The 144,179-nt window shown below is 44.2% G+C and overlaps 2 protein-coding genes across 2 annotated transcripts in view; both read left to right on the top strand.

Annotated features, from left to right (window-relative positions):
- The window catches only part of DNAJC17 (DnaJ heat shock protein family (Hsp40) member C17), a 65,985-nt gene extending 48,930 nt beyond the window's left edge, over positions 1–17,055 (top strand). Inside the window, exons 10-11 of the mRNA XM_073609412.1 lie at positions 6,386–6,520; positions 16,866–17,055. Of these exons, the coding sequence (XP_073465513.1) occupies positions 6,386–6,520; positions 16,866–16,985 (255 nt within the window). The 3' untranslated portion in view covers positions 16,986–17,055. The remainder of the gene's footprint in view (positions 1–6,385; positions 6,521–16,865) is intronic.
- A 57,789-nt stretch (positions 17,056–74,844) lies between these two features.
- GCHFR (GTP cyclohydrolase I feedback regulator) lies at positions 74,845–142,754 on the top strand. Its single transcript, XM_073610039.1, has 3 exons — positions 74,845–75,003; positions 142,120–142,214; positions 142,340–142,754. The coding sequence occupies exons 1-3, from the start codon at positions 74,968–74,970 to the stop codon at positions 142,461–142,463; spliced, it is 255 nt and encodes an 84-aa protein (XP_073466140.1). The 5' UTR covers positions 74,845–74,967; the 3' UTR covers positions 142,464–142,754.
- Positions 142,755–144,179: the final 1,425 nt, after the last annotated feature.

Below are 144,179 nucleotides of genomic sequence, written 5' to 3'. Positions count from 1 at the left end.
CTGGATTTTCTCCAGGATGGCGCGGATCAGGGGCTAGGAGCCAAGACCTTCAGGATTCAAGTTGCAGCCCCGTCCAGTTTTTTGGACAAAAGACTCTCTCTTGATCCTCTGATTTAAAAGGTTTTTGATGGCAAGAGAAAGAATGTCCCCCGGTGTTAATGAGTAAATTTCCACCTTGGGACCTAACTTTAGTTTTAGAGGCCCTAACCAGGGCGCCTTTTGAACCATTGATTCATTCCCCTCTTAAGTTACTCGCCCTCAAGACAGCTTTCCTACTGGCCATCACGTCGGCCTGGAGGATAAGTGACTTCCAGGCTCTGTCAATTAAAGAGCACTTTTTTCTATTGTTTGAGGACAGGGTGGTACTTAGGCAAGATCCCCTGTACCTTCCAAAAGTAGCCTCAAAATTCCACAGGACGCAAGAAATTATCCTTTTTGTCTTCTTGTTCTAATCCTCAGAATGAGAAAGTTCTTTCCACTGTTTAGACATCAGATGTTGTCTGTTGATTTATTTGGATAGGGTGAAGGAGTTCAGGAAATCTAATCACCTTTTAGTTAGCGTTTTCGGACAGAAAAAGGGTCAGCAAGCTTCCAAGGCAGTTAGAGCGAGATGGATCAGGCAGACCTTTATACTATAGCCTATGAGAAATCAGGCAGAACGGCTCCTTCCAATCTCAAGGCACATTCTACTCCGGTCTCTGGTGACCTCTTGGGCAGAAAGAGCTGGAGCATCAATGGAACAGATATGCAGAGCAGCTATGTGGTCAAGCCAGAGCACCTTCCTGAGGCACTACAGGGTGGAGTTGTTGTTGCCTCAGGACCTGACCTTTGGTAGAAAAGTTCTACAGGCTGTTGTCCCGCCCTAAGGTAGGCCTGAGCTACTTGCTCTTCTCTCATGCCGCGTACACACGGGCGGACTTTTCGACCAGACTGGTCCGACGGACTTTTGCTGGACTTCTGACGGACTTTTGCTGGACTTCTGACGGACTTTTGAACGAACTAACGAACTTGCCCACACACGATCACACCAAAGTCCAACGGATTAGTACGTGATGACGTACGACCGTACTAAAATAAGGAAGTTGATAGCCAGTAGCCAATAGCTGCCCTAGCGTGGGTTTTAGTCAGTCGGACTAGCATACAGACGAGCGGACTTTTCGACCGGATTCGAGTCCGTCGGAAAGATTTGAAACATGTTCTAAATCTAAAGTCCGCTGCAGGTCAGATGGAGCCCACACATGGTTGGATTGTCTGCCAGATTCGGTCCGTCGGACCAGTCAGGTCGAAAAGTCCGCTCGTGTGTACGTGGCATTAAGGTGCTGTCCTGGAAGACGACTTGAGAAAATAACCTGTTACACTTACCGGTAACTGTATTTCTGAAAAGTGTTCCAGGACGGCAGGCCTACTTCCCACCCGTTCTAGTGGTGTGGTTGAACTAATATATGAATTTGAGGTGTTTTTTCACTCTCGTGCACTGGTGTGGGTCAATACTTTTTCACAACTGAGGAGCACAGGGAGGGGTGGGGGTTTTAACCTCCTTTGCTGATTGTGTTTCCTGTCAGGTGGGACCAGTCATATCTCAAGGTGCCATCCTGGAAGACTTCCCAGAAATACCGGTAAGTGTAACAGGTTATTTTTGTATACAGCACTTTCCAATTCCTTTATTCTGTGTTAGCTGTTAATATCGCTGACTTGGCTTTAAAGCCCCCACCATCCAACCATCCTACTCCTGTAGGTCCTATGTTTAAGTGATCTTATGTCCACTCTAGTTGATTCTACCTAGTGAATCATCTGTTTTTTGTTTTTTTTTTTGTTTTTTTTTCAGTGACCCGATTTTGGGTAATTTTTCTGAGTGGGTTGAGAGTGCCCTATATTTTCATGGCCTCCTGATCATGTGAAGGAGTTTTATCCCCTGGATAATGATTTCAATTTACTTTATGGACTTTACTATTGCTCAGACTCCCAGTCTTAATTTTCTTCATTGACTCTTCGGCCCTTTCTGGCAGCGACATTACCCTATGAAACCTTGATCCAATGCATCACTGCCTTTTAAAAGGGATTACTCAACCACTGTAGAGGACTCAAGTTTTACAATTTCTTAGCTGCAGGAAGGAAGCTATTTAATTTAGCTGTGCTGTCCTCTTGGAGGCATCTAAATTAGTGTTTTAGACCCCTTTCACGCGATCGGCCTGCAAAGATCCGCTTTTCCGTTTTTTCAGATGGATCTGAGCGGGCCACCCATTGACTTGTATGGGCAGGCAGATGTCAGACAGGCTGTCTGTTTTCATCAGATCTTGCCATAGAGGACAGCGGAGCTCTGACAGGTCCGTCCCTGCACACTGGGCAGAGATGGACCTGTCATCCACCTGCTCAGCGGGGATCAACAGAGCGATCCCCCGCTGAGCAGATCTGCCCCATGTGAAAGGGGCCTTGCATGGAAGTCATGTCTGCCCATATGTGTAGAGCACTTTGTATTTGCCTAGGAGATGGAGGATTCTATTAAAGACTACATTATTGACTTATCTTTTTTAAGGATGGCATCTTCCAGTTCTTGCAGCATGCCCATTTTGCTGATCATTCTTAGCACTTGTTTCAACATAGATCTGATAAAACTGACAATCTTCAGTTGGCGCTTCCACAGCTTTCCTACAGGAGATCAAAACTTTTGTTATCTGCAAATCTCAGACATAAATCTTCTTAGACTGATCAAAATGTAGCCGGTTCAGCAGGGACCAGCCAAATTTCAATCAGTCGGTGGGTGGGTGTCCCTGTTCAGTAAAATTCAATCATTTTGTTCATATGATACGTTCAAACCACCTATCACTGTTCAGGCATTATCCAGGGTCTGCTTTTTATTCCTGGACTATAATTCTGGATCAAAGACACTGTAGTAGCCTTTGTCTTTTTATCTGTGTGCACACAGTTTATGTACAGTACATTGATGTGCCAAGGCTTAATTTATGCAGACATTTAAAGTTGCATATACATTTGTGTATTTGAAAAAAGCCTGCTGCTGAGTTGTGTTGTGTTTGGTGTTATTTTGCTTTTTGTTTTTTTTTTTTTTGTTTTTTTTCTTCTTTTATTTATTTATTTTTTTAACCATCTTTTTTTTCCCTTCCTTTTCCTGTGTGGGTTTTTTTTTTTGAGTTTTTATATTGTTCAATACAAAATTTAGAAGAAGGTAACTTCCCTTGGCTAGCATGCAAGCTTTCATTAGTAAACTGGGAAGAAATACAACCTGTCAACATTTAACACAAGAATCTAAAGTGTACCCCGGAGAAAAATAACATAGCACTATAATAAAAAGGGCGGGGGTGCCATATACTAAACACACAATATCAGCGTATTGACATCTTATAATAGCAGAGCCTGTGCATCCATTAAAGAAAAGATAAAGCAAAACATAAGAGACATCAACCAGCTGGGCTCATCACTCCTGGGCTAGAAGACTTCATCTCACGAAAAGAAAAATCTCAAGATATCCATCTTGAGATACCAGGGCTACCATATCGCATAATGATGATCTACCTTCTCAGCTAATCAGGCTGTCAAGGACTCCATAACCTCTACATCCTTATCCTGGTATAGAGATCAGTTAATGTTGGCGGGTTCTGTTTTTTCCCAGTGAAGGACTTTTAAACATCTGGCCGCCGTTAAAATATGTGTGGCCAACTTTTTGGCTAACCCAGGTAATTTAGGAGGGAGGAGTTCTAATCGGTATAGTTGTGAATGAAAAGGAATATCCGCCTTAAACAGCTGATCGAGAGGGCCCTGGACCGAGCTCCAATAAGACTGTAAATATGGGCATTGTCTGTAGATATGAAATAAAGTGCCCTGATCACGGAGACATCTCCAGCAGCGATCCAAGGTCGATGGGTATATAGCATCTAAGCGAGATGGTGTCATGTAACAAAAAAATAGTACCTTTTTATAAGTATTTTCCTTATAGCGTGTACAAATAGAGCTTTTGGCTGCACGGGACCATATAATTTTCCATTGTTCAGGGTAGAGTTACCCTCCCATTTTTAAGCATATAACTACAATATCTCACAAAAGTGAGTACACCCCTCACATTTTTGTAAATATTTTATTATATTTTTTCATGTGACAACACTGAAAAAATGACCTTTTGCTACAATGTAAAGTAGTGCGTGTACAGCTTGTATAACAGTGTAAATTTGCTGTCCCCTCAAAATAATTTAAAACCCAGCCATTAATGTCTAAACCGCTGGCAACAAAAGTGAAAATGTGCAAATTGGGCCCAAAGTGTCGATATTTTGTGTGGCCACCATTATTTTCCAGCACTGCCTTAACCCTCTTGGGCTTGGAGTTCACCAGAGCTTCACAGGTTGCCACTGGAGTCCTCTTCCATTCCTCTAGACAAAATCACGGAGCTGGTGGATGTTAGAGACCTTGCGCTCCTCCACCTTCCTTTTTGAGGATGACCCACAGATGCTCAATAGGGTTTGGGTCTGGAGACATGCTTGGCCAGTCCATTACCTTTACCCTCAGCATCTTTAGCAAGGCAGTGGTCGTCTTGGAGGGGTGTTTGGTGTCTTTTTGTTGGAATACTGCCCTGCACCCCAGTCGCCGAAGGGAGGTTATCGTGCTCTGCTTCAGTATGTCACAGTACATGTTGGCATTCATTGTTCCCTCAATGAACTGTAGCTCCCCAGTGCCGGCAGCACTCATGCAGCCCAAGACCATGACACTCCCACCACCATGCTTGACTGTAGGCAAGGCAAACTTGTCTTTGTACTCCTCACCTGGTTGGTGCCACACATGCTTGACACCATCTGAACCAAATAAGTTTATCTTGGTCTCATCAGACCACAGGACATGGTTCCAGTAATCCATTTCCTTAGTCTGCTTGTCTTCAGCAAACTGTTTGCGGGTTTTCTTATGCATTATCTTTAGAAGAAGCTTGCTTCCTTCCTTCTGGGACAACAGCCATGCAGACCGATTTTGATGCAGTGTGCGGAGTATGGTCTGAGCACTGACAGGCTGACCCCCCACCCCTTCAACCTCTGCAGCAATGCTGACAGCACTCATAAGTCTATTTCCCAAAGACAACCTCTGGGTATGACGCTGACCATGGTCGACCATGGCGAGGCCTGTTCTGAGTGGAACCTGTCTGGTTAAATCGCTGTATGGTCTTGGCCACTGTGCTGCAGCTCAGTTTCAGGGCCTTGGCAATCTTCTTATAGCCTAGGCCATCTTTATGTAGAGCAACAATTCTTTTTTTCAGATCCTCAGAGTTCTTTTCCATGAGGTGACATGTTGAACTTCCAGTGACCAGTATGAGAGAGTGAGAGCGATAACACCAAATTGAACACACCTGCTCCCCATTCACACCTGAGACCTTGTAACACTAATGAGTCGAATTACGGGGGGGGGGGGGTGTATGGCTATTCCAGCCCAATTTGGACATTTTCACTTAGGGGTGTACTCACTTTTGTTGCCAGCGGTTTAGACATTAATGGCTGTGTGAGTTATTTTGAGGGGACAGCAAATTTACACTCTTATACAAGATGTACATTCACTACTTTACATTGTAGCAAAGTGTCATCCCTTCAGTGTTGTCACACGAAAAGATAGAATAAAATCTTTACAAAAATGTAAGGGGTGTACTCACTTTTGTGAGATACTTTCCCCAAGGAATCCATATAAGAATTTAAAAGTGTGTGTGTGTGTGTGTGTATTTATTTATTTTCTTATTCCCATTCCCTTCAGACAAGATTAAGCATTCGAATGGGGATGGTTTAGAAAATTTAAGGTTTAGGCATAAAGGTAAGGGCGTAGTGTCTAATTTTGAAGATGGCCAAAAAAAGGCACTACGGGCTAGCTCATGTTTGGCCCGGTGCTCATTGAAAGAGTAATACTCTTGTTACTGGGTTCACTAGGTGACCATAGTGAAAGGGGTTTCTCTGTAACGAAGGAGAAATCATCTGAGAGGTGAGACTATCAGGTAGTTTAGGATTATAAAGGAAAGTTGTCACTAAGGAGGCTCCAGATTGGAGAGAGTTTTTAGCTGCCTCCAGATATTGCGCAGCAAATTCATGGTATGTACAGTAGTAAATAGTCGGAGAGAACATCAGCACTTATATTACATAATAAATTGTTTGGGTGTATCGGGGCTAGCCATAATTTGTCTATTTGGGTCCAGCGATTATACGCCAGGAGGGTAACCCTAGGAGGCTATAGCCTGCAATTGGGCAGCGTAGTAGTAACGTAGGCGGTTCGGAAAAAAGACCAAACTTCCTACAGTTCGAATAGGCATAGAGTGTAGAATGGGTTATACTATGTTGCTTATAATTCCGTCTCTTCCTTTTTAATGTAATGTCTACATTTAAACAGTCGACGCATCTTGTATTTGTCTCCATAGGAACTAGCAGTGAGGAATGAGATTGGTTTATTGAATAATCCCCTCAAAATTTCTTGGCTCAGCACACCACCTCCCTCTGCAGTGTCCGATAATCAGAGCAAGATATCCTTCGATTCTACCACTCACACCTCACAGGTAAGCTGGACATGATTCTTTTATCGGGGGGGCTGAATTTACTGTTTTAATCTTTTTAGTTTTTGATCACAGAAAAATGTGTAATGGAGCCCATGTCATGCTAAAATGGAGCTGCTGTGTTCTGAAGAAAATTGGTCAGGGACGTGTGTGTGTGTTTTTTTTGTTTTGTTTTTTTTATGCCTTCAGCTGAAAGGTTAACAGCATCTACCGAAAAACGCAAAGGCTGCACACTGGTAAATTCATCTGTGAGAAACCAGTAGATAAATTGAAGAATAATGAATGAAACTTGCTTCTATCTAAACCATGAAGTTACATTTATTATGTGGCCATAGATAAAGCACACAAAACAGTCATGTGTGAACAAAGGTCTAATTTAAAAGGTAAAAGCCCAAGTCTCATCCAGCCTCAAATACTAAATGGAGGGCCTGACACTTGTGATGGAACCAGGCTCAAGGTTCACATACCAGCCAGAAAGCACATGAAGGCTTGCTGAGACGAGCTGTTGGTGTCCCACAAGGAAGACAAACTTCAGTGTGGTGTGTAGTAGGGCTGGAGCCCACCAGAAAGATGGCCGCTCGCAGGATGGAGACAGTGCAACAGGCCAAGGGAGATGACGTGGCCACTCCATCGGCCCGTGTCAGAAAAAGGAGAGGAACCAGGGGACTCTCTCTCCAATCAGATAATCAGCGAGCCTTCATGTGCTTTCCGGCTGGTATGTGAACCTTGAGCCTGTTTCCATCACAAGTGCTGGGCCCTCCATTTAGTTTTTGAGGCTGGGTGAGACTTGGGCTTTTACCTTTTTAAAATTTGACTGTGTCGTTTATACATGACTGTTTTTATCTAAACTGTGTGCTTTATCCATGGCCACATAATAAAACTTCATAGTTTATATGGAAGCAAGTTTTATTCATCTCCAATTTATCTACTTGTTTCTCACGTATACCCTGATTTTACCAGTGTGCAGCATATAGCCTTTGTGTTTCTCTATTCCTTCAGTGGATTGCATGCAGCATGGACTGGGTCAATAGGATGCATGTTACTACCACATATAACTGCTAGTCCATTTTATGGTTGAGTGCCTTGGGTCTGTTTTGTTGCTTTTTTATTTTAACAGCATCTACCTCCTGCTAGAAACAACCCCATTTGCATTTTTTAGCTGTTACTGGCCATATGGGAGGATTTTTTTGTGTGTGTGTTTTTATTTTTTATTTACTAGGTTTAACAAGGTGAATATAAACGGCACTCATTAACTTGTACAGAGCAGGGACTTTTCAACGAAAACAGCATCTTTTTTGAGGCCATAAGAGTACCCTAAATTAGTAAGGGGGGATTTACTAAAACTGGTGCACTCAGAATCTGGTACAGCTGTGCATGGTAGACAATTGGCTTCTAATTAATTTCAGGTTGTTCGATTTAAGCTTTGACAATAAAACTTGCAAGCTGATTTCTATGCTGAGCTACACCGGATTTTGCATGCTCCAGTTTTAGTAAATCTCCCCCTAAACTTTTATAGTAGTCAAAGATAAGTCTATATCGGCGTGGCTTGGCAGTGGAAGCGTGAAGACGCACTTGGAGCTCTGCATCGGAGAGAGCCGAGAATCACCTGTTGGACTGTGCAGGTGAGCTGCTACTTCATGCCTGGGGACTGCAAACACCCGCTGACCACGGGGAGCCGAGGGGACCTGAGATCACTCACTATTTACTTGGGGCAGCGCGCTGTTTCTTCTCCTGCAAGAACACTGGCCAAGATGGCGCTGCCGCAAGTCACCGCAGCAAGTGCCGCCACTAAAACCAGCAGGAAAGGTACACAGGCAGGGGCTGCAGCAGTAGGGGACTTGCCGTCACTTATAGATAGGCCGCTATCCCGTACTCCAACACGCAGCCAGACTCTGAGCACACAGAAGGGACAGGCGGCCGCACAGGGGTCCCTCTGGGATTTAGTAGCGGATCTGCCCACCAAGCAAGACCTCCAGGTCATGGCGGCCTCAATTGTGAATGCTCTCACACGGGAGCTCCACGATCTCCGCCAGCAGGTGGATACTGTCGAGAGGGTGATGGTCCTAGAATCCTCCACCACCGCTACAGATGCCCACATCACCACCTTGGAAACTGAGCACCAGGCCTTCCGCCGCCACCTTGTTGAGGTCCAATTGCGGCTAGAAGATGGGGAAACCCGAATCGAAACAGTCTGCGCCTCCGCGGCATCCCTGAGGCCACTATAGATCCGGACCTCCGCACCACAGTGGTAGCTATTCTGAACAAGGTCCTGGGCAAGCCTCCTACCTCTGAGATAGAGCTGGACAGAGTTCATTGTGTGCCGGGCCCCAGGGCACCTTCCTCATCCTCACAGGGCCCTGCTACACCGGAGCTGCCGCGGGAACGTTGCAGGATAAATATTTTTTTTTCACCATCAAGGAGGAGATCCTATGCCTTGCCTGGGCGAAAGCCCCGACTTTCTTTGATGCAGCCCTTATATGAATCTACCCCGATGTCTCCAGGCAAACACAAGCCATGCGAGGGCTTATGCAACCTCTTCTCGAGGTGATCTGTGAAGCAGAAGCTGCTTGCCACTGGGGCCACCCTTTCCATCTAATTGTGAGGAAACTGGGATCTGAATTTCATCTTTGCTCACCAGATCAACTTCCAGACCTGTTCAGCTTCATAGACAAGCCTGCTATCAGCGTTTCCAACTGGTATGATTACCTACTTTCTCAGAAGGCACTCAGCCCACCTTTGCCAAGACCGCAACGGATCAGACTTTCGTGCCTCTAGTCGATAGGCCTCTAGATCCCACCCAACTTCCTCCGAGGCCTGACTACTTCTTCTATTTAGCTGTTAAGTAGCTGGTAAGACATTACAGAAGCTGTCCTTGTGGATCTTTTTTGGGGAGACCCAGCAGTTTTTTGAGACTCACCGCACTAGGTTACTCTGGCATATATTGACTCTCGGGGCTACACTGGTTTGTATCTTAATATGCCTACAACCACTCAACTTCTCATGTGGTCCCCTGATTATAGAGGGGGGGTTCTTTTCTTTTCCCTTTTTTTTTTTTTTCCACCAGTAACCTTTCTGCACTGTTTTTGGCCTCCGGGCACAGTTGGAGGTGTTTTGTATTAACATGTTAATCACTCTCTCCTGTCTTCTTGGATTGCGGATGGGGAGACCTGTGTGCAAGAGGTGGGGGTCTGCGGACAGGCTCCATACCACATTACCTCTAATCCTCCCCAGCCAACCCTGGCTGTTAGTATGCTGGCCCCATGTGGCGGTGCCCGTACATTCCCTATATTTTCTAGCCCCCTGCTTACCCCGGTTGTCGTTCTTTATTTGATAGAGGGGTAATGGGGCCTGCCCAGCAGATGTGTGTCTCTCCTCACTGTGGTGATATTGAAGGGTACTGGGCCTGCTTTTGTATCTTTTATCTGTGGCATATATCCATGTATGCATTTTGACCCTCTGTCCTGGTGCCCTGGGGCATAGTAGAGAGGCTGTCAGGGTGCACATGCCAGCAGACAAGTTCGTCCTTCCAAGAGAACTCTTAAGTGCAGAATATCTCTTATTCCTTTTGCTCATAGGAATCGAGCATTGGCGCATAGAAGTCCGCATGCGCGAACTGGCGCACAAACAGAAGCCGTCGCGCATCCTAGTGCACACCAACGCTTGCACGCGCCCGCGATTGATGCTGGCGCCAAATAGCCTATTAAAACCCAGCTAGTGCCTGGTTCCAGTGCTGTTTCGTCTTCAGCTCCTGAGTATCCTGTTAACCGTGAAACCTGTATCCTGATTCCTGTTACTACCTGGCTTGTCTTGACCATCCCTTGAACTCCGCCTGCATTGACCTCGGCTTGTCCTGTGACCCTTCTTCTGCCTGTTCCCTTGGCTCCTGTTGTACTTATCTGGTTCCAGACCTGGCTTGTCTCCTGACTACGTTCCTCCTGAACCCTGTATCTGACTGTCTTGCCGTGTATGGGTCTCCCCAGTGCACCGTCACAGTACGGTCCTAGATGTTGGTCCTTGGTTCCTATTTTTGTTTTTTTTGGTTTTATTTTTAATTTGGCTGGCTTTCAAATTACCTATAATATGTTTCTCATTGCTATCACCCCGTGCATCTCCAAATGTTTTGTATTATTGAGACTTGTAGCTGCTCGCCCTGGGCAGCCTCTAACGCTCCAATCGCCCCCAATTAGGGCAGACCCCTGTGTGGGCATTATCTGTGCTTACCCATGGTTCTCTGCTCAATCACATTGTATACAGATTATTCCCTTTCACCTCTCCCTCTATTTTCTTCCTTCCTTGCTTCCTTCCCTTTCCTTTTCTGCGTCTTTCTCTGCCTCTCGCCTAGGGGGGATCCTTAATGTCACCTCCCTCAACGTGCATGGCCTTAACACAGCTCTTGGCTGATTTGCGAAAATCTAAAACTCAAGTTGCTTTTTTTTGCAGGAAGCTCACTTTCGTGGAGATCGAATCCCTAAACTGACCAATGGTGCCTTCCCGATGGCATACCACAGTGTTTCCCCCATCTCTGAATCTAAGGGAGTTAGCATCCTGATGACCAAATCGGTCCCTTGGACATTTGAGGCGCAGCGAGCAGACCTGCACACTCTACATCTGGTTGACCCCTTTCGGTTGTTACATCCTCAAGACCGTAACTATTCCTTTTTCTCCCAGGTCCATCACACCTACTCGCTACTAGACTATCTTTTGCTGACGCTTAAAGATTTACCCAGAGTAGTGTCCATCTGTATTGACATCATATCTTTTTCAGACCATGCATTGGTCCACTTGACGCTTCAATTGGGTCCAGTGACCCAGACCCCTCCATCTTGGAGACTGAATGAGGCCCTGCTCCAATCGGCGGAGATCCGTTCTGAGCTACTGACCACTTCGCGGGATTACTTTTCCATTTAATGAAGCATCAATCACTAATCCCTTGGTGGTCTGGGAGGCACATAAGACAGTTGTCCGGGTCACGCTGATCAGAATAGGGGCCCGTCTTAAAAGGGAAAGAACCCGTCGCACGGAAGAACTCCTCGCTCAGATTTGTAGCCTGGAGTACTTCCATAAGGCCAGCCTCGCATGTGCCACATATCAGGATCTTGTGATTCCCCAAATGAAGCAAAAACTGGCATGGGCAACACCGTACAATGTACAAATTTTCAAACAAACCTGGTACACTGTTGGCTCGGGCATTGCGAAAACCTACATCTCCCATGTCATGGGCTCTTCTGGGCATAGGTTAACTACATCTTCCGACGTGGCAACAGAGTTCTGATCCTTCTACAAAGGTCTTTACAGTTTAGACTGTTCCTCCCCTACTGACCCCCCTCCCAATGACTGATGCACCCCACAGTCCTATCTTACCTCGTCAGGCAAGCCAGCACTCCCTATTGCAGTGCAAGAGGAGCTGGAAGAGCCTATCACAGCTGCCGAGCTGGTGGTGGCCCTGGCCATCTCGAAGCCAAAGAAGGCCCCTGGCTCTGATGGCCACACTCTGACCTTATTACAAAGTCTTCTTTGAGACGCTATCCCGCCCCCAGGTCTCTGCCCTCAATTCTATCACGGAAGGGGAATCCCTTTCCGGTGGATACTTTTGAGAGCTTTTATCTCCCTTATCCCAAAGGAGGGGAAAGACCCATCTTACCCTACTACAGAGTGGCTCATCTCACTAGGTTGGTGGACTGGCACTGCCATGCGAAGGCAAAACATTGGGTGGCCATGCAACTAGAAGACTCTAATGACATGGCCAAGAGCTGGCCCTGGATCACTTCACCTGTGCCAAAAAAAAGTCACTGATCACCCTACAATGGGCAGCACACTATTGGTGGCCAGAGACACCTTTCGACATTCCTCAGTGGCACCAATACCTTCCCCTATGGTGCCGGTTTTGGATAATCCAGAATTCTCACCTGGCCTTCAGAACCCTCATTTCAAACAATTGGCAGTGGGCATCCGGCTTCATTTATGTGACTTTGTGGGACCCTATGGCCACCTCTCCTCAGATGCTGGGGTATCTGCTACAGACCCCCCTTTTTGAACTTCTTCAGTGGCCTTTAGCTGTGTAATTTCCTTTGCAGGTGTTCGCGGATCCGGGCATATCTCAGCTCGCGGAACTGAAACATCTGTCACGGGGGAGCCAATTCATCAGTCTCTTGATAGTTTACGCCTCTTTAACTCGACCGGTGGAAGGGTTTGTTCCTCCGTTTCTCTCTAAGTGGGAATTGGATCTTGGCACCCAATTCACTGACTCTCAGAAGAAGATCCTCCATTTTGCACAGAAATCTTCCATAGCTACCAGAGTTCAAGAGACTTGTTACAAGAGACATGTTAGCTTTGCTCCCTGGGTGGGAGGCACTGCCTGTCTTCTCCTCCCTTTTTTTTTTTTCTCCCTGCTCTTGATTTCGTTGTTCGTTCACTCTAGAGATACCTGACCCCCTACCCTCTTCTCCTTTTGACTGCCCCCCTTCTCCGTATACTTGGCTCAGTTATGGGCTGTATCATTCAGATACTGTGAATATCTTTGCTTGCATTGTCCCTACCTCGTTGTCCCATCTCTGGGCCCAGCTGGCTATCGGGATGCCCTGCCTCCCGATTATATTGTAAGAGTTTTTTATTTTGTTGCAAAGTTTTTGCATCTATGAATGTGTTTTGGGTCTCTCATGTAGTTGGTTCGGATGTCTTCCCGGCTCTATGCACCGGCAACGTTCTATACACCGTGCTATTCTTTCGTACCGCCCATACAGTGTATTGCTTGGGCAGTTGATATGTTGATCTCATTGTGTGACCCTTTCTGCAGTCTGATTTTATTATATATATCTCTTTTATTTACTTTGGCTGTAAAATGCACTTTCTACGGAAAATAAAGGAATTACAAAAAAATTAGTCTATCTTGACCACTATTATCCTATCCTACAATGCTGTGCAAAAGTTTTAGGTAGGGGTGAAGGAATCCTGTAAAGTAAGAATGCTTTCAGGGTGAATTCACACATGACTGAGAGCTGGTGGAGCTTTTTACCTCTACAGCAGGTGTCCGTTCCCAGCTGCGGTAAGGGGAAGTGTGGTGTGCGGTTCAGTGTCTTTTTTTGTGTTTGCACAAACGTTATGTGAAGTGTACAGAATGTACAACAGAACAATACACTGCGGTTGCTGTACAGTGCCATGCGATTCGGCGTGTCTGCATTTTAGCACATGCGTTGCAATGTGAATCATTGAAAACAGTTGTGTCCTTGCAGTGACAGATGTTTTATAGTGTGAATTCTGTCTCAAAAATATAGATTTTAATTGTTTTGATCCATTTACAAAACGCAAAGTGAGCGAACTGAAGAAAAATCTAAATCGAATCAATATGTGGTGTGACTACTCTTTAGCTTGAAACCAGCATCAATTTTTACACTTGCACACTTTGTATACTTGTACTAATTCAGGGATTTTGTAGGATTAGTCAGGTGTATGATTAACCAATTATGCAAAGCAGATGCCAATGATCATCAATTTCATATGTAGGAGGCTTAAAACTGGGTGAGGAACAACCAAACAAGACTACTAAGGTGAGGTTGTGGAAGACCATTTCATGTCAAAGGTCATAAATGGCAAGACTAAGCACAGCAACAAAATACAAGGTCTCTGCCAGGCAAAGATTTTAAAGGAAAAGTCCAGCTTAACCTTAAAATCGCTACATCTACAGGCATCCACGATATAAGTATAACCTATCTAGCCCTGTAAAGAAAAAATCAGTATACATGCCTTTTTTTTAAGCCATTCTGGTCTTCAGCGGGGGAAGCTCTGCGGAGGACACAGTCAACAACGGCTGTAAAATGAATAGGAAGTGGCGTCACCCATAGACTTACTATGGAGCTTACATTGTCGGCTATGACCTCTGCACCCACCTCCACAGCGAAGCCGCAGCTGACAGCTTAGTGTGGGATCGGGCTGGATCAGCTTCAAAAAAGGTATGTATACTGATTTCTTCTTTATAGGGTTAGATAGGTTAGTGTTAGATTGTGGATGTCTGTAGATGTAGAGATTTTAGTCTTAGGGTTTGACTTGTCCTTTAAAGCAGATTGGGGTTTCAAGATGTGCTGTTCATGCTCCCTTTTGAAGAAGCTCGTCTGCATCCTTTGCTTCTTCTGCTTAAATTTCTCAGTGACTTTTTGGTATGTCCCTTAGCACTGCTGTATTTAGGCCTAGGCCAACAAGGCCCAGGCCTAGGGCGGCACTTTGACGGTAAACGACGGTAAAGCTGTGCTAAAACTTTACCGATGACGCCCGGGCGCTTTCAGTGTTAAAGGGCTCTAAAGAGGTTAAAGCTGCACTGATTGCCACTGATTAGGCGGCACTCTTAAGCTGCACTGATTTGCTACAGTGATGGGCACTGATGAGGCCGCACTGATGGCCACTGATAACCTGCACTGATGAGGCTGCATTGATAGGCACTGATGAGGCTGTGTTGACAGGCACTGATGAGGCTGCATTGATGGGTACTGTTGAAGCTGCGCTGATGGGCACTGGTGAGGCTGTGCTGATGTGTACTGGCAAGACTGCCCTGATGGGCACTGGTGAGGCTGCATTGATGGGCACCAGTGAGACTGCATTGGTGGGCATCGGTGAGGCTGCATTGATGGGCACTGGTGAGGCTGCATTGATGGGCACTGGTGAGGCTGCATTGATGGGCACTGGTGAGGCTGCATTGATGGGCACTGGTGAGGCTGCATTGATGGGCACCAGTGAGGCTGCATTGATGGGCACTGGTGAGGCTTCATTGATGGGCACCAGTAAGACTGCATTGATGGGCACCAGTAAGACTGCATTGATGGGCACTGGTGAGGCTGCATTGATGGGCACTGGTGAGGCTGCATTGATGGGCACTGGTGAGGCTGCATTGATGGGCACTGGTGAGGCTGCATTGATGGGCACTGGTGAGGCTGCATTGATGGGCACTGGTGAGGCTGCATTGATGGGCACCGGTGAGGCTGCATTGATGGGCACTGATGAGGCTGCATTGAAGGGCAGTGATGAGGCTACACTTGGTACCCACTTTTAATGTAGAGAGAGGAAGAGGTGGAGCTCTAAGATGAAAAGATGGAGCCTAAAATGGAAAGGTATGTGGTTTACGGATGACAGGTCGGGACTTAAACTCAAAGGGGTGTGGCCTTGACAAGAAGGGGCGGGTCATATTTAAATTAGGGGTGCATGGGTTTAGTCAGGCCTAGGGCAGCACAAAACTTAAATACACCACTGTCCCTTAGTACCCCCGATGTCTCCATCTCTAATGTTGCTGCTTTCCTCATTCATCTCATAAATGAACTTGCCAGATCTAGAACAGCTTACATAAGGCTGTTCTAGATTCCCAAATGAAATGTCTTGGGACACTTCATTCATGTCAGAGCCACATACAGCTGCTCCATGGATCCCCTAGATGCCATAGAATCCATGTAAGGTGAACCTTCACCTTACATTTTATTAATATGCAAGAGTCCAGTGTCCATTTTCTTTGTAATGTGGACAAGCTTATATTTTAGGAGATCAACATAAAGGAGGGAGAGAGACTGAAAAAAATTGATTTGAATCCCAACCACGACTCTACCTGCACGTTCTTTTTTTGTGCCTGCATAGGTTTTCTCTGGGTACTCTGATTTCACTCCAAAGACATGCTGGTAGATTAATTGGCTCTTGTCTAAATTTGGTCCTAGTGTATGTATGTATGTATGTATGAATGAATGTGAGTTAGGGACCTTGGATTGTAAGCTCTGTGAGGGCAGGGACCAATGTGAATGTACACTATACATGTAAAGTGCTGCGTAAATTGATATTGCTATACAAGTACCAAAAAAAAAAAAAAAAAAGTTATGGGACTGAAGAGGATGGTAGGGAGAAGGCTTATAGAAACATATTCCCCTCCTCCTTCTCATTTTTTTCATTCATTGTGGTACCTGTTACCCTCCTTACAACGTTAAGATAATTTAATGTCCCGGTTTTTCCATGCATTTACAGTATTATGCTTTAGTGCACAAGAAATAAGTGACTAATTTCTTTTTTATTCTTGATAAGAGACTGAATAGACCTAGGCGGACTTACCAGCTTTTTTTTTTTTTTTTTTTTGGGTTCAGTTCTATCAATTCCTACTTGGATGACCGATGTGAATCTGGAGTAATCTTTGTTAATTTAGGGCAAGACCACCAAATGTGGCTTGTCTATACATTTACAAAAGTAAAATGGATTATATGTGACATTTTAGAAAGTGGAGTTGCTGCTCAAAGCTACCAACTAGGTTCCATTTACCATTGTTAGAAATACCAGGTATTTCGTTTTCATGTAAATGTATACCATGTTAATGAATTTCATTTCTTTGCAGAATTCTGTACGATCAGAGAGAGATTTTGAAAGTTTAGTGTTAATGAAGATGAGACAGGCAGCAGAACGTCAGCGTCTGATAGAGCAACTACAGCATGAGGATGAAGATGCCGACTCCTAAGCACTTCCCCTTCTTTTTTCTTTTTTTTTTTTTTTTTGTAGTTTTAAATTAAAATGTTATTTTTAACTGATTTTCAAATGGTATTTGACTGAACTTTGTGTGACTGCTAAACTTAGAACTGTGCAATTCTAACCAATCGTAAGAAAACCACTTCCAGTAAGTATCTGCTTTTTAACCTTTTGCTGACTGCATAAGTCATATGTTTGGCATCAGGAATAGTGGGCTTTAACACCCAGCTTATGCACATGTGTGTCCATGGCATCCTAAAGTTGTGAGCTAAGAGCGCACTCACTGGGTGATCCCAGCACACTGATTGAGCTGGTCATGGCTTCTGATTGAAAGCCTGTCCCTCGGGATCCCAATCAGGTGACCACTGTGAGAGCAAGTTGCAGCAGTCATATGATTGAGAACCCGCATAACCTACCTGGCTATTAATTCATGGAAGATCCACCTCCCAAAACAGCACATGGACACAGGCTATAGTGGAAATTTCCTACCTGAACTCCCAGCACTGGGCAGACCCTGCAGTTTATCATGTAATTGTGGTATACTGATCAGCCAAAAAGGTTTATAGTGGTAGTATTTTAATGTAAAAAGATTTATAAGCTGTGGGCGTGTGAGGGGGGGGGCAGGCAGTTTAACTATTTTCATATTGCTGGGTTTAGTAACCCTGTAAGTATTTTGACCAGGGATCCTCAAACTATGGCCCTCCAGCTGTTGCGGAACTAAACATGCCATGAGGCATTGTAAAACTCTGACATTCACAGACATTACTAGGCATGATGGGAATTGTAGTTCAGCTGAACAACTGGAGGGCCGTAGTTTGAAGACCCCTGATTTTAGACCCTTTAGGCCCAATGTACACTGCTGCTGCTAAACGAATGTTCTTTTTCAACTGCCCCTGAACTAATTCAATTTTATCTTATGTATGCATGTACACAGGTTCGTTTACTCTCTTTTTTAGGCAGTTGCGTTTATAGGCCTTTTTTGAAGGCAAAAAAATTAGTTCAGACGCCGAAGTTTCAGCCCAGTCTGAGGTCTGGGTGCTTTTGGAACAGGTTTTCATTAATGATATCTCTGTACTTTGCTCCATTCAGCTTTCCCTCAACCTTGACCAGTCTCCCAGTCCCTGCTGCTAAAAAAACACCCCCACAGCATAATGCTATCACTGCCATGCTTTACTGTTAGGATGGTATTGGGAAGGTGATAAGTGGTGCTGGTTTTCCTCCAGACATAACACCATTTTTCTCTATCATACATCACGGGACACAGAGCACCATAGTAACAACTATGTGGGTTGTAAGCCACCTATAGGTGAATGGACACTGGTACACTCAAAAAAAAAAAAACAGGAAGTCCCCCTCCCTATATAAGCCCTTCCATACAGGGAGTACCTCAGTTTTTTTTTTGCCAGTGTCTAAGGTGTTGGTCATGGTTGATGAAGTGCTAAGAGAGCTCCGCTAAGCATTTCCTGACAGGATCAGGGGATCAAGGAGCTGTGCAAATGGATCCATCCAAAGTGCCTGAAAGCCAAAATGGATGGTACCCGGGCCTTGTGGAAGAAGAAACGAGGTTTCTGCCTGTAATGCATTCTCTTTTGAGAGCTGAACCCTAGGATCCGGCACGTTGGTCATGTTTATACAGCCAAAGAGTTCTCTGGCAGGGTGCTGTACAGGTCCAAGGGAGTGGACCCCATAAAGGGGGGACCCGGTCCTTGAAGGTCTGTCATGACACGGCTCGCCGTGATGGGTGAAGGCTGGATCTGTCTGTGTGATAATCTCCAGCAGTCCTGCAGCAGGATGGGTAAGTCATAAAGATCCTAAGGAATGTGTGTGTGTGTGTATATGTATGTATATATATGTGTGTGTATGTATGTATGTGTATATATATATATATATATATATATATATATATATATATATATATATATATATATATATATATATATATATATATATATATATATATATTTATTGTATGATTCACTTAGCTCAGTGAAGCTGGCCCCCCTACAATCAGCACAAATAAAAAAAAAAAAAAAAATCAAGTGTGTTTCTTTAGTGCTATGTTTGTATTGTTTTGTGCCGTAAAAATTTACATTTGTGCTGCTTTTATTTTAAAGATATTAGCAATTGTTTTTTCCAGACTATGACATCACCTAGCCCCCCTACAAACAGCCAAATGGCACAAAACTGGTCTTGTTGGTTAGTGCTACGTTTGTGCTGCCAAAATTTCCGTTCTATCTTTTATCGTTTTTGCGTTATTAATGATTTATCAAAGGTCACTTAGCCCCCCTACAACACCCAAATGACACGAAACTGGTTGTTTTTTTGGGTTGAACTAGATGGACTTGTCTTTTTCAACCTGACTATGTAACTTTCTGTCCCAGAAATGCAACAGGAAGTGAAAGAAAATATTTAACAGATAAACCCTTACCTATTGTCCTATGGCAAATGTAAAAAAAAATTTCATTTGCATAAAGTTTGCCAATGAACAATGATTCAGAGAAGGATTGGGAGAAGGTGCTGTGGTCAGATGAGACCAAAATTAAAGTCTTTGGAATTAACTTGACTTGCCGTGTTTGAAACAAAAAAAATACTGACTATGATCTTAAGAACACATCCCTGCAGCCAAGCACAGATGTGGGACCATTATGCTTTGGGATGGTTTCTCTGCTAAAGGTACAGGTTGATTATAAGAGACAAAGTAGGGAATGGCGCTGTTCTATGTGAAAAAACTGCGTGTCTACCATGAGATATCAAAGTTATTGTGAAAATACTATGTGTGTCCGGCAAGGACAAATCCTTTCTGTAATAAATATTCATATAAAGTGTGCTGAAAAATGATTTGTGCTGAAAAATGATATTAAATAAAAAGTGAGTATAACGTGTATCAGCATAAAAATCGTCAACTAGTGCTAATAACAAAAATCAATCAGCACTAATATACTGCTCTATAAGCTTTTAAATAAAAATGACATATATAAAAAATAAGTTAATATGAAGTGACTAGTACAGCTGCTATTGATGATATCCAATTACGAGCCTAATAAATTATCACAATATGCCCATTATCCAAAAAATAAATATTAACGAAAAAATCAAAATTAGTGTCCATAGAAAGTGACATAGTGCTTCATCAAGTTGGTGACAATTTGTTTTAAAACAAAAAACGTGCTGGCAATGGTGACTGTGCTCCCCTCTTGTGTTTTCACTCACTGGAGCGCTTCACCCCTGCAGGGGTACAAGCGTGAAATAAAGATGATGTAATCCCGGTCACAGAGCTCGGATATCCCCCTTGTTCACAACATCAGGGTAAAGGACCATCCACAGGTGAAAAGGAAGGAGACTCTACAGCCTCCCCTCTGCAGCGTAATTTCCGACCAGATATCCACAGAGTGTGTAAGAGCATGTGAGCTCTCCTTCTTTTTAACTTCCTTGGACTTGTATTTTGATTTCTAATAAAAGAAGCAATACGGAGTCACGCTATGTGGACTATTTTTTCTTCTTTATGATACACATATATGGATTTCTGGACGGGAATTACGCTGCAGAGGGGAGGCTGTAGAGTCTCCTTCCTTTTCACCCGTGGATGGTCCTTTACCCTGATGTTGTGAACAAGGGGGATATCCGAGTTCCGTGACCGGGATTACATCATCTTTATTTCACGCTTGTACCCCTGCAGGGGTGAAGCGCTCCGGTGAGTGAAAACACAAGAGGGGAGCACAGTCACCATTGCCAGCACGTTTTTTTGTTTTAAAACAAATTGTCACCAACTGAATGAAGCACTATGTCATTTTCTATGGACACTAATTTAGATTTTTTCGTTTATATTTATTTTCTTTCTCGAACATCACGGGACACAGAGCCACAGTAATTACTGATGGGTTATATAGGGTATCACTGGTGATTGGACATTGGCACACCCTATCAGGAAGTTCAACCCCCTATATAATCCCTCCCCTTGCAGGGATACCTCAGTTTTTACGCCAGTGTCTTAGGTGATGGACGTGTAAAGATGTCCTGTGCTGAGCTCCAAAGAGAATATCCTATATCCTATACTGGGGCAAGCCAGGCAGACTGGATCCATTCAAAGTGTCCTTTCTAGGCCGAATTGGATGGTACCCGGGCCTCGTGTCCGAAGAAACGAGGTTTTACCTGTAATGCTTCTCTTTTTAGAGAGCTGGACCCCGCATATTAGAAAATGGTTTTCTAGCCGGGTGCTTTACGGGCCAAGAACTGCAGGATCCCCCTATTAGTAGGGGGCCCCAGTCTCTGACGGTTTTTTCAAACGGAGCCCACCCTGAGAGGTGAAGATTGGGTCTGTGTAAACTGAACCCTGCGGCTGGATAAGGTAAGAGGAGATTCCACAGAATTTTCTAATTCTAGTAGGTTTCTCATTTAAGGTAAATGCATGCTATGCCTATTGTGACCACCGGGGGGCTGCCAAGAGCACAAACCTTCACATGCTGGATTGTCTGTCCCAGTGTTTATGCTGCACATGTGTTTCACAGCGTCTCAGGCCGGCTGCAAAGGTAGGATGGAAGGGGGGATTTCTCATGTTTGAATGTTCTCCCCCAGGCTAGAGAGAGGCCACAGGGGTCTAGAAGGTGGTTATACCGCTTGGGCACCGCTGCCTCGGCCGCCCTTTCCGACCATTGCCGTTTAGGCAGGTCTTCACTATCAGCTTCTCTCCCTCCTCCCCCTCCCCCAGCCTTCCTCCATAGTATTACAGGAGAGTCGGCCAGTGCGGGAAGCACTTGTTTTTTTCAAAATTCAGGGGAGGGGGGGCGGGACGTCAGCACAGGTGCTTAGACTCCAACTCAGGCCAGCTGCAGGCTATCAAGGCACTCTGTACAGGTGCACACAGCCTTTGGAGAGACACAGAGCTGACGGTCGCATGTAAGGTGGGGCACAGGCATTCTCCTAGGCAGCATTTACTGAAGTAACACCAGACTGAGCATTGGGTAGCAAGGCTTTTAGCCAGACTACATCGCTCAGCAGTCAATGTTCATTTGTATACCTCACACCTTGTTGCTTTGCACTATGGGTAGAAGAGGTTCAAGCACCCCAAGAACCAGAGACACTAGGGGATCTCGTTCAGGTTCTGAGGGCCCCCTGTCAGCAGCATCCTCCCCCCCTGATGGGCCAGGGACGGCTAGCCAGGGAGAGCCGTTGCGGTCAGGGGCTACAACTGCTTCTGGCACTTTAGCCCCTGTATACATTACACAAGAGGTTTTTTCCTCAACCATTAATGGTCTAGAGGAAAGATTAATGGCCGTGATTACATCTTCACTCAGTAGAAGAAAACGCACTAGGCCTTCCTCTGTTCCCCAAGACCCTCAGGAAGAGGAGTTCTGGGATAAAGGAGATGAATCCCTTTCAGGGGGTCGGGATGGGACGGATGATTCCTGTTCGGAGGAATCAGGTGGAGTGGGGCCCTCTGCGACTTCCCAAGAGGAGAAAGTCTTAGTGCAGATCCTTGGTCCGCTCCACATTTAAGTTGCCCGTACCTGAAACTGCTAAAGAATCCTCTTCTGCTTTGGGGTCACTGAAACCTTTCCAAGCAGCACAGGCTTTTCCTGTTCATAATTTACTTGAAAAGCTCATTTATTCTGAGTGGGATCACCCAGACAAACCTTTTTTTTTTCTGCCGAGAAAGTTTTCAACACTTTATCCGATGGAAGAAAAGTTTATTAAAATATGGGGAATACCGGCCATTGATGCCGCCATTTCCTCCTAAATAATAGTCTGACTTGTCCTGTAGACAATGCTCAGATGCTCAGGGATCCTGTAGATAAAAAGATAGAATCCCTATTGAAGGATGTTTTTTCCTTAGCAGGTTCAGTGGCTCAACCTGCAGTAGCAGCGATTGGAGTCTGTCAATACTTAAGAGACCATGTTAAGCAGGTCATCAAATTATTACCTGAACAACAGGCCCAGGGGTTTGCTAACCTTCCAGCGGCCTTATGCTTTGTGGTTGACGCCATTAGAGATTCTATTGTGCAAACCTCCCGTCTTTCACTGGGGTTGGTGCATATACGTAGAATCCTATGGTTGAAAAATTGGTCAGCCGAAGCACCATGTAAGAAGCTGCTGGCTGGGCTTCCATTTCGTGGTGCAAGGTTGTTTGGAGAAGACTTGGATAACTATATCAAGAGAATCTCTTGTGGGAAAAGCACTCTCTTACCTGTTAAAAAGAAGAGTAAGCGTCCCTCTTTCAAACGGATTCTTTCCCCAGCGCCGGGGGCTTCAGCCTCCAGGCAGTCTCGACGGCCGCCCCATCTGGGTCCAGAGACAAGAGTCAACCCCAGGGACAAAAGAAGTCCTGGGGGAAGAAGCCTAATAGGCAAAACACTAAGACCTCTGCATGAGGGGGCGCTCCCCCGCTCACTCGAGTGGGGGGAAGACTGCGACAGTTCTCAGGGCTCTGGCAGGAGGATTTCCAGGACAGATGGGTAATCTCCACGGTAACCTTAGGGTACGAGCTGGGGTTTCAGGAATTTCCCTCTCCTCGGTTCCTCAGATCAAGTGTCCCCAGAGACCCAGAGAAGAAGCAGTCGCTCCTTCTAGCGTTAGAGCGACTTTTGTCGCAGGAGGTCATTATGATAGTTCCGCAAAGGACCAGGGATTGGGCTTCTATTCCAACCTTTTTACGGTCCAAAAGCCAAATGGGGATGTCAGACCCATTCTGGATTTAAGGGATCTGAACCGATTCCTAAGGATTCAATCCTTCCGCATGGAATCAATTCGGACAGTAGTTCCCACCCTGCAGGGAGGAGAATTTCTGGCATCGATAGACATCAGAGATGCATATCTGCATGTGCCCATTTTTCTTGCTCATCAGAAGTTTCTGCGCTTCGAGGTAGGAGGGTGCCATTTCCAGTTTGTGGCTCTGCCTTTCGGGATAGCCACGCACCTCGAGTGTTCACAAAGATCTTGGCTCCTCCTCTGGCCAGAATAAGGGCTCAGGGTATAGCTGTCATAGCATACCTAGACGACCTGCTCTTGATAGACTGGTCGGTAGCCTCTTTGAATGGAAACTTGAGGACCACAGTCAGGTATCTAGAACACCTGGGTTGGATCCTCAACCTAGAAAAGTCTTTCCTAAAACCAGTAAGAAGACTGGAGTATTTAGGTCTGATTATAGATACAAGCCACAAGAAAATATTTCTACCCCAGGCAAAGATCGCTGCTTTAAGAGAGCTGATTCTGGCAGTCAGGACCAAGAAGGGTCCCTCTGTCCGCCTTTGTATGAGGCTACTAGGGAAGATGGTGGCTTCATTCGAAGCAGTTCCCTATGCTCAGTTTCATTCAAGAATGCTGCAACACAGTATTCTGTCGACCTGGAACAAGAAGGTTCAGGCATTAGACTTTCCGATGCACCTGTCGCATGCGGTGCGTCAGAGCCTCAATTGGTGGCTCATACCCAAAAACCTGCAGAAGGGGAAATCCTTTCTACCAGTTACCTGGACGGTGGTAACAACAGATGCCAGTCTGTCAGGTTGGGAAGCAGTTCTGGAACAGTCTGCGGTTCAGGGGATATGGTCCAAGACCGAGAGGACCTTAGCCATCAACATTCTGGAGATCCGAGCAATATATCTAGCCCTAACAGCCTGGACTGTCAGGCTACAGGGTTGTCCGGTCAGGATCCAGTCCGACAATGCCACAGCAGTGGCTTATGTCAATCATCAGGGAGGCACCCGGAGCCAAGCTGGTCAAAAGGAGGTGAACCAGATCTTAGTCTGGGCAGAGATGCATGTGCCATGCATATCGGCAGTTTTCATCCCGGGAATAGAGAACTGGCAGGCGGACTATCTAAGTCGCCAGCAGTTACTTCCAGGGGAATGGTCTCTGCATCCCGACGTCTTTTGGGCCATATGCCAAAGATGGGGGGTTCCAGATGTAGATCTCTTTGCATCCCGATTCAACAAAAAGATAGACAGATTTGTGGCAAGGACAAAAGATCCTCTTGCATGCGGGACAGATGCGTTGGTGATTCCGTGGCATCAGTTCTCACTGATTTACGCATTCCCGCCTATTCTGCTACTACCACGACTCCTTCGCAGGATCAGGCAGGAAAGGAAGTCGGTACTTTTGGTGGCCCCCGCTTGGCCCAGAAGGACTTGGTATGCAGAAATAGTAAGGATGACGGTGGGTTCCCCGTGGACCCTACCGGTACGCCCAGACCTGTTATCTCAAGGTCCAGTGTTCCATCCTGCCTTACAAATGCTAAATTTGACGGTTTGGCTATTGAGACCCACGTTCTGAAGAGTCGTGGGCTCTCAGGTCCTGTCATATCTACCTTGATTAATGCAAGGAAGCCAGCTTCCAGGATGATTTATCATAGAGTCTGGAAAGCTTATGTATCCTGGTGTGAATCCAGAGGTTGGCATCAAGGGCCAGGTCTCTGCTTTATCAGTATTATTTCAGCGGCCACTTGCTTCGCATTCTTTGGTCCAAAGCTTTATGCAGGGGGTGATGCGTCTTAATCCTCCGGTTAAAGCGCCCCTAAACCCCTGGGACTTGAACTTGGTCCTGGCTGTGTTACAGAAACAGCCTTTTGAACCAATAAGTCAGATTCCTTTGGTCTTGTTGACAAGGAAGTTAATTTTTCTGGTGGCCATCTCTTCTGCTAGAAGAGTTTCAGAATTAGCAGCCCTTTCCTGTAAGAAGCCTTATTTGATTATACACAAGGATAGAGTGGTACTGCGCCCTCATCCTAGTTTTTTACCAAAGGTGGTTTCTGATTTTCATTTAAACCAAGACATTGTTCTGCCTTCCTTTTTTCCAGATCCCTGTTCTCCGGAAGAGAGATCTCTACATTATGTAGTAAGAGCAGTTAAGGCCTATCTCGGGGCAACTGCTCAGATCCGTAAGATGGATGTTTTGTTTGTGCTGCCAGAGGGTCCCAATAGAGGACAGGCAGCGTCAAAAGCTACCATTTCTAAATGGATTCGACAATTGATCATTCAAGCTTACGGTTTGAAACAGAAGATTCCTCCGTTGCAGATCAGGGCACATTCCACAAGGGCTATTGGTGCTTCTTGGGCAGTGCATTACCGGGCCTCTATGGCTCAAATCTGCAAGGCCGCAACCTGGTCTTCAGTTCATACATTCACCAGATTCTATCAGGTGGATGTGAGGCATGAGGATATCACCTTTGGGCGTAGTGTGCTGCAGGCAGCGGTACAGGGTCCTCAGGTCTGATTGCACCCTACTTGGTCGTGGTTCCCCCCCTCAGGTAGCATTGCTCTGGGACATCCCATCAGTAATTACTGTGGCTCTGTGTCCCCTGATGTTCAAGAAAGAAAATAGGATTTTTTAAAACAGCTTACCTGTAAAATCCTCTTCTTTCGAAGGATATCACGGGACACAGAGGTCCCACCCCTCTTCTAATACACTATATTGCTTGGCTACAAAACTGAGGTATCCCTGCAAGGGGAGGGATTATATAGGGGGTTGAACTTCCTGATAGGGTGTGCCAGTGTCCAATCACCAGTGATACCCTATATAACCCATCAGTAATTACTGTGGCTCTGTGTCCCGTGATGTCCTTCGAAAGAAAAGGATTTTACAGGTAAGCTGTTTTAAAAAATCCTATTTTTTGGATAATGGACATATTGTGATAATTTATTAGGTTCGTAATTGGATATTACCAATAGCAGCTGTACTAGTCACTTTATATTAACTTCTCATTTTTTATATATGTCATTTTTATTTAATATTTTTCAGCAGAAATAATTTTTCAGCACACGTCACACATACATACATATATATATATATATATATATATATATATATATATATATATATATATAATTTTAATACAGGAAGGATTTGTCCTCGCTGGACACACATAGTATTTTCACAATAACTCTTTTGATATCTCATGGTGGACACACATAGTTTTTTCACATAGAACAGCGCCATTCCCTACTTTGTCTCTTATATTTAATTGGATTTCACCTAGGTGAAATCTTATTATAGGGACTAAGGACCCCCCTTGATGTAAAGGATTCTGATGGGGATACCTGATGTAAAGGGGGACTCTGATGGGGACACCTGATGTAAAGGGGGATTCTGATGGAGACACCTGATGTAAAGGGGGACTCTGATGGGGACACCTGATGTAAAGGGGGATTCTGATGGAGACACCTGATGTAAAGGGGGACTCTGATGGGGACACCTGATGTGTAAAGGGGGACTCTGATGGGGACACCTGATGTGTAAAGGGGGACTCTGATGGGGACACCTGATGTGTAAAGGGGGACTCTGATGGGGATGCCTGATGTAAAGGAGGGTTGAGAAGAATGGATGTAGATTGCACTAGACTGACTCTATCAGTCAGTGTTGTAGATTGGTAGGGTGTGGGCAGAGGGAAAGAATTAGTTTCCAGAGGTTTGTGCCCAGTTTGGAAAAAGGTGGTGATGAGCCCTGTTGGGGTTTAATCTGCATGTAATGTAGAAGAAATGAGGATAAAGGAGCGCCCAGTGATCAAAGAGGTAAGTAATTTGTATTTTATTTGAAGTTTCAGCAATAAAAAGAGACCAATGCATTTCGGGGGACTAAAGACCCCCCCTTGATGTAAAGGAGGACTCTGATGGGGACGCCTGATGTAAAGGGGGACTCTGATGGGGACACCTGATGTAAAGGGGGCACCTGCTGTAAAGGGGTGTCTGATTGGGACACCTGATGTATAGGGGAACTCTGATGGGGACACCTGATGTAAAGGGGGATGCTGATGGGGACACCTGCTGTAAATGGGACTCTGATTGGGACACCTGATGGAAAAGGGGACTCTGATAAGGACACCTTATGTTAAGTGGTTTTATTTTACTTGAAATGTGGATGTGATTGGCCTACTGTGATGGGCACAATGAGGCTGCATATGATGAGCACAGTTTTATCTAGCAGTAATGATACATAATCACCTGATGGTTATTTACAGTACTGCTTTACTAACAGGTTAATTTTTCAGTTTGTTTGCGCCCCTCCCCCCCAAAAAAAAATGTTGAGCACCAGCCACCACTTGGGCCATGTATTGTAAGATCTTGGATGAGAACCTTCTTCCCTTGTCCAGAACACTGAAGATGGGTCGTAGATGGGTCTCCCAGCATGACAATGGCCCAAAACATACTGCCAAGGCAACAAAGGAGTTGGTCAAGAAGAAGCACATTAACCACTTGCTGACCAGTGCATGACAATATACGTCGGCACAATGGCACGGCTGCGCAAATGGGCGTACAGGTACGTCCCCCTTTTAAGAAGCGGCATTTTGGGCACGCGCCTGCTGCTTGCTGTCCCGCAAGCGTGTCACGGAGCGGCAGAACGGGGAGATGCCTATGTAAACAAGGTATTTCCCTGTTCTGCCTAGTGACAAGACAGAGATCTACTGCTCCCTGTCATCGCTGTCAGTGATCACTGTTATATCCTAGGTAGCCCATCCCCCCTACAGTTAGAACACCTTCCTAGGACACACCTAACCCCTTGATCACCCCCTAGTGTTAACCCCCTTCCCTGCCAGTGTGATTTACACAGTAATCAGTGCATTTTTATAGCACTGATCACTGTATAAATGACAATGGTCCCAAAAATGTGTCTGCCATAATGTCGCAGTCACGATAAAAATCGCAGATCGCCGCCATTACTAATGATAATGAAAAAAAAATAATCAAAATGCCATAAATCGATCCACTATTTTGTAGACGCTATAACTTTTGCGCAAACCAATCAATATACGCTTATTGAGATTTTTTATTTTTTTTATTTTTTACCAAAAATATGTAGAACACATATCGGCCTAAACTGAGGAAAAAATTAGGGGTTTTTTAATATATTTTTGGGGATATTTATTATAGCAAAAAGTAAAAAATATTGCTTTTTTTTTTGTTTATAGCGCAAAAAAAAAAAAACCGCAGAGGTGATCAAATACCACCAAAAGAAAGCTCTATTTGTGGGAAAAAAAAGGACATCAATTTTGTGTTTGGGTGCAACGTCGCATGACCGCGCAGTTGTCAGTTAAAGCGACACAGTGCTGAATCGCAAAAAGTGCTCTGGTCCGGAAGGGGGTAAATTCTTCCGGGGCTGAGGTGGTTAAGGACACGGAGACAACCTTAATCCTATAGAAAATGAATGGAGGGAACTGAAAATTCAAGTTGCCAAGCGACAGCCAAGAAACCTTAACTACTTAAATACTGGGCACTTTCCTGCCCAAGACAATTTTTAGCTTTCAGCGCTGTCGCACTTTGAATGACAATTGCACGGTCATGCAACACTGTACCCAAACTAAATGTTTATCATTTTCTTCCCACAAATAGAGCTTACTTTAGGTGGTATTTGATCACTTCTGCAGTTTTTTTTTTTCTTGCGCTATAACAAAAAAAACGACATTTTTGAAAACAAAAACTGATGGGCACTGATAGGCGGCACTGATGGGCACAGATAGGTGCCACTGGATAGGCAGCACTGCTGAGGAGCTACTGACAGGCATGACTGAGTGGCATCTACAGGGCACTGACAGGCATTACTGATGGGGCACTGATTGGTACTTTTATGGGCACCGATTGGCACTGTTGTGGGCACTGCCACTTTTATGGGCAATGGCAGGCGTTTATTATGGGGCACAGGCTGGAAGGTGATGGGCACATATTGGCAGCTTACTGGCACATCTGATGGGGGCTGCACTCTCCCTGTCAGCGTGAACCGAGGAAAGCCTTTTACCGACACTTCCTGGTTCATGCGAGGATCAGCTGTGATTGGTCACAGCTGATCACATGGTAAGAAGCCTCTGTCAGAGGCTCCATATCATGATCGGAGTTGCGGTGTGTCAGACTGACACACAGCACCTCCGATCGCCGCGCGGCACGCCGGCTTGTTGTCCTGATCACGTCATATGACGTCCGATCATGATAACTAAACCTCTTTGCTGCCGTCATATTGCTATATGAAGGGCGGCAAGTGGTTAAAGTGATTGTAAAGTCTTGTTTTTTTTTCAATAAAAATAACCAACATGTTATACTTACCTGCTTTATTGCAGTGGATTTGCACAGAGCAGCCCGGATCCTCCTCTTCTTGGGTCTCTTTTCAGCTCTCCTGGTCCCTCCCTCCTGTTGAGTGCCCCCACAGCAAGCAGCTTGCTATGGGGGCACCCGAGCCGAGTCACAGCTCCCTGTGTCCATTCAGACACGGAGCTGCGGTCTGGCCCCCCTCTCTACTGATTGGCTAACTGACTTTGATTGACAGCTGCAGGAGCCAATGGCGCTGCTGCTGTGTCTTAGCAAATCTGGTGGGGGAGTCTCGGACAGCCCAGACACTCGTGGACATCGCTGGAAAGAGAGGGGGCACAGGTTTTTAGGAGGTGCTGGGGAAGGTGCTGCACACAAAAGGCTTTTAAGCTTGATGCATAGAATGCATTAAGATAAAAAAAAAACCTTCTGACTTTACTTCATTAAGGATTTAGAGAAGATCTGTAAAGAAGAGTGGACCAAAATCCCTCCTGAGATGTGTGCAAACCTGGTAACCAATTACAAGAAACATCTTATCTCTGTGCTTGCCAGCAAGGGTTTCTTCACCAAGTACTAAAGCCTAGTACACACAATGCGATTGTTGGCCAACCGAGCATCTGATTTTTTGTCAAAAGGGCGCGTGCCGGGATCTTGTCTTGCATACTAACGGTACACAAATTGTCGGTTGACAACATGAACGTAGTGACGTACTAGACGTACTACGAGACTATAAAGAGGAAGTTAATTTCTCAAGCGCCACCCTTTGGGCTCCTGCTAATTTCGTGTTAGTAGAAGTTTGAGTGTTGATTCGTGCTTTTCAGTTCGTTTCTGAATGGCTGTTCATCAGCCAGCCATGTTGCGTAATCAGAGGAGAGAATGTGCTATTATTGGACTAGGAGTTATTGCTTTGACCCAAGTCCAGTCCATGAAGGAGGAGTTCTTGGACCGAAAATTGGTTGTTTAATTGTGACCAATTATGTCATATGCCATTGCTGCGAGAGCTACATGAGAATAATCCGGATGATTAAGGAATTATCTCTGGACGACGGACCCCTGCTTTCAACAACTCTTGGAATTGGTGACCCCCTATATTAAGAAGCAGGACACATGCATGAGGCTTTCCATAACTCCAGAGCAAAGGCTCAAAGCCATCTTGCGGTACTTGCGATGGGGAGAAGTCTCCAGGACCTCAAGTTTTATAACTAGAATCTCCACCCAGGCTCTGGGAGTCATTATTCCAGAGACCTGCTCAGCCATTATTCAAGTCCTGCAGAAGGACTATATTAGGGTAAGTTTTTACCTTTAAGATCACATTCCATGTACTGTATTTGTTTGCTAATGTATTGTATTAATTTGTTGATTACATTATTCTCAATATTGTAATATGCTGTGAATGTCCTCATGCATGCTGTAAGCTTTTCCTGCTCCTTTTTTGGCCTACATGCATATTTTCCTTCAATAACCTCCCCAGCATGCTATCCTGGGGCCATACACACCTAGCCTAGTAACTTAACAATGTTTTTCGTCAGCTACATTTTGCGGCTTATCCTAAACAATCCCTAAAATGTGTACAAATGTTATTGTTGTCCTCAAATTCAGGCAGAGTGCAAGGGGCCTTTTTTTTTTTTTTTTTTTTTTTTTTTTTTGCGGCCCAAACTCATTTTGGAACCCTCCCCCCAAAAATGCTAAGTCAACAGATCCAAATAATCTATCTGCTGACTTTGCAAAGCCCATACACACTACCCCTCTTTTGTGTTCATATTTCTGTATAAATTCCCCAAACCAAGTAGTGCACGGGCCTGCCTGATTACCTACAAATTGAAACTTCTTAATTTTTTGGCTCCTAGTATATTGATAGGGTAAATCATAATGTGCTGCAATTTGGACTGTGTGTATCCAGCTTTTTCGATTATGACACTTCTTACCTGGAGCTGCCAGTAGTGTAAGGAGGGGCTGGCCAAATTTTTACTGATTATTTATGCAAACAGCTCTCATGGAAGTGAAGAGGGTTACCTGTCCAAAACATCTTCCCATTACCCCCACCCCCCTTAAAATGTGTCTAATGGCCACCAGAGGGGGAGGGAGGAATCAGATAAGTTGACCTTCCACTTTTGTCTTAAATATTCATTTAAGTGTATCCTTATGTTGGCTGATCATGTGTGTGTCAAATCTGCTTGCAATGCTATGTGCAGAAGTAGTAATTTATTTTTTATTTTTTTTATCCAGATTCCTTCCAACCTAGAGCAATGGCAGGATGTTGCAGCCCACTTCCATCATTAGTGGGATTTTCCCAACTGTGGTGGTGCTATTGATAGCAAGCATGTCCGGATTGTACCACCACCCAACTCTGGCTCCTATTATTTTAATTATAAGGGCATTTGCAGCATAGTCATGCTAGCTGTGATGTCTGCCAACTACGAGTTCCTGTATCTGAATGTTGGGAAGAACGGCGCAACTCTGACAGAGGAGTGATTATGCAGACAGAGTTGTACAATCGGCTCCAGAATGGGACCTTAAACTTGCCACCTGCTGAGGAAAATGTTGAGGGCCTCAATTTTGTTTTCGTGGCAGATGAGGCCTTTGCTCTGGGCAAACATCTGATGAAGCCATTTCCTAAGAGGAACCTCACCCCACAGCAGAGAATCTTCTTCAATTACAGGCTCTCTCGTGCCAGAAGGGTGGTTGAAAATGCCTTTGGCATCCTATCGAGCCATTTCAGGCTGTTTTTTACTCCAATCAACCTGGCACTCTACAAGATAAATCATGTGGTCCTGTGCTGCTGTATTCTCCATTATTTTTTTTAAGGAGGAATGCTGCCAGCTACCTAGCCTCGTTGCCAAGTGACATGGACCCTGCAGTGGCCGGCCCAGCTGAAGTGGCTGCAGCTCGTGGCAGGCCCAGCTGAAGAGGCTGCAGCTCGTCCATCTGTGGGCGTGCTGATGGCTATTGAAAATGCTCATGCTGGATTGCCCTCACAAATTGCCAGAGATTTACGGCAGAAATACTTGGAATATTTTGTGGGTAGAGGGGCAGTGTCTTGGCAGCAAATTGTACCTGATAATTTATAATTTTTTTTTTTTTGGAAGATCATAAACTCCTATTTGATTTGAACTACTGGTGTCTGTGTTTCTTATATGTCTAAAATGGTCCCAAATGGGCTTTATTTTGGCCACTTGTTCCAATAGAGCAAATGTACCTAATTGCTACATGAGGTGACAATATCTTCTTCGCTTAACTATTATAGTGTGCTGTGGGTCTGCCACACACACACACACACACACACACACACACAATATTTTTGTTCTTAATGGATCTAATGCATGAAGTTCAAAAACATTATGCCTTTACAAACTCCTTTTATTTTTTTTTAAGGCCTAAAAATTTTGTCCACATTTAAGAGCACATTGTCACTGTAACTACAACAACTTACAGAATACACTGGTATTGAGCAATAAAATAATATGCTACACATTGTTTAGTAAAAAACATTTTACTCAAAGCACATTTCACATGTGTGTTTTAAGGTTTTAAAACAAACCAACATCTTGGTGTATAACATGTATGTTTTGCATTATTTCTCCTTTTTTGTGGCTAAACATGCATGTTCTAAAACATTAGATACACATTCCAAACTCAGTAACTTACAAAATTTGAGTTTGGTAAAGGGAAGGCCAAACGAGACATTGGTATCCCAAGACTGTGTGGATGTTGCCTTCCTCAGATGGGGTGAATTCACCCCTCTAAAAGCCAAACTTTGAAGCCACATACATGTAGAGGCATAACAATTAATTGTCCCTTATGAACCCATGCCTAAAATGTATGTAGTTACAAACATCTATTTTTCTAAACCCACAAAACACACAGTGTGTCAACATGTGCTATCTCCCATCACGGAGTATCAATAGACGCGTTTTTTGGTGGTGAAACCCCTTCCTCTGAGCTACTTTAGTTATAAAGGAAGAGGTTGCACCCCCAAAATACATCCATTGATACCCTGTGATGGGAGATAGCACATGCTGACACACTGTGCGTTTTGGGGTTGTTGAAAAATAGATGTATGGAACAGCACACATTTTAGGCATGGGATCATGGGGGAAATAAGAATGTTAAGGCCCAAAATTTGGGGTTTTAGATTGTAAAAAACACATAAACATTACAATTCACATTAGTTAGGGCAGTGTTTCCCAACTCTCCTCCTCAAGATGCAAACCCAGGTCATGTTTTCAAGATTTCTTGAATTTGGCACAGGTGATGTTGTCATTTTCAGGCCTCATGCACATTGGACGTTAAAATAACATTATAAAAATGCCAGTAGCTTTGCAGTGAGTTTTTCAACGTTTTTTTTGCAATATCGATTTTTAGCATTTATTAGTGGTTTCTAGCGTTTTTTCACGTTAGCGTTTTTTTTTTAATTGATCAAATACGTCAAAAACTCTAGTGAGCCACATTTTTGAGCGTTTATCGGCGCTGTTAGACGCAAGAGTGTTTTTACAGCTGAAAAACTCTTCTCAGAACCCACTAGTTTTTAGGGTTTTTTAAAGCCAAAAAACACCCCAGCCAAAAACTGCTGATAACAGCAGTTGTGTGCATGGACATTAAGCCACCCCAAGTCACATCTGTTTCTAGCATCCATTTTGCTACATTAGTTGACCATCCTTGCACTTGGTCTGATGTCAATGTTTGCTCCTGACTAGTGGATTCCCCAATGCTGCACTGCGGGGGGGGGGGGGTTCTGTGAAAAATGCATAGAAAAGTGAAGGTGATGGCATTTTCCAAAGGGCAAACACATGACAAGTGCCAACATTGAAAAAATTGTCTCCTATGGTATACGGGATATATGATGACCATCCTCTACTCTCCTCTACACATGTCTACACTGGCAAGGTTGCATTAATAGGCACTGATGAGCCAGGCAGCAACCAGAGAGTGTTCTTTACCCCTTAAGTTCTGCCCTAAGCCCATGGCCTTTGGCCCACCTAGAAACACCCCTGTCATGGCTAAATGAGTGTGTTTGAAGTTGGCACTTATGTTTTTGGGGGGACGATGGCCTTGTTGCCCCCCCTGTTGTGGCCCAAGCGAGGGTAGCCTCCCTTCGTCCCTTGTGGTGGCTTGGCTGGAGCCTACTTTTTTGGTGCCTCCCTGTTGAAAGAAGAAAAAACAATAAGTTCCAAAAAAAAGGAATGTCCAAAAACATGACCAAATAAGAATGTTCATATATGCTTTATATTTACCTTCATCTTTGGAATCCCAAGTCATACAAAGATTTAAGAAAAGCTTATCTAGAATTCTCTAGAGCTACTTGTTTAAAGAACATATACAGACAGATAATATACATATATCCATATAATTTAGATCCAAATATTTCTTACTTTTTATGTTCTGATGTATTTACTCCATCTGGTCTTGTTCACGGTGTTTGAGATCAGACCATCGTTTTTGGTCCTTTGATCGTTCCACCAAAAATTTGCACTGCAAACCGGCGATGACCTTCTCCAAAATGAGGTCCTTTCGGCTGTTGGGCCTTTCGTAATTGTAATCGTGCTTCTCTAGGATGTGCACCATCTCACCCTTACTCATGGGGGTTGCTTTGTGCCTCCTATGAGCTTCACCACCGTGGGGCTGGCTGTGATCCTCCGAATCCACCATGTTGTCCCTCCCGAATGTTCCGCCGTGTGTGACGCATGCAGAAGAGAGATGGTCACGCCTCAGCGTCATGATGCACTGAGAGCGGAGTTTGAGGCATGCGCAGTGTAAATAAAGCCAGGTCGCACGGTCGATGGAATGATCTTGGAGTGGAGGACAACTGATCGCCAATGCAAGAAAGCAGGCATAAAACGAAGATACAATTGGAAATTGGGGCATAGGTGGGTAGTGGCCTATACTGCTTAGATTGAGGCCTATATTGGGACCAGCTTGTGGGTTAAGCCAGACATTATGGTTTGTCTTGTGTTCTGTCTTGCAGGCATCATATCATTTATCATGACGGATAAATTTACCTCCCCTAAATTTCTACCACAATTCATTGACCTGTACCGGGAGCTGCCCTGTCTCTGGAAGGTCAAGAGTAGAAACTACTCCAATAAAATATTGAGGAAGGCAGCTTTGGAGAAAATGGTCAAGTTGGTCAAACCAGTGTACCCCAGGGCAGACATTAACTATGTAAAGCAAAAAATTGCTAACCTGAGGACTACATTTAAAAGAACAAGGTCCTGGAATCTGAGAGGTCAGGAGCAGCAGCGGATGACCTATATGTCCCCAGGTTGTGGTATTAACACAGCCTGTGGTTTTTGACTGACCAGACAGAACCCAGATGACTGCTGTCTACGCTCCCTTCGACATCTGCTGAGGCCACAGCTCCTGAGGTCCGCACAGGTCCTGATGCACAGGATGAAGATGTGGAGGAACCCAGCTTGACCCAGGTATAGCTCTTGTTGAACATATTTGTATCCAAAAATATAATGATGATAACTAGATGTTATTGGTAAAATATTTCTGCCTTAACAAAGTGGTTTCCATATCAATAGACAGTGGTGACAAAAAATGATTTGAACAAGAATGAAAAATGCCGGGGTCAGAATGATAGTCTTTTCTATTTCTCCACATTCAATTTGCAACAGTAAGGAGATCAAAATTGTGTATGATTGATGACTAAACACTAAAAAAAATTCTAATTATGTCCCATATTTATACACAGGAAAGTGTCAGTCTGGAGCAGCCAGTGGCCAGTAGCCAGACGGAGTCGCAGATCCCTCCCCTACACCCTCATGCTGCTAAAAGGGCCAGGAAGAGCGGGAATCTGGCGGAGGCCACAGCTTCCTTCTACAGCCAGGCCACTACTGCGCTCTGTACAGACCCAGATGAGGCTGAGGCATTTGGGTGTGTGACTGCCAATAAATTAAGGCAGATAGCCGGTGAGCAAAGGAGCAGGTGTGAGGAACTCGTCCTGCAGCTTCTCAACAAGGGGGTGAGGGGCCAAATTTCTGAAAGCACCTACATATCAGATTTTGTGGCCACACTTCCACTACCTCCACAGCCAACCCACCCACCACAGCAGCATGGCGGTCAGTAGCGATTCCAGCCACAAGACCCCCAACAACCCCGCTGGTCTGGGGATTTTCACCACTTACTTTCTTTTTTTTTGTTTTAATAATGATTTTATTTGTTAAATTTTCTATATTTTTGTATGCATAGAATGCACTTTTTGGTTAAGTTCTTTGTATTGGGATAAAATATTAGGAACAAAGAATACGGAGGAGAGATGGGTTTGCTTTAAGAGCATATTAAATAAGGGCATTAGCCAATGTATCCCATTGGGTAATAAATTTAAAAGAGCGAACAAAAATCCTGGATGGCTTAACTCCAATGTAAAAATGCATATAAAAGCAAAGGAGAAGGCCTTCAAAAAATACAAGGTTGAGGGATCATCCTCAGCATTCAGACTTTATAAAGAATGCAATAAGAAATGTAAGGGTGCAATTAGGACGGCTAAGATAGAACATGAAAGACACATAGCGGAGGAGAGCAAAAAAAATCCCAAGAAATTCTTTAAGTATGTAAACAGTAAAAAAGGGAGGACAGACCATATTGGCCCCATAAATAATGAGGAAGGACATCTGGTTACAAAGGATGGGGAGATGGCAAAGGTATTGAATTTATTCTTCTCCTCAGTATTCACGAGTGAATCGGGGAGCTTCAGTAACCAAAACTGCAGTGTTTATCCTCATGACACAACACAGGAAACACCTACATGGTTAACAGAGGACGGAATTAAAATTAGATTTGAGAAACTTAACATTAATAAATCACCGGGACCAGATGGCTTGCATCCGAGGGTACTTAGGGAACTCAGTCAGGTGATTGCCAGACCGTTGTTCCTAATTTTTACAGACAGTCTATTGACTGGAATGGTACCAGCTGATTGGAGAAAAGCCAATGTAGCACCAATATTTAAAAAGGGCCCAAAAACATCCCTGGGAATTACAGACCAGTTAGCCTAACATCAATAGTATGTAAACTCTTGGAGGGGATGATAAGGGACTATATACAAGATTTTAGTAATAAGAATGATATCATTAGCAGTAATCGGCATGGATTCATGAAGAATCGTTCTTGCCAAACCAATCTAATAACCTTCTATGAGGAGGTGAGTTGCCATCTAGATAAAGGAAGGCCCGTAGACGTGGTGTATCTGGATTTTGCAAAAGCATTTGACACAGTTCCCCATAAACGTTTACTGTACAAAATAAGGTCCGTTGGCATGGACCATAGGGTGAGTACATGGATTGAAAACTGGCTACAAGGGCGTGTTCAGAGGGTGGTGATAAATGGGGAGTACTCAGAATGGTCAGGGGTGGGTAGTGGGGTTCCCCAGAGTTCTGTGCTGGGACCAATCCTATTTAATTTGTTTATAAACGACCTGGAGGATGGGATAAACAGTTCAATCTCTGTATTTGCAGACGATACTAAGCTAAGCAGGGCAATAACTTCTCCGCAGGATGTGGAAACCTTGCAAAAAGACCTGAACAAATTAATGGGGTGGGCGACTACATGGCAAATGAGGTTCAATGTAGAAAAATGTAAAATAATGCATTTGGGTGGCAAAAATATGAATGCAATCTATACACTGGGGGGAGAACCTCTGGGGGAATCTAGGATGGAAAAGGACCTGGGGGTCCTAGTAGATGATAGGCTCAGCAATGGCATGCAATGCCAAGCTGCTGCTAATAAAGCAAACAGAATATTGGCATGCATTAAAAGGGGGATCAACTCCAGAGATAAAACGATAATTCTCCCGCTTTACAAGACTCTGGTCCGGCCGCACCTGGAGTATGCTGTCCAGTTCTGGGCACCAGTCCTCAGGAGGGATGTACTGGAAATGGAGCGAGTACAAAGAAGGGCAACAAAGCTAATAAAGGGTCTGGAGGATCTTAGTTATGAGAAAAGGTTGCGAGCACTGAACGTATTCTCTCTGGAGAAGAGACGCTTGAGAGGGGATATGATTTCAATTTACAAATACTGTACTGGTGACCCCCACAATAGGGATAAAACTTTTTCGCAGAAGAGAGTTTAATAAGACTCGTGGCCACTCATTACAATTAGAAGAAAAGAGGTTTAACCTTAAACTACGTAGAGGGTTCTTTACTGTAAGAGCGGCAAGGATGTGGAATTCCCTTTCACAGGCGGTGGTCTCAGCGGGGAGCATTGGTAGCTTCAAAAAACTATTAGATAATCACCTGAATGACCGCAACATACAGGGATATGTAATGAAATACTGACACATAATCACACACATAGGTTGGACTTGATGGACTTGTGTCTTTTTTCAACCTCACCTACTATGTAACTATGTAACTATGTATTTGGATGGCAGATAGCATCTCTAATTTAATTTTGTTTTATTTTTTTCTGCACAATAAAAACATTGTGTGGAATAATACTTGGCTATGTGTCTTACTTCAAATGACAGTTTGGGAGTAGGCAGTTATATTTTAAAAAATATAATGTAAAATTAACAAGGGACACCAACATAGTTGTATCTTTGATCTTAAAAACTACAGGATAATGGTGTTGTGGTAACTTGCCCAAAAAAAACAAACAAGCATTATAATAATATTCTTGATATCACTAGAAAATAAAAGCCTTTTAAAATACGTTTGGCATAACTCCATCAGTATCGCCAGTAAAGTAACTTCATTATTATCCCATTAAAGAAGAGAATGTGCGCTGCATTTTGACATTTCATAATTTACCACATCACGAATGTTAATCCTCCATTACGAGCGCTAGTTTACAAGACCGACTGCTTCCGGCTCTTTTCCTTGTTTCCGATCATGCGTGTTTATACTTTCTACTTGTGTGACGGACTTGTGTACTGACCATACGAAAATCAGACAACAGACTGTTGTCCGCCAAAAGTTTACGAGCCTGCCATCCAACATTTGTTGGCTGAAAGTTGGACAATTGTCAAAAGGAGCGTACTAATGGTAATATTTTAGGACAACAGTCTGTCAACAGATAATCACAAAAAAAAAAGTCAGCGCTGACCCCACAACCAACTCTCAAATGTTCACAGTCTATATAGAAAAAGTTCTCTTGCTATAGGTGCTGCAGCTCTCTCAAAGATCCACTGGGTGGCGGACTTAATCTGAAATATACAAGGTAAAGAAAGTGCACGGATGCCCTAGTGTAATCTCATTTTAATGATACAAATGCAAAATCAAACAATAGAGGATTGCACTCACAAACATGGGACTTAGATCGCATGTACAGCAGGATGTATGTCCCCCTTCCTGGCCTGTATAACTGGGTTGGCTCCCAAGAACGAGTAGTGATGGTATGAGAAGTCACTGCGAACTCTGTTTCCTTGTCTCGTCAGGCTGTTTCTGCTGTAGGGCACGCGCACAGTCCAGTCAGCGCTACATGACGTCACTCGCAGCCAGAGAGGAAAGACAATGTGAGTGAGATGTCTCTTCTTTAGCTAACAAAAAACGGTTGCCAAGACTACATGTTTCGGAGGCGTGGCCTCCTTCTTCAGGTCACGCCCTTACCACCTCTAGCCTGTATTTATATGAACCCTCCAGCCCCTACCACGGGACAGCCAATACCGTTCGACAGTGCAGGAGCACAGAGTTCACAGAGTTCACAACAGAAAACACATTCAAAGAGGGGAGGGCCTGATATATAGCAACGACGTCCTAAGAAAAGTTTTGAACAGGTGTATATGCATTAATTATGTTCACTTTAACCACTTGCCGACCGCCTAACGACGATATACGTCGGCAGAATGGCACGGGCAGGCAAAATCACGTACCTGGTACGTGATTGACTTCCCGCGGGCGGGGGGTCCGATCGGACCCCCCCCCCCCCGTGCCAGAGGCAGTCGGCTTTGGTCTGGGAGCGTTCAGTGATGAGGGGGAGGCCATGGCCCCCCCCTCGTGATAGCTCCCAGCCAATCAGAATCTTCCCCTGCCTCTGTATAGTACACAGAGGCAGGGGATGTGACGTCATCTCTCCTCGGCATTTTGCATTCCAGCGCAGAGGAGAGAAGACTGAAATGTGAGTGTAAAACACAACACATCCCAGTAGAACATGCCAGTCACACAAAACACCCCCCTTTACCCCCCGATCACACCCCCCCCCCCCCCCCGTCACACTGACACCAAGCAGTTGTTTTTTTTTTCCTGATTACTGCATGGTGTCAGTTTGTGACAGTTAGTGTGGTAGGGCAGTTAGTATTAGCCCCCTTTAGGTCTAGGGTACCCCCCTAACCCCCCCTAATAAAGTTTTAACCCCTTGATCACCCCCCGTCGCCAGTGTCACTAAGCGATCGTTTTTCTGATCGCTGTGTTAGTGTCACTGGTGACGCTAGTTAGGGAGGTAAATATTTTAGGTTCGTCGTCAGCGTTTTTTATAGCGACAGGGACCCCCATATACTACCGAATAAATGTTTTAACCCCTTGATTGCCACCTAGTCAACTCTTTCACCAGTGATCACCGTATAACTGTTATGGGTGACGCTGGTTAGTTCGTTTATTTTTTATAGTGTCAGGGAACCCGCCGTTTATTACCGAATAAAGGTTTAGCCCCCTGATCGCCCGGCAGTGATATGCGTCGCCCCAGGATAGCGTCAGATTAGCGCCAGTACCGCTAACACCCACGCACGCAGCATACGCCTCCCTTAGTGGTATAGTATCTGAACGGATCAATATCTGATCCGATCAGATCTATACTAGCGTCCCCAGCAGTTTAGGGTTCCCAAAAACGCAGTGTTAGCGGGATCAGCCCAGATACCTGCTAGCACCTGCGTTTTGCCCCTCCGCCCAGCCCAGCCCAGCCCACCGAAGTGCAGTATCGATCGATCACTGTCACTTACAAAACACTAACTGCATAACTGCAGCGTTCGCAGTGTCAGGCCTGATCCCTGCGATCGCTAACAGTTTTTTTGGTAGCATTTTGGTGAACTGGCAAGCACCAGCCCCAGGCAGCGTCAGGTTAGCGCCAGTACCGCTAACACCCACGCACGCACCGTACACCACCCTTAGTGGTATAGTATCTGAACAGATCAATATCTGATCCGATCAGATTTATACTAGCGTCCCCAGCAGTTTAGGGTTCCCAAAAATGCAGTGTTAGCGGGATCAGCCCAGATACCTGCTAGCCCCTGCGTTTTGCCCCTCCGCCCGGCCCAGCCCAGCCAAGTGCAGTATCGATCGATCACTGTCGCTTACAAAACACTAAAAGCATAACTGCAGCGTTCGCAGAGTCAGGCCTGATCCCTGCGATCGCTAACAGTTTTTTTGGTAGCGTTTTGGTGGACTGGCAAGCACCAGCGGCCTAGTACACCCCAGTCGTAGTCAAACCAGCACTGCAGTAACACTTGGTGACGTGGCGAGTCCCATAAGTGCAGTTCAAGCTGGTGAGGTGGCAAGCACAAGTAGTGTCCCACTGCCACCAAGAAGAATAAACAGGCCCGTCGTGCCCTTCCTGCTACATTCGCCAATCCTAATTGGGATCCCACCACTTCTGCAGCGCCCGTACTTCCCCCATTCACATCCCCAACCAAATGCAGTCGGCTGCATGAGAGGCATTTTTATGTCCTCCCGAGTACCCCTACCCAACGAACTCCCCCAAAAAGATGTCGTGTCTGCAGCAAGCGCGGATATAGGTGTGACACCCGCTATTATTGTCCCTCCTGTCCTGACAACCCTGGTCTTTGCATTGGTGAATGTTTTGAACGCTACCATGCACTAGTTAAGTATTAGCGTAGGGTACAGCATTGCACAAACTAGGCACACTTTCACAGGGTCTCCCAAGATGCCATTGCATTTTGAGAGACCCACACCTGGAACCGGTTACAGTTATAAAAGTTAGTTACAAAAAAAAAAAGTGTAAAAAAAAAAAACACAAACAAAAATATAAAATAAAAAAAAATAGTTGTCGTTTTATTGTTCTCCCTCTCTCTATTGTTCTGCTCTTTTTTACTGTATTTTATTCTGCAATGTTTTATTGTTATTATGTTTTATCATGTTTGCTTTTCAGGTATGCAATTTTTTATACTTTACCGTTTACTGTGCTTTATTGTTAACCATTTTTTTGTCGTCAGGTACGCCATTCACGACTTTGAGTGGTTATACCAGAATGATGCCTGCAGGTTTAGGTATCATCTTGGTATCATTCTTTTCAGCCAGCGGTTGGCTTTCATGTAAAAGTAATCCTAGCGGCTAATTAGCCTCTAGACTGCTTTTACAAGCAGTGGGAGGTAATGCCCCCCCTCCCCCACCGTCTTCCGTGTTTTTCTCTGGCTCTCCTGTCTCAACAGGGAACCTGAGAATGCAGCCAGTGATTCAGCCAGCTGACCATAGAGCTGATCAGAGACCAGAGTGGCTCCAAATATCACTATGGCCTAAGAAACCGGAAGCTATGAGCATTTTTGACTTAGATTTCGCCAGATGTAAACAGTGCCATTGGGGAAGCATTTTATCACACCAATCTTGGTGTGGTCAGATGCTTTGAGGGCAGAGGAGAAATCTAGGGTCTAATAGACCCCAATTTTTTCAAAAAAGAGTACCTGTCACTACCTATTGCTATCATAGGGGATATTTACATTCCCTGAGATAACAATAAAAATGATAAAAAAAAAAATGAAAGGAACAGTTTAAAATAAGATAAAAAAAGCAAAAAAATAATAAAGAGAAAAAAAAAAAAAAAGCACCCCTGTCCCCCCCTACTCTCACGCTAAGGCGAACGCAAGCATCGGTCTGGTGTCAAATGTAAACAGCAATTGCACCATGCATGTGAGGTATCACCGCGAAGGTCAGATCGAGGGCAGTAATTTTAGCAGTAGATCTCCTCTGTAAATCTAAAGTGGTAACCTGTAAAGGCTTTTAAAGGCTTTTAAAAATGTATTTATTTTGTTGCCACTGCACGTTTGTGCGCAATTTTAAAGCATGTCATGTTTGGTATCCATGTACTCGGCCTAAGATCATCTTTTTTATTTCATCAAACATTTGGGCAATATAGTGTGTTTTAGTGCATTAAAATTTTAAAAAGTGTGTTTTTTCCCCAAAAAATGCGTTTGAAAAATCGCTGTGCAGGGGGCAGGAGGCGGAGCCTAGCGGAGCAGACATGCATTGTTAGAGCTCCGCACCGCTGAGGAGAGAAGAGAAGGACAAAGCGGAGCCTGCAGGCTCAAAAGGTATCCATTTGAACCTTTTTGCCCCAGGGAACAAACTGTGAAAGTTTGGGCAGGAAATATGGTACTGGGAGGAAACCGTGGCAGAAATAAAAATCACCTCACAAGCACTCACTGCAGCTGAAGCAGCTCCAGTCACCTCACAAGATACAGCACCAGGGCGCTCTCACAGACAGAAAATGTCACAGCAAGACTCTCCATTTGAGTCAGATACAGAACAAATCCTCTCACAAACTTCTCCACAAGCCTCCTCAGCATCCCCAGTAATATTATTACAATTTGAAAAGATGCTTCATAAGGCTTTAAAACAAACCTCAGACCAAATAACAAAAAGCCTAACCAAAGAAATAAGAGAGCTGGGAAACCGCACCGCAGCCTTAGAAATAAAAATGGATGAAATTGAAATTACAACCCAAGAAAATATAACAGAATTGGAACAATTAAAAAAAGAGAATTTAATACTTCAAACTAAGCTCGAAGATTACGAAAATAGAGCCAGACGTTCAAACTTGCGCATAAGGGGAATACCTGAAACTGTGACAGACCTGCAATCTACTATTACTGCTCTATTACAAGAACTAAAGCCAGATATCCCTATTGAACGTTTAGAACTGGACAGAGTACACAGAGCCCTCACAGCCAAAAAGAAAGATGGACCCCCACGTGATATAATCACAAAATTTCATTATTACAGAACGAAAGAACAAATACTAATTGCTGCAAGAGAAAAAAAGGAACTTAATTTTCAAGGACACAATTATCAAATTTTTGCTGACCTATCCCAACTTACTATTACTAAAAGACGATCCATGAAACCCCAACTAATGGAACTGCAACGCCACAACATTATGTATCAATGGGGCTTCCCCTTTTCAGTCAGATTTAACTACCAAGGTACAATTTACAGAAGCAGATCAGCAGATGAACTACAACAAACCCTTTTAAAATTAAATCTGACAGAACCCACAAGCAGCAACACTCCCACACGCAGAAGAATGGCATCATCTTCACCTTCAGGCAGCACCCAGAAAATTTCAGAACAAAATGGGAATCATCATTCTCACAAAAGAGGCCGTTATGCCACATCATCCATGGACCAAGAAGATTCAATGGACTGACATCCTAATTCCTGATATCTCTTCATTTATTATACTAAGAGATGGTTCTCTATAAAAAACCTATATTTATAACTGACTGTAACTGCATTCTGATAGTCACACACTGTGTGGGATCATGTTACATTCCAGTTATATTTCTTATTACTTCTGATTCATATAGCCTTAGAATATATAAGTGAAATAAGGAAATTCTTGTTCAGTTATATATTATCAGGTAATAACAATAGATTTATTACTTTTTAGGACAAATATGTTCAATAATGCAGAAGTAATGGAAGCTTTTTCTTTCTTTTCTTAAAACAAATATATTATTACCTAACTAGTTCCTAGAACTATGTTTTTGTTTATTCTAATCTGAAGCAATACAACCTCAATTTTATGAGTTAACATATCTAAACAGTTACATATGAATAAAATATGTAATTGTTTACTCTAAAAGGGTTAAAATCCCAAAATAATTCAAACTATCTTCATCAATACCAAAGTTATTAACAGTACCTTTCTAACTGAATTATTTAGCCTAGGGCAAGACTAACCATATACAACCACCCTGGAATAAATAATTTCAACAAAAACTATATTCTGCACTCCAATTAATGAAACATAATTTTGATGTCTTTTGACATAGCACTTCTCTCCTGTAAGCGGAAGATCCGTGTACCCCCATTAGCCCTCCTCATTCTCCCAACCATATTATGTGGGAGTGTGACGAAGGCACTTATTCCCCTGAGAGAGATATTTATTCTCTTTCACGGGTAAATTGTGATTACTTGCAAAAAATAATTTATACAATGTATCATCTAATCTCATATGTTTTTTGTTTACTCTTTACTCCAGAATTCACTGGTTTCTTTTCTATCTATTCATCTCTTCAGTCCACACAGGTTGATCTGCGCAGTCAGCTCTGCATAACAAAAAGTAAGTCAAAATTATTTGATCTATTGCCATGGCACCACTGAATATACTTTCCCTGAATGTTCAGGGAATAAATGTCCCTCAAAAAAGGACCAAAGCCTTCCGTACTTTCCATAACAAGAAGGCTCACATAGTATGCCTCCAAGAAACACACTTCACCAAAGATTCTACTCCAAAATATATTTCTCCTTTTTATCAACAAATTTACACGGCTTCTGCCTGTACCAAGCAAAGGGGAACTCTAATTGCATTTCACCGATCCACACCATTCACCTTATCATCAGAAATTAAAGACCCAGAAGGTAGATACCTGATACTCATGGGTTATATAATGGATACAGCAATCACGGTGATTTCCTACTACGCTCCTAACAAACAACCTACACCATTCCTCTCACATATATTACAAGTGATTAATACACACAAAATAGGAACAGTGATAATGTGTGGGGATTCGAACCAGGTCCTCCTCCCATTTCTAGATAAATCACCTTTTACACCATCCAAAATAACCTCTAGATTACCTTTTTCTCAACTTCTTTCCAAATACAATCTGGTAGATTCGTGGAGAGAAAGTAACCCAATGAAAAAGAAATTCACTTATTTCTCGCACCCTCATCAAACCTTCACCAGAATAGATCATATTTTTCTAACAATAGGAATGATACCAGAAATTATTGCATCAGATATAATTCCGATTCCGTGGTCTGACTATAATGCAGTATACACTACTATAGCCTCAGCCATACCAAAAGCGCATGACCACAACGTGGTACTTACCGGACATAATGCTCAAACACCCACTACATCAGATAGCCATTGAACAAGCTTTAAAGGAATACATATCAATTAATAATACAACAGACATCTCCCCAATAACACTGTGGGAAGCTCATAAGCCTGTCTTGCGTGGTACAATACAAAGACAAATGGCACTATTTAAACGGGAACGCAAAAATCTAGCAAAAAAACTAGAACTCAATTTTAATGCAGCCTACATATCATTTCAAGATAATCCATCTCAGAGTACAAAATCTCATCTGGAAAAATCTAGATTGGAATACGATCTATTTCTCAGTCAGTTGATAAATCCCTCAAACGCTCCAAACACAATTTCTACATGAATACAAACAAACCAGGTACATATTTGGCTCGGGCAATAAATTCAACTAACAAATCTTTCAAACCAATACGTTTGAAATTATCAAAAAATGTTTACACTTGTAATCCAGTTAAAATAGTCCATAAATTTCACTCACATCTCGCAACTTTATACAAGACAAACAATGAATTTAATCCTACAGAGGCTGAATCCTTCTTCTCAAAAATAACCTTACCTGAGTTATCTCAGAATCAAAAAAGCAGTTTGGATGAGCCTATAACTATAGATGAAGTTGCTAACGCCATAAAAGACCTAAAACTTAACAAAAGACCAGGCCCAGACGGCTACTCGGCTTTATACTATAAAACATTCTCAGAAATACTCTCTCCCATTCTCACTGAAACTTTTAACAAACTTCTAGATGGACATTCTTTTCGGCAAGAAACACTAATGGCAATTGTTTGTATGATCCCAAAACCCCTTTCTGATGATACTTCCTGTGTGAATTATCGGCCTATCTCTCTGTTAAACCTCGATATTAAATTATTAGCAAAAATAATAGCAAAACGCCTCAATAGCATTATAGGAAAATTAATACATAGAGATCAAGTAGGCTTCATGCCAAATAGACAGGCAGGCGATAATATACGCAGGGCAGTGTTATTGGCACATATTGCTAAAAAACGGAAAATCCCTTTATGTTTTCTATCTCTCGATATTAAGAGGGCATTTGACACAGTATCCTGGCAATATATGCAATATTCATTACAAAAATGGGGTTTTGGACCCCACTTTTTAACATGGATCAAAGCATTATATAATAAACCCAAAGCCTATATAAAATATGCTGGATACAAATCTGAAGCCTTTAATATCGAAAGAGGTACCCGACAGGGTTGCCCATTATCTCCCTTATTATTTGCCCTTATACTCGAACCCATGGCCCAATACATCAGAACAAACCAAACTATAACTGGCATTGAAGTAGGAGGTATTACACACAAATTATGTGTATTTGCAGACGATATATTACTTTTTCTATCATCACCACAGGTCTCTGGTCCTAACTTAATACCAGCTCTTGATGGATTTGCAGCCCTATCTGGCCTTATGATTAATCCTAAGAAATGCCTAGTGCTTAATATTTCACTCACAAAAATGGAATTGATCCCGGCTAGGGCTGCACTCCCATTCACATGGGCAGAAAAATCAATCCCACATCTTGGAATTCATTTAACAGCATCTCATTCTGACTTATTCTCAACCAATTATCCTCCTGTATTAAGACAGATCACAAATCTAATAAAACAATGGTCGCAACTTCCTTTATCCTGGATAGGGAAGATTAATGCAATCAAAATGACTATTCTACCCAAATTGCTTTATCTATTCAGAGTCCTCCCTATTCCAATTCCTTCCTATTTTTTGAGAATAGTACAAAAAAGAGCAACTTCGTTTATATGGGGCTCTTCTAAACCACGTATACCTATACACACACTACATCTTCCCAAAAATAAAGGAGGCCTGGGATACCCTAATTTTACTAACTACTACAGAGCAGCACATTTGGCCAGTCTGTCCAAATACCATGCAAAACAGGAAATCCCATTATGGGTATTTATAGAGGCTTCAGAAAATGACCCTCTATTAATATCAAATTTATTATGGCTTGATCCTAAAGACTGCTTTAAAATTCATAATCCCATAACTAAACACTTCTTATCTCTCTGGGATAAACTAAAAACCAAATATCAGTTACAATCTCCACACAATCCTCTCCTTTCTTTTATCAGAAATCCGGCCTTTTATCCGGCATGGATCTACCCAAATTCTTTTAAAGCTTGGACAACATCAGGCATTCAGACACTAAATGACTTCATAGCATCTAAATCATTCCTTTCATTCCCATCGCTTAGAGAAAAATATGATCTACCAAACTCTGAGATATTTAGATATCTCCAAATCAAAAATTTCTATACACCATTACTAAAGGGGGATACACCATTATCCCAATTATCCATTTTTGAATCAATCTGTACAAAAGATCCATTTGCTAAAGGTACAATTTCATCACTTTATAATCAATTATATGGAGTAGCAAATCTTAATAGACCCTCTTACGTTCAGAAGTGGGAGGAGGACCTGGGACGAACTTTAGAAGACACGGACTGGTCTAACATATGGCTCACATCTAAGTCATCTTCACCCAACATCTTAGCACTGGAGACAAATTATAAAGTCCTAACTCTCTGGTACCTTGTACCCGCTAGAGTGGCAAAATATTCACCTAATACCTCAGCTCTTTGTTTTCGAGGATGCCCAGAAATAGGCACATATTTACACATATGGTGGACGTGCCCAGTAATCCAAACCTTCTGGAAGGAAGTCTTCGTGATTGCATCTAAAATATTTAAAAAAATAATACAACCAGATCCATATTTAACTTTACTTAATCTAAAACCGGAATGGTTAACACTCTCTCAATTCAAACTTATGATCCAACTAATAACGGCTGCAAAACAAACAGTGGCCAAGGCATGGAAATCTCCTACATTGGTACTAGCAGAAACAATTCACAGAATGAATAATACAATGTCCCATGCTAAGATGGTAGCCATCGATCAAAATCAAATTCCAAAATTTGAAAAACGTTGGCATCCTTGGATAAAACAACAGTTCCTGTCAAACTTTAATGACTCTGTCCTGTTGCCATGGTAACAGATTAAATGACTTACAGAGACACCCATTCTAAGGCTTCAAAGAGAACTAAAAAGAATAATAAACTGACGAGCGGGACAACCTTGTGGACCATACCTCTACCTTTCAACCCTTTTTCTTCTTTCTCTTTCCTTTTCTCCACCTTACGATTAAAGCTCATTATCAGAATTTATTTGACCTATATACACTCTACTTGTAAACAATATGTATAGTAGGTATAAATCATTTAAATACCTACAAAAGTAATCAAGGAAATGATATATATCTTTAATTTAGGTTTACGTGAACCCAATCTTTAATATTTGAAATTTCATTATATTTACCTATATAAACCCTACTGTAAAACAATGAGCTTACTTTATAGATCCTTGTAAAAACTTACTTTATGTATCTTTATAACATTGTATACTCAATAAACTTCTTTTGACAAGGAAAAATCGCTGTGCAAATACTGTGTGAAAAAAAACAATGAAACACCCACCATTTTAATCTGTAGGGCATTTGCTTAAAAAAAATATATAATGTTTGGGGGTTCAAAGTAATTTTCTTGCAAAAAAAAAATAATTTTTTCATGTAAACAAAAAGTGTCAGAAAGGGCTTTGTCTTCAAGTGGTTAGAAGAGTGGGTGATGTGTGACATAAGCTTCTAAATGTTGAGTCCATGGAATATTTTATATTGTGACACAAGTTGCCGGAAAGAGACAAATTTTTTTTTTTTTTTGCACAAAGTTGTCACTAAATGATATATTGCTCAAACATGCCATGGGAATATGTGAAATTACACCCCAAAATACATTTTGTTGCTTCTCCTGAGTATGGGGATACCACATGTGGCATTTCGTGACAACTTTGTGCAAACAAAAAAAAAAAAAAAATTTGTCACTTTCCCGCATTTTGTGTCAAAATAGAAAATATTCCATGGACTCAACATGCCTCAAAGCAAATAGCTTGGGGTGTCTACTTTCCAAAATGGGGTCATTTGGGGGGGGGGGTTTATGCCATCTGGGCATTTTATGGCCTTCAAAACTGTGATAGGTAGTGAGGAGTAAACTCAAATTTACGCTCTTAGAAAGCCTGAAGGCAGTGATTGGTTTTCGGGGCCCCGTACGCAGCTAGGCTCCCAAAAAGTCCCACACATGGTATCCCCGTACTCAGGAAAAGCAGCTGAATATATTTTGGGGTGCAATTCCACATATGCCCATGGCCTGTGTGAGCAATATATCATTTAGTGACAACTTTTTGTAAATTTTTTTTTTTTTTTTAGTCATTATTCAATCACTTGGGACAAAATCAATATTCAATGGGCTCAACATGCCTCTCAGAAATTTCCTTGGGGTGTCTACTTTCCAAAATGGGGTCATTTGTGGGGGTTTTGTACTGCCCTGCCATTTTAGCATCTCAAGAAATGACATAGGCAGTCATAAATTAAAGGCTGTCTAAATTCCAGAAAATGTACCCTAGTTTGTAGGCGCTATAACTTTTGCGCAAACCAATAAATATACACTTATTCACTTTTTTTTTACCAAAGACATGTGGCCGAATACATTTTGGCCTAAATGTATGACTAAAATTGAGTTTATTGGATTTTTTTTATAACAAAAATTAGAAAATATCATTTTTTTTCAAAATTTTCGGTCTTTTTCCGTTTATAGCGCAAAGAATAAAAATGGCAGAGGTGATCAAATACCATCAAAAGAAAGCTCTATTTGTGGGAAGAAAAGGACGCAAATTTTGTTTGGGTACAGCATTGCATGACCGCGCAATTAGCAGTTTAAATCGACGCAGTGCCAAATTGTAAAAAGTGCTCTGGTCATTAAGGGGGTAAATCCTTCCGGGGCTGAAGTGGTTAATAAAATTTTATCAAAAACAGAAATAGTGTTTACCTATACTATTTAAAATATAAAATGTGATATATTAAAATTATATATGTTTGTATGTGTGTGTGTGTGTATGTGTGTATACATACATACATTATATATATATATATATATATATATATATATATATATATATATATATATATATATATATATATATATATATATATGTCAGATTCTCATTATTATCATTAATAGAAAACATTAACATTTGTCGTATTTTTACCGAAATTCATCCTTAACCACTTAACAACTGGCCCATAGCCAAATGACGGCTACAGGGTGGTTGCTTAAACCCGGGGAGGGCGTACTATGACGTCCTCCCTGAATTCCGCTCTCGGAATGACAGAGCGATCACATGTAAACAAACAAAGGAAGATTAAGGTCTGGTGTGACCCCTCTGACACCTCCATCCCTAATAGTGCACAAAAAAACAAGAAAAATAGCCCTGGGACTTTAGATGAGGTGAGAGAGGTTTAACCAATGTCCACAGCGAACACTGAGACAAAATCAATTTATTCATTTCAAAATGTTATGTAACGGAGCGGTAACAACGATTGTGAGTTACCAGGCATAATAGCCAATGTACACAACACAGATGAACGTAAATATACAAAGATTTATTACAAATGTTATACATCAATGAGCAACACTAAAACTTGAAAGTTGCTGGGTCAGTAAATACACATACAAAATAAGATGATAAAATGTACATACATGTGGACAGGGAAGTATGTAAACATAATGCAGACATCAAAAATACCCAAAAAACAAGCATCAATAAAGCCCTATGCATTTCGCGAGACCCTGCTCGCTTCTTCAGGGGCGGATGCATAAATGTTGTATCTGCAATGTAAGTAATAAGATCAATAAATGTATGTGGTTGGTAAATGGGGGCAGATGGAATGATTGGCAAGAGAGGCCTGATGCAGAGACCTCATACTTACCGAAGTCTGAGATGAATCGCCAAACGCTGGATATCAAGATGGCAGCAGTGTAATGCATCCAGCTCGGGAGCTGAGGAGGCGGAACAAAACAAAGGCCACAATAGGGGAACATCCGGAGGATCAGCACGGTCTGGATAGGGGTATTTCTCACTGCGGTCTCCACTTAGCCCCTTAGAATTGTGTCTGGAAAATGTCTGCAAGGATGCATATATATCAGAGGGCATCATAAATGCAAAATGAACTTATTGTATAGGGTTCTAAGCTTTGATTTATATATACATAAAGATGTAAGTGAATTAAGCTTATAAGAGTATCTTGGTATGAACAAACTAACTGAGATAGTGGTCACACCAGACCTTAATCTTCCTTTTTTTGATTGAACCCGGGTGGAAGACACCCATTCAGCCCACACACTGGTCTGTTGTTACCATTGGCCTTTGTCCATATTACATCTAGTGTATTATCACCCTTTGGCCAGTTATATTTGCATACTGCTCCCAGGGGGCCTTGCTGGGCTGAGCTGTTCCCCTTTAGCTGTTTGTCTTTTGTGGCAGTAGTTTCCATCCAGCTCGGGGGCTGCGATGTGCATAGGGGAGCTCTGTTCCTGATCTCTTGCTGTCCTCTCCTGTCTGTTGACGGGGATGGCCACCTGCACATCGGCGCCATGTTTTCCACGCCCATACACTGACGTCTCCCTGAGGTAACTCAGGTGTGGGCTGTGTGGGTCATCCCGGACGGTTGGGTGGTTGTTGCATCTGTGCACCCCCCTTTGATGGTGGATGTCTCTTGGACGCCCATGCGTCACCGCCCGTACATGACGCTGGGGGTGTAGCCTTCGGGGTCTTGTGGGTATATCTGGACGTTCAGCACGGCTGGGATTCTGATTCACTACTTGGCGATTGGATAGAGCGGTCACATCTCTAAGAACAAACTGACAACCATTGGATGTTTTTCACTCCATTGAGGTACAACTTTTTTACTTTCCTGACATCTATTGGGTCTGTTACATTGTTTTTATACACATGTAATACTATATCATTCCACATTGCCCCGTAGTCTCTCTGCTCATATCAGTTTTATAACCATGCATTCATGCATTTACTATATTCTATATCTCAGTTAGTTTGTTCATACCAAGATACTCTTATAAGCTTAATTCACTTACTTACATCTTTATGTATATATAAATCAAAGCTTAGAACCCTATACAATAAGTTCATTTTGCATTTATGATGCCCTCTGATATATATGCATCCTTGCAGACATTTTCCAGACACAATTCTAAGGGGCTAAGTGGAGACCGCAGTGAGAAATACCCCTATCCAGACCGTGCTGATCCTCTGGATGTTCCCCTATTGTGGCCTTTGTTTTGTTCCGCCTCCTCAGCTCCCGAGCTGGATGCATTACACTGCTGCCATCTTGATATCCAGCGTTTGGCGATTCATCTCAGACTTCGGTAAGTATGAGGTCTCTGCATCAGGCCTCTCTTGCCAATCATTCCATCTGCCCCCATTTACCAACCACATACATTTATTGATCTTATTACTTACATTGCAGATACAACATTCATGCATCCGCCCCTGAAGAAGCGAGCAGGATCTCGCGAAATGCATAGGGCTTTATTGATCTTATTACTTACATTGCAGATACAACATTCATGCATCCGCCCCTGAAGAAGCGAGCAGGGTCTCGCGAAATGCATAGGGCTTTATTGATGCTTGTTTTATGCCGGTACATGCTGGGTATTATTGATGTCTGCATTATGTTTACATACTTCCCTGTCCACATGTATGTACATTTTATCATCTTATTTTGTATGTGTATTTACTGACCCAGCAACTTTCAAGTTTTAGTGTTGCTCATTGATGTATAACATTTGTAATAAATCTTTGTATATTTACGTTCATCTGTGTTGTGTACATTGGCTATTATGCCTGGTAACTCACAATCATTGTTGTTACCGCTCCGTTACATAACATTTTGAAATGAATAAATTGATTTTGTCTCAGTGTTCGCTGTGGACATTGGTTAAACCTCTCTCACCTCATCTAAAGTCCCAGGGCTATTTTTCTTGTTTTTTTGTACATGTAAACAAACCGGCATCATATCATGACGCCGGTTCCTCCCTCCCCTCTCTGTACCGATCGGTTCAGTGTGAGAGGAGAGGGGGAGGGATCGGATGGCAGCAGCGCTGTGGGCTGCATCTGTAGTGCCCACAGCGCTGCTCTGTGACACAGCCACAATCCATCCATCCATGCTCAGCCATCCCTCCATGCTCAGAAATACCGTGCAATACCCTGTGCAATACCCTGTGCAATACTCTGCAATATCCTGTACAATAGCCAGCAAAACTCTGCAATACCCTGCAATGCTCAGCCATACCCAGTCATACCCGGCAATACCCTGCCATACTCAGCCATACCCAGCCATGCTCAGCCATGCCCAGCCATACTCGGCTGTACTCGGCCTCTGTATGTGGCCAGGCTGTGGAAGTCTCATACATGTGGTATCGCCGTACTCAGGAGGAGTAGGAGAATCTATTTTGGGGGGTCATTTTTGGTGTGTACATGCTATGTGTTAGAAATATTGTATAAACGGACAACCTGTGTTAAAAAAAAAAAAAAAATGCGCTTTAACCACTTCCCGTCCGCCGTCATATGACATCCTTGACTCTGTGCGAGGATATCTGAATGATGCCTGCAGATACAGGCATCATTCAGATATCAGCTTTTTCAGCTGGCGATTCCCTACACCATAAGAATGATCATAGCGGCTGTTCCACTGCTTGATTGTTCTTATGGGAGGCGAGAGGGGACATCCCCCCCCCCCCCCCTCCCGCCACCCTCTGGTGCTTCTACCGACTCACCGCTATGATCGAAGCCAGGATCATTTTTTTTTTATTATTATTTCAGGCTTCCCAGCCTAGAGGTGAGATGTGGGGTCTTATTGACCCCATATCTCACTGTAAAGAGGACCTGTCATTCCATATTCCTATTACAAGGGATGTTTACATTCCTTGTAATAGGAATAAAAGTGATCAAAAAATTAATTTTTTGGAAAAAAGTGGCAAACTAAACTAAATAAAGTAAAATGAACAGTAAAAAAAAAAAAAAAAAAAAAATCTTTAAAGCGCCCCTGTCCCTGTGTGCTTGCATGCAGAAGCGAACGTATACGTAAGTCCCGCCCACATATAAAAATGGTGTTCAAACCACACATGTGAGCTATCGCTGCGAACGTTAGAGCGAGAGCAATAATTTTGGCTCTAGACCTCCTCTGTAACTCAAAACAGTTAACCAGTAAGAAATTTTAAAGCGTCGCCTATGGGGATTTTTTAAGTAGCGAAGTTTGGCGCCCTTCCAAGAGCGTGTGCAATTTTGAAGGGTGACATGTTAGGTATCCATTTACTCGGCGTAACTTCATCTTTCACATTATGCAAAAACATTGGGCTAACTTTACTGTTTTTTTTTTTTTAACCACTTGCCGACCGCCTCACGACGATATACGTCGGCAGAATGGCACGGGCAGGCAGAATCACGTACCTGTACGTGATCTGCCTCCCGCGGGCGGGGGGTCCGATCGGACCTCCCCCGGTGCCCGAGGCGGTCGGCATTACTCCCCTGGCGATCAGAGGTGAGGGGGAGGCCATCCATTCGTGGCCATCCCCTCGCGATCGCTCCCGGCCAATGAGATCATTCCTCTGCCTCTGTAATGTAAACAGAGGCAGAGGAAGTGATGTCATTTCTCCTCGAGCCGGTCTTTTCGTTCGGCGCCGAGGAGAGAAGACATCAATGTGAGTTTGCACAACACTACACTTACAGTAGAACATGCAGGCACACTTTTCACCCCCTAGTCGCCCCCCGATCACCCCCCTGTCACAGTGACATCAATAGCAGTTTTTTTTTTGCATTGGTGTCAGTTTGTGACAGTTATAAGTGTTAGGGCAGTTAGGGTTAGCCCCCTTTAGGTCTAGGGTACCCCCCAACCCCCCCTAATAAAGGTTAAGCCCTTGATCACCCCCCCCCCCGTCACCAGTGTCACTAAGCGATCGTTTTTCTGATCGCTGTATTAGTGGCACAGGTGACGCTAGTTGGGAAGGTAAGTATATAGGTTCGCCGTCAGCTTTTTATAGCGACAGGGACCCCCATATAATACCTACTAAAGGTTTTAACCCCCTGATTGCCCCCTAGTTAAACTTTCACCAGTGATCACCGTATAAGTGTTACGGGTGACGCTGGTTAGTTTTAGGGCACCCGCCGTTTATTACCTAATAAAGGTTTAACCCCCTAATTGCCTAATTGCGGTGATATAAGTTACCTTTTTGGGGTCAGATAAGGTCTGCGTCGCCCCAGGCAGCGTCAGGTTAGCGCCAGTACCGCTAACACCCATGCGCGCAGCATACACCTCCCTTAGTGCTATAGTATCTGAACGGATCAATATCTGATCCGATCAGATCTATACTAGCGTCCCCAGCAATTTAGGGTTCCCATAAACACAGTGTTAGCGGGATCAGCCCAGATACCTGCTAGCACCTGCGTTTTGCCCCTCGGCCCAGCCCACCCAAGTGCAGTATCGATCGATCACTGACACTTACAAAACACTAAGCACACATAACTGCAGCGTTCGCAGAGTCAGGCCTGATCCCTGCGATCACTAACAGTTTTTTGCTAGCGTTTTGAATCAGTCGCTAACAGTCAGGAGCTTTTTTGCCTGTGAGTCTCACTAGTGTACCCCTAAATTTAGAGCCCAAAATGGCAAATCGAAGGTACACTAGTGAAGAGGCCTACACGTTTCTGAGCATGACAGATAGTGAAGAGGAAGTCACTCATCTGTCAGATTCAGGCTCAGAATACGATCCTGTAGAGGACAGCGGCTCCATGACAGATGACTCTGACGACGGAGTTGTGGTCCCTGCCAAGGTTGGGCTTGAAAAGAGGTTCCTTTTCACCATTGTTAATTACTTGACTGTTTTATGTATTTACCCATTAGCACTGCTTTGTTATGGATGATATCCACTCTGCTTTTAATATTTGTATCTCTCTAATTGAATAAAATTTACACTTTTTTATGATGCATTATAGCTTCTATTTCTAAAAATTTGTTTCTATCATGCAAGTGCCGGTAAAGTCCACCTAGGGGAACTCCTTTCTTGTGTTGGCGTACCAGACCCCAAACTTCTTCTGCTGTCCTTGATGTGCAAGAACTTAGGTCCCTCGTATGGAGCAGAGCAGTACTAGAACCGCTATTCCTTCTGGTGAACTGGCAAGCACCAGTGGCCTAGTACACCCTGGTCGTACATCCAGCACTGCAGTATCACGTGGTGACGTGGCGAGTCCCATAAGTGCAGTTCAAGCTGGCGAGGTGGCAAGCACTAGTAGTGTTCCGCTGCCACCAAGAAGACGAACACAGGCCTGTCGTGCCCATAGTGCCCTTCCTGTTGCATTCGCCAATCCGAATTGGGAACCCACCACTTCTGCAGCACCCGTACTTCCCCCATTCACTGGCCAACCCGGAATTCAGGTGGAAACAGTTGATTATACGCCACTGGATTTTTATTTGCTGTTTTTCACCGAAGATCTTTATAGATCTATTGTGGACCAAAGCAATTTATACGCTGGTCAACACATCGCCACTATTCCCCAGTCCTCCCTTGCCAGAGATTGGAGACCAATTACGGTCTCCGAATTTAAGATCTTTCTGGGCCTTTCCCTCAACATGGGCATAACCAAAAAGAGTAAATTGCGGTCATATTGGTCCACTGACCCAATTCACCATATGCCCTTGTTCTCTGCCTCCATGACCAGGGCACGATACAAGCAGATTTTGCGGTTCATGCACTTCAACAACAATGAACTCTGTCGTCCTCGTGGAGACCCTGAATGCGATCGGCTCTACAAAATTCGGCCCCTCATAAACCACTTCAACCAGCGTTTTGCAGACTTGTTTACTCCCCATCAAGTTGCCTGCGTTGATGAGTCCCTGATTAAATTTCCTGGCCGCTTGTCATTCAAACAGTACCTTCCCAGCAAGCGTGCCAGATACGGGGTCAAGATGTATAAGCTCTGTGACAGGGCCACAGGCTATACATGTAGTTTTATGGTTTACGAGGGCAAAGATAGTCACGTAGAGCTGACAAACTGCCCTGACTACATAGGAAGCGCTGGCAAGATTGTGTGGGACTTGGTGTCACCCTTATTTGGAAAGGGGTACCACTTGTACGTGTACAATTATTACACGAGCGTGCCACTTTTTAGTCACCTTTTCGATCAACAGATTGGAGCATGTGGCACCGTGTGACCTAATCGCCGGGGCTTTCCCCAGCGGCTTGTAGATTGCCTTCTTAGGCTGGGGGAGAGAGCCTGCTTTGCATTGTAATAACTTGTAACTTCTAATCGTCAGAGCCCTTCTGTTTCCAGATGGTGCTCCACTTCACCTTCCCCAACCAAATGCAGTAAGCCGGCTGCATGAGAGGCATTTTCCTTATGTCCTCCCGAGTACCGCTACCCAACGAGCCCCCCAAAGAAGATGTTGTGTCTGCAGCAAGCGCAGATATAGGCGTGACACCCAGTATTATTGTCCCTCCTGTCCTGACAATCCTGGTCTATGCATTGGTGAATGTTTTGAACGCTACCATACACTAGTTGAGTATTAGCGTAGGGTACAGCACTGCACAGACTAGGACACACTTTCACAGGGTCTCCCAAGATGCCAGATGGCATTTTGAGAGACCCAAACCTGGTACCAGTTACAAAAGTTAAAGTTACTAAAAAAAGTGTAAAAAAAAAAAAAAAAAGAATAAATAAAATAAAAACAAAAAAAATCTAATAAAAAAAAAAACAAAAATAGTTGTCGTTTTATTGTTCTCTCGCTCTCTCTCTCTCTCTATTCTCTCTCTATTGTTCTGCTCTTTTTTACTGTATTCTATTCTGCAATGTTTTATTGTTATTATGTTTTACCATGTTTGCTTTTCAGATATGCAATTTTTTTATACTTTACTGTTTACTGTGTTTTGTTGGTAACCATTTTTTTGTTTTCAGGTACGCCATTCAGCTGCAGAGCAGATTTATTTATCTTGACAGCAACAGCGTTTGCTCCCACGATACATAAAGCCGTGACTCCAGCGCTGTCGGAGGTGATTTCACCACTACAGTTACATACTTCAGCATATATGCCAAAGCGTGGGGGCAGCAGAGGGTGGAGGAGCGATTTGCTCCTGCCTTTAGTGGGAGGATGCCCCCATGCTTCGGCATAAATATATTTTAGGCACAGGTTGCGTTAAATGTTTTATTTTTTACTATTTTTTTTGTATTTGCTTTGCAGGTATGGTAAGTCTTACTGTTATACTGTAATGTTACTTTGTTTTATTGTTAACCATCATTTGCTTAGCAGGTACGCCATTCAGTTGCAGCGCGGATTTATTTATCTTGACAGCAACAGCGTTTGCTCCCACGATACATAAAGCTGTGACTCCAGGGCTGTTGGAGGTGATTTCACCACCACAGTTACATACTTCAGCATATATGCCGAAGCGTGGGGGCAGCAGAGGGCGGAGGAGCGATTTGCTCCTAACTTTTGCGGGAGGATGCCCCCATGATTCGGCATATATACAGTATACGATGCCCACAGGCTGCATGAAAAAAAAAGTTTACAATATATGCCCAACAAGGACCAGCAACATACTGGTATGTTGCTGGACTTTGAGTGGTTATACCAGAATGATGCCTGCAGGTTTAGGTATCATCTTGGTATCATTCTTTTCAGCCAGCGGTCGGCTTTCATGTAAAAGCAATCCTAGCGGCTAATTAGCCTCTAGACTGCTTTTACAAGCATTGGGAAGGAATCCCCCCCACACCGTCTTCCATGTTTTTCTCTGGCTCTGAGAATGCAGCCGGTGATTCAGCTAGCTGACCATAGAGCTGATCAGAGACCAGAGTGGCTCCAAACATCTCTATGGCCTAAGAAACCGGATGCTACGAGCATTTCATGACTTAGATTTCACCGGATGTAAACAGTGCCATTGGGAAATTGGGAAAGCATTTTATCACACCGATCTTGGTGTGGTCAGATGCTTTGAGGGCAGAGGAGAGATCTAGGGTCTAATAGACCCCAGTTTTTTTAAAAAAGAGTACCTGTCACTACCTATTGCTATCATAGGGGATATTTACATTCCCTGAGATAACAATAAAAATGATTAAAAAAAATGAAAGGAACAGTTTAAAAATAAGATAAAAAAGCAAAAAAATAATAAAAGCACCCCTGTCCCCCCCCTGCTCTTGCGCAAAGGCGAACGCAAGCGTCGGTCTGACGTCAAATGTAAGCAGCAATTGTACCATGCATGTGAGGTATCACGGCAAAGGTCAGATCGAGGGCAGTAATTTTAGCAGTAGACCTCCTCTGTAAATCTAAAGTGGTAACCTGTAAAGGCTTTTAAAGGCTTTTAAAAATGTATTTAGTTTGTCGCCACTGCACGTTTGTGTGCAATTTTAAAGCATGTCATGTTTGGTATCCATGTACTCGGCCTAAGATCATCTTTTTTATTTCATCAAACATTTGGGCAATATAGTGTGTTTTAGTGCATTAAAATTTGAAAAAGTGTGTTTTTTCCAAAAAAAATGCTTTTGAAAAATCGCTGCGCAAATACTGTGTGAAAAAAAAAATGAAACACCCACAATTTTAATCTGTAGGGCATTTGCTTTAAAAAAAATATATAATGTTTGGGGGTTCAAAGTAATTTTCTTGCAAAAAAAATGTATTTTTTCATGTAAACAAAAAGTGTCAGAAAGGGCTTTGTCTTCAAGTGGTTGATGTGTGACATAAGCTTCTAAATGTTGTGCATAAAATGCCAGGAGAGTTCAAACCCCTCCCCAAATGACCCCATTTTGGAAAGTAGACACCCCAAGCTATTTGCTGAGAGGCATGTCGAGTCCATGGAATATTTTATATTGTGACACAAGTTGCGGGAAAAAGACAAATTTTTTTTTTTTTTTTGCACAAAGTTGTCACTAAACGATATATTGCTCAAACATGCCATGGGAATATGTGAAATTACACCCCAAAATACATTCTGTTGCTTCTCCTGAGTACGGGGATACCACATGTGTGAGACTTTTTGGGAGCCTAGCCGCGTACGGGACCCCGAAAACCAAGCACCGCCTTCAGGCTTTCTAAGGGCGTAAATTTTTTATTTCACTTTTCACTGCCTATCACAATTTCAGAGGCCATGGAATGCCCAGGTGGCACAAACCCCCCCCAAATGACCCTATTTTGGAAAGTAGACACCCCAAGCTATTTGCTGAGAGGTATAGTGAGTATTTTGCAGACCTCGCTTTTTGTCACAAAGTTTTGAAAATTGAAAAAGGAAAAAAAAAAATTTTTTTTTCTTGTCTTTCTTCATTTTCAAAAACAGTGAATCAAAAATGTACGGCCTTAGAAATCCTGAAGGCGGTGATTGGTTTTCGGGGCCCCGTATGCAGCTAGGCTCCCAAAAAGTCCCACACATGTGGTATCCCCGTACTCAGGAGAATGTATTTTGGGGTGTAATTCCACATATGCCCACGGCATGTTTGAGCAATATATCATTTAGTGACAACTTTGTGCAAAAAGAAAAAAAATTGTCACTTTCCTGCAACTTGTGTCAAAATATAAAATATTCCATGGACCCAACATGCCTCTCAGCAAATAGCTTGAGGTGTCTACTTTCCAAAATGGGGTCATTTGGGGGGGTTTGTGCCATCTTGTCATTTTATGGCCTTCGAAACTGTGATAGGTAGTGAGGAGTGAAATCAAAAATTTACGCCCTTAGAAATCCTGAAGGCGGTGCTTGGTTTTCGGGGCCCCGTACGCGGCTAGACTCCCAAAAAGTCCCACACATGTGGTAACCCCATACTCAGAAGAAGCAGCTAAATGTATTTTGGTGTGCAATGCCACATATGCCCATGGCCTGTGTGACCAATATATCATTTAGTAACTACTTTTTGTAAATTTTTTTTTTTTTGGTCATTATTCAATCACTTGGGACAGAAAAAAATAATATTCAATGGGCTCAACATGTCTCTCAGCAATTTCCTTGAGGTGTCTACTTTCCAAAATTGGGTCATTTGGGGGGGTTTTGTACTGCCCTGCCATTTTAGCACCTCAAGAAATGACATAGGCAGTCATAAACTAAAAGCTGTGTAAATTCCAGAAAATGTACCCTAGTTTGTAGACACTATAACTTTTGCGCAAACCAATAAATATACGCTTATTGACATTTTTTTTAACCAAAGACATGTGGCTGAATACATTTTGGCCTAAATGTATGACTAAAATTGAGTTTATTGGATTTTTTTTTTATAACAAAAAGTAGAAAATATAATTTTTTTTCAATATTTTCGGTCTTTTTCCGTTTATAGCGCAAAATATAAAAACCCCAGAGGTGATCAAATACCATCAAAAGAAAGCTCTATTTGTAGGAAGAAAAGGACACAAATTTCATTTGGGTACAGCATTGCATGACCGCACAATTAGCAGTTAAAGCGACGCACTGCCAAATTGTAAAAAGTGCTCTGGTCAGGAAGGGGGTAAATCCTTCCGGGGCTGAAGTGGTTAAAGCACAAAACAGGTTTTTTTCCAAAAAAACACACGTTCGAAAAATTGCTGCGCAAATATCCTGCAAGATAAAAAGTTGCAACGACCGCCATTGTATTTTCTAGGGTCTTTGCTAAAAAAAAATATATAATGTTTTGAGCTTCTATGTAATCTTCTAGCAAATAAATGATGATTTTACATGTAGGAAAGAAATGTCAGAATTGGCCTGGGTGCTTCAGAACGCCTGAAGGTGCTCCCTGCATGTTGGGCCTCTGTATGTGGCCACGCTGTGTAAAAGTCTCACACATGTGGTATCGCCGTACTCTGGAGTTATAGCAGAATGTGTTTTGGGGTGTAATTTGTTGTATGCATATGCAGTGTGTGAGAAATAACCCACTAATATGACAATTTTGTGAAAAAAAAAAAAAAAAAAATCTTGATTTTGCAAAGAATTGTGGGAAAAAATGACAACTTCAAAAAACTCACCATGCATCTTTCTAAATACTTTGGAATGTCTTCTTTCTAAAAAGGGGTCATTTGGGGGGTATTTGTAATTTTCTGGCATGTTAGGGTCTCAAGAAATTAGATAGGCTGTCAGTAATTCAGGTGTGATCAATTTTCAGATATTGGCACCATAGCTTTTGGACTCTATAACTATCACAAAGACCAAATAATATATACCAATTTGTACTTATTTTTACCAAAGATATGTAGCAGTATCAATTTTGGCCAACAAGAAAAATTACTAATTTGCTAAATTTTATAACAGAAACGAAGAAAAATTAATTTTTTTTACCGAATTTTCAGTCTTTTTTCTTTTATAAAGCAAAAAATAAAAAACTCAGCAGTGATTAAATACCACCAAAAGAAAGCTCTATTTGTGTGAAAAAAGGACAAAAATTTCATATAGGTACAGGATTGCATGACTGAGTAATTGTCATTCAAAATGTGAGAGCACTGAAAGCTGAAAATTGGTCTGGTTATTAAGGGGGTTTAAGTGCCCAGTGGTCAAGTGGTTAATCTATGAAAATAATCATTCTAACCTAAAGTAGTTAGTCGCTTTCGATAATTCACAAAAAAAAAAAAAAAAAAAACGCAAAAAGTCGAACAATACATCCTGCTGTACATGCGATCTAAGTCCCATGTTTGTGAGTGCAATCCTCTATTGTTTAATTTTGCATTTGTGTCATTAAAATGGAGTTACACTAGGGCAGCCGTGAGCTCTCTTTTCCTTGTATATCTCAACAGACAATCCCCTGCCAACAATCGTATTGTGTGTACGAGGCTTAAGTTATGTTTTGCTTGGGGATCAAATACTTATTTTACTCACTGAACTGCAACTCATTTTATAACATCTACAGTATATCATGTGTTTTTTCTGGATTTTTAGTTGATATTCTGTCTCTATCATTTAAAATACACCTATGATAAAAAAATATATATCCTTGATTTCTTTGTAAGTGGGCACATTTACAAAATCTGCAGGGGATTAAATAATATTTTCCCCTCTTTATATCTTACATAGCTTATGAGCAATTTATCTCTATTTTACTTTTTCACACGATTTGTGGTGAAGATGACTTGCTGAAGTTCAAACTAAGCATCAGAATGGGCAAGAAAGTTACTTTGACCGTGGCATGGTTGTTGGTGCCAGATGGGCTGGTCTGAGTATTTTTTATGTATAACCATCTCTAGGGTTTATAGAGAATGGTCTAAAAAAGAGAAATTATCCAGTGAGCGGCAGTTGTGTGGACAAAAATGCCTTGTTAAAGATTAGAAAAATGCTTCCTGGTCTGACGAGTCTTGATTTTAGCTGCGACACTCAGATGGCAGGATCAGAATTTGTCGTAAACAACATGAAAGCATGGATTCATCCTGCCTTGTATCAGATTGGGTTGGTGGTGGTGTAATGGTGTGGGGGACACTTTCTTGGCATGCTTTGGGCCCCTTAGTACCAATTGAGCATTGTTTAAAAGCCACAGCCTACCTGAGTATTGTTGCTGACCACGTCCATCCCTTTATGACTACAGTGTACCCATCTTCTGATGGCTACTTCAAGCAGGATAATGCACCATGTCACAAAGCTCAAGTCATATCAAACTGGTTTCTTTAACATGACAATGAGGTCACTGTACTCCAATGGCCTCCACAGTCACCAGACCTCAATCCAATGGAGCACCTTTGGGATGTGGTAGAATAGGAGATTATGGATGTGCAGGCGACAAATCTGCAGCAACTGCGTGATGCTATCATGTCAATATGGACCAAAATCTCTAAAGAATGTTTCCAACACATTGTTGAATCTATGCCATGAACAATTAAGGCAGTTCTGGAGGCAAAAGGGGGTCCAACCTGGTACTAGCAAGGTGTACCTAATAAAGTGGATGGTGAGTGTCCATCCCAGCAAAAAAACTTTTTTTTTTTTTTTTTTAAACCCACTCACAGAGAGAAAGCAATGCATGGCTACCGTACAGCATGCCTCCATCCCAGATAGCAAGCAATTTGTGCTGCAAGTTTAAAAATGACTTGCTAAGCTATTGCTAGACTTGCCAGGCTTCACAAGTTTGTTGCACAACTGCAGCAAGTCTGCATTGCATGACTCCAGATCAAGTTTCTTTGAAAACATTCTGCATGCTGCAAGTTCTGGCTCAGTTATTTTGTGCAATAGTCATTCCACCACAGGGGTCACTGTGGCTGAATTGTCATGCTGTAGACTTGCAAAACTCTTGCTGTAGACTCACCACTGCAACATTGCTCTTGCTAGAGGCTTGCCACGCACATTTTCTACAAATTGGGAAAGTGCCAACTAGAACTTGTGATTCATGTGCTCTGCAAGCGTACAACTTGCCAACGAAAATATGCAGCAAGTTACATAGTTAGGTTGAAAAAAGACACAAGTCCATCCAGTTCAACCTTAAAAACAATAAATAAATAAAATAAAAAATATCGTACAATCCAATATACCCAACTGTATACCCTCAGTTGATCCAGAGGAAGGCAAAAAACCCCAGCAGAGCATGCTCCAATTTGCTACAGCAGGGGAAAAAATTCCTTCCTGATCCCCCAAGAGGCAATCGGATTTTCCCTGGATCAACTTTACCTATAAATGTTAGTACCCAGTTATATTATGTACATTTAGGAAAGTATCCAGGCCTTTCTTAAAGCAATCTACTGAGCTGGCCAGAACCACCTCTGTCGGGAGTCTATTCCACATTTTCACAGCTCTTACTGTGAAGAAACCTTTAGAGGAAAAGAGATTTCATCTCCAAATACGCAGACGTAAAGAGTGCCCCCGTGTCCTCTGGGTTGACCGTAAAGAGAATAACTCAACACCAAGATCACTATATGGACCCCTTATACATTTGAACATGTTGATCATATCTCCCCTTATTCTCCTCTTCTCAAGAGTGAATAAATTCAGTTCCTCTAATCTTTCCTCATAGCTGAGCTTCTCCATGCCTCTTATCAGTTTGGTTGCCCTTCTCTGCACTTTCTCCAGTTCCCCAATATCCTTTTTGAGAACTGGTGCCCAAAACTGAACTGCATATTCCAGATGAGGTCTTACTAATGATTTGTAGAGGGGCAAAATTATATCTCTCTCTAGAGTCCATACCTCTCTTAATACAAGAAAGGACTTTGCTCGCTTTGGAAAACACAGCTTGGCATTGCATGCTATTATCGAGCTTATGATCTACCGAAACCCCCAGATCCTTCTCCACCACGGATTCCCCCAGTTGTACTCCCTCTAGCATGTATGATGCATGCATATTCTTAGCCCCCAAGTGCATAACTTTACATTTATCAACATTAAACCTCATCTGGCACATAGTCACCCAATCAGACAGTGCATTGAGGTCGGCTTGTAAATTGGAGACATCCTGTAAGGACGTTATTCCACTGCATAGCTTGGTGTCATCTGCAAAGACAGAAATGTTACTTTTGATCCCAGTCCCTATATCATTTATAAAGATATTAAAAAGTAAGGGTCCCAGCACTGAACCTTGGGGTACACCACTGATAACCTTAGACCATTCAGAGTAAGAATCATTAACCACTACTCTCTGAATTCTGTCTTTTAGCCAGTTTTCTATCCATTTACAAACTGATATTTCCAAGCCTGTAGACTTTACTTTACACATGAGCCGTGTGTGGGGAACTGTGTCGAACGCTTTTGCAAAATCAAAGTATACCACATCCACCCCTCTGTCCAAGGTTTTACTTACCTCTTCATAAAAAGAAATCAGGTTTGTCTGACAACTTCTGTCTTTCATGAATCCATGCTGTCTGTTGCTTAAAATGTTTTTTTCCAGCAAGAACTCGTCTGTGGTCTTTTATTAAACGCTACAGTATCCTCCCGACTATAGAAGTTAAACTAACAGGTCTATAGTTACTTAGTAACGACTTTGATCCCTTTTTAAATATAGGCACCACGTTTGCCCTGCGTCAATCCAGTGGCACTGTTCCTGTCATTAATGAGTCTCTAAAAATTAGATACAATGGCTTTGAAACTACAGAGCTCAATTCTTTTAGGATCCGTGGGTGGATGCCATCAGGTCCAGGTGCTTTATCCACCTTTATTCTGTCTAAATAATTCTGGGCCATATCACTTTTGAGCCATTGTGGATCATTCGGGGCTGTGTCCCTACCACCCCTATTATGGACATGAGCTCCCCATGCTCCTTTGTATACACAGAGCTGAAAAAAGTATTTAATAAATTTGCCTTCTCTTTGTCCTCAGTCACCCACTCTAGATTATTTTGTAAAGGGCCTACATGCTCAGACCTGGCCTTTTTACTATTAATATATTTGAAGAATTTTTGGGGGTTTGTCCTACTATCTTTTGCAATATGTTGTTCGTTTTGAATTTTTGCATCCTTGATTTCCTTTTTACATGTTCTGTTAAATTCTTTGTAACATTTAAATGACATTAGTGTTCCTTCATTTTTATATTTTTTAAAAGCTCTTTTCTTATTGTTTATAGCTTCTTTAACTTTGGCCGTGAGCCACATTGGTTTTGTTTTTAGCCTTTTAAACTTATTACCCATGGGAATATACTTTGCAGTGAGGTCCCAAACAGTCTTTTTGAAGAATTCCCATTTCTGTTCTGTGTTTATCAATGCAAATATTCTCTCCCAGTCTAAATCCTGGAGAGCAGCCCTCATCCTTGGAAAATTTGCTCTCTTGAAGTTAAGTGTTTTTATCTTTCCCGTATGTATCTCTTGTTTACAGCTAACATCAAATGAAATCATGTTATGATCACTGCTACCCAGGTGTTCCTTAATCTGGACATTAGTAATAAGCTCTGCATGGTTTGAGATTACCAGGTCCAACAGAGCTTCATTCCTAGTTGGGGCCTCAATAAACTGGACCATAAAATTGTCCTGTAATAGGTTTATAAATTTTTGCCCTTTAACTGTCCCAGTAGTGCCATTACTCCAGTCAATTTCTGGGTAGTTAAAATCCCCCATTATTATCACTGTCCCAGCCCTTGCAGCCCTTTCTATCTGTGCAAGGAGCTGAGTCTCCACCTCCTCGTTAACATTGGGTGGTCTATAACAAACTCCAATGATTAACTTTGAACTACGCACATCTATATGCAGTTCCACCCATAATGTTTCAGACACATCACACTCTCCTTCAACCAGGTCCTCTTTCACACTTGCTTTGAGATCACTTCTCACATAGAGACATACCCCGCCACCTTTCCTTTTTACCCTGTCTCTCCGAAAGAGTGCATAGCCAGGAATATTAATAGCCCAGTCATGTGAGGATTGAAGCCAAGTTTCAGCAATACAGCTTACATCATAGCTCTCCTCATGCACCAGAGCTTCCAACTCACCTATTTTGCTTGGCAGACTTCTGGCATTGGTGTACAAACACTTTAATGCATTATTACATTTTGCTCTGGTGCTTTTCATTTCATTTTTAGTAGTACAAATGGCACTATAGTTTGCAATGGCTGTTTGCAACATGGGAAATTTCTTGTCACCTGCTATAACCCTCCCCCCATCGATCCCCATTCCACCCTCCATTAATGTCTGACCCCTAACTGACCTGTCTGCCCAATGTAAATCTAGTTCACCCTCCCCCCTCAATCCTAGTTTAAATACTCCTCCAGCCTTCCCCTAAACCTCTCCCCCAGCACAGCAGACCCCCTTCCATTCAAGTGCAAACCGTCTTTAGCATATAGGTTGCACCCCAATGAAAAGTCAGCCCAGTGCTCTAGAAACCCAAATCCCTCCTCCCTACACCAGGTCTTTAGCCATGCATTCAGCTCCCTAATCACCCCCTGCCTTTCCTGTGTTGCACATGGCACAGGTAATATTTCAGAGAATAACAGTTAACAGACCGATTCCCTTTTGAGGGATCAGGAAGGAATTTTTCCCATGCTGGAGTAAATTGGATCATGCTTTATTGTTTTTTTTTGCCTTCCTCTGGATCAAGTATGGGTATAGGATTGTGTATATATATATATATATATATATATATATATATATATATATAGGATTGGGTATGTACAGTATCTCACAAAAGTGAGTACACCCCTCACATTTTTGTAACTATTTTATTATATCCTTTCATGTGACAACAATGAAGAAATTACACTTTGCTACAATGTAAAGTAGTGAGTGTACAGCTTGTATAACAGTGTAGATTTGCTGTCTCCTCAAAATAAGTCAACACACAGCCATTAATGTCTAAACTGCTGGCCACAAAAGTGGCAACACCCCTATGTGAAAATGTACAAATTGGGCCCAATTTAGCCATTTTCCCTCCCCGGTGTCATGTGACTCATTAGTGTTACAAGGTCTCAGGTGAATGGGGAGCAGGTGTGTTAAGTTTGTTGTTATCACTCTCACATACTGGTCACTGGAAGTTCAACATGGCATGCATCTCGTGGCAAGAACTCTTTGAGAATCTGAAAAAAAAGAATTCTTGCTCTACATAATAGCCTAGGCTAAAAGAAGATTGCCAAGACCCTGAAACTGAGCTGCAGCATGGTTGCCAAGACCATACAGTGGTTTAACAGGACTGGTTCCACTCAGAACAGGCTTTGCCATGGTCGACCAAAGAAGTTGAGTGCACGTGCTCAGCCTCATAATTAGAGGTTGTATTTGGGAAATAGATGTACGAGTGCTGCCAGCATTGCTCCAGAGGTTGAAGGAGTGAGGGGTCAGCCTGTCAGTGCTTAGACCATACGCCGCACACTGCATCGAATTGGTCTGCATAGCTGTTGTCCCAGAAGGAAGCCTCTTCTAATGATGATGCATAAGAAAGCCCGCAAATAGTTTGCTGAAGACAAGCAGACTAAGGACATAGGATTACTGGAACCATGTCCTGTGGTCTGCTGACACCAAGACAAACTTATTTGGTTCCGTTGGTGTCAAGCGTGTGTGGCGGCAACCAGGTGAGGAGTACGAAGACATGTGTGTCTTGCCTACAGTCAAGCATGGTGGTGGAAGTATCATGGTCTGGGGCTGCATGACTCAATGAACTGTAGCTGCCAACACTGGAGAGCTACAGTTCATTGAGGGAACCATGAATGCTAATATGCACTGTGACATACTGAAGCAGAGCATGATCCCCTCCCTTCAAGGACTGGGCCGCAGGGCAGTATTCCAACATGATAACGACCCCAAACACACCTCCAAGACGACCACTGCCTTGCTAAAGAAGCTGAGGGTAAAGGTGATGGTCTGGCCAAGCATGTCTCCAGACCTAAACCCTATTGAGCATCTGTGGGTTATCCTCAAACGGAAGGTAGAGGAGAGCAAGGTCTCTAACACCCACCAGCTCCATAATGTCATCATGGAGGAGTGGAAGAGGACTCCAGTGGCAACCTGTGAAGCTCTGGTGAACTCGAAGTCCAAGAGGGTTAAGGCAGTGTTGGAAAGTAATGGTGGCCACACAAAATATTAACACTTTGGGCCCAATTTGGACATTTTCACTTTTGTTGCCAGCGATTTAGACATTAATGGCTGTGTGTTGAGTTATTTTGAGGGGACAGCAAATGTATACTGTTATACAAGCTGTACACTCACTACTTTACATTGTAGCAAAGTGTCATTTTTTTTTTTTTCATTTTCTAAAATATTTACAAAAATGTGAGGGTGTACTCACTTTTGTGAGATACTGTATGCATATGTGTGTATATGTATATGTATGTGTATGTGTATATATATATATATATATATATATATATATATATATATACACATACACACACACAACCCCTGGCAAAAATTATGGAATCACCAGTCCCTGAGGATGTTCCTTCAGTTGTTTATTGTTGTAGAAAAAAAGCAGATCGCAGGCATGGCCAAAAACTAAAGGCATTTCAAATGGCAACTTTCTGGCTTTAAGAAACATTAAAAGAAATCAAGAAAAATAATTGTGGTGGCCAGTAACAGTTAGATTTATAGAACAAGCACAGGGAATAAATTATGGAATCACTCAATTCTGAGGAAAAAATTATGGAATCACCCTGTAAAATTTCATTACAAACACTAACACCTGCATCAGATTAAATCTGCTTGTTAGTATGTAGGCAAAGAGGGTAAATCATCACGCAGTGTTGCACAAGATGTTGATTGTTCACAGTCGGCTGTGTCTAAAACATGGACCAAATACAAACAACATGGGAAGGTGGTTAAAGGCAAGCATACTGGTATACCAAGGAAGACATCAAAGCGTCAAGACAGAAAACTTAAAGCAATATGCCTTGAAAACAGAAAATGTACAACAAGACAAATGAGGAACAAATGGGAGGAAACTGGAGTCAACATCTGTGACCGAACTGTAAGAAACCGCCTAAAGGAAATGGGATTTACATACAGAAAAGCTAAAAGAAAGCCATCTCTAACACCTAAACACAAAAAACAAGGTTACAATGGGCTAAGGAAAGACAATCGTGGACTGTGGATGATTGGATGAAAGTCATATTCAGTGATGAATCTCGAATCTGCATTGGGCAAGGTGATGATGCTGGAACTTTTGTTTGGTGCCGTTCCAATGAGATTTATGCAGACGACTGTCTGAAGAAAACATGCAAATTTCCACAGTCAATTATGATATGGGGCTGCATGTCAAGTAAAGGCACTGGGGAGATGGCTGTCATTAAATCTTCAATAAATGCACAGGTTTACATTGAAATTTGACACTTTTCTTATCCCATCTATTGAAAGGATATTTGGGGATGATGAAATCATTTATCAAGATGATAATGCATTTTGCCATAGAGCAAAAACTGTGAAAAAATTCCTTGAAGAAAGGCACATAAGGTCAATGTCATGGCCTGCAAACAGTCCGGATCTCAATCCAAGTGAAAATCTGTGGTGGAAGTTAAAGAAAATGGTCCATGACAATGCTCCAACCTGCAAAGATGATTTGGCAATCAGAGAAGGCTGGAGCCAGATTGATGAAGAGTACTGTTTATCACTCATTAAGTCAATGCCTCAGAGACTGCAAGCAGTTATAAAAGCCAAACGTGGTGCAACAGTGTTATTTTGTTTGTTTTTCATGATTCCATAATTTTTTCCTCAGAGTTGAGTGATTCCATAATTTATTCCCTGTGCTTGTTCTATAAATCTAACTGTTACTGGCCAACACAATTATTTTTCTTGATTTCTTTTAGTGTTTCTTAAAGCCAGAAAGTTGACATTTGAAATGCCTTTAGATTTTGGCCATGTCTGTGATCTGCTTTTTTTCTACAACGATAAACAACTGCAGGAACATCCTCAGGGACTGGTGATTCCATAATTTTTGCCAGGGGTTTTGTGTGTATGTGTGTATATATATATATATATATATATATATATATATATATAATTTTTTTTTTCTTCCTTCTATTGGTTGAACTAGATGGACTTGTGTCTTTTTTCGGTCAGACTGATTATGTAACATCTTACCTGATAGAGTATCTACAGATCTCTTATTTGCTTGGGCACCCACCAGGGACTGAAGTCCTGCTTTTCCTCTCTCCTGGTCATGTAGTGTGTACCCCTACTTTCTTTATAGCTCCAAAAAGTACTGTGCCCCATTGCTTCACAATACTTCCGAATCCACTCTCCCCCATTAATTACCTCCTTCACATCCACAGATGCCCGATCTCACCACTATCCTCCCTTGCAGACCTCATCCATCTCAGTAAGCCCCATCCATTTCAATTAAAAGCGGAGTTCCAGTCCTTTTTATGTTAATTTAAAAGTTTTTGTAGCTGCTGACTTTTAAAAAACACTCAAGCACCTGTCCCACGGTCCAGCTATGCGACCGCCCGAAGCCTCGGTTCTCTCCTTCTCCTCTCCGTGGCATCACTACTGTGGGCACCTGGCTGTGACAGCTTGCGGCTTCACAGCCAGGTCCACACTGCATGAGTAACGCTGTGCGTCCTGAAGGGCCGGGTAATCTTCTGGGACCTGTGGTGTGTCTCAGAAGATTGCAGGGAGGGAGGGGTTGCCTAGGCGGCCTGAGCAGAAGTGTGAGCTGGGTACCTGTCAAAACTAGGTACCCGCTCCCCCCCCCACCCCAAAAAAAAAAAAAAATATGTGCCAAATGTGGCATGTCAGGGGGTCAGGATTCCTTAAAGGGGAAGTTCCACTTTTGGGTGGAATTCTGCTTTAAGGTTGGGAACAGTGTGACATCTTTGCTTTGGTGTCAGAGGATCTTGTCCTGGCACTGACCACAAACGAGGCAACATGTGTGAAGGGACCTCAAAAGAGAAGTCCATCCTTCTAACGACGTTTCATGTTATACACATTCTTATGATTGGTCTGCAGCCCCCCAACCTCCGCAGCCCAAACCATCCCCTTTACAGCATATGGTAATTTTTTACATTTGGTGCAATTAGGCATCACCCCGCCAGCACTGCCATGTCATGTCATTGATTCATAGGAATCTACGAATGCAAAAAGACTACAATTCCCATCTGCTCATATGGCAGAGGGACTGTAGATCTCAATGAAGCACCAGTCATCTAACTTGTAGTCCATGGACACTTCCTCCAGCTCGGTGTATGGTGTGGAGGTAGAGTCTACAGGAATCAGAGCATTGCACCCACCATCCACTAATCACAGTGGCAATGCTTTGCATGCTCCAGTGCAAAGAACATAATAAATGCACAATTTATACTCATTAATATGGGGACAGCTATATATTTTTTTTTTTCTTACAAAAGGTGAAGCAGCAGAAATCTGAATTTCTCACTTCTATCATCTCACCACACTTTCCTAGATTTGTGATGGAAATGAACATATAAAGACAGGACGTCAGGACAGGCTGAATAGCTGCAACATTTTCTCTTCCACACAAAGATCCATCCCTCAGCTCAGCACCCTCATCCCGGCTCCTCTCTCCGAGCACACACGTGTTATTGGCAGAGCTTAGATACTTCCGGAAACGCCCCCTCCCGTGACGATATGTTGTTCTGGTTGTAGTGATTGGCTAGCGAGTGGAGGCGTGTCAGGAATGCCGAAGGTCACATCAGCAGAGAGCTCTGAGCTGGTGGAGTGACAGCAGAGAGGAGAGAAGCGATCACCATCATCACCACTATGCCGTACATACTGATCAGCACCCAGATCCGCCTGGTGAGTGCACGGTACATGGAGTGTGTATTGTTATACACTGCCCGACCAGGTAAAGGGTTACAAGAATTCTGTGTATGACTTATTCTCAGGATGCGTGGGGCTGGTAGATGGTGATCGGTTTATTATTATTATTATTATTGGTATCATTCTTCTTCTAAGAACAGGTGTTACAGTGTTTCAATCCTGTTCTAAGGATCACTTACACAGAAGTCATGTATTTCTGCTCCCCATTGTAGCATTAATATTATAGTACAAGCATCAGGTGGCAAAATGTACTTAAAGCTTACCGCTCATTAGATGTGACTGAATTCCTATTCCTTTTTTTCCCCCACTTTCCCTTTTATTTTCACCTGGAGATTCTTCCATGTTCCAAATTTCTTTACTTTTCTTTTTTCTATTGCTGCTCTCAGCTCTGTCCTGCCTAACATGAGGATCACACATATATGGGTCATGGAACTCATTTCCCAACCCACAGGCAAGCGTGCTCCTCATAGGTGTGTGCAGCCTATTGCATTAGGGGTGCTAATAGATAACAGATTGCACAATAGCATGCAATGTCAAGCTGCAGCTACCAAAGCCAGCAGAATATTAGCATGCATAAAAAAAGGGGATAAAACAATTAAAACAATTCTCCTGCCACTGTGGTCCAGTTCTGGTCACCAATCCTCAGAAGGGATATGCTGGAGAGAATCCAAAGAAGGGCAACAAAAAACGAATAAGGGGACTGGAGGACCTCAATTATGAGGCACGACTGCAAACACTACATTTATTCTCACTGGAGAAAAGATGCTTGAGAGCCCATTAAAGGGCTTTGGTGAAATAGCAGAGAAAGGCACTGAGGACAGAGATTCCCCAGTTCTTTTCTTTGTAGTCTCAGCTACCATGGGGGTAGGAATATTCAGCAGGGGAATCTGCGTCGCATTAGGGTGTGCCCACGCCTATGGTGCTGCTCTTTTGGATATGCTGTTAATTCTTAATGGAAAGCCCCAATGCATTGGAAAAGCATCACATTTTCACGTGTGAGAAATCGCATGGTGCAACAGCATCTTGCAGTTCTGTGCAGTTGCAGTTTTGAAAAGGGTTGGACTTTTTTTTTTTTTTCATGTTTCCCACAGGTACAGCAGCTCATTTGAATGACTGCAAACACACCCACACAGAACCCCAGAGATGTGACCCTAGGCTTAGATGATGGCTACGTTCATTCTCCATGGTCCCACTGTATGTAGGCATGTAGCCACACTCTCTTGCTCGTTTCCAAGATGAACTATGGAATGTATAGTGTGTGTATAGAGCAGTGCTCATGACCCCAACTAACCCACACTGCTTGTTCCAAATAAACAGATATGAGGAGGGAGAAGAAGGGGTTCGGGAACTCATGAAGCACATTACAAGGAGGCAGAAAAACAAGTAAAGGCTTGATTACATTTGCTTTGCTCTCTAAAGAGTGATCCCCATTTGGATTGCTCTTCAGGGAGCATTTGACAAGCAGTGAGGAGGCATTGTATCCCCCCCTAAATGCTGGATCACCATGCCACAACCATGTGCATTGTGCGTGGTTTCAGGGTTCTTGCAGCATGACCTCAATTCTATTGGGGGTATAATTACTGTCATGGCCATGAAGCAAAGCGTTGCAGCCATGGCATGTGTACACCCCCATCTGCCTCCTTTCTAGGTAAAGGAGAAGCATTGAGGGGGTGATAAAAACACAACTCAACTGCATGATTTTACCACCTCCAAACAGCTAGCATAAACAAGCCTTTAGAAAGGATTTCATAAAAATTATATTACAGGTCCATTAACTAGTGTATGTGTATGGAATCTTTTTGTGGAATAAGGATGTCATTTAGTATCACTCGAACTTCCTGTCCAATGGTGACAACCATACTGAGCAGCTTTGTTACCCTAGGACAGGCAGAGCTTGTTGCCTTTTGGTTTGTTGTTCATATATAGCCCTAACAATCAGGAGAAATTTACACTATAAGTAGTGGCACATAGATTCATATTATTAAATGGTATGTTAAAAAATAGACTAAAATTTAACAAATTTTACAAACATGCATACAAACTAAACCAATATACTAAAAATTAGACATTTTTTTTTTTTCTGCTCATCACACTCAAAACATTTTAACAACATTTTGCTGCTCTATAAGAAATATTGTACTATTTTTTTTATACTTGCATTCAAGGAATAACTAAAGGCAAACCATTTTTTTTTAGTTTTGTATAGAGTGGAGAGGGATTAGAACACCTGTCAGGTTTTTAGTGCTGTCTGTGCGATTCAACCTTTCTATTTGCCCTGGTGCTCGTTATCACCGAGGGGGGAAGTGAAAGAAAATTTTGGGTTGTCACCAGAACAATAATAGGGCAGAAATCTTCCAATGGGGACAACTTGTTCTGGTGACAACAAAGGATTCCCTTACTTTGGAGGAATTTCTCCTTACTTTCTGTTTTGGCATTGGGGCAGGCAGTGAAGGGAAATCTCCCCAGTTTGGACACAGTGGCAAAAAACCCCTCTCTTTCTCTATTCAATATGGAAAAAAAAAGTTTTGCCTTCAGTTCTACTTTAGGAGGAGTGGTGCAGCGCTAGAAAATAAGTCTAAATGTCCCCATAAAGATAAAAATAACAATAGCTGAACAAAGTCCTCTTCATCAGAAGGAGGTGGTGACACTCTGTTTAGCGAGATCCATAATGAAAGGACACTCAGAAAGGAGATGTAAACACCATCACCAACACCCAAACAAACTGACCCTTACCATCAGTGTATGGGTTATACACGTGTGTAGAAAACAGATAGCGAGAGGCAATCTTCCTGGGATAGACCAACGATCCTCCAATGGAGTAGCGTAAACATATTCCTTTCCCTCTAAACTAGATGGAAGGCTTTAGGTCTCCTCCTTGTGACAGGATTAAGAGCCAGGTATAGTCCAGTGGGTATATGCTTCTCAAGAATCGTGGTATATGGGGAGTAAAGAGAAAACGCTCATTGCGCAAATTCCATCAAAAAGGATAATTTTATTGTATAAAAAGTAAAAGTCACTCACATTTCGTAAGAAAGTACAGAGCAGTATGAAGCGTCCAACGCTCCTAACCACAAAGATGGCCGCCGTGTCACCGTCCAACCCCGTCCTGCATCACCAGTCTCTAGTCGCCCCTAGTTCTACTTTAACCACTTGCAGACCAGCCACCGCAGTTTTACTGTGGCAGGTTGGCTCCGCTGCACGAAATCACATTATTGTACGTGATCTCGCGAGGTCCGGATAGCAGGCACGCGCGCCGATGCGAGCTCCGCGGGTCCCGCGGATTCGATGTCTGCGGGGATACCCGCGATCGTCTCACGGAGAGGAAGAACTGGGAAATGCTGATGTAAACAAGCATTTCCCCGTTCTGCCTAGAGACAGGACACTGATCACAGCTCCCTGTAATCGGGAGCGGAGATCAGTGTTGTGTCACACATAGCCCATCCCCCCTACAGTTAGAACACCTCCCTAGGACACACTTAACCCCGCAGCGCCCCCTCCTGGTTAACCCCTTCACTGCCAGGCACATTTACACAGTAATCAATGCATTTTTAATCGCACTGATCGATGTATAAATGTGAATGGTCCCAAAATAGCGCCAAAAGTGTCCGATGTGTCCGCCATAATGTCGCAGTCACGATAAAAAATCGCTGATTACCGCCATTACTAGTAAAAAAAAAAAATTAATAAAAATGCCATAAAACTATCCCCTATTTTGTAGATGCTATAACTTTTGCGCAAACCAATCAATAAACGCTTTATTGCGATTATTTTTTTTTTTTTTTTTTTTTTTTTTTACCAAAAATATGTAGAAGTATACGTATCGGCCTAAACTGAGGAAAAAAATGTTTTTTTGTATATTTTTGGGGGGATATTTATTATAGCAAAAAGTAAAAAATATTGCATTTTTTCAAAATTGTCGTTCTTTTTTTGTTTATAGCGCAAAAAATAAAAACCACAGAGGTGATCAAATACCACCAAAAGAAAGCTCTATTTGTGGGGGAATAAGGACGTCAATTTTGTTTGAAAGCCACGTCGCACGACCGCGCAATTATCATTTAAAGCCAAGCAGTGCCGAATCGCAAAAAGTGCTCTGGTCTTTGGCCAGCCAAATGGTCTGGGGCTGAAGTGGTTAACCTAGCATGATATGGCCGTTTTTTTTTGCACTTAATGTACATAGCAAAAATTGTATATAGATGCTGCATACACGGCATATACAGTGCCTTAAAAAAGTATTCCTATCCTTTGAAGATTTCCACATTTTTTCATGTTACAACCAAAAATTTAAACGTATTTGGGATTTTGTGTGATAGACCAGTGTTTCTCAAGGGGCCCCAACAGGTCAAGTTTTCAGGCTCTCCATTATTTTGCACAGGTGATTTGATCAGTTTCACTGCCTTAGGCTCGGTTCACACTGGGGCGACTTGGGATCCGACTTGTACGTCCTCAAGTCGCCCCAAGTCGCTCCAGAAATAGTTTCAATGGGAGTTAACGCTAGCGTCTTAATAGACACTACTGAAGTCGCTCAGACTTCAGAGCGTACTCCCTGTACTACTTTGATCCGACTTTGATCCGACTTCAGCCTATTGACTATCATTGAAGTCGGATCGCCGTCTCGCATGATCCGACTTCGGCATGCGACTTGTGCTCAAATGATCTTGAGGGGAACTCCGCGCCAAATTTTAAATAAAAATCCGGCATGGGTTCCCCCTCCAGGGGCATACCAGGCCCTTGGGTCTGGTATGGACCTTGAGGAGAACCCCCTACGCCGAAAAAACGGCATGGGGGGTCCCCCCCCCATCCATACCAGACCCTTATCCGAGCACGCAGCCCGGCCGGACAGGAATGGGGGTGGGGACGAGCGAGCGCCCCCCCCCCTCCTGAACCGTACCAGGCCGCATGCCCTCAACATGGGGGGTTTGGTGCCTTGGGGGAGGGGGGTGCGCTGCGGCCCCCCCCACCCCAAAGCACCTTGTCCCCATGTTGATGAGGACAAGGGCCTCTTCCCGACAACCCTGGCCGTTGGTTGTCGGGGTCTGCGGGCGGGGGGCTTATCGGAAACTGGGAGCCCCCTTTATTAAGGGGGCACCCAGATCCCGGCCACCCACCCTATGTGAATAGGTATGGGGTACATGGTACCCCTACCCATTCACCTAGGGAAAAAAGCGTCAATAAAAAACACAGTACACAGGTATTTAAAATAATTTATTAGGCAGCTCCGGGATCTTCTTCCGACTCCGGGGGTCTCTCCGGCGTCTTCTCCCGGTGTCCGCATCTTCTGCCGGCTCCACCGCTATCTTCTGGCGCTCTTTTGCCAGCGGTGGCCTGGACCTCTGGATCATCTTCTTCCCTCTTCTCTTCCAGAGATGTTGACACGACGCTCTCCCCAGCCAGAATGGTTTCTGTGCGCTCTGCAAGGGACTTATATAGGCGGTGACCCCGCCCCCTTATGCCGTCACAGTCCCTGGGCATGCTGGGTCTGTGACGTTTTAGGAGGCGTGGTCACCGGGTGATGACCACGCCCCCTTATGACGGCACAGCCCCAGCATGCCCTGGGACAGTGACCTCATAAGGGGGCGGGGTCACCGCCTATATAAGTCCGTTGCGGAGCGTTCAGAGACCATTCCAGCTGGAGAGAGCGTCGTGTCAACATCTCTGGAAGAAAAGAAGAAGGCAGAAGTCCGGACCACCGCTAGCAATTGAGCTGCAGAAGATAGCGGAGGAGCCGGCAGAAGATGCGGACACCGGGAGGAGACGGCGGAGAGACCCCCGAAGTCGGAAGAGGACCCCCGAAGTCGGAAGAAGATCCCGGAGCTGCCTAATAAATTATTTTAAAAAACCTGTGTACTGTTTGTTTTATTGACGCTTTTTTCCCCTAGGTGAATGGGTAGGGGTACCATGTACCCCATACTCATTCACATAGGGTGGGGGGCCGGGATCTGGGGGCCCCCTTATTAAAGGGGGCTCCCAGATTCCGATAAGCCCCCCGCCCGCAGACCCCGACAACCAACGGCCAGGGTTGTCGGGAAGAGGCCCTTGTCCTCATCAACATGGGGACAAGGTGCTTTGGGGTGGGGGGGCCGCAGCGCGCCCCCCTCCCCCAAGGCACCAACCCCCCCATGTTGAGGGCATGCGGCCTGGTACGGTTCAGGAGGGGGGGGGCGCTCGCTCGTCCCCACCCCCATTCCTGTCCGGCCGGGCTGCGTGCTCAGATAAGGGTCTGGTATGGATTGGGGGGACCCCCACGCCGTCCTTTCGGCGTAGGGGGGTTCCCCTCAAGATCCATACCGGACCCAAGGGCCTGGTATGCCCCTGGGGGGGGGACCCATGCCGGATTTTTATTTAAAATTTGGCGCGGAGTTCCCCCTAAAGATTCATACCAAACACAGTGGCGGGGATCCAAGTCGGATCCCCGTTCATTGAAAGTCGGATCCACAAGTCGGGTTGAAGTCGCGTTGCAAAGTCGCGTTGAAGTCGTGTTGCCCCTGTGTGAATCGAGCCTTAGTAATTACCACAGCCGTTTCATCTGAGGGAAATCCTGAAAACATGACCTGTTGGGGTGCCTTAAGGACTGGAGTTGAGAAACACTGTGATAGACCAACATGAATTGCACATAATTGTCAATTGGAAGGAAAATGATAAACGGTTTTCAAAATATGTGAAAAGTGTGGCGTACATTTGTATTCAGCCCCCTTTACTCTGATACCCCTAACTAAAATCTAGTGGAACCAATTGCCTTCAGAAGTCACCTAATTAGTAAATAAAGTCCACCTGTGTGTAATTTAATCTCAGTATAAATACAGCTGATCTGTGAAACCCTCCGAGGTTTGTTAGAGAACCTTAGTGAACAAACAGCATCATGAAGGCCAAGGAACATACCAGACAGGTCAGGGATAAAGTTGTGGAGAAGTTTAAAGCAGGTTTAGGCTATAAAAAAATATCCCAAGCTTTGAACATCTCACAGAACACCTTTCAATCTATCATCTGAAAATGTGAAGTGTATGGCACAACTGCAAACCTACCAAGACATGGCTGTTGGGCAAGGAGAGCATAAATCAGAGAAGCAGCCAAGAGGTCCATGGTAACTCTGAAGGCACTGCAGAGATCCACAGCTCAGGTAAGAGTATCTGTCCACAGGATAACTATTAGTCATGCACTCCACAAATCTTTATGGCAAAAAGAAAGTCATTGTTAAAAGAAAGCCATAAAAAGTCCCATTTGCGGTTTGCGTGAAGCCATGTCGACAGTGGCGTTGGGAGGAGGGGGGCTGGAGCCCCGAGTGTGCCCCCAAAAAGCCCCTGGTCTCTATATTCCTAAATGCATTATTAGCCCTGAGCCATTTACACAGGCAACAAGGAACGATCTCCCGCTTATACAGCACGGCCGAGTGATATACAAAAAGTCCTGCCTCCGGGACGCGGCTCCCATCATAGGCACTGCTGGGTCCTGGAGGAGGCGGGAATTACACTGCAGCACGCTGGGCACTGGGAGATCCTCGCTCGCTCTGTGTAAATGGGCGGGCAGCGGAGCGTCTCTCCTATCCTGGCTCTCTGTGCGTGCAGCCTGCTGTCTCAAAGTGGTCATGAATGAGATAGGCTACACTACACAGGTAAGGCTGAGCTGCAGGAGTGTCAAGAGGTCACCTGTCACAGGGGGGTCAGTGTATGTGTCTGGTAGGTCAGTGTAGGGGGCAGGTAGGTTAGTGTAATGGTCAGGTAGGTCAGTTTAGTGGTCAGCATGGATGGGCACTGGTGAGCCAGGCAGCAAGTGAGGCTAATCCCCATACCCCCCCCCCCCCCCAACCGCCGCCGCCGGGCTTGGACTTCAGGCTGAATCCCCTGGTCTTTTTCCCACCTAGCAACGCCCCTGCATGTGGGGGACACAGCAAACATGTGGAAGAAGATGCTCTGGTCAGATGAGACCTAAATTGAACTTTTTGGCCTAAAAGCAAAACGCCATGTGTGGTGGAAAAAAACACTGCACATCACCCTGAACACACCATCCCCACTGTGAAACATGGTGCTGGCAGCATCATGTTGTGGGGATGCTTTTCTTCAGCAGGGAAGCTGATCAGAGTTGGTGTGAAGATGGATGGAGCCAAATACAGGGCAATCTTAGAAGAAAACCTGTTAGTCTGCAAAAGATTTGAGACTGGGGCGAAGGGTCACCTTCCAGCAGGACAACAACCCTAAACCTACAGCCAGAGCTACAATAGAATGGTTTAGATCAAAGCATTTTCATGTGTTAGAACAGCCCAGTCAAAGTCCAGACCTAAATCCAATTGAGATTCTGTGGCAAGACTTGAAAATTACTGTACACATGCTCTCCATCCAATCTGACAGAGCTTAAGCTATTTTGCAAAGAAAAATGGGCAAAATTGTCACCCTCTAGATGTGCAAAGCTGGTAGAGACATCCCCAAAAAGACTTGCAGCTGTAATTGCAGAGAAAGGTGGTTCTACGATATATTGACTTGAGGGGGCTGATTACAACACTCTTTCACATATTTTTCCCCTTTCGTCTTTCAGGACAGCCACCATGAGAGATAGTCTCCTCCTCTTCCTCTTAGGAAACACTGCGCCAGCCCATAAATTCTCACTTCCCCCTGCCAGACCTCAGTATTAGTGTTTCCTCCGGTGGGGAGACACTGTGCAAGGAACCAGGCTTTTCAGTCAGGGGACTGTGGCTGTTATTTGTTTTTTTTTTGAGCCTGTAAATGGGAGCAGGGGCTTCCTATGGGCATGGGGGGGACTTATCCCTCGATTCGGTGGCCACCACTTCCTAGCTGAGCGCAGCTTCAGGCTGTGGGGGTTCCCTATCGCGGTCACAGGGCTGCAGCAGGCTGGCGTCTGCCCTTCCTGTATACTTTACAGGCCGCTCTCTTTTTGGAACTAGGCGGGCCGGACGACGGGCGACGTCATTTCCGGCGGAAGGGCGGGGGCTTGCCTTTGACCCGCGGCTTCCGGTTCCGGGTCGCAGGGCTGATAGGGAAGCCAGGCACAGGCTGGAGACGAGTCTGGGACGCGCACAGGCAGCGTTGGACTCGGTAGTAGCAACCACCTGCAAGTCATGTCGGAAGCGGATGCTCAACCAACGGACACTACCTCCAGCCTTCCTAAGGTAAGAGTGCCTTGGGGAAAAGTACTCTTTACCTAGGATTGTCCCTCCATGTATGGTTCCTGTCATGGGGGGGCAGATACCCTGGGTGGTCAGGGGAGGGAGGCTCAGATCCCCATAGATGAAGGAGGGTCTAGTGCACTCCCAGGGTTGTATCCTTGTTTTTTAAAAAAAAAAAAAAAAAAAAAAAAAAAAAAAGTGACAAAAATGTTTGTTTTTCCTTTCTTGTATTTCAGAAAGCTACAGAAAAATCTAAGTCTACCCATAGCTCTAAGAGGAGGTGTGCCTCTTGCAGGGACACATTAGGGGAGGCATGGACAAAAGTCTTGTGTAGGGAGTGCATAGACTCCCTTGTTAAGGAGAGGGACTCTGAACAGGAGTCAGGACTTGCAGCCTCAGTTAAAGAGCTCTCGTCCACCTTTTCTTCATTTAAAGCCTTATTTGAAAGGTTTCAACCTATTAGTCCAGCTCCCCAGGATACAACCCCGCCTCAGGCGCAGGTCTCTGCTCCTGCCCAACCTGCAACTTCAGTTAGGGCAGAGGAAGCTCCAGGGCCTTCCGGAGTGGAACTAAGACAGCCAGATAGTTCCTCCTCCGATTCCCAGGATGGTTCAGAGGGGGAGGACCAGGACGGGGAGTCCAGGAGATCCTCCAGATATAAATTCTCCCTAGAGGAGGTAGAGGACCTCTTAGGGGCTATTTATACAACCCTCGGTATTCAGGAGGACAGGAAACCCCTGACCCTTCATGACCAGATGTACAGAGGCTTGGGGGAACAAAAGAGAAAGGTTTTTCCAGTTCATGAAGTACTGGTTGAAACTATCAAAAAGGAGTGGCAGGATCCCGAAAGGAAATCCTTTTTTTCTAGATCCTTAAAGAGGAGATTTCCGTTTTCGGATGATCCTACATCTATCTGGAATAAAAATCCCAAGTTAGATGCTGCTTTCTCCCAGGTTTCCAGACACACTGACCTGGCTTTTGAGGACATGGGGGCCCTGGTGGATGTCATGGATAAGAGAATAGACTCTCTCCTTAAAAAGACGTGGGACTCAACAATTGGTAACTTGAAACCTGAGTTGGCTGTCACAGTAGTGGCTCGCAATCTGGAGCACTGGCTCTCTAAGATTCAAGAGCATATTGAGGCTGGAACGGCAAAAGAAACCATTCTGTCTTCTTTCCCTACGATTCTGCGGGGTATCGCCTACATAGCTGATGCCTCGGCGGAGTCAGTACGTATGACGGCCAGATCAGCGGCTCTGGCCAATTCGGCCAGGAGAGCCCTCTGGCTAAAAACCTGGCCGGGCGATAGCGCCTCTAAAGTCAAATTGTGCGGCATACCGTTAACGGGAGACCTTCTCTTCGGCCCAGGCTTAGAGACTGTCTTAGACCGCACAGCAGACAGGAAGAAATCCTTCCCGGTTAAGCGGAAAACCCCTGCACCTACAAAGAAGGGGTTTCGTCCGCAAAAGCGTAAAGAGACTCCAAAGCCGGAAGGGCAAAGGAAGTTCTGGGGTCAGAAAGGCAAGGGCAGAGGAGGGGCGATTTTTCGCCCTCCTGAACAGCCCCGTAAAAGTCAATGACTCCCCAACCATGGTGGGGGGAAGATTGGGGGCCTTCCTCCCACAGTGGGAGGCAATATCCCCCAATCGCTTTATCCTAGAGAAAAAATACTAAAGCTGGACAGGGCAGTGGCTGGTCTCCAGTGCAGCAGTCGGATCTCTATAAGAGTTCTGATGTCGGCCCTGGGTCTTTTGACCGCGACCCTCCCAGCAGTGCAATGGGCAGGTCTGCACTTTCGTCCCTTACAGTCCTTTGTCCTAAGGGTGTGGGATCACAGCCAGAGAAGTCTGGATGCCTTGGTTCAGGTCCCATCCCAAGTAAAGAGATCCCTCTGGTGGTGGAGGAGGGTCTCAAACTTGTCGCAGGGTCGTCTGTGGTTCATCCCAGTCTCTCAGGTGGTAACCACAGACGCAAGCGGCAGAGGTTGGGGGGCGCATCTGGGTTCCCTTGTAGCACAGGACACCTGGGAGGGAAACGAACTCAGAAGGTCGTCCAATTGGAAGGAGCTGAAGGCAATCGGGCTAGCACTCAGGTTCTTCAAAAAGGAGCTACAGGGCCACCATGTACAGGTGCAGTCGGACAACTCGTCCGCCGTAGCTTATGTGAACAAGCAGGGAGGCACAAAGAGCGGAGTACTGCTGGCATTGGCATCAGACATTCTGAGCTGGGCCGAGACTCACACTCTCTCACTCTCAGCAGTCTACCTGAGAGGAGAAAAGAATGTGATAGCAGACTTTCTCAGCTGAACCAAGCTGAGAGAGGGCGACTGGATCCTCAACCAGGAGGTTTTCAATCTCATCTCAGAGAAGTGGGGTCCTCCAGAGGTAGATCTGTTCGCGTCAAGAAACAACGCGAAAACCCCTTGTTTTTTCTCCCTAAACAGAGGGGAGGGAGCACGAGGGGTCGACGCGTTGATCCAGGACTGGCATTTCAGAATCTGCTATGCCTTCCCGCCCCCAGCGTTATTACCAGCAGTTCTCAGGAAGTTTCAGATGGAAAACACGTCCCTGATTCTGGTAGCACCACATTGGCCAAAGAGGGCTTGGTTCTCAGTACTCAAGCAGCTAGCGGTCGAACCTCCCTTATTCCTGCCACCTCGAGAGGATCTCCTCTCACAGGGCCCAGTCCTCTGTCCACAGGTTCACCAATGGCAGTTAGCGGCCTGGCTACTGAGGAGCGTATGCTGAGAGCTAGGGGTTTTTCTGAGAAATTAATCTCCACCCTCCTCAATAGCAGGAAGAAGGAAACACGCCAGATATATAAAAAAATCTGGGTACGTTTCAATAAATGGTGTGCAGAAGGCTCCCTTGCGGTACATAGTCCCACAGCTGTGTTGGAATTCCTTCAGTGCGGGGCAGACAGGGGTTTATCCATAAGTACCCTTAAAGGTCAGGTGTCAGCACTTAGTGCTTATTTAGAGAAACATCTGGCCACCAACCCCTGGGTGGTCAGATTCTTTAAGGCTCTGTCTAGACAAAGACCGGTTCAAGGTCCTCCCTTTCCCAAGTGGGACCTATCGTTAGTTTTGCAGGGCCTGACGGGAATCCCCTTTGAACCTTTAGAGGAATGTCTACTAAAGGATCTTACGTTAAAAACAGTTTTTTTGGTAGCAGTGACAACTGCCAGGAGAGTCAGCGAGATTGAGGCCTTATCTGTTAGACCTCCTTTTTGCGTTATTTTTCCAGATCGGATCATCTTTAAGACCGATCCAGCATTTTTACCTAAGGTTGCTTCTGGTTTCCACAGAAGTCAGGAGGTAGTTTTACCCTCATTTTGTCCCAACCCCTCGGGGGAAAGGGAATTAAAATTTCATTCTTTGGATGTGAGGAGATGTATCCTTAGATACCTAGAGCTGACCAAGATGTTTAGAAAGTCAGACTCTTTATTTGTTTTGTTTTCTGGGGCCAGAAAAGGATGCAAAGCGTCTCGACGCACTATTGCCAGATGGCTCAGAGTAGCCATTGGCCAGGCCTATACATTGGCAGGGAAAGAAATCCCAATGGGTATAAGAGCACACTCTACTAGAGCTATGGCAGCTTCGCAGGCAGAAAGGGCTGGAGCAACGCCAGAGCAAATATGCAGGGCTGCAACATGGTCCAGCTACTCCACTTTTGTAAAGCACTACAGAGTGGACCTGGTGTCGGCTAGTGAGCAAGCCTTTGGGCGAAAGGTATTGCAAGCGGTAGTCCCACCCTAAACTGGTACGTGCTCGTTTATCCTCTCATGGTGGCTGTCCTGAAAGACGAAAGGGGAAAATTAGAGTTACGTACCGGTAACGTCTTTTCCAGTAGTCTTTCAGGACAGCCCTAGTTACCCACCCGAAATTTTTGGGGGGGTCTTACAAAAGACCAGAACGCAGCATGATAATGATTTGGAATAGTATGTTATTAATGTGTTCTTGTGTCTCCCCAGCTGACCGGAGGTAATCTCGGAATATACTGAGGTCTGGCAGGGGGAAGTGAGAATTTATGGGCTGGCGCAGTGTTTCCTAAGAGGAAGAGGAGGAGACTATCTCTCATGGTGGCTGTCCTGAAAGACTACTGGAAAAGACGTTACCGGTACGTAACTCTAATTTTTTGTAAAAAAAATTGAAAACTATTTATCATTTTCCTTCCCCTTCACAATTATGTGCCACTTTGTATTGGTCTATCACACAAAATCCCAATAAAATATGTTTCCGTTTTTGGCTGTAACATGACAAAATGTGGAAAATGTCAAGGGGTATGAATACTTTTTCCAGGCACTGTAAAACAGAATAAGTAGTTCTGTGATATATCATTGACAGATCCCTGCAGGTTTAAGGAGTTGGTACATTATCAGACCTTTTCTCTGCAAATTAAAGGAAAGCTGTACGGCTGATGACACACAACCCTGCCGCTAGCGATCCTGATGCTGACAAAATGTCAAAATCAACAGCAGCAGGATCACGAAGAGTCTGCTGGTTTTGTGTTAGGACACTACTCTCTGTAGCTAAGGCAGTAGGATGTTGCTCCCATCACTAGTGATTAAGATTCAACAGCATTAGGTCAGCCACAGAGCGACCTCCCACTGCGCGTGGCCTCAAAGGGAGCGATTCCATAGGGATACACAGGCAGCCTTTTTAGCAATCCTGCTGCTGGCAATGTGTCACTAGAGGAAGAATTGCTAATTTATCATCATCCTAAAGATATTAAAGAGGTTGTCATTGTTGATCTACTTTAGAATATGATTGCTGTGTGACCGTTATGCCAGTCCTCTCGCTTCATTACTTTTTGAGACACCAACCCCCCCAAAAAAAGTTCTGACTTAGGCCCTGTTCACACCTGTGTAGTGTACATAAAAAATCCTGCTTTCTGCATCCATGGTGTGCTTTCATGACTATTGCACTTTTTTTATAGAGTTGATTGGTAATGCGCCTAAAACACGACACCCTTAAAGCCCTAAGCACGGATTTGAACTGACCCTTAAAGCCCAACTCTGGGCTATTTTTTTTATATTGGCCCCAAGGCAGAATAAAGATCAGCGAAGGCTTTATTCCAGGGATGTCCTATTATGTCTCAACCTGAACGATTGATGAAGGATTTGTCCCCTGAGAGGGTGTCACTATGTAGGCTTCATTCACACGGGTGCACTTAATCATACATCCTTGCAATGGGCCATCTTTGCCCGCACTGGATGCATGGGTGTTTTCCTGTATCTGAGTGCAGGCAGTAACATTCATGTCGATTGGGATCCAGCCCCTGGTCCCAATTTGACAGCCATGCAGGTGCGGGTGTGTCATAGTTGCCAACATTGTAAAAAAAAATTTATAGGGAAGCTTTTTTGCCTGAAGGCGGAGTTTTATTATAATTAGGGGGTGGGGCATCTGTTTGTAGGTGTGACATAGCGGGAAAAGAAAATGTGTAGCGCGCTGTGGCAAAAAATGGGCGTGGTTTCAGCAGAATAATGGGTGTGGCATAAAGGGGTGTGGTTTAACGGGGTGTGGTTAGAGTCTGAGATGAATGGGAGGATGGAGGGAGAAAGAGAGAGAGAGACAGGTGGCAGGCCCAGATCCTACACCACAATGGAAATATGTGTATTACAGAAAGTTTAACTATCAAAGATACTCCAAACACTGGTGTTAGCACTTCAATTATCCCGGCACCATGATTGTTATGGTGTCAGAATGATTGAAGCACATTTTTTCCATTATTACATTGTAATATAAAATGAAATCGTTCAACTCACCATAACGCAGCATCAGTGGGAGCCCTGAGCATGTCACCTGGCACGTCGCCTGCCATCAGCTGCCCCCCCAGCGGAGTGCGTCCTTGCATCAGGTGCCCCCCCAGCGGAGTGCGTCCTTGCATCAGGTGCCCCCCCAGCGGAGTGCGTCCTTGCATCAGGTGCCCCCCCAGCGGAGTGCGTCCTTGCATCAGGTGCCCCCCCAGCGGAGTGCGTCCTTGCATCAGGTGCCCCCCCAGCGGAGTGCATCCTTGCATCAGGTGCCCCCCCAGCGGAGTACTTTGCTGACATCCCTTCTGGTTCCAGATCCTGCTTGCTGTTCCACTACTTTGATCTCTGACTTCTGACTTGGCTGACTATCCGTTCCGGTTACTGAACTCTGGCTATGTTTTGGCTACGTTTGTTCTTTTTACTTTTATTATTAAACAAGTGCGATTTAACTGTACTTTTGTCTCGGTCTGATTTCATGGTTTCTGACAGTAGGCGAAGGCCATGAATTCAGAAGATGCAGTCAATCCACTTGTTGGTAATATTTTTTCCAGATTGAATGAACTGGATCACCGCATGGATCAGTTTGCCATGGCGTTACAAACGCTCCTGAGTCGCACAGCTCACCTGGAATCTCCCACTATGGCTGCCCCGGTACAACCTATGTTGCAGGCCGACCCTGCTGCTGCGCCAGTCTCTGTGCAGGCACCCACCTCGTGTGTTACCTCTATAAGAGGTATGTCTGGTTCCGCTCTGCTTCCCCAGCGATTTTGGGGCGATTCAGTCCAATGCACAGGGTTTCTCAACCAGGTTGAAATATACTTTGAGATGCTGCCCCAGGCGTTTCCCATGGACAGAAGCAAACTAGGTTTCATGATATCTTTGCTTTCTGAGAGAGCCTTGGCATGGGCAAACCCTCTATGAGAGACGCAAAAACCTGTTGTCTGAAGTTTGTGACTTCGTTTAAAAGGGTACCTGATGTTACCGCACACTCCGCTTCTGCTGCCAAGTGCCTTATGTCCATCGAACAGAGTACGAGAACAGTTGCCCACTTCTAAGGAACTGGCTTCTTTTTTTGCTGGGGAGATCTTTCACTTACATGGGCTACCCAAGGTGATTGTCTTGGACAGGGGTAGTCAGTTTGTGTCCCGGTTCGGGCGAGCCTTTTGTGCACAGTTGGGAATTCAGCTTGCTTTCTCCTCTGCCTATCTCCCGCGGTCTAATGGGGCCGCAGAACGAGTCAGTCCTACGTTGCTATATTTCTGACCATCATAACAACTGGTCAGACCTCTTACCGTGGGCAGAGTTTGCTCACAACAGTGCATTGAATTCTGCTTCCCGATTGTCCCCATTTATGGTGAATTATGGTTTCCAACCTTCCGTTGCCTGACTCGTTAGTTCCGCAGAGTATTCCTGTGTTAGAGGAGCATCTCCGTGGTCTTCGTTCCACTTGGGCACAAGTCCAGGAGGCTTTGCGTCATGCTAATGACAGGTACAGACTCCATGCTGACCGCAGACGCCTGCCTGCGCCTTCCCACCAGGTTGGGGACAGGGTCTGGCTGACATCTCGCAACCTCTGACTTCGTGTTCCCTCACTGAAGTTCGCACTTCAGTTTATTGGGCCTTTTTGTATCCTTTGCAGGATTAAGCCAGTGGCTTACGCATTAGACCTTCCTTCGAACGTGTATTTTGAATGTATTTCGTGTCTCCTTATTAAAACCTTTGGTCTGTAACCGCTTTACTACCTCGGTGCCACGTCCTCACCCTGTACAGGTTGAGAACCATGAGGAGTATGAAGTACAGTCCATTGTTGACTCCCATAAGTTCCGTGGGCACATACAGTACCTGGTTCATTGGAAGGGGTACGGTCCGGAGGAACGCTCTTGAGTCTCATCCTCAGACGTACATGCCCCTGTCCTCCGTGATTTCCATAGACGTTTTCCCCTCAAGCCTGGTGGTCCTCCAAGGGGGGGAGGGGTCATTGAGGAGTGGGTACTATCAGGGTTGGGCTCAGCCCTTCCTTCTCTGAGCTGGCCACTCAGCTGTCGGCTAATTGCCAGCTCCCATCTCTCTCCACAGTTACTCAGCTGTTGTTCATATCCTACTCGTCGTTCTGGTTACTGAACTCTGAACGCTGTTTTGACTACATTTTGTTCTTTTTACTTTTATTATTAAACAAGTGTGATTTAATTGTACTTCTGTCTCGGTCTGATTTCATGGTTTTTGACACCCAGGCAGTGGGGTCCCACCTTACATCTGGTGTCCCCGGCAGCGGGTTACCACCTTACATCTGGTGTCCCCAGTAGCGAGGCCCAGGCCCCTCCTTCCATCTGGTGTCCCCGGCAGCGGGGTCCCTCCTTACATCTGGTGGCAGTGGGGTCCTTCCTTACATCTGGTGTCCCCATCAGCGGCAGCCACACAGTTCCCGGCTTTCTCATGTGTTCAGTGGAGAAGGGAGGGGCCTTCGGGCTGTGCAACCAATCGGCTTCAGTGTACAAGAGAATTGTCTACTTGTACACTGAAGAGAGAAGCCGATTGGATGCCCCTCCCCTCTCCACTGAACACAAGGGGATTAGTCCTCGTGGCGGCGACTGGCATCTTTTTTGAAGGTGCATCTTTTTGGCAGCGACAGCCATCTTTTTGAAAAGATGTATGCTGCAACGCGTCATACATCTCTTCAGTGCACCGAGGAATTTGCCTGACAAAATGCTTGACCCACTACTGCGCATGCGCACGGCGGAAAGCAACTAACACTTACGAAATTTCCGTTGTTAATGTCATCTTGGCACACCTTACACTTAACCTCATCACACCTACAGTAAGCAGGCGGGGCAGCGGACATCTTGCTACACCAAACCGCGTTTTGATTCGGCAAACTAATTTCAGCAATCGAGTGAGCTTGTGTGTGTGTGTATGTGTGTGTGTGTGTGTGTGTGTGTGTGTGTGTGTGTGTGTGTGTATGTAGATAAGCTTACTCGATTTAGATAAGATTGGGGTTTGGTGTACCAAGATGTCTGCTGCCCCACCTGCTTACTGTAGGTGTGAACATGGCCTTAAGAACGTACATTTTAAGTGTTGATTTCCGCCGTGCGCATGTACAGTTGTCGGTCAAGCATTTTGTCTGGCAAATTCCTCCGTGCACTGACGTCAACCACTGAAGGGATGTATGACGCATTGTGCCTGCGCTGTGCACGCAGTTTGGAGCTACAGTTGATTCCACGTCACAGGAAGTGACGTGGGTTGAACATTCTGCTAGGTTGGTCAATAAATAACACATCCATTTTACTTCACCTTTGTTCACTTTTTTTTTTTTTTTCTTCTAAATTCCAGCTCGCCTATGTACCAATTGAGTATTCATGTACTTTTTGCAAAAATATCAACACTTTCGATTCTACATGCACTTACTTTACTTGTCCTCATCCATGTTTCCAGCCCTATCCATTTGTTATGCCTTACTTCCTGGTCAGACTATAGTTTATGACAAAGGAAGGAGTTGACCAGCTGACCTCATTAGCATACACCCTGTATCATCTACCCACCCACTCCCAGCTGCACGTGTTTTTTTTTTTTTTTTTTTTTTAAATGAAATGTAATCAGTCATCACCCTTCTCACTAAATACACAATATACAATCAGATTGCATAGTGTATGGCCATCTTTATACAAGTACATAGGAGGGAGTGGACAGAAACACTCAACTCTCATTCCCACATGTGTCTTTTTGTTTTTTGGGGGTTTTTTTTGTTTTGTTTTTTAGCGAGGTGGGGAGGCGTTTTGGAGCATTTTCACTCATCACACATAGGGCAGCCCATCCACCTGAATGGGCTGTCCTTCACACAATAATCGCCCAAAAGAAGCTTCAGAACTTTTTTTTAAAGTGGAGCTTGTTGCTTTTTTTACTGTGAATTATGATGCAGCGCATTTCTGAAATGCGAGGAAAGCACAGCTGTGGATGGAGCCTCATTGTTCTTGTGTTAGCGCACCAATTTCAGTCCCCATTCACATCTAGCATAGTGGGAACGCACATTTTGAGGCTAGTTTTTCCTGTGACATGCATAGGGCAGCCTGTTGATTTCATTTGGGACAATTTCATGGGTCAGATGGTAGACTCACCAAGTAGAAATAAAGCGTTACTAGACCTACTGATTAAAAACAATACAGACCTGATCACGGATGTGGAAATGAGGGGCAATTTAGGAAACAGCGATCACAGGTCAATTAGCTTCAGTATAAATCTCACAAATAGGAAACATAAGGGGAATACAAAGACACTGAATTTCAAAAGAGCCAACTTCCCCAAACTACGAACCTTGCTAGAAGATATAAATTGGGATAGAATCTTAGGAACAAAACATGGAGGAGAAATGGGTTTGCTTTAAGAGCATATTAAGTAAGGGCATGAGCCAGTGCATCCCATTGGGAAATAAATTTAAAAGAGCGAACAAAAATCCTGGATGGCTTAACTCCAATGTAATAATGCATATAAAAGCAAAGGAGAAGGCCTTCAAAAAATACAAGGCTGAGGAATCATCATCAGCATTCAGACTTTACAAAAAATGCAACAAGAAATGTAAGGGTGCAATTAGGGCGGCTAAGATAGAACACGAAAGACGCATAGCAGAGGAGAACAAAAAAAATCCCAAGAAATTCTATAAGTATATAAACAGTAAAAAAGGGAGGACAGACCATATTGGCCCCATAAAGAATCAGGAAGAAAATCTGGTTACAAAGGTTGGGGAGATGGCGAAGGTATTGAATTTATTCTTTTCCTCAGCCTTCACGAAGGAATTGGGGGGCTTCAGTAACCAAAACTGCAGTGTTTATCCTCATGAGACATCACAGGAAGCACCATCATGGCTAACAGAGGACAGAATTAGAGAAAGACTTGGAAAACTTAAAGCGGGCTTCCACCCAAATTTTGAACAATATCTGTATGTATTCTCTTCCTTGCCTAGATGCTGACATGCCGTTTAAAAAAATTTAAATCGCCGTAATTACCTTTTATTTTTCTATTCTTCTTTGCACTTCCTGGTTCTCCTCCCGTGGGAGTAGGCGTGTTTCTAGCCTCTCCCAGACTCCTGGGAGCTAGTCTCAGGCTTCCCAGGATGCCACTGAGCATGTGCGGGAACGAGCAGTGAATGCTGGGAGCACAGCATTCACCACATCCAGGAAGTAAATGCTTGTGGGCTTCAAATACCCACAATGAAGATGGAAACCGCCTGCAGTGAATAATATAAGTTATTCTTTCCGACGAAATCTGACACAGGCGGACATATTACACACAATATGTGAGTATGTAATGCTGAGAAGAAAAGTTTGTGAATGAACTCAAAAAAAAAAAAAAAAAACGATAGATAGGTGGACCCCCGCTTTAACATTAATAAGATTAATAAGTCACCGGGACCAGATGGCTTGCACCAGAGGGTACTTGGGGAACTCAGTCAAGTAATTGACAGACCATTGTTCCTAATTTTTACTGACAGTCTACTAACGGGAATGGAACCAGCTGATTGGAGAAAAGCCAATGTAGCACCAATATTTTAAAAAGGGCCAAAATACATCCCTGGGAATTACAGACCAGTTAGCCTAACATCAATAGTATGCAAGCTCCTGGAAGGGATGATAAGGGACTATATACAAGATTTTAGTAAAGAAAACGGTATCATTAGCAGTAATCCGCATGGATTAATGAAGAATCGTTCTTGCGTTAGATAAGCACCTGAACAACCACAACATACAGAGATAATGTAATACTGACCTATAATCACACACATAGGTTGGACTTGTGTCTTTTTTCAGTCTCACCTACTATGTAACTACATGTGGGTAATGGGACGTTTTGGCGTTTTGTGGGTTGCATGTTTTTTATTGTGCGTTTTGCAGCATTTGCACCTTCGATTTTTTTTTTTTTTTTTTTTTTTTTTTTTTTTCACATGGCAAAATGAGTGTCTGCTTCTGTGTTTGGTGTGCTGTTAACAATTAATGGCACTGAAAGCACAACTAGTAATTTTAGGTGTATAAAGATGGCCATACACTATAAATCTGATTGTACAAACATTCATGAGGACAGTGAAGTAAGTGTCTGTAGAATTAATGGACAGCGTTGATATTTCTGAAAAAAAAAGTACATTAATGCCATATTGGTACATAGGGGAGCTGGAATTTAGAAAAAAAAGGTGAACAAAGGGGAACGTTTAGCCTTTAGGTTTATTCTTGCATAGCTCTTTCATTTTGCCATTTTGAAGTGTGCAGGAGATGAGAGATGGGATAACAGCCTATGTGGATAGAGCTTTAATATTAAAAACAGAAGGGTCTCCTGGGTTCTGTAAAGTTCAATCAGGCCTGCCTGATTGGATACAGAGTGATTGACTAGATAGGTGTTTCCTCCTATTATATAAATTTGGTAAATCTAAAGATTGTATAGTGTATGGCCATGTTTATACACCTAAAATTACTAATTGCGCTTTCAGTGCCATTAATTGTTAACGGCACACCAAACACAGAAGCAAACATACATTTTGCCACGTGAAAAAAGGGGCAAATGCTGCAAAATGCACAGTAAAAAACACACAACCCACAAAATGCCAAAATGTCCCATTAACCACATGAAGTGCAGCCCATTGAAATCAACAGACTGCCCTGTGCATGTCACAGGAAAAAAAAGCCACAATGTTCGCTCCCACTATGCTAGAGGTGAATGGGTTCTGAAAGTGAAATTGGTGCACTAACACAAGAACAATGAGGCTCCGTTCACATCTGTGCATTTCCTTGCATTTCAGAAATGCACTGCACCAAAAAATCACAGTAGTAAACACACCAAGCTCCGCTCTAAAAAGTTCTGAAGCTTCTTTGGGGCGATTGCTTTGTGTAGGGCAGCCCATTCAGGTGGATGGGCTCCCCTATGTGTGATCAGTAAAAATGCTCCAAAACACCTCCCCACCTCACTAAAAAAAAAAAAAAAAAAAAAAAAGCCGCATGTGGGAATGTGACAGCTGAGTGTTTCTGTCCACTCCCTTCTATGTACTTATATAAAGATGGCCATACACTATGCAATTTGATTGTGTATTTAGTGAGAAGGGTGATCACTGATTGCATTTCATTAAAAAAAATATGAAGCTGGGAGTGGGTGGGTAGATGATGCAGGGTGTGTGCTAATAAGGTCAGCTGCTCAACTCCTTCCTGTGTCATAACCTATAGTCTGACCAGGAAGTAAGACGTTACAAACAGATACATCTGGAAACATGGATGAGGGCAAGTAAAGTAAGTGTATGTAGAATTAATGGAAAGCGTTGATATTTTTGTAAAAAAAAAAAAAAGTACATGAATGCTCAATTGGTACATAGGGGAGTTGGAATTTAGAAGAAAGAAAAAATGAACAAAGGTGAAGTTATCCTTTTAAAATGGATGTGTTCTTATTTGGGTGTCAGACAATGGATTAGTGTGACAGCCAGGCAGCTTGCATTTTCATAAATAGATCAGTCCAATGGCATACTAAAAATGATCAGATGTTTTAAAGAGAGAGGAAGGAACTACCTAAGCTTTAAACTAAAATACTATAAAGTGTGCAAAAATGCTTACAACTAGTATACCATCATATATTGGATAATCAGAAGGGTGAGGTGCACTACAGTCTCAGATGGCCGTGCTTAGCAATTAAGCCCTCCCACAGGCTTCGACATAGAAAAAAAAAACAAAAAAGGTGATTGCTGCACAAACCATATTTATTTTGAAATTGAATGAACAATCAATTAACAAGCTAATCATCTGGAATCAATCAATCAATCATTTATGTTTAACCAAACCTGTTATCAAATACACGTACAATTTTTATCATCAAATACAATTTTTTACAATTTAGGAATCTAAGTCACAGGTATACGAAGAAGATTTCACACCTTATGGAATATGGAAACAGGAACCCTGAAATTAAACGGAAAAATAAAAATCTAAAAATTAAAATATCACATCTATGAAGATATGTATTTAAATGTGCAGATGTACCCTTGTTGTATGATCTCCAGTGGATACCTATATCTTATATGTAAACCTGTGCACAATCTCTATACCTCTTCACCAGACTGTGCACATTTAATCCCTGTACTAGACCATACACACCACAACTAGCACCAATCCGATTGCACGGAATACCGATAAATGTGAAAAAATAAGAAATAATAATATGAATAACGCCAATAACATTAATAACACTGACAGCCTCTCCAAAAATTATTTCAAATAACTCCAGAATTTAAAAAAAAAAATAAAATAAATGCTATAAAAATAAATACAAATCAAAATCTGAGTTTAACCCTTTTGGCTGGAGCGTATCCATCCGATGGATCCAACCAATTTCCTTCTTTCTTAGAGTCTTTTCTCTGTCTCCACCACGTTTATGGTGACACCATCTATCTCCATAAATTTTAGCTGTAACACCATGTGTCCCCGCTCAACAAAATGTCTAGCCAGGGGAAGTTTAACTAGTTTGTCCCGGATGGAATACTTATGACGAGCTATGCGGTCCTTAACCTTCTGTGTGGTCTCCCCCACATAAAGGAGACCACAAGGGCATTTTATAATGTACACCACATAGGATGACTGACAGGTATAGTGATCTCTGATCAAAATATCATCTAACATAAATATCATAAATAACTTAAGCATGGAAATGAACCAGTGTTTTTAGGACCCAAAAAGGTTACCCGGGGATTTGGTATTGAATATTGATCAGACTTCACTAACCTGTCACATATTGTCCTGCCTCGTCGGTAAAATGGTAATGGGGGATTATTGAATTCTGGAACCAATGGATGAGCACTTTGTGACATAGACCAGTGTTTTTTAATAATGTTGATTTTATGTGAAATCGGATGAAATTGTGAGGTGAAAGGCATTCTGCGACCCTGATTATTAACTGATGTGGTCTTATTGTGTATATTAACACGTTCAGAATGTACTAAATCAGCTGGATATCCCCACTGTCGCAGCCTGCCTTCCATCTCATCCAATCTCATATTACAAGTATCTACCGCACTCGTGATCCTAGTCACACGTTTTAATTGACTCCGTGGGATTGATTTAAATACCCCAGGAAGATGAAAACTAGAGAACAACAACAATTGGTTGCGGTCCGTTGGTTTTCTATACAAATCGCTTACAATATGTCCATCTTTGATGGACAATAAAGTATCCAAGAATGGAACAGCAACATTGTTATACATAATGTTAAATATTAAACCAGGTATCAATGAGTTTAAATAGAAATTGAACAAAGGTAATGAATTTAAATCGCCTGTCCATACAGCAAAGGCGTCATCAATGAACCTGTACCATACTGTACAGTGTTCACTGAATAACGCACAAGGAATGATGAAAGATTGTTCTATCATATCCATAAATGCATTACCATAAAGTGGTGCTACATTGCTGCCCATAGCTGCTCTGGCTAATTGTAAATAGTAAGTATCTTTTAAACAGAAAAAAAATTTCCTATAATACAATAGCCAACAAATCAAGGAGAAACTTAATCTGAGCAGCAGTGTATTTTTTTTGAATGAATCAATAGACGTTTGCAGGCTTCTATTCCCAGAGTATGTGGGATGGTTGTATATAAATTAGCGATGTCCCATGTGACCAGCAGTGCATCAGATGGAATAGTTTGAACTAATTTTATTGAGAAAATCTTGAGTATCCCTGATGTATGAACGAGTTTGAATAATCAACGGTGTCAAACACTTGTCAAGATATTTAGCCAATGGCATGGTAACTGATGCAGTGCTGGACACAATGGGACGTCCTGGGGGGGTTGATGGGATCTTTTTATGTATTTTAGGAAGCACATAGATAATCGGTGTGACAGGATGATCAGCAATAAGGTAAGTTTGTGTAGTGATATCAATCACATTATTTTGTACTGCTTGACTGACCACCTGCTTAATCCTATTCATAACACGGGAAGTGGGATTAGTTTCCAGACATTTTATATACTGAAGGATCTGCCAACTGTCTAAGAATTTCCCTCTCATACTGTACAGTATTCATAATTGCAATCGAACCGCCTTTGTTGACTGGCTTGATCGTGATTTCTTTACGTGCTGCCAAAGAGGAAAGAGCCATCATTTCCTCCTTTGTCATATTTTTTGAAATATAATCCCTCTCATTACTTCTATGCAAAAACTGGTTAACATCTTCATCCACTCTACTAATGAATAATTCAGCAGCTGCACTGGAGGTGGGGGGCACAAAGCCACTTTTATTTTTTAATTGTAAATTAACAATGGATAAAGGCAGCGGGTTGGTATTGCTCATTGTAGATCTGGAAGAATAAAATGCCTTCAAAGGAACATGTCTATAAAAGCGGTAAAGATCCTGTCTTAATGTAAATGTATCCTTTCTAGCTTTCGGACTAAAATTAAGCCCCTTATTTAATACCTGCAATTCTATTTCACTCAATCCAATAGAAGAAATGTTATGTACAGCACAAGTAGTGTAGTCCATGATAGGTACTGTAGAAGTGCTCAAGTCCTTTGTCAGTTCCGTCCCCTGCTTGCACCGACTCCTTCGGTTTTTCTTCCCTCCTCTCCTACACGGGCGTTTCTAGAACTCCGTTGTAAAAAAGAACCTTTTAGAGGCACCTGTAGAGGATCCAGTGGAAGCTACAGATAAATTGGATGTGGATAGTTGCTGGTCTCGTCGTGTATTTCTAAACCTTGTTTGAAAACGATTAGATTCTGTCCAATTATATACAAGATTATTGGAATAATCCTCACGGTCCCGATCCATTTTGGCTCTTTTACGGGCTTCAATAATTTTTCTGTGTGTTTTAATCTTCTCATCCAATATAACTTTGATTTTAAGAAATTCTTCATGTCCCAAAAGCTCAGACAATTGTAGCTCTAGGGCAGGGCCGGTACAAGGAAGGGGCGGATGCCCTGGGCGCTACAATTTGTGGGAGGGAGGGGGGCGCAGGTGAAGTGCTGTCAGTGTTCTTCACAGTACATACTAGCTGGCGCCCCTGGCTGTACTGTACACTAATAAACAGCTCGGACAGGTGGCAGATCTGCTTGGCTCGGGCAGGAAGCATGTCCGCTCCGCTCCGCTCAGCCTCAGACAAGCTACACAACACAAGCCGCCTCCCCCAGTCATCTCTATGGAGGGCTCCGTGTGCCGCGCTGCATGCAGGGAAGTGTAGTTTCCAGCGCAGCAGCGGCAGCCCTGCAGATTCTCGTCCCAGGACAGCAACGAGGAAGAAGAGTCTGGCAGGGAGAGCGCAGGCTTCAGGGAACAGCCTACTAGGAGGAAGAAGTGAGAACCAAAAGGTCAGGGAGACAGTCAGAGACAAGTCCGCATGTGTAAGTGTCCCCCTGTCTCTCCCTCTCTGTCCCCCTGTCTCTCCCTCTCTGTCCCCCCGTCTCTCCCTCTCTGTCCCCCCGTCTCTCCCTCTCTGTCCCCCCGTCTCTCCCTCTCTGTCCCCCCGTCTCTCCCTCTCTGTCCCCCCGTCTCTCCCTCTCTGTCCCCCCGTCTCTCCCTCTCTGTCCCCCCGTCTCTCCCTCTCTGTCCCCCCGTCTCTCCCTCTCTGTCCCCCCGTCTCTCCCTCTCTGTCCCCCCGTCTCTCCCTCTCTGTCCCCCCGTCTCTCCCTCTCTGTCCTTCTGTCCATCCCTCTGTCCTTCTGTCCATCCCTCTGTCCTTCTGTCCATCCTTCTGTCCATCCCTCTGTCCTTCTGTCCATCCCTCTGTCCGTCCCACTGTCTTTCTGTCCTTCTGACTGTCCTTCTGTCCGTCCCACTGTCCTTCTGTCCGTCCCTCTGTCTCTGTCCTTCTGTCCGTCCCTCTGTCCATCTGTCCATCTGTCCATCCCACTGTCCTTCTGTCCATCTGTCCATCCCACTGTCCTTCTGTCCATCTGTCCATCCCACTGTCCTTCTGTCCATCTGTCCATCCCACTGTCCTTCTGTCCATCCCACTATCCTACTAGGAGGAAGAAGTGAGAACCAAGAGGTCAGGGAGACAGTCAGAGACAAGTCCGCATGTGTAAGTGTCCCCCTGTCTCTCCCTCTCTGTCCCCCTGTCTCTCCCTCTCTGTCCCCCTGTCTCTCCCTCTCTGTCCCCCTGTCTCTCCCTCTCTGTCCCCCTGTCTCTCCCTCTCTGTCCATCCCCCCCGTCCGTCCCTCTGTCCATCCCCCCCGTCCGTCCCTCTGTCCCCCCGTCCGTCCCTCTGTCCCCCCGTCCGTCCCTCTGTCCCCCCGTCCGTCCCTCTGTCCCCCCGTCGGTCCCTCTGTCCCCCCGTCCGTCCCTCTGTCCCCCCGTCCGTCCCTCTGTCCGTCCCTCTGTCCGTCCCTCTGTCCGTCCCTCTGTCCGTCCCTCTGTCCGTCCTTCTGTCCGTCCCTCTGTCCTTCTGTCCGTCCCTCTGTCCTTCTGTCCGTCCCTCTGTCCTTCTGTCCATCCCACTGTCCTACTAGGAGGAAGAAGTGAGAACCAAGAGGTCAGGGAGACAGTCAGAGACAAGTCCCCCTGTCTCTCCCTCTCTGTCCCCCTGTCTCTCCCTCTCTGTCCCCCTGTCTCTCCCTCTCTGTCCCCCTGTCTCTCCCTCTCTGTCCCCCTGTCTCTCCCTCTCTGTCCCCCTGTCTCTCCCTCTCTGTCCCCCTGTCTCTCCCTCTCTGTCCCCCTGTCTCTCCCTCTCTGTCCCCCTGTCTCTCCCTCTCTGTCCCCCTGTCTATCCCTCTGTCCATCCCCCCCCGTCCGTCCCTCTGTCCATCCCCCCCGTCCGTCCCTCTGTCCATCCCCCCCGTCCGTCCCACTGTCCCCCTGTCCGTCCCACTGTCCCCCTGTCCGTCCCACTGTCCCCCTGTCCGTCCCTCTGTCCCCCTGTCCGTCCCTCTGTCCTTCTGTCCGTCCCTCTGTCCTTCTGTCCGTCCCTCTGTCCTTCTGTCCGTCCCTCTGTCCTTCTGTCCGTCCCTCTGTCCCTCTGTCCTTCTGTCCGTCCCTCTGTCCTTCTGTCCGTCCCTCTGTCCTTCTGTCCGTCCCTCTGTCCTTCTGTCCGTCCCTCTGTCCTTCTGTCCGTCCCTCTGTCCTTCTGTCCGTCCCTCTGTCCTTCTGTCCGTCCCTCTGTCCTTCTGTCCGTCCCACTGTCCCCCTGTCCGTCCCTCTGTCCTTCTGTCCGTCCCTCTGTCCTTCTGTCCGTCCCTCTGTCCTTCTGTCCGTCCCTCTGTCCTTCTGTCCGTCCCACTGTCCTTCTGTCCATCCCACTGTCCTACTAGGAGGAAGAAGTGAGAACCAAGAGGTCAGGGAGACAGTCAGAGACAAGTCCGCATGTGTAAGTGTCCCCCTGTCTCTCCCTCTCTGTCCCCCTGTCTCTCCCTCTCTGTCCCCCTGTCTCTCCCTCTCTGTCCCCCTGTCTCTCCCTCTCTGTCCCCCTGTCTCTCCCTCTCTGTCCCCCTGTCTCTCCCTCTCTGTCCCCCTGTCTCTCCCTCTCTGTCCCCCTGTCTATCCCACTGTCCCCCTGTCCATCCCTCTGTCCGTCCCTCTGTCCTTCTGTCCGTCCCTCTGTCCTTCTGTCCGTCCCTCTGTCCTTCTGTCCGTCCCTCTGTCCTTCTGTCCGTCCCTCTGTCCTTCTGTCCGTCCCTCTGTCCTTCTGTCCGTCCCTCTGTCCTTCTGTCCGTCCCTCTGTCCTTCTGTCCGTCCCTCTGTCCTTCTGTCCGTCCCTCTGTCCTTCTGTTCGTCCCTCTGTCCTTCTGTCCGTCCCTCTGTCCTTCTGTCCGTCCCTCTGTCCTTCTGTCCGTCCCTCTGTCCTTCTGTCCGTCCCTCTGTCCTTCTGTCCGTCCCTCTGTCCTTCTGTCCGTCCCTCTGTCCTTCTGTCCGTCCCTCTGTCCTTCTGTCCGTCCCTCTGTCCTTCTGTCCGTCCCTCTGTCCTTCTGTCCGTCCCTCTGTCCTTCTGTCCGTCCCTCTGTCCATCCCTCTGTCCTTCTGTCCATCTGTCCATCCCACTGTCCTTCTGTCCATCCCACTGTCCTTCTGTCCATCCCACTGTCCTTCTGTCCATCCCACTGTCCTTCTGTCCATCCCACTGTCCTTCTGTCCATCCCACTGTCCTTCTGTCCATCCCACTGTCCTTCTGTCCATCCCACTGTCCTTCTGTCCATCCCACTGTCCTTCTGTCCATCCTTCTGTCCATCTGTCCATCCCACTGTCGTTCTGTCCATCCCACTGTCGTTCTGTCCATCCCACTGTCGTTCTGTCCATCCCACTGTCGTTCTGTCCATCCCACTGTCGTTCTGTCCGTCCTTCTGTCCTTCTGTCCGTCCCACTGTCCTTCTGTCCGTCCCACTGTTCGTCCCACTGTCCTTCTGTCCGTCCCTCTGTCCTTCTGTCCGTCCCTTCTGTCCGTCCCTTCTGTCCGTCCCTTCTGTCCGTCCCTCTGTCTGTCCCTCTGTCCTTCTGTCCGTCCCTCTGTCCGTCCCTCTGTCCTTCTGTCCGTCCCTCTGTCCTTCTGTCCGTCCCTCTGTCCTTCTGTCCGTCCCACTGTCCTTCTGTCCGTCCCACTGTTCGTCCCACTGTCCTTCTGTCCGTCCCTCTGTCCTTCTGTCCATCCCTCTGTCCTTCTGTCCATCCCTCTGTCCTTCTGTCCATCCCTCTGTCCTTCTGTCCATCCTTCTGTCTGTGTGTCCCACTGTCCTTCTGTCTGTGTGTCCCACTGTCCTTCTGTCTGTGTGTCCCACTGTCCTTCTGTCTGTCTGTCCCACTGTCCTTCTGTCTGTCTGTCCCACTGTCCTTCTGTCTGTCTGTCCCACTGTCCTTCTGTCTGTCTGTCCCACTGTCCTTCTGTCTGTCTGTCCCACTGTCCTTCTGTCTGTCTGTCCCACTGTCCTTCTGTCTGTCTGTCCCACTGTCCTTCTGTCTGTCTGTCCCACTGTCCTTCTGTCTGTCTGTCCCACTGTCCTTCTGTCTGTCTGTCCCACTGTCCTTCTGTCTGTCCCACTGTCCTTCTGTCTGTCCTTCTGTCCATCCCTCTGTCCATCCCTCTGTCCGTCCCACTGTCCTTCTGTCCATCCCACTGTCCTTCTGTCCATCTGTCCATCCCACTGTCCTTCTGTCCATCTGTCCATCCCACTGTCCTTCTGTCCATCCCACTGTCCTTCTGTCCATCCCACTGTCCTTCTGTCCATCCCACTGTCCATCTGTCCATCCCACTGTCCATCTGTCCATCCCACTGTCCTTCTGTCCATCCCACTGTCCTTCTGTCCATCCCACTGTCCTTCTGTCCATCCCACTGTCCTTCTGTCCATCCCACTGTCCTTCTGTCCATCCCACTGTCCTTCTGTCCATCCCACTGTCCTTCTGTCCATCCCACTGTCCTTCTGTCCATCCCACTGTCCTTCTGTCCATCTGTCCATCCCACTGTCCTTCTGTCCATCTGTCCATCCCACTGTCCATCTGTCCGTCCCACTGTCCATCTGTCCGTCCCTCTGTCCTTCTGTCCGTCCCTCTGTCCTTCTGTCCGTCCCTCTGTCCTTCTGTCCGTCCCTCTGTCCTTCTGTCCGTCCCTCTGTCCTTCTGTCCGTCCCACTGTCCTTCTGTCCGTCCCACTGTCCTTCTGTCCATCCCACTGTCCTACTAGGAGGAAGAAGTGAGAACCAAGAGGTCAGGGAGACAGTCAGAGACAAGTCCGCATGTGTAAGTGTCCCCCTGTCTCTCCCTCTCTGTCCCCCTGTCTCTCCCTCTCTGTCCCCCTGTCTCTCCCTCTCTGTCCCCCTGTCTCTCCCTCTCTGTCCCCCTGTCTCTCCCTCTCTGTCCCCCTGTCTCTCCCTCTCTGTCCCCCTGTCTCTCCCTCTCTGTCCCCCTGTCTCTCCCTCTCTGTCCCCCTGTCTCTCCCTCTGTCCATCCCCCCCGTCCGTCCCTCTGTCCATCCCCCCCCGTCCGTCCCTCTGTCCATCCCCCCCCGTCCGTCCCTCTGTCCATCCCCCCCCGTCCGTCCCTCTGTCCATCCCCCCCGTCCGTCCCACTGTCCCCCTTTCCGTCCCTCTGTCCTTCTGTCCGTCCCTCTGTCCTTCTGTCCGTCCCTCTGTCCTTCTGTCCGTCCCTCTGTCCTTCTGTCCGTCCCTCTGTCCTTCTGTCCGTCCCACTGTCCTTCTGTCCATCCCACTGTCCTTCTGTCCATCTGTCCATCCCACTGTCCTTCTGTCCATCCCACTGTCCTACTAGGAGGAAGAAGTGAGAACCAAGAGGTCAGGGAGACAGTCAGAGACAAGTCCGCATGTGTAAGTGTCCCCCTGTCTCTCCCTCTCTGTCCCCCTGTCTCTCCCTCTCTGTCCCCCTGTCTCTCCCTCTCTGTCCCCCTGTCTCTCCCTCTCTGTCCCCCTGTCTCTCCCTCTCTGTCCCCCTGTCTCTCCCTCTCTGTCCCCCTGTCTCTCCCTCTCTCCATCCCCCCCCGTCCGTCCCTCTGTCCTTCTGTCCGTCCCTCTGTCCTTCTGTCCGTCCCTCTGTCCTTCTGTCCGTCCCTCTGTCCTTCTGTCCGTCCCTCTGTCCTTCCCTCTGTCCTTCTGTCCGTCCCTCTGTCCTTCTGTCCATCTGTCCATCCCACTGTCCTTCTGTCCATCCCACTGTCCTACTAGGAGGAAGAAGTGAGAACCAAGAGGTCAGGGAGACAGTCAGAGACAAGTCCGCATGTGTAAGTGTCCCCCTGTCTCTCCCTCTCTGTCCCCCTGTCTCTCCCTCTCTGTCCCCCTGTCTCTCCCTCTCTGTCCCCCTGTCTCTCCCTCTCTGTCCCCCTGTCTCTCCCTCTCTGTCCCCCTGTCTCTCCCTCTCTGTCCCCCTGTCTCTCCCTCTCTGTCCCCCTGTCTCTCCCTCTCTGTCCCCCTGTCTCTCCCTCTCTGTCCCCCTGTCTCTCCCTCTCTGTCCCCCTGTCTCTCCCTCTCTGTCCCCCTGTCTCTCCCTCTCTGTCCCCCTGTCTCTCCCTCTCTGTCCCCCTGTCTCTCCCTCTCTGTCCCCCTGTCTCTCCCCCTCTGTCCCCCTGTCTCTCCCCCTCTGTCCCCCTGTCTATCCCTCTCTGTCCCCCTGTCTATCCCTCTCTGTCCCCCTGTCCATCCCTCTGTCCGTCCCTCTGTCCTTCTGTCCGTCCCTCTGTCCTTCTGTCCGTCCCTCTGTCCTTCTGTCCGTCCCTCTGTCCTTCTGTCCGTCCCTCTGTCCTTCTGTCCGTCCCACTGTCCTTCTGTCCGTCCCACTGTCCTTCTGTCCATCCCACTGTCCTTCTGTCCATCCCACTGTCCTTCTGTCCATCCTTCTGTCCGTCCCACTGTCCTTCTGTCCGTCCCACTGTCCGTCCCACTGTCCTTCTGTCCGTCCCACTGTCCCTCTGTCCTTCTGTCCGTCCCTCTGTCCTTCTGTCCGTCCCTCTGTCCTTCTGTCCGTCCCTCTGTCCTTCTGTCCGTCCCTCTGTCCTTCTGTCCGTCCCTTCTGTCCGTCCCTTCTGTCCGTCCCTCTGTCCGTCCCTCTGTCCTTCTGTCCGTCCTTCTGTCCATCCCTCTGTCCTTCTGTCCATCCTTCTGTCCATCCCTCTGTCCTTCTGTCTGTCCCACTGTCCTTCTGTCTGTCTGTCCCACTGTCCTTCTGTCTGTCTGTCCCACTGTCCTTCTGTCTGTCCTTCTGTCTGTCCCACTGTCCTTCTGTCTGTCCCACTGTCCTTCTGTCTGTCCCACTGTCCTTCTGTCTGTCCCACTGTCCTTCTGTCTGTCCCACTGTCCTTCTGTCTGTCCCACTGTCCTTCTGTCTGTCCCACTGTCCTTCTGTCTGTCCCACTGTCCTTCTGTCTGTCCCACTGTCCTTCTGTCTGTCGCACTGTCCTTCTGTCTGTCCCACTGTCCTTCTGTCTGTCCCACTGTCCTTCTGTCTGTCCCACTGTCCTTCTGTCTGTCCCACTGTCCTTCTGTCTGTCCCACTGTCCTTCTGTCTGTCCCACTGTCCTTCTGTCTGTCCCACTGTCCTTCTGTCTGTCCCACTGTCCTTCTGTCTGTCCCACTGTCCTTCTGTCTGTCCCACTGTCCTTCTGTCTGTCCCACTGTCCTTCTGTCCGTCCCTCTGTCCTTCTGTCCGTCCTTCTGTCCGTCCCACTGTCCTTCTGTCCGTCCCACTGTCCGTCCCACTGTCCTTCTGTCCTTCTGTCCGTCCCTTCTGTCCGTCCCTTCTGTCCGTCCCACTGTCCTTCTGTCCATCCCACTGTCCTACTAGGAGGAAGAAGTGAGAACCAAGAGGTCAGGGAGACAGTCAGAGACAAGTCCGCATGTGTAAGTGTCCCCCTGTCTCTCCCTCTCTGTCCCCCTGTCTCTCCCTCTCTGTCCCCCTGTCTCTCCCTCTCTGTCCCCCTGTCTCTCCCTCTCTGTCCCCCTGTCTCTCCCTCTCTGTCCCCCTGTCTCTCCCTCTCTGTCCCCCTGTCTCTCCCTCTGTCCATCCCCCCCGTCCGTCCCTCTGTCCATCCCCCCCCGTCCATCCCACTGTCCTTCTGTCCGTCCCACTGTCCTTCTGTCCGTCCCTCTGTCCTTCTGTCCGTCCCTCTGTCCTTCTGTCCGTCCCTCTGTCCTTCTGTCCGTCCCTCTGTCCTTCTGTCCGTCCCTCTGTCCTTCTGTCCGTCCCTCTGTCCTTCTGTCCGTCCCTCTGTCCTTCTGTCCGTCCCTCTGTCCTTCTGTCCGTCCCTCTGTCCTTCTGTCCGTCCCTCTGTCCTTCTGTCCATCTGTCCATCCCACTGTCCTTCTGTCCATCCCACTGTCCTACTAGGAGGAAGAAGTGAGAACCAAGAGGTCAGGGAGACAGTCAGAGACAAGTCCGCATGTGTAAGTGTCCCCCTGTCTCTCCCTCTCTGTCCCCCTGTCTCTCCCTCTCTGTCCCCCTGTCTCTCCCTCTCTGTCCCCCTGTCTCTCCCTCTCTGTCCCCCTGTCTCTCCCTCTCTGTCCCCCTGTCTATCCCTCTCTGTCCCCCTGTCTATCCCTCTCTGTCCCCCTGTCTATCCCTGTCCATCCCTCTGTCCGTCCCTCTGTCCTTCTGTCCGTCCCTCTGTCCTTCTGTCCGTCCCTCTGTCCTTCTGTTCGTCCCTCTGTCCTTCTGTTCGTCCCTCTGTCCTTCTGTTCGTCCCTCTGTCCTTCTGTCCGTCCCTCTGTCCATCTGTCCATCCCACTGTCCTTCTGTCCATCCCACTGTCCTTCTGTCCATCCCACTGTCCATCTGTCCATCCCTCTGTCCATCTGTCCATCCTTCTGTCCATCTGTCCATCCCACTGTCCTTCTGTCCATCCCACTGTCCTTCTGTCCATCCCACTGTCCTTCTGTCCATCCCACTGTCCTTCTGTCCATCCCACTGTCCTTCTGTCCATCCCACTGTCCTTCTGTCCATCCCACTGTCCTTCTGTCCATCCCACTGTCCTTCTGTCCATCCCACTGTCCTTCTGTCCATCCTTCTGTCCGTCCCACTGTCCTTCTGTCTGTCCCACTGTCCGTCCCACTGTCCTTCTGTCCTTCCCACTGTTCGTCCCACTGTCCCTCTGTCCTTCTGTCCGTCCCTCTGTCCTTCTGTCCGTCCCTCTGTCCTTCTGTCCGTCCCTCTGTCCTTCTGTCCGTCCCTCTGTCCTTCTGTCCGTCCCTCTGTCCTTCTGTCCGTCCCTCTGTCCTTCTGTCCGTCCCTCTGTCCTTCTGTCCGTCCCTCTGTCCTTCTGTCCGTCCCTTCTGTCCGTCCCTCTGTCCTTCTGTCCGTCCCTTCTGTCCGTCCCTTCTGTCCGTCCCTCTGTCCGTCCCTCTGTCCTTCTGTCCATCCCTCTGTCCTTCTGTCCGTCCCTCTGTCCTTCTGTCTGTCCCACTGTCCTTCTGTCTGTCTGTCCCACTGTCCTTCTGTCTGTCCTTCTGTCTGTCCCACTGTCCTTCTGTCTGTCCCACTGTCCTTCTGTCTGTCCCACTGTCCTTCTGTCTGTCCCACTGTCCTTCTGTCTGTCCCACTGTCCTTCTGTCTGTCCCACTGTCCGTCCCACTGTCCTTCTGTCCTTCCCACTGTTCGTCCCACTGTCCCTCTGTCCTTCTGTCCGTCCCTCTGTCCTTCTGTCCGTCCCTTCTGTCCGTCCCTTCTGTCCGTCCCTTCTGTCCGTCCGTCCCTTCTGTCCGTCCCTTCTGTCCGTCCCTTCTGTCCGTCCCTTCTGTCCGTCCCTTCTGTCCGTCCCTCTGTCCTTCTGTCCGTCCCTCTGTCCCTCTGTCCTTCTGTCCGTCCCTCTGTCCTTCTGTCCGTCCCTTCTGTCCGTCCCTTCTGTCCGTCCCTTCTGTCCGTCCCTTCTGTCCGTCCCTTCTGTCCGTCCCTTCTGTCCGTCCCTCTGTCCGTCCCTCTGTCCTTCTGTCCGTCCCTCTGTCCTTCTGTCCGTCCCTCTGTCCTTCTGTCCGTCCCTCTGTCCTTCTGTCCGTCCCTCTGTCCTTCTGTCCATCCTTCTGTCCATCCCTCTGTCCTTCTGTCCGTCCCTTCTGTCCGTCCCTTCTGTCCGTCCCTCTGTCCTTCTGTCCGTCCCTCTGTCCTTCTGTCCGTCCTTCTGTCCGTCCCTCTGTCCTTCTGTCCGTCCCTCTGTCCTTCTGTCCGTCCCTCTGTCCTTCTGTCCATCCTTCTGTCCATCCCTCTGTCCTTCTGTCTGTCCCACTGTCCTTCTGTCTGTCTGTCCCACTGTCCTTCTGTCTGTCTGTCCCACTGTCCTTCTGTCTGTCCCACTGTCCTTCTGTCTGTCCCACTGTCCTTCTGTCTGTCCCACTGTCCTTCTGTCTGTCCTTCTGTCTGTCCCACTGTCCTTCTGTCTGTCCCACTGTCCTTCTGTCTGTCCCACTGTCCTTCTGTCTGTCCTTCCCACTGTCCTTCTGTCTGTCCTTCCCACTGTCCTTCTGTCCTTCCCACTGTCCTTCTGTCTGTCCCACTGTCCTTCTGTCTGTCCCACTGTCCTTCTTCTGTCCGTCCCACTGTCCTTCTGTCCTTCCCACTGTTCGTCCCACTGTCCCTCTGTCCTTCTGTCCGTCCCTCTGTCCTTCTGTCCGTCCCTCTGTCCTTCTGTCCGTCCCTCTGTCCTTCTGTCCGTCCCTCTGTCCTTCTGTCCGTCCCTCTGTCCTTCTGTCCGTCCCTCTGTCCTTCTGTCCGTCCCTTCTGTCCGTCCCTCTGTCCTTCTGTCCGTCCCTTCTGTCCGTCCCTTCTGTCCGTCCCTCTGTCCGTCCCTCTGTCCTTCTGTCCATCCCTCTGTCCTTCTGTCCGTCCCTCTGTCCTTCTGTCTGTCCCACTGTCCTTCTGTCTGTCTGTCCCACTGTCCTTCTGTCTGTCCTTCTGTCTGTCCCACTGTCCTTCTGTCTGTCCCACTGTCCTTCTGTCTGTCCCACTGTCCTTCTGTCTGTCCCACTGTCCTTCTGTCTGTCCCACTGTCCTTCTGTCTGTCCCACTGTCCGTCCCACTGTCCTTCTGTCCTTCCCACTGTTCGTCCCACTGTCCCTCTGTCCTTCTGTCCGTCCCTCTGTCCTTCTGTCCGTCCCTTCTGTCCGTCCCTTCTGTCCGTCCGTCCCTTCTGTCCGTCCCTTCTGTCCGTCCCTTCTGTCCGTCCCTTCTGTCCGTCCCTTCTGTCCGTCCCTTCTGTCCGTCCCTCTGTCCTTCTGTCCGTCCCTCTGTCCCTCTGTCCTTCTGTCCGTCCCTCTGTCCTTCTGTCCGTCCCTTCTGTCCGTCCCTTCTGTCCGTCCCTTCTGTCCGTCCCTTCTGTCCGTCCCTCTGTCCGTCCCTCTGTCCTTCTGTCCGTCCCTCTGTCCTTCTGTCCTTCTGTCCGTCCCTCTGTCCTTCTGTCCGTCCCTCTGTCCTTCTGTCCGTCCCTCTGTCCTTCTGTCCATCCTTCTGTCCATCCCTCTGTCCTTCTGTCCGTCCCTTCTGTCCGTCCCTTCTGTCCGTCCCTCTGTCCTTCTGTCCGTCCCTCTGTCCTTCTGTCCGTCCTTCTGTCCGTCCCTCTGTCCTTCTGTCCGTCCCTCTGTCCTTCTGTCCGTCCCTCTGTCCTTCTGTCCATCCTTCTGTCCATCCCTCTGTCCTTCTGTCTGTCCCACTGTCCTTCTGTCTGTCTGTCCCACTGTCCTTCTGTCTGTCTGTCCCACTGTCCTTCTGTCTGTCCCACTGTCCTTCTGTCTGTCCCACTGTCCTTCTGTCTGTCCCACTGTCCTTCTGTCTGTCCTTCTGTCTGTCCCACTGTCCTTCTGTCTGTCCCACTGTCCTTCTGTCTGTCCCACTGTCCTTCTGTCTGTCCTTCCCACTGTCCTTCTGTCTGTCCTTCCCACTGTCCTTCTGTCCTTCCCACTGTCCTTCTGTCTGTCCCACTGTCCTTCTGTCTGTCCCACTGTCCTTCTTCTGTCTGTCCCACTGTCCTTCTTCTGTCTGTCCCACTGTCCTTCTGTCTGTCCCACTGTCCTTCTGTCTGTCCCACTGTCCTTCTGTCTGTCCCACTGTCCTTCTGTCTGTCCCACTGTCCTTCTGTCTGTCCCACTGTCCTTCTGTCTGTCCCACTGTCCTTCTGTCTGTCCCACTGTCCTTCTGTCTGTCCCACTGTCCTTCTGTCTGTCCCACTGTCCTTCTGTCTGTCCCACTGTCCTTCTGTCTGTCCCACTGTCCTTCTGTCCGTCCTTCTGTCTGTTCCACTGTCCTTCTGTCCTTCTGTCTGTCCTTCCCACTGTCCGTCCTTCTGTCTGTCCCACTGTCCTTCTGTCTGTCCTTCCCACTGTCCTTCTGTCCTTCCCACTGTCCTTCTGTCTGTCCCACTGTCCTTCTGTCTGTCCCACTGTCCTTCTGTCTGTCCCACTGTCCTTCTGTCTGTCCCACTGTCCTTCTGTCCTTCCCACTGTCCTTCTGTCTGTCCCACTGTCCTTCTGTCTGTCCCACTGTCCTTCTGTCTGTCCCACTGTCCTTCTGTCTGTCCTTCCCACTGTCCTTCTGTCTGTCCTTCCCACTGTCCTTCTGTCTGTCCTTCTGTCTGTCCTTCTGTCCTTCTGTCTGTCCCACTGTCCTTCTGTCTGTCCCACTGTCCTTCTGTCTGTCCTTCTGTCCGTCTGTCCCACTGTCCCTCTGTCCGTCTGTTCCACTGTCCTTCTGTCCGTCTGTCCCACTGTCCGTCTGTCCCACTGTCCTTCTGTCCGTCTGTCCTTCTGTCCGTCTGTCCCACTGTCCTTCTGTCCGTCTGTCCCACTGTCCTTCTGTCCGTCTGTCCCACTGTCCCTCTGTCCGTCTGTCCCTCTGTCCGTCTGTCCCTCTGTCCGTCTGTCCCACTGTCCGTCTGTCCCACTGTCCTTCTGTCCGTCTGTCCCACTGTCCTTCTGTCCGTCTGTCCCACTGTCCTTCTGTCCGTCTGTCCCACTGTCCTTCTGTCCGTCTGTCCCACTGTCCTTCTGTCCGTCCCTCTGTCCGTCCCACTGTCCTTCTGTCCGTCCCTCTGTCCTTCTGTCCGTCCCTCTGTCCTTCTGTCCGTCCCTCTGTCCTTCTGTCCGTCCCTCTGTCCTTCTGTCCATCCCGTCCTTCTGTCCATCCCGTCCTTCTGTCCATCCCGTCCTTCTGTCCATCCCGTCCTTCTGTCCATCCCGTCCTTCTGTCCATCCCTCTGTCCTTCTGTCCTTCTGTCCATCCCTCTGTCCCCCTGTGCATCTCACTGTTTAGAACCTATTTAGAAAATAAAAAACAAACCTTTACAACCCCTTTAATCCACCCAAAGGTATGTAAGGTCTTTTACAATCCTATTGTCTATATAATGTATACTCCAAAAAAAAATGCAGTGCGGCAGAAAAGTGTTCGGGTTTGGCTTCAACGACAGGTGGTAACCCTAATCAGGAGGTGGTATTGCACTCCTCTTCCTCCTCTCTGCACGAACTACCCCCCGGTTATACTACCCCCGGCCATACACTCCGCGTACACTCCGCACTCCTCTCCTGTACATATTACCCCCCGCCATACACGCCGCACTCTTCCCCTGTACATATTACCCCCCGCCATACACTCCACACTCCTCTCCTCTCCTGTACATACTACCCCCCGCCATTGAGCTGGAGGGATGTGTGCAGAAAGGGATCTGGGGGGATTTGTACAGAAAGGAGAGCTGGAGGGATGGATGTGTGCAGAGAGGAGATCTGGGGGGATTTGTAGAGAAAGGAGAGCTGGGCAAGAATACCTGCGGAAATCCCCAGAGAGTCACAGTTAGTCTGAACAGTAACAATAATTGAGGGGGGGGGGGGGGCAGTTTAAAATATGACCCACCCCTTTATGTCAATGTTACACCCCTTCCTGTTTAAGACCCGCCCTGTCATCTGTAAACCACAGCCCTTCCACTTTAGGCTCCACTTTTTCCTCCTAGAGCCCCACCTCTTCCTCTCTGTACATTAAAAGTGGGTAACAAGTGCAGCCTCACCAGTGCCCATCAACGCAGCCTCACCAGTGCCCATCAACGCAGCCTCACCAGTGCCCATCAACGCAGCCTCACCAGTGCCCATCAGCGCAGCCTCACCAGTGCCCAATAAGGGTCTCTAATTGCATTCTAATCATACCAGATTATGTGACCAGACTGCAGTTCCTCTTTAAGCACCTTCACATCGGGCCAATTTTGTCATGCGATTTAACATGTCAAATTGCATGTCAAATCGGCTATTGCTGGCAATGGCACAGTCCGAATTGGTACGATGCAGACTTTGCGGTGCCGCACCGATTCCTAGAAGGAGTTCCTGCACTACTTTTGATGCATAGTAGAAAAAATGTAGCGCATAGTGTGTGTGTATATGTATGTGTGTATGTGTATATGTATATGTATGTATATATTATATTATACTTCATTATACTTCAATCGGAGAGGGGTGTTAGTGAATGATTGACCAAATATCTTGTAATGAACACAAGGTCAATAAACAAGTGTCCCACTGCATGGAGATATAGATATGATCCCAAGAGAAGATGATATTCCAACAGTTGGCATGAATCCGCGAAGAAAATACATCAACTGAATAAGGACACCATGGAAAGGATGGTATGTATAAACTCTTACCAGATCCTGTGGACTCCCTTGTCAGCGACAGGGAGTCAAGAAAGCAGTATGCCCCCCCAGGGCGTGAGGAAGGATATCCCAGCGATCGAACTGTCTAAGCTGGACTGCTGTGTAGATCTCCGGGGGTCACCAGATAAGTCCTCGCAATAGATAACCAGTGCGGATCCGAAAGGCAGAACATCTCTCATGGAACTGGAGTGAACACTTACTCTTGTTCAGATGGTATGTGGTAAGAAAAGATATGCCTCTACATGGTGCAGGTAAAAAGGGGGATGTTTTTTATTGCTAAAAAAAACTTGACAATAAAAACGTGATCACAACAAAGTATAAAAAGAATGGGCAACATGGAGGAAGATAAAATGGCCCTTTTAATACTTTGATTATATATATATATATATATATATATATATATATATATATATATATATATATATATCTATCTCTCTCTATATCATATAATATACTATGCGCTACATTTTTTCTACTATGTATTTGTTTTTGTCATACTGTATGTAGCTGCTCCCCCCCCCCCCCTTTTTTTTTTTTTCACTTGTTAGCGCAGTGTTTCTTTACACCCCTTTTCACTACTTTTGGTGACTCCTTGGTGCGATCCGTATAGACATCGTTCCTGCACAGATGTCTGTCAAATCGCCCCCGAAGTCGGACTGCATTGCGAGTTCAGCTGAACTTACGCAATTTCTAACCCGCATCAGTGTGCACCTAGGCTTAATGTAGTCAACAGAATGGGTAATAAAATCCAGACTTATCTATGATCAGAAATGACACTCTTCTTTATCGTACATCACGGGACACAGAGCACCATAATAATGACTATCTGGGTTATATGCTACCTTTAGGTGATTGGACACTGGCAACCAATAGTAAGAAGGTTCCTCCCATATAACCCCTCCCACACAGGAAGTACCTTTAGTTTTTTGCCAGTGTCTTGAAGGTGATGGTCACGGCTGTGGAAGCTTTTCAAATTTCTTCAATAAATGTCCCAGTGAGGATGTTATAATCGGATCCTTTCGGATGGCATAAAAAGCTAAAGTGGATGGTACCCGAGCCTCAGGTCAAGAACGAGGTTTTGCCTGTAATGTGTCCTTTTATGGCGCTGTACCCTTGTTATATGGTATTCCTGGTCTTCATTTGCCCAAGGGAACCAGAAGGGTGCTTTACAGGTCCAAAGGTGTGGACCCCGTACAAAGGGGGACCCGATCCTTGAAGGTCCTCAGTGGTGCTACCCGCCGTGATGGGGGAAGAGTTGGGCCTGTATCAGGCCCTGCAGCGAAGACTGGTGAGTACTCCCTCTGGGAGGCCTAAAAATATTACTATTGTTGCTAAACATGTTGTGTTTTAATGCGTGCCTTGTGTCCCACTGTAGGCCGTGGTAGCAGAGGTTACAGACAAAAGCCGGCAGATGCATGTATGCAGTGTCTCCCACACGTGCCCGAATTGTCAGAACTTCCTCGCGCTTTATGTTTTGCGGTAGACGCATTAAATTACTCGATCCAGATGTCCCGTTTTGTGCTACTCTCAATCCATATGCGCAGAGTTGAAGAACTGGTCAGCCGAGATGCCATGCAAGAGGCTACTTGCGGCTTTTCCTTTTCACGGTGAGCGTCTGGGGAAGATCTGGATAAATATATCCAAAAGATCTCAGGAGGGAAAAGTTCCTTGCTCCTGGTTAAAAGAAGGAGTAAACAGCCTTCCTTTAAGATTCCCAACGCTCCTGGGACAAGTGCCTCTTCTCCCAAGAGGTATCGCTAAAAAGGCTGACAGTTTTTGACAAGTCCTTTTATTAAAGAAGAAAAAAAAATCCATCAATCATGATGACCACCACCACCAACCCGAGAAAAAGAGGTCCGCACCAGACGCTGGCTCCTGCCCGGTCTGACAGCTCCGTTGCCTTCCGCTGCTAAATAAACCAAGAGGTGATGTCACTGGGTGGTCCTGCCCCATTATGGCAGCACCGACCGGGCCATACGCCATACTCATTTACATGGGGGGGGCCAGGATCTGGAGGCCCCCTCGTTAAAGGGGACTGCCAGATTCCGATAAGCCCTCTGCCAGCAGACCCCAAGAACCACCCACTACCAACATGGAGACAAGGAGCCCCCCTGCCCCAAAGCACTCCCCCCCCCCCCCCATGTTGACCGCATGTGGCCTTGTATGGTTAAGCTTGCTTGTCCCCCCCCCCTTCCTGACCTGCTGGGCTGTATATTCGAATATGGGTCTGGTATGGATCTTGGAGGGGGAACCCACGCAGTTATTTATTTTTTGGCATGGGGGGGATCCCCGCTGACAGCTGTTGACTCATTGGTTGTTAAGGACATGGCGCCTGCCTGCTCCTTGACAGCCAGCTATTTACTAATTGACTAAATTACCACAATCATTCACAACTAAAATACCGCATCACTTCATAAAATAGCGCATGCAGTATTTTAGTAGCTTTTTTTTGGTTAATGCCAAATAAAATGTTTGAGAAACGCTGAGCGGCATTTTACCGCATTTCCTAACGTGGTAGATACCGCTTTGTGAATGAAGCCTACTATGACTCATGTGGTGGTGATTAGGGACAAAATGACTGTGGTGGTGATCAGAGACAAAATGACTGGTGTGGCGGTGATTAGGGACACTGTGAGTGGTGTGGCAGTGATTAGGGACACTGTGGGGTTGATTTATTATAGCGCGAATATGTGACTGCGCAAATAAATACACTCAAAATAGCCAAATCGTGCTAATTATAATATTATATATTATAATGGTATATTATTTAAAGATAATCTGCTTTTAGCCTGGGTTCACACTATAGTGATTTCAGACATCCGCATGTTATTTGCACCCGCACCGCAGGTGACGTTCACATACGATGTCTGTGCAATGCCAAGTTGAGCCATACAGTTGTATGGCCGAACTCGCATTGGATTCACAGAAAAAAAGGTGCAGAGACTTTTTTTGTTCACCCGCACTGGAATCGGATCGCATTGTGTTCTCACCCATGTGATCCGATTCCTGTCTGAATCCACAGTTTGCACTGCGATCTGTGAACAGATCTGTGGGTGTTATTAACATTGTATTGACATCCGGAGGGGTTCGCAGAGAAGAAAAAAGTTTAACCCTGCGCTTACCCAACACATCAGCAGCTCACACAACAAATAAGGATTTTGTCTAAAGTTATAAGTGCACATCCGGAGGGGTTCGCAGAGGGCAGTGTGAACTGCATGCGGGAGAGATGCGATGCGGGAACCAACGCTGAAATCGTGCTGGTTCCTGCATCGCTATAGTGTGAACCTAGGCTTAAACTGCTTAAAAAATATGATATATAAACTGAAATATCATTGAAAGTCTGAGAAGAGATAAATTCCCCCTCTTTACAACTACAGTTGTATGCAAAAGTTTAGGAACCCCTGATAAATTCCAAGATTGTCATTTATAAATATTTAGGTGTTTGGATCAGCAATTTCATTTTGAACTATCAAATAACTGAAGGACACAATAATATTTCAGTAGTGAAATGAAGTTTATTGGATTAACAGAAAATGCGCAATATGCATCAAAACGAAATTGAACAGGTGCATAAATTTGGGCACCCTTGTCATTTTGTTGATTTGAATACCTGTAACTAATTAGCACTAATTAATTGGAACACATAATTGTTTTGGTGAGCTCATTAAGCCTTGAACTTCATAGATCGGTGCATCCAATCATGAGAAAAGGTATTTAAGGTGGCCAATTGCAAGTTGTTCTCTTTGACTCTCCTCTGAAGAGTGGCAACATGGGGGCCTCAAAGCAACTCTCAAATGACCTGAAAACAAAGATTGTTCTACAGGCTGGTTTAGGGGAAGGCTACAAAAAGTTATCACAGAGATAGAAGCTGTCAGTGTCCACTGTGAGGAACATAGTGAGGAAATGGAAGACCACAGGCACAGTTCTTGTTAAAGCGGAGCGGCACCGAAAAAAAAATTTTTAAAAGTCAGCAGCTACAAATACTGCAGCTGCTGACTTTTAAAACATGGACACTTACCTGTCCAGGGCGCCCGCGATGTCGGCACCCGAGGCCGAAGCGTCTCTCCATCCTCGGGTGCTGCCGCCTCCATCTTCGGTAAGGGAATCAGGAAGTGAAGCCGTGCGGCTTCACTTCCCGGTTCCCTACTGCGCATGCGCGAGTCGCGCAGCGCAATACGAATGGTCCCTGCTGCCTCTGGGACCCGTGTGTTTCCCAGCAGGCAGCGGGGGGGGGAACAGGATGTGGCGTAAATACCCGCAGATTCTGCGGCTATCTACGCCGGAAGTGGGTACAGATACCTGTAATATACAGGTATCTGTACCCCCCTCCCCCCTGAAAGGTGCCAACTGTGTCACCGGAGGGGGGGAGGAATCTAATGAGTGGAAGTTCCACTTTTGGGTGGAACTCCACTTTAAGGCCAGAAGTGGCAGGCCACATAAAATATTGGAGAGGCAAAGCCGAAGGACGGTGAGAACGGTCAAAAACAGCCCACAGACCACCTCCAAAGACCTACAACATCAACTTGCTGCAGATGGTGTCACTGTGCATCCTTCAACAATTCAGCGCACTTTGCACAGGGAGAAGCTGTATGGGAGAGTGATGCGAAAGAAGCCTTTTCTGCACGCACGCCACAAACTGAGTCGCTTGAGGAATGCAAATGCACATTTGGACAAGCCAGCTTCATTTTGGAATAAGGTGCTGTGGACTGAAATAAAGATTGAGTTATTGGGTCATAACAAGGGGCGTTATGCATCGCGGCAAAAGAACACAGCATTCCAAGAAAAACACTTGCTACCCACAGTAAAATTTGGTAGAGGTTCCATCGTGCTGTGGGGCTGTGTGGCCAGTGCCGGTACTGGGAATCTGGTTAAAGTTGAGGGTCGCATGGATTCCACTCTATCAGCAGATTCTTGAGAATAATGTTGAGGAATCAGTCACAAAGTTAAAGTTACGCCGGGGCTGGATATTTTAACAAGACAACGACCCAAAACACTGCTCAAAATCTACTCGGCATTTATGCAGGGGAACAAGTACAAAGTTCTGGAATGGCCATCCCAGTCCCCAGACCTGAATATCATTGAACATCTGTGGGGTGATTTGAAGTGGGCTGTCCATGCTCGGCAACCATCAAACCTAACTGAACTGGAGATATTTTGTAAGGAGGAATGGTCCAAAATACATTCATCCAGAATCCAGACACTCATTACAGGCTATAGGAAGCATCTAGAGGCTGTTATTTCTGCTAAAGGAAGGCTCTACTAAATATTGATGTGATTTTTCTGTTGGGGTGCCCAAATTTATGCACCTGTCTAATTTCTTTTTGATGCATATTGCGCATTTTCTGTTAATCCAATAAACCTCATTTCACTACTGAAATATTACTGTGTCATTCAGTTATTTGATAGATCAAAATGAAATTGCTGATCCAAACACCCAAATATTTATAAATGACAATCATGGAAATTGTCAGAGGTTCCTAAACATTTGCATACAACTGTATGTACCAGTACAAGTGCACATGCTCAGACATGCAAAATACCCCCATTTATTTTTTTAACAAGCGCTATGGTAAATTCGCAAATTAGCTCTTGGCTAAAATGCGTTTTCGAGTGTGAAAATGTGTGCTATATAGCCAAATGCAAGTTTCAACCATTGATTATAATGGTACAATTGTTACTTCCCCAAAAACATACAATTTAATTTTGAGATGAACTGTTTCTCTAAAATTGTCCTTGCAACAATGTTGCTTCTTACAATATTATTTTCTCCCTTCGACTTTCAGGACAGCACATTGGAGAGAGCGTAGCTCCACCTCTTCACAGGAAGAACGCTCCCTTTTAAAATCAGCTGCTTCCACCATGTGAAGTAGAATAGTAAAGTATCGAACCAGGCAGAACTTAAGCAATGCAGGTTTATTAACAGCTGATAACATACAGGTTTTTGTTCAAAGTAGTACAAGATACAGATCTAATTTATACAGTTTCTTACCATGCAAGCACATTAGATATAGGTATTCTTATCCTCTACCCCAATTGATACAATTGTGAATTGTTCTTACCTTGAACCAGAATGGGTCTTTACTGCCAATTCTTGGGAACCTCTCACCTGATGGGGACCAGCCAATTGGCCGGTGGTCTGGTCTCCTCACAGAGCTCTGGGTTTCAGCTCAATCAAGTTTGTGAGGGAAATTCACCTGAGACCACACTCTGGAACAAGTTAAGAAGTCTTCTCTGACTCGTACGAGGAGATAAGTTGTGGACAGATACTTGCCCATTGGTTCTGACCTCTATGACCCGTGCAATAGGGCAGCATACATTAAAGTGATTTATAACTGTTTTTGTCCAATTAAAAACACCTGTATAGAGACAGTCTGGCACCCAGCTGTGTTATCAAACTCTCCTTATCTTGATAAGATTTAACTAGCTTCAAGGATTTGCAGATTTACAACTTTGAGACAATTAACTTTCAATAACCCCACCAGATGTTTTATATGTTTCACTATATGCATGTATTTTAACAGTTTTAATGAGGGCACAAGCAGACCTTTGTTTGACCCTGTCAAACTTAATTAATGTTCTGTACATAACTTTCCTGTATTCCACCTAATTATTTTAACCACCTGTTTTCTTATCTGTCTGAGACAATTCTACATAACTTGAATCTATTCTAATGAACTTTCATCCAGTAGACTATCTTAATACATTTTCGAGAACACCTGTTTACAAGTACTTGTCATAAAGCAGAGGTCATTTAAAGTTCAACACTTATAAATGAAGACTTTCTAAATCTATGGAAAACACAGTATACATTATTAAAGATTAATAATTGTTGCTTTACTTATTGAATAATAATATTGATAAAACCACTACTATATAATAATATAAATAATTATTATTATCAATAAAATATATGCAAATCAATATATACATTGGCTAATATGAGATTCCACAACATTTCCCCCCTGTTGAGGCATACGCCTCACAACAATTACAGTACAGATCACCCACCATGCTCTTCAGAGACCCCATGCACCCAACACTGATCACATAAATTGTCCAAAAAAAAATAAAAATAAATCAGTCCAAAAATAAAAATAAATAAATAAATCAGTCCAAAAAATAACACTGCATCTTCTTCTTCTGTAGCTGCAAAGTCCTTCTCCATATGTGGCACGGAAAACATAGTTGTCAGTCTCAGTGGCATTGTGATCATTCTTGCCACAAACTTCTTGCAACAGGCAACAGTTACTCAGCAACATCACATCAAGGATAACAAGGAAAAGGAACAATCTGTTTAGCTAGTGAATGAAAGCCAAGTATGTGGTCCCAAGGAGCATTCAGCAGACTCAGTCCCATAAGGCTCTGCCTTTTCCTGCATAGGTCTTTTCAGCTTAGCCAAGTGCTTGATGTTTTTTGGAGAGATCTCCTTCTTCATCATCAGTTTCTGGTCCAGTATCATAGCACAATCTGCTTTGGATGCTGTAAGACACAAGTTCAGTGCATACCTGTTCTGCAAGGGTACAAGTCTCAGATTTTCCAGTTCCTCCTTTTGTGCATGAAATCCTTCCTTTGTAGCAATGAACATTTGTAACAAGTTACATCATGTCTTCTGCGATCACCGAATATTTGTCTGGATATAAAATAAACTTCAAAAATATAGTTATAAAAAATAAAAATAAAGTCAGTGTCAGGATACAATAGGTCTCTGGCAAACATTTCAGGGCAACCTACAAAGCAATGGCTCCTCCACTCTCATCTTATCTAATAACTTAATTTAGTGGCTTCCTTTTACTTCTACAACATCCGCTAAAATAATATAAATATATCTATATAGTTTTATCATAATACAATACTCTTACAATATTAATAATAATTGTTAGTATAAATCCCTTGAAGTACATAATTTCACTACAAAGTATTTTATATAGACTATTCTTTTACATTTCCCAACCTATACTATTTCCCATACATTAATTGTAAAATTCTTATCATTTCTTAACCTTGACTCCACCTATCAGTCACTATTACCCTGGTCATGTCATACTGTCAATATAGTCAGTCCAGATATTTCATTAGTTTTAATTTTGTAGTCTTCCCACAAAGTTTGCTAAACCCAAAACCATTTCACTTTTTGTCAATTTTTGCACATACTATACTGCAGAATATTTTACAATAACAGTCAGCATGGGTCTCTTCTGTCAGTCACTGCTATACTGTCTAAGTCAGTAGCCTACCTCTCCTATGTCTTAAAACATAAATTATAAAACAAAATCAAGACAAATATCATAACATATCCTATAAAGCATCAATAGCATACAGTCTAGCGATAATGTCATACCCATTACATTAAACCTCCCCACTTTTTTTTTTTTTTCCAAAAAATGATAAAACTATTTGTTTATAATGATTGAACATTTACTCAGAGTGGAACTCTACTCACAAAAATGTGATAAAATAAGGTTCATTAGCAAGAAAAATACATTCCACATTAATTATTATGCTACCATTTTACTGAAACCCATAACCTTTGAGCAGCAGTAGAATTTCAGGCTGTCAGCAGACTGTCCTCTAGATTTTAAGCAGTGCAAAAAAATAGAGCACAACTGAGCCTGTGTAGAGCAGGGTGGAACAGTGGATTTTAAACAGTATAGGCACTTATTTTTACTGTGCTTCATAGCTACACCTGCAAAAAGGGTTAGCCTCAAGTGTGGACACAAGGTTCTATTTTCTATGCCAAGCATAGAGCAAAATGGAACTGATTTTTCATAAAAATGGGTACAATTATCTGATATCAGTGCTGTATACACTCCAATCCTGGGAAAATTTCCCACATCAGACACTTAGCTGTTGTCTCATACATTTGCATGACCATATGAAAAACTGTGATTTACTTTAAAAAGGAGCAGACATTTATTAAAGTATATCTATATCTACAGCTTTGTTCTTTCATTGCAATAAAGCCTATATACAGGCACACAAAATAGACTTTGAAGAACTACATTTTGTGAAACTACATTGTGATTGTTCATAATTACAAATAAATCAAAATAAAATTACATGGTCACTTGCACAGTCTGTTAAATCTAAAGAGGTTAAGAAAATGTGCATTACTATGTCCCTTCCTTAAGAATAATTATATACAAATTTTATTGTTAATTAGATCATATTAATGCAGAGTGACCCTAATCCAAAAACTGACTTTGCCACCTGTAGTAGCATAACTAGGAACTTGAATAATAAAAAAAAAATCAAAGAGTGAAATTTTACAAAGTATAACTTTACATATGAAAACGTGCTGGCTGCTCCTGGAATAAAGAAACAAATTATTTATTTAGGCAAGCTAATAATCAACCTGATAATTACTAAATATTGTAATCAGGTAGGACAAAATAAGTTATAGCCAATACCAATAAGGGACCTTGCTCACCAGAGCTTACAAGCTAATATTAAAAATTAAGACTCTAATTATCTAATTCACCCCCCTGTATGTGCTACATATAGCACATATAATAAGATGGTAGCACTGTTACCATGCATCACTCTTCACTATTCTTTTTAGAAACTAATAAACAAATATAAATTTGGAGTTCCCTGTTACCAAATAAATAAATCCCATTGCTATCTTTGTGAATACTACTAAATAGGCAAATACCGTATTTATCGGCGTATAACACGCACTTTTTTCCCCTTAAAATCAGGGGAAAGTCGTGGGTGCGTGTTATACGCCGATCCCCGCTATCGCTATGTGAATGTCGGCGATCGCCGCCGACATTTACATAGCGAGTAGTTTCAAATATGGCGCCGCGGACTTCGGAAGGACTCGGCGGTGCTGAACGAGCGCCCCTGAAATCACAGAGCCGACATACACATAGTCGGGTGTATTCGGCTCTTTCCGGCGCCGCTCACTGTCACGCCCAGTCCCGCCATTGGACCTGTGTTATGTCCATCATAGGGCGGGGACTGTGAGCGGCGCCGGAAAGAGCCGAGAACCCTCGGCTATGTGTATCTCGGCGGCGTTCGTTCACTTCCGCCGGCGCCGAGTCTCTCCGAACTCTGCGGCGCCATATTTAAAACTACTTCTATGTGTATGGCGGCAGGAGGCATGGACACTAGGCTGCACTGGGGACAAGGCTGCAGGGACAAGGCTGCACTGGGGACAAGGCTGCATTGATAAGGCTGCACTGGGGACAAGGCTGCACTGGGGACAAGGCTGCATTAATAAGGCTGCACTGGGGACAAGGCTGCATTGACAAGGCTGCACTGGGCACAAGGCTGCACTGACAAGGCTGCACTGGGGACAAGCTGCACTGACACTGAAAAGGCTGCAATGACACTGAAAAGGCTGCAGATGAACACTGATGAGGCTGCATTGATGGGCATTTTAATGTAAGTTTCTTTTCCTTAAACTTCCCTCCTAAAAGTTTTTTTCCTTAAAATTCTCTCCTAAACTTGGGGTGCGTGTTATACGCCGGCGCGTGTTATACGCCGATAAATACGGTATATAAAGATGACAGTATACATAATACTGTACAATAAGATAGAGACATGACAAAATAAACAAAAGCTACAAGGGAGAATAAGCACCCTACTTACAAGAGAGATACACTAAACATAAAATGCACCTTTCACTACTACAGTCCATAATATAAAAGACAAAATACCTATTATAATCTACAGTTTATATTCTAATAAAAAATCAACAAATGTCTGAGAATAAGAACGTATTCTGAGATTTTATTTATTTTCTGGTCAGCTCATCCAGTTTCTGTCTAAAGGCACCTAAACGTGCCCCTTTATCTCAGTACAGAGCACTGAGATGAGCTGTCACAAAAAGTGATTTAATGTAGTTGTTGCACGTACGTGCAGACAGCTATTTCTAAAATGGTGACTATACTTTTCTGCTCTCCTACACTCATACTGAAAGAAATACATTATCTTGCTTAACATGTAAAACCTACAACTGTAAAATGTTTTTAAGCATGACATTAATTACATTAGCAACATTGAATTTATCTACAGATATTTTCCTTCCAAAAGCAGTATGCTGGATACAAAAAAATATGGGAGAACTTTGTGTCGTAAATTACTTAAAACAAACAACTTTCTTTTTTCTACAGTTTAAATATCTTCTAACTCCCTCAGCTCATTAATGGTGCTATCTAGCTGAGGTACATATTCAAAAGAATATAAAAAAAATAAAAAATGAATCGTGCCTTCCACACACACACTCACTCACTGCCAATAACATTTAGAACTTTGACGCTAAAGTCAATCAGTCACCATAGATGTATCAATCCCTAGCCTCTTAACGAAAGACACATACAATCAATCACATAGGGATTCATTTTACACCTCATACAAAAAAAAAACACACACACACACATTTAACTCATATAAATATAAATCCTTCTATCAAATACTAATAACAAGTGTCACGAAATCAAAGATATGACACAGAAAGTTCTAATTGTATTTGTATGGAAGATACATACCATTTCCACATTCATCATACACTATGCAGAATTCAGCATCAGTTACATACTTCTTACAATTCACTCATAGAACTAACACATAGGGTCCTTTCACACCAACGTTTTTACAACCACTACAGACTTATTCTAACCTAATTTGGGAGATGATCAGTCTCCCTCACACATACAATATTCCCTAACATTCTACAAACATTACAAATAAATTAACTTACATTTGTGAACATTCATTAACAAAATGTCATTATCTTCTGTTTTCTATATAGCAATACACAGTCACTCCACCTAGCAAAGTATGCATACATATGAACACAAATTCCTGACTATATATAAATATACAAATATTCACAGAATATTAAAACTGACAGCTTAGTTAGTAATTACTTATGGACAGCAGTGCTCAGAGTAAAGCCAATAGGCACCGTACGCGCATACGTCTCCTTACCAAAACGCTTGTCTCAAGACACGAAAAACCGCCAAGCCCTGCTTGCCACGGCGATCAGGAATGTCTCAACCTGATCTTAACTCAGACCGTTATAACAGATACATATAAACACATACACTTATAGCACAAAGACGATACATACCTTTTAACTTTGTTAACAAATGGAGCTCCAAAACCTTCATCTTATTTACCTGTCAGGACTTACCTCTCCTGACATTTCTAAACTCATGAGTATTATTTTACACCACAATTTTAATGTTCAATATTATACGAAACAAAGGTACCTTTTTCTACTAGTAGCTACATATCAGTACTGTTTTTGGCTTTCCAGGGGTCTGATAACCCCAAAGCCTCCTCCAGATTGATTGCCAATCCAGGATACCAACATGCATGTAAATTTAGGCAACTCAAGAACCTCTTCCAAACTGGACTTACCAGTCTAGGATACCAATTCTTCCAGAACTCTTGTAGGGCTAGCATACCAATCGAAAGTAAACCTCTTCTAGACCGATTTACTCAGTCTAGGATACCAACATGCATGTTAAAGGTAGGTTCTCCAGGGGTCAAAACATTTACCCCAGAACCTCATCCAGACCTCTTGTAGGTCTAGGATACCAATCAAAATATACCTCTTCTAGACTGATTTACTCAGTCTAGGATACCAACATGCATGTAAAAGGTAGGTTCTCCAGGGGTCAAAACATTTACCCCAAAACCTCGTCCAGACCTCTTGTAGGTCTAGGATACCAATCAAAATATACCTCTTCTAGACTGATTTATTCAGTCTAGGATACCAACATGCATGTTAAAGGTAGGTTCACACAGAGAGTAGCTAGCCTTCTACAGGGGTACCCCTCTGGAAAAATTTTTCCATTTTTTTTTTTTTTTTTTTTTCACCCAGGGTTTTTCATCCTGTACAATACATTTTAAGGCATTCACAGTTGAGAAAACCCAACCTACCATCACAAAGATCTGCCTGGTGGACAGCGATACCCCAACAACCACCTGCCCCTCCTAGCGCTAGCAAAACACGGCACAACACAATGCAGAACTAATAATAGGTGTCTGCTAACCTGATATATTGCGCAATATTGTGTTGAGCTCAGTGCCTCACCAGCATGGAGTTAGGCAAGATCGGAGTTGAGGTTATGCTGTCCCCGTACGGGCCACCAAATGAAGTAGAATAGTAAAGTATCGAACCAGGCAGAACTTAAGCAATGCAGGTTTATTAACAGCTGATAACATACAGGTTTTTGTTCAAAGTATTACAAGATACAGATCTAATTTATACAGTTTCTTACCATGCAAGCACATTAGATATAGGTATTCTTATCCTCTACTCCAATTGATACAATTGTGAATTGTTCTTACCTTGAACCAGAATGGGTCTTTACTGCCAATTCTTGGGAACCTCTCATCTGATAGGGACCAGCCAATTGGCCGGTGGTCTGGTCTCCTCACAGAGTTCTGGGTTCCAGCTCAACCAAGTTTGTGAGGGAAATTCACCTGAGACCACACTCTGGAACAAGTTAAGAAGTCTTCTCTGACTCGTACGAGGAGACAAGTTGTGGACAGATACTTGCCCATTGGTTCTTACCTCTATGACCCGTGCAATAGGGCAGCATACATAGAGTTCAGCCTTATGAGCTCCTATCTGACTTGTCTGTCTAACAATTGCAGAGCTTGCATTTATATACTCTTTTACAAGTCTTATCTTAACATATCTCTTACATATGATTGGTCGCTAAGATCTACGTCAAAGTAACCAACCATAAATCTGACACCTGTTCTACAACCAGATAAACTTAATTATTCCCAAAATTCCTATATGTTCATTAAAGTGATTTATAACTATTTTTGTCCAATTAAAAACACCTGTATAGAGACAGTCTGGCACCCAGCTGTGTTATCAAACTCTCCTTATCTTGATAAGATTTAACTAGCTTCAAGGATTTGCAGATTTACAACTTTGAGACAATTAACTTTCAATAACCCCACCAGATGTTTTATATGTTTCACTATATGCATGTATTTTAACAGTTTTAATGAGGGCACAAGCAGACCTTTGTTTGACCCTGTCAAACTTAATTAATGTTCTGTACATAACTTTCCTGTATTCCACCTAATTATTTTAACCACCTGTTTTCTTATCTGTCTGAGACAATTCTACATAACTTGAATCTATTCTAATGAACTTTCATCCAGTAAACTATCTTAATACATTTTCGAGAACACCTGTTTACAAGTACTTGTCATAAAGCAGAGGTCATTTAAAGTTCAACACTTATAAATGAAGACTTTCTAAATCTATGGAAAACACAGTATACATTATTAAAGATTAATAATTGTTGCTTTACTTATTGAATAATAATATTGATAAAACCACTACTATATAATATAAATAATAATAATAATTATTATTATCAATAAAATATATGCAAATCAATATATACAATATGAAATACATTGGCTAATATGAGATTCCACAACACATGCCGTCAGTTTTAGTGTTTCCTCCGCCATGGTGGAAGCACTGCTGGGGAACCAGAGGGGCTGCGCTCTCTCCAAGGAGGGGTTTTGGCAGTACCTTCATGTTTTGGTGCTCAGACCAGCCCAGCTCCTTCCCACACGAGAGGGGGGTGCTCCGGTGTCCCTTCCTCCTCCGGCTCACGGGAGTAATGGTCTGCCGGAGGTCGTCCGCCCGGGGTGTTCGGGGGGGCGCGGGTGTGGTCAGAGCGTCCATGCCAGGTCTCTGCATGGTGGTGCAGAATCCTGGACAGCAGGTGACGTCAGTTCCGGTGGGCGGAGACCTCCAGCGGTGCGTAGCAACGATTGGTTCTGGCTACTGGAACGCAGGAGGAAGGGGTGGGTCCTCTGGCCGGGACATCCATCCGTTCACAGGAGGAGCTGAATGGGAAGGAGACATTTAAAGCCACAAAAAGGCGGCTGCTGCAGCGGTTCGCGATGGAGGAGACTGAGCCGTCAGCAGTTATGGCGGATGCAGGCGCCCAGGTTCCCGGCCAGGCCCAGGTAGGAGAGGTGCAGTGGCGCCTCTTTCCTTTTTATGTCACTGGGTGTTTTTTTTCTTGTTTAACAAATCCTGCAGCTGTCTGCTATGGTGTAAATGTTCTATTAGCAGTTCAGCAAGGAGAGAGACTCTGGGCACTTGGGGTGTTGGCTGTGGGTGCTATCTGTTCTCTTTTTTAGAGGCTATAGCCCTAAAGAAGGACCTGGGGGTTCTTTTGCTTACTGTTTCAGAAAGCTACTGCCAAGTCATAGAGAACAGGGAGAAAATGCCCCTCATGCAAAAATCCTTTAAGGGACTCTTGGCCCAAACCACTGTGCAGATCCTACATTGCGGATTTAGTAAGAGAAGAGTCTTCACAGGAGTGCAAGGAACTTTTATCTTCTGTGAGGATAGAATTAGCAGACACCCTAGGGACCGTGCGTTCCCTTGTGAAAAAACATCTCCAGAGTTCCACCCAAGAACAGAGCTCTCGGTCCAGTCTCCCTCCATCCACTTCCAGGCAAGTGGAAAGTGAGTCTGAGGAAGAAAAAGAAAGCATTCCATCATCAACCGTTGATTCTGAGGATGAGGAGGTGGAAGAAGCAAAATCTAGGTATAAGCTTTCACTTGAGGAGGTGGACGAATTACTCAAAGCAATTTATACTACCCTGGAGATCCAGGAAGAAAAAACCCAGTTGTCAGTACATGACAAAATGTACAAGGGGCTGGAGGAAATTAGACACAGAGTCTCCCCTGTTCATAAAGTTCTAACAGACACTATTAAAAAGGAATGGAAGGATCCAGAAAAATTACAGTTCTTTTCTAAAGCCCTCAAAAGGAGGTTTCCTTTTGAGGAGAACGAGGAATTGGTGTGGAATAAAAAAACAAAAATAGATGCTGCCTTTTCACAAGTATCTAGGAAGACTGATTTAGCCTTTGAGGATATGGGAATTCTCAAAGATGCTATGGACAAGAGGGCAGATGGGCTACTGAAGAAAGCCTGGGATTCATCCCTAGCCATGAACCCGCAATGGCAGCTACAGTTGTGGCTAGGAACTTGGAGTGTTGGTTAGATCAACTTAAGGACCATGTGGTGGCAGGTACCTCCAGAAAAGATCTATTGGAGTCCTTCCCTGCCCTGTTTAAGGCAGTCAAATATATAGCAGATGCCTCTGCAGAATCTATCAGGATGTCAGCCAGGTCCTCCGCGCTAGTTAACTCAGCAAGAAGAGCCCTCTGGCTAAAGGCCTGGTCAGGGGATTCAGCTTCAAAAGTAAAACTGTGCGGAATTCCCTTTTTCAGGAGACCTGATGTTCGGGCCAGAACTGGAGACTGTCCTTGACAGGACAGCAGATAAAAAGAAAGCTTTCCCACAGAAGAAGAAAGTGTTGCAGCAAAGGAAAAATTTTCTTTCTTTTCGACAAACCGATAAGGAAAAAGACCAGACACAGAAAAGACCCTGGAATCCTCAGAGGCAGAGGCGGGTACTCTTTAGAACCCCCGAGATGGGTGGAGAAACCAAAGAAACATCTCAAAAGGGTTTCTTTGGACCTTTCAGGTAACTCAAAGGCTGACCACAGATGCCAGCGCATGGGGGTGGGGAGCTCACCTAGAAGAACAAACAATTCAGGGAGTTTGGTCCAAACCAGAGGCGAGAAGATCATCGAATTGGAGAGAGTTGAAGGCTATTCACCTAAGCCTTCTCTCCCTCCAGGAGGTTCTAGTGAAACAACATGTCCAAATATTGTCGGACAACATGACGGCAGTATTATATTTAACAAAGCAAGGGGGCACAAAAAGCAGAACCTTGATGGAGCTAGCTCATCAAATTCTGAGATGGGCAGATAACATTTTGGCCTTTCTATCCGCAGTCCATCTGAAGGGTACGGAAAATACCCTGGCAGATCTCCTCAGCAGGAAAGAAATAAGAGAAGCCGAGTGGTCTCTAAATCAGGAGTTATTCGAAACAATCTCCATAAGTTGGGGTTGCCCTCAGGTGGACCCCTTTGCAAAACAAGAAAATGCAAAAATACCGGCCTTCTTCTCCCTTCAGAGACAGGATCAAGCTCTCGGGGTAGATGCGTTAGCCCACAAGTGGGACTTCCATCTGTCTTATGCTTTTCCCCCGTTTCAACTGATACCAAGGGTGTTAGCAAAATTCAGACTGGAGACCACGGAACTAATCTTAATAGCTCCCTACTGGCCGAAAAGACCCTGGTTTTCCACCTTGATAAACCTCTCAGTGAAACCTCCTTGGAGGTTACCGATCAGGACAGATCTGCTGAGTCAGGCCCAGATTCTCCATCCAGATCCAGCTTATCTCAATCTAACAGCCTGGTTTCTGAAGAACAAATCTTAAGACAAAAGGGTTTATAAGAGAAGCTTATTACTACCCTTCTTGCAAGTAGGAAAAAAGGGACGAGAGACATTTACTTCAAAGTCTGGAAAGTTTATAATACCTGGTGTTCCAGCAAAAACTTTAATTTTCTTAGTATGATTTTTGTTTTGGAATTTCTTCAGGAGGGATTGGAGAAGGGTTTAGCAGCAAGTACGCTCAAGACGCAGGTAGCTGCTTTATCAGTTTTTTTGGAAAGAACCCTGTCAGGGGAACCTTTCAATAATTAGACTTTTTAGGGCTATGGCAAAAGTAAAGCCTAGATCTTTGTGCCCGTAGAGTTAGTGAGTTACAAGCTCTTTCAATCAAAGAACCCTTTATGAGATGTCTACCGGATAGGGTAGTCTTAAGGACAGATCCAGCCTTACTACCAAAAGTGGCTTCAGTCCTTCACTGTACACAGGAGATCATTCTCCCTACTTTTTATCCTTTTACCTTCGGGGGCCAGGAGAAGAAGCCTTCCATACTCTTTCTTTGTTATCTCCAGATATTTAAGAAGGCACCTCCTGACATCAAGTTAGAAAATCGTCTTCACTCTTTGTTTTAATGGAAGGTACTCACCAGGGACGTAAAGCTTCCAAAAGCACCTTCGGAAGATGGTTAAAACAAGCCATTAAAGAGTCATACATCTCTTTTGGGTCTGGAACCTCTGGAAGGGATCTTCTGGCATCATGGGCAGAAAGGGCCGGGGCATCTCCAGAGCAAATCTGCAAGGCTACCACATGGTCCAGGCCCTTAGAAATACCGTCACCGGTAAGTCTAAACAAGGTTGTTGTTATTATTATTTTTATATATATATATATATATATATATATATATATATATATATATATATATATATATATATATATATATATATATATATATATATATATATATATATATATTATACATTTTTATTTTTAAGAATGCTAGTAATGTTTTTAGTAAAATATATTTTTCACAGAAATCTAATCCGAAACTCCCACAGGTGTCTTCACAAACAATACCATTGCTGATGCAAATTTTAAATGAGTGACAAATTTGTGTGTTTAGTATTTCCAAATGATCATAAGTTGACCCCAAAAAATGTGATATGTGTACCAACATCGAAAAAAAAAAAAATGTCCTTTCCAAAATTCAGAGGGTAACCTCACTATTCAACACTTGCACACCAAGAACCACCAAATATCAAAGAACAAATCAAGAAGCATAACTCCTGACTAATGTCATTCCACCACCTATAGGTATTTCCAAAGAAATGCAGTATTTTATGTGTAGGAGGGTTGCACCACTATTGCAAATCATGCTATGTTTTCCATGGGCAACGACAATAATCAGCCTTAAGGATTCCCCACCAGCACTAATTGCAGCCTTTTACCAAGCAAAAAGCAACACAATTCGAGATGGTTCAGCATGCTGACAGTAATCAGCCATACCCAGCTTTCAAAACAGAAGGCATTGCCAGGAAAAGGTGGTTCAATGTCTCTCCAGCCTTCCACAGTACATCTGCATTGATTACCTTATTGTACCTCTGGAACTTAGGACTGTTTGACAGCACAGAGATGCAGCCTCTATTCATGTGGCAGCACAGTGGCTAACCGGTTAGCACCTTTGCTTAGTAGCACTGGGGTCGATGGTTCGAATCCCAAATATGCTACTACCGGGCTAGATGTTTGTATGTTCTTCCCCTGTTGTGGTTTTAAAGGCTGTGTGTGTGTGTGTGTGTGTGTGTGTGTGTGTGTGTGTGTGTGTTTTTGTTTTTTTGTTTTTTTTTCTCACAAGTGATTACGATTTTGATGGGTTTCACATAATGGATATATGTCTGATGTGATCCTGCACACATATTTTAATGTTGTATGCTGATGATGATGACAAATGCATTTTGTCAACAATTTGTGTGAGGCAGCCCTCACAAAGTTTCCATTTCCTGTTTTGCCCCCTTCACATGCCCAAAAATGTACAAGTTTAATTTGTAGATTTTTGGGATCACTGATCATGGCCAGAGCCTTGGACTTTTTGTTATTTTTAGATTTACCCTGCACAGATATACAGTGGGGACAGAAAGTATTCAGACCCCCTTAAATTTTTCACTCTTTGTTATATTGCAGCCATTTGCTTTTTTTTTCTGAGGGGGGGAGGAGAGAGAGAGAGAGTGTCCATATAGCCCAACCCACACCCCACTAAGGCTGTGGTTTGCTGATTTGCTTTATGTGTTTGCTGGGTATAGTTTTGCATTAAAGGCCCGTATACACGATATGAACATCGGAAGAAAAATTTTGTCCGAATGATCTGCCAATTTTCGGATCGTTGGCATGGTGCTTTCGACAGCCGATTCTGTTTTTTTCCTCTGACAAAAGCTGGATGTGCAGACTATAAAATCTTTGTCGTACGTGAACTCAACGTCCGATTTTCGTTTTAATTAGTACAGTTGTCGAACGAAAAAAATCATAACAGCAAGACTACGCATGCTCAGAAATAAAAGAATACATACAAAACTATTCAAAACATTACGTCATTTCTGAAGTTGTATTGTCGTCATCCGAGAATTTTTGTATGGTGAGTAAGCTCTTCACTTTCGACAGGAGACTAGCATGCAACAAAAAAATGGACGAACGGTCGTCTGAAAATCTGATCGTGTATATGAGGCTTTTGGCCCTCAAAAGTGTGGTTTTTTTTATTTTTTTTGTTTTTTTTTGTTTTTTTTTGTTTTTTTGTTTTTTCTTTTTTTTTTTTTAGTTGGCATGGTTTTTGGGTTTTTGTTTGTGCGCTGCCTTTTTGGATTGTGTATTAATTTTGTCTGTTTTTGCTTATGATCCTGCAATTTATCTTTTTAGGGGTTTGGGCAAGGAGTTCTGATCACCAAAAAGGTTTGTCATAGTTGTTAGCTTGATTTGTATCCCTGCTTTTCTACCTTGTAGATTGTAAGCTCTTTTGAGCAGGGCCCTTCTAACTATATTGTCAAATGTTGGAGCATCATTTCGACTTTTTTATTTTTTATTTTTGCCCAAGTATATAAACCACTTCAATACAGGATACTTCCCCCCTCCCTTCCTGCCCAAGCCAATTTTCAGCTTTCAGTGCTGTCGCTTTTTAAATGACAATTGCACGGTCATGCTACACTGTACCCAAACAAAATTTTTATCATTTTGTTCCCACAAATAGAGCTTTCTTTTGGTGGTATTTGATCACTTCTGGGATTTTTATTTTCTGCTAAACAAATGAAAAATAAGACCGAAAATTTTGAAAACGGGCACTGATAAAGCGGCATTGATGGACACCAATGAGGTGGAACTGCTGGGCACTGGATAGGCTGCACTGATGGGCATCACTGATAAGGAGGCACTGGCAGGCATTAGTGATGGGCACTGATTGGCATCAATTGTGGGCACAGATTGGTGGCCATGGGTGGCGTACCTGGTGGTCACAAGTGGTGGGCATCCTCGGGGGGCTGCGCAGATCCCCCCCGTAAGAGGAGCAGCCAATCGGGTTTCCTCTATTCGGGTCTGGCAGACGCAAGTGAGGAAAAGCTGATACATGGCTTTTTCTAAGCCACTTTGCACACGTCATATTGCTATATGGCGGGCGGGAAATGGTTAATGTACCAAATGTTTGTTTATACTAATGTTGAAATAAAAAGTTGATTCTTTTTTGCTTTGTGTTTGACACTTGCAGACTATAAATACATATTTTATAAGTGCAAACTATTCATATCCCTTTAAATCTGTATTAAATCTAGTTGCATATAAAAGTATTTGGTTGTGCACACATGCAAGTCCTTGAAAAGAAAGTGTAATAGAGGAGAGGGGGGAGAATTTTTTTTTTTTTTTTTTTTTAAATCCCCGCTCCAATGCTGAATTTCAGGGCTCTATTATTATTTTTGTGTTTTTTTTGTTTTTTTTTTTTTTTTTTGTTTTTTTTTGTTTTTTTTGTGGACTAGTTAAACCATGAAATATGTCAACTAAATGTGAATTCTCTGTAAGCACCATATTAAATGGTTCCCCCAAAATCCATACAAGGCCCTTTGGGTCTGGCATAGATTTTAATAGGGATGGGCCGAACATCCCCCGGTTTGGTTCGCACCAGAACACCTCGAACAGGCAAAAAGTTCTAGCGAACATGTGAACGCTATTAAAGTCAATGGGACAGGAACATGAAAAGTCCTAATTTGAAAGGCTTATATAAGTTATTGCCACAAAGTGTATGGGGACTCGGGTACTGACCTAGGAGACATGCATCAGTGCAAAAAAAAGTTTTTCAAACTATCATTTTTAAAGGAGCAGTGATTTTAATGATGCTTAAAAATTAAATATTCCTTTAAATATCGGCCTGGGGGGTCCCCCTTAGTCTGCCTGTAAAGTGGCACATATGTGCGATGTGTAGAACATGCTGTAGCAATAATGGCATTTCTAAAGGAAAAAATGTCATGTAAACTTGCTCGCGGCTGTAATGTATTGGAAGCTCCCGGCAATATAGATGGGAAAAAAAAATGACCCCCCATATACCAGGCCCTTTGGGTCTGCTATGGATTGGAAACCACATGCCAAAATCCGTACCAGACCCTTAGCCGAGCATGCAGCCTGGCAGGTCAGGATGGAGGGGGCAAGCAAATTAAAATGTTTGAATTAAATAAGAATACCGTAAAGTTAGCCCAATTTTTTTCTATATTGTGAAAGATATTGTTACGCCAAATAAATTGATACCCAACATGTCATGCTTCAAAATTGCGCCCGCTCGTGGAATGACAAACTTTGGCACTTGAATCTCATTGGCGACGTTTAAAATTTTCTACAGGTTACCAGTTTTGAGTTAGAGGAGGTCTAGTACTAGAATTATTGCTCTCGCTCTAACAATCGCAGCGTTTATTTATTTATTTTTTTTACATTGTCCTTTTAAAAAAATTTAAAATTTGGATCACTTTTATTCCTATTAATAGAAAAAAAGCATGACAGGACCTCTTTAATGTGAGATCTGGGGTCAAAAAGACCTCAGATCTCACATTTACACTTCAAAGCAATGAAAAAAAGTGTCCCTTTTTAAGGCCTTTGGGCGGAAGTGACGTTTTGACACGGGGGGCAATCATTCCCTCAACTTCTTGCCCATCCGCCACTTCCGACGGATCCGGTAAGCGGCGGAGATTACCGAGACGTGGCGGGAGGGAGTTGGGCACTGTCGCACATGAAAAATAGCAAAAATGATGCTACACCTTGATGAGAGGCTTTCCGCCGACTGCTCTCTTCACTTTGACAGCTCTTAAAAATAGGCAAGGGCGTGTATTTGTGTATGTATTTTGTGTGGTGTGTGTGTATATGTGTATATGTGTATATATATATGTATGTATGTATATATATATATATATATATATATATATATATATATATATATATATATATATATATTCACTTGTAGAGGAGAACCGCACTCTGCTTACAGTTTAGTACCAGCAATCAGGTCTTCCCACCGACCTTGTATATAGAAAAAAGTCCAAGAGGTTGCTGCACTTAAAAACTTCTTTGCTTTGTTTTACAATATCTTCAGGAGAGATTTACAAAGCAAGTATAATCCTTTCAAGCAATATCAAAGGCAACAAATGCCTACACAGTTTCAGACATGAGTAGATTCAGATATGGATGGATTACGTTTCGGGCTAGTCAGCTTACGCCCTTCCTGAGATCCATTGAAGCACATCTGAAGGTTTCATTCCAATCATTCATTTAAATACAGGTTTAATGAAGTACTTCACATATGGAATCAATATGGCTAATTCAAATCGCATACCATTTAACATCTATATATGTATATGTTTATCTATAACATGCCATTAAAGCAAGGATAAGCAGCAGGTGTCAAATCTCTCAATCTCCTCACTCGCATTTTAATATATTCAGAATACCTATAAAAATGCAGGGAAATAGTACATTCATGAGTAAAAACAAAAAGATATCCCCATCATAAAGTTATTTTATCTGGCTACTTTTAAATGCTTATTCCAACAATTAAACAAATAAAGATCCAAATCAACATTTAAGCCATATGGAGCAATAGTATTTAAAAAATGTATCCAGTATACTTCTCTTTTTCTTAGAATCAATTCACGGTTGCCCCCTCTCCTATTTTTCTCAATACCTTCTAGGACCATATATTTTAATTGTGATACATTGTGGCCAAATTCCAAAAAGTGTCTCGCCAATGGTAATTGGGTTAGTTTATCTCGTATTGAGTATTTGTGTCTCTCTATCCTGTCTATTATTTTTTGTGTAGTCTCCCCTACATAAACTAAACGGCACTTTATGGCATAAATTACATATGAGGATTGACATGTATAGTAACCCCGTATGGGGATATTGAAACCCCTATGTGGATGTGTAAAGTATTTACCTTTTAATCATAGAGTTACATTGTATGCATGACAAGCAGGGATACGATCCCAGATTTTTTGGTCCCAGAAAGGTTGGTTTGGCTGCTGCAATCACAGGTTGATCAGATTTAATCAATCTATCTTGTATCGTTCTACCTTTTCTATAGGAGGACATGGGTGGATTCCAGAATTCCTGTACCATGGGGTAACTGGATCTTAAAACATTCCAATGTCTTTTGACAATTTGGTTGATTTTGTTGAAGGGATGATACTGCATAATAAAGGGGATTCTCTTGTTTTCCTTTCGGGGTGATCTATTATAGTCTGTATTAGCGTAATCGATATTAACTAATGCTTGTGGGTATCTTCTACTAGTAAGTTTGTTTTTTATTTCATTAAGTCTCTGATCACGGCACAGCAGGTCACTCACGATCCGCTGCACCCTCATCATCTGACTTTTTGGAATGGATGAAAAAACGTTTGGGGGATGAAAGCTATTAAAATGTAGCAATTGGTTACGGTCCGTGGGTTTCACATATAAGTCGGTAGTAATCTGCCCATTGTTCAATTTAAGTAGAGTATCAAGAAAAGAGATCTCATTTTTACCAATTTCAATGTTAAACTTTAATCCAGGTACTAAATGGTTAATGTATTTATCAAATAAGTATAGGCTTTCCATGTTACCATCCTATATAGCGAAAATATCGTCCACAAATCTGTACCAACATTGGCAATGTTTTAAAAATAAGTCATTGACATAAATAAAGGACGTCTCTATCATATTCATAAATGCGTTCGCATATGGGGGTGCAACATTTGAACCCATCGCTGCTCCGTTCAGTTGCAAGAAATGAGTATCCCTGAAAAGAAAATAGTTCTCCTCAAGAGTAATTTTCAAAAGGTCAAGCAGAAATGAAACTTGTTCAGTTTTATAGATACCTGATTGAGTTAACAATTGCTGACATGCCTCTATTCCTAAATCATGTGGAATAATAGTAAATAAACTAGAGACGTCCCATGATATCAGGATGGAATCTGATGACAAGTTTATATCTTGAATTTTTGACAAAAAATCAGTAGTATCTCTTATAAATGATTTAGTGTTTAATAGCAATGGTGTCAAACACTTATCCAGGTATTGTGCTAGATGTGTTGTCACAGATTCCATCCCTGATACAATGGGACGTCCCGGGGGATTTTTGGGGTCTTTGTGGATTTTTGGTAACATATACAGTACCGGTGTAACCGGATGTTCACATATCAAAAACTCCATAGTTTCATCATCAATGATTTTTTGTTTAACTGCCTTAGTTAAGGTTGTTTTTATCCTTTTTTGTACTTTAAAAACAGGACAGCAATCAGGTCTTTTATAAGTAAGAGTATCCCTAAGATGTTTCATAACTTCATTTTCATACATGGATGTGTCCATTACCACAATAGCTCCCCCCTTGTCAGCCGGCTTGATAGTGATATCACGCCGGACTGACAAGGAGTTTAACGCTGCAATCTCATCTCTATTTAGATTGTGAGGTATATGGTCTCTCTTGTCTCTATCACACAAAAATTTTTTTATGTCATTTTCCACTTTCTCTATATATACCTCTACAGCAGCACATGAAGTGGGTGGTACTTTAGTGCTTTTTGGTTTTAAACCCATGTTTTTGATTGATAATATTGATAATTCTTTAGTTGTGGCAGTGGACACACCAGAATAGTACGCTTTAAATCTTAACTTTCTAAAAAATCTATATAAATCCTGTTTAAGTACAAAATCATTCATTTTCTCTTTAGGGCAAAAGCCCAAACCCTTATTCAAAACACTTAGTTCAGTTTTAGACAAAACAATAGAAGAAATGTTATGTACCAGGTTTTCATCTAATGTCTCTGGCGGTTCTGGTGTCTGGTGGTTACACCCCCTGCTGTGTCTTTTCTTTGTTCGCCGACCGCCCCTCCTGGTCCGGATTCGGTCAGGTTCCCTGGTAAAAAAGGAGTAGTTGATACACTGGTGGATAATCCAGTAGATGTCATAGAGGAATTTGAGCTAGCCAGATTTTTACGTTGTATTTTTCTGTAGCCCTTTGAATGGTAATATGTAGGATCAGTCCAATTGTAGACACGATCATTTTTATAATCTTCACGATCTCGTTCCAGTTTTGTACGCTTACGGAATTGAATATTGGTGCAAAATCTTTCTAATTTATCATTATTAATTTTCTTGAATTCCTGTAGTTCCTCTTGATTAGAACATTGTTGTAACTGCCTTTCAAGTTCAGCAATCTCCTGCTGCACGAGAGTCCTCTCTTGTTGCAAAAATTGCACAGTTAATGTCATGATATCAAAGGAACATTTATTGAGGATCTGGGCAAATTTGGTTTTAAAATCCTTGTTCTGTGAAAAGAGGGTTGGAGTCAGACGAACCCTCAGCCCTCTAGGTATCATTTGTAAATTATAGTATTCGGCTAACGTTACCTCGTGAAGTTCCATAGTGATGGCTCTTTGCATTAGTTTCTCCATTTTTCTGGTAAGTTGTATAGAGGAGGAGTGGATCAGAAAATCCCTGGATCCCATGGTGTCAGTGAAGATCCTTGAAGCCTCTGTTTCAGAGAATGAGTATGAGCCACTTGTTGTCGACTGCTCTCTTCGCTTTGACAGCTCTTAAAAATAGGCAAGGGCATGTATTTTGTGTGGTGTGTGTTTTGTGTGTGTGTGTTTTTTATATATATATATATATATATATATATATATATATATATATATATATATATATATATATATATATATATATATATATATATATATATATATATATATATATATATATATATATATATATATATATATATAGGATTTGTCAAAAACTGTCTCTTGTGGCTTTTACTTTTTTGACACTTTGTTGGTGAATGGGTAGGAGTACTCACATTGGGGGGGGGGGGGGGGGCGGGGTCTGCGGGGCCACCTTGTTAAAGGGGGCTTCCAGATTCTGATAAGTCCCTGCCCGCAGACCCCAGCAACCACCACCAGGGTTGTCGGGAAGGGGCCCTTGTTCCCGTTAATATGGGAAGAAGGTGCTTTGAGGTGGGGTGGCGCAGAGCCCCCAATGTTGAGGGCATGTGGCCTGGTATGGTTCAGGAGGAGTTTTTTTGGCCACTAGGTGTATGACCATTGGATGTACTTCAAGTACATTCCTGCTTACACAAAAGCACTTGTCACCGGTTCATCAAGTAAATCTGAGCAAAAATGCAAATTCAGTGGTTACTTTCAGTAAAAACCATGTTTTCCAACTACTGGTAGATCCCTGGATTTCCACTATACGCTTAGTTTGAACTAGCTGTGTATGTGAAACTTTTTTACATTGTAAACTCTCCCCATTTTGTAAAGTGCTGCACAAACGGTTAGTGCTATATAAATCCAGTATAATACTAATAGCTTTTATCTTAAGATGCCAATGAAAGATGATTGCCAACTTTATGTATATGCATTGCACAGCAGAGTAATAAGGATGTGTCTTACACAGGAGATTGGCCCTACAATAGTTGGAGATGAAAGTTCTGATCCGGAGTTGATGGAGAAGCTTGGAGCCACCAGAAGAACTGTACTTGGGAATAATTTGTAAGTGTATCCAGGAGGACAGACTCAAAACTATAGTTTTATAAAGTATACATACCATGTTTGCAAGACCTGTGAAAATTTTTGAAATATAACACGGTTAATGCATTCTTTCTTTTCTATTCTAGTGCAGAATATTTTGTAAATGAGCCTCCACGTGTGACACTGAACAAGCTGGAGAATTTAGGATACCGTGTTGTTAGTATGACAGGAGTTGGGCAGACTCTTGTATGGTGCCTACATAAGGAGTAGACATGCTGTGCCTCACCAGCACCAGAGACTGCTTCAAATGCCCATGTGAACAGCATCTTGTGATCCTGAAGAATTTTTCACACTGATCAGTCCAAGATGGGGTTGCTGAGTTTAAAATGAAGTATAATCCTTATACATAAGTTTGGACCTTGCTTCCATGTTGCATTGGTGACTTTACCACAACAATATTAATATACTGCCGGTGTTGATTGATGTCTTGTGGGCAATGGTTTAGGTCTGTGCAATTGTAAATTCCTGTGGAACTAAAAATACATATTTTTATTGCCTTGATTTCTTATGTTCCTTTTAATGTGATTAACACATTTTGTATTTCTTCTTTTTTTTCTTTTTTTTTATCAAAATGCCTTCTTTAACCACTTCCATACCAGGCACTTTACCCCCTTCCTGCCCACGGCAATTTTTAGCTTTCAGCGCTTTTGCACTTTGAATGACAATTGTGCGGTCATGCAACACTGTACCCAAACTAAATTGTTATCATTTTCTTCCCACAAATAGAGCTTTTTTTTGGTGGTATTTGATCACCTCTGCGTTTTTTAATTCTTGCGCTATAAACGAAAAAAACACTGATAGGTGGCACTGGATAGGCAGCACTGATGAGGAGCTACTGATAGGCATTACTGAGTGGCACTGATTGGCACTGTGAAGGGGCACTGACAGGCATTACTGATGGGGCACTGATTGGCACTGTTGTGGGCACTGACAGGCGTTTATTATGGGGACAGGCTGGCAGGTGTTGGGCACTGATTGGCAGCTGATAGGCACCTTTTGATGGGGCTGTGCTGATAATCAATGTGCACAGATCAGCTCTCCCTGTCAGCGTGAACTGAGGAAAGCCATTTACCGGCACTTCCTGATTCACGCGATGATCAGCTGTGATTGATCACAGCTGATCACATGGTAAGAAGCCTCTGTCAGAGACTTCATACCACGATTAAAGTTGCGGTGTGTCAGATTAACACACCTCACCTCCGATCACCGCGCGCACCGGCTGTGTTATCCTGATCACGTCATATGACGTCCAGTCAGGATATCACAACCACTTTGCCGCCTTCATTCTGCTATATGGCGGGCGGCAAGTGGTTAATTGTAAGTAGCCATCCTGCCTCTAGTACTTTGAAATCATCAGTCCAATGAGCAATGAGATAGAATAGCCTATGGCGACCTATTTTTGAGTAGTTTAGTATTGTCAGAATAATGAAAGCACATTTCTTCCAAGCCGCTGTTATGCATCGCTGAATATCAATGCATTTGTTATAGAGCAAAGCCTGTTGTGTCAAAAAAAAGGTATACATTTTTATGTATGCTTTACTATTTAGAAATGTATATTTGTGTCAGAATGTAATTTAAAGGAATCCTGTATTTTATAAAATATGGAGGCTGTCATGGCAGACTTCTTGGAAAGGCAGGTTATCTAGATGTGTCTAATATCAATTATTAGGCACAGACCTAGAATTAGCATGCAGATCAAGAAATTCAGAGTTTTTAATTTGCATACTTGTGACAAATCAGTGAAAATCCTAAAGCCATTGGAGCAGGATGACAGCCAGGGAGCTAATATCTAGTTTTTTGTTTTTTAGACGGATGGTCAGCATCGACGGCTTCCATATTTTCTCAGTGCAAGCTTCCACTTCCCACTTTTATGTTTAAGAACTTACAAAGCAACTGTGACTTGTTTTGATCAAATTACCTTAGGTT

Source organism: Aquarana catesbeiana, linkage group LG13, assembly GCF_042186555.1.
Source record: "Aquarana catesbeiana isolate 2022-GZ linkage group LG13, ASM4218655v1, whole genome shotgun sequence".
Classification (NCBI taxonomy): domain Eukaryota; kingdom Metazoa; phylum Chordata; class Amphibia; order Anura; family Ranidae; genus Aquarana; species Aquarana catesbeiana.
This window is presented reverse-complemented; position numbering and strand designations above follow the sequence as displayed.

Bases quoted from the DNA above. Each gene is read 5' to 3' on its own strand.
- GCHFR (XM_073610039.1), top strand. From the start codon at position 74,968: ATGCCGTACATACTGATCAGCACCCAGATCCGCCTG. The intron at 75,004-142,119 runs GTGAGTGCACGG...TGTCTTACACAG, and splicing joins TCAGCACCCAGATCCGCCTG to GAGATTGGCCCTACAATAGT. The intron at 142,215-142,339 runs GTAAGTGTATCC...TTTCTATTCTAG, and splicing joins ACTGTACTTGGGAATAATTT to TGCAGAATATTTTGTAAATG.